The sequence below is a fragment of the Dermochelys coriacea genome, chromosome 10 (assembly GCF_009764565.3).
Source record: "Dermochelys coriacea isolate rDerCor1 chromosome 10, rDerCor1.pri.v4, whole genome shotgun sequence".
Classification (NCBI taxonomy): Eukaryota; Metazoa; Chordata; order Testudines; family Dermochelyidae; genus Dermochelys; species Dermochelys coriacea.
The window spans coordinates 81,315,987-81,460,165 of record NC_050077.1 but is presented as its reverse complement, the minus strand read 5'-3'; the positions used below and the strand labels follow the sequence as shown (position 1 = coordinate 81,460,165).

Here is a 144,179-nt window from a genome sequence, read left to right as displayed (position 1 = left end):
GGCTTATCTGAGAGGCTGTATAGAGTTCCATCCTCTGGCAGGGGTAAAGCAGGTCCTTAGCTGTGTTTGGTCTTGAGAGTCAGATGGCTCTGTCACCTCCAGGGGTTAGGAGAGGCAAACAAAGTTCTTTGATATAAATAACAGTCCCTATTCTTTGATGTTCAGGATCAGGCTGAGGAAGTGACTGGCTCTGCTGTCTCCTTACAATGGGGGAAGAGGAACAGGATACTTGCTGCTTTCATTTGAAAGACTCCTCCAGCTGATCTCCTTTCCTGCTTAAGTACTTGTTCCAATGAGCCCAGGTGGAGACTGAGCAGGTTCACTGGGGTGGGGCCAGCTAACTATTCTCTCCTTTTTGCAGGGAGCTAATGTCTTCTCTGCCTGATGTAGTGAGGTATGTAAGCCCTATTGTTTGAACAAATGCTGACTGCTAACTTCCAATGGGACAAAGCAGGCATTTTTAGCTCTTTTACACAAGATAAGGATTGTCAATCTACCACTCTGATCCAGGACTAATTATTACCTATTCTGAACCTCAGACCAGACAGTTTTGGGGACAAATTCCACATCTTGAAGTGGAGGAGAGCTGTTTAAAAGCCACTCAGTGTAGTGTGTTCATTTTGCAGTTGTAGAGCAGGATTAGTGGGCAGAGTGCAGGTGAGGTAGTCCAAAGGTGCAAAGCTAATACAATCTTCACTTGGATATGGCTACAACAGATGTGTGTGGGGGTGGGGAGAAGGTTTCAATAGAAACCAATATAGTAAACATACCCTGGCTGCCAAATAAGCAAGTGTGGTGCTCAAAATGATGCTGTGAACACAGCTGGCTTGCACTTCACAGCTGTTACAAACTTTGCTTTTTAACTTTGGCATTTGTGAAGCTGTAAAGAATGTGCTGTTGATAACCTAATAGAACCATAAAATATGCCAGTTATTTCTGAGGGAGGGATTTAGCTAATTTTTGGCTCCTGGTTCATAAGAAGAATACTGTCTAATGCTTTGCCTCGTTCCAGAGCTGTACCCAGACGATAATTTTGACATCCACTAAAATGAGTTTGTAGGGAGACTTCTCAAAGGTGTAACTGCAACTCCAAGGTCTGTGTCTGCCTACTCACAACTTCAGAGAAACACAGCTCCCTGCTCACAGATCATTGCTGTATGGGGCAGTACTTTCAAACCAATACGTCAAGTTTCAAACAAGCTTGCAGGAGAGGGTACAATCCTGGTGTCATTTCTCTATATAACATGAGCTCTAATTATAGAAGTGAGAAGCCACCAAGAACTACACTATTACATCACAAAATCCATGCCTCTGCACAGGCAGGGATGTTCTCTTGTAGTGGCTGGACAGTAATGTCCAACCTACTTTCAGATGACTCAAACTGGTTAATAGTCTTTCATTTTTACCACTTCTCCAAAAGACAGCTTTTTGCACAGCCTACAAAAACTTTTTAAAACTACTCTGTTGGGCTGTGGGTTCTAATATATTATCACTTCATCTGATGCTAATTTAGTTGGCATACCTCAGATGCTTTCACGCTTCTTGCAACCCAAGGTTTTTAAGGAGATTGTCAGCTAGACTGATTCACTTCTTCCCCGGGGCCTCTGGCAAGTAACCATTTCATCAATAAAACTGCATACAGCAGAGCCAGTTTAAACAAATACTTGGTAAAAGACAAAAGCTGACTTTTAAAAAAAAAAAAAAAAATCACTAAACCCAAGCACACAATGACAATTTTATTTAAGGGGAAAGGAGGTCTTTGGAATTATTTGAGGGATTTTTACATGTTTTCCAGATAGCTGATGATTTTGGTTTAAAAAAAAAATGAAATCTAGTATAAACTACAAATTGAATTGGAATGTGTATAAAAATTACATCATCCAAGCTGGAGCCTAGAGTTAAGTCATTAGTGCAATGTTAATGTAGGGCAGATTTTTTAAAAGTAAAAAAAATTTCCTGACATGAAATCTTGAATTATAAACAAAATGTTATGTTTTAACTTTTCAGTTGACTAAGCCCTCTGTTACTAATAAAATACTTTAAGTACTCTGAGTCCATTATATTCAGCATGCAAATAATTATAAATACTTGTCAGTACCAGCCCTGCAAAAATATTTGTCCTAACATTTAATGTTGCTTGTTAGATTTGTCTCTGCTTAGTAATACTTAGCAGTTTTAAAACCCATCATGCTAGAGGTCAGAGATGGGAGAGTAATGAACTAGTTTCAGCTTCATGTTGCTGGCTTGGTAGGATTTTTTTAAAATATTGTTAATACATACAGTGTGTTCATAAAAATGGAGTGTCCAGATCATCATACAGTCTGAGTAAACATTGTACTGTGGCCAATGGACCTGTATGTTAATCCTGCATAAATTTAAAACTATTGTTCATGACATTAAGGTGTGTCAGATTTAGAGGATAGAGCTGTATATAAACAAAGGCTTTTGTTGCATTTCCTTTGTGGAATAACAAACATTCACATTCATTGATGCTGCCTGTGGTACGTGAAAAAACTCCTCCACCCTTGTTAACCACTAGTGTACTCTCCTGCTGTGTTCTGAAAATAATACCAAACTGTGTTTCTGTTGTGGGGGGGGGGGGGGGTCTGGTGGAATCCAAGATTAACTAGTACTTAGACCAGGACATACAATATCCAAGCACACACTTGCTTTTTAACACCTCCCACAACCCTTGTCCCCACTCTTGTCACAGATTTTAACACTTAAAAATAATGCTGCCATGTCAGTGTTTTTGGACTCAGTCCTGCAAATAGTGGGACTGCTCATATGCATGAAGTTAAGCATGTGTGCAAGGGTTTGCAGGCTCAGGGAGACGGTTGTGCTAGGCCCCATCCTTTTAAATCAACATATTTTAGGTACTTAATTTTTTGTAAACTAAATGAGCATAGGTTTTTATCATGATTTATATACTGCTTTAGCTATTCCCTGCAATAGACTTCATCCTATCTGGTGAACTGCTCTTTGGGAAGAGTGTTGCATTTTCAATTAAACTAACAGCTATTTTTCTTCAGACAGGAATCAGGGCTTTGGCCTTCTCAATACGCTAGCAGGTGCAAACTGCAGCATTGGGTCAGAAGAGAACCAAGATACAAAAGTAAACACTTATTTTTCACTTTCTTTAAATCAGTATTTTTCCTCCCTGCCCTGCCTGTCACACAATGTGATTGCACCCTTTGTCTTCCACCTTAATTTTCTTTTTCCTCAGGGGACACTTCATGTCCTTTCTAAATATGTTAAAGGAAATACCCTGTGTAAATGTTATAAGGCCTGAAGACTTGCAGCCTGCATTTTTCTCAAGTTTACCTGCAAGATGAATGCCCTTAGTAACAGAATAGCTGCCAGCTTGTGACTGCGAGCTGTTGCACAGCACAGTTCCTTTGAGCTCAGTAATTTTCCCTGGTGAAACTTGGTTGAATTTTCAACGTGGGTGTTGGTCATTTGTGTAAATGCTTTCTCTCAGCCAGCAGGCTAGAGCCAAGAAAAAGTTATACAAGATTCTAGTCAAGATGCTGGGTTTTTTTCATTTATGTCTCGGAGTAGTGTTTGTGTCAGATTAGAGCTACAGGCTGAGAGGTTATTTTTCAAAAGCCCTAAGTCATCTGCAGGAATATCATAGCTCAGGAAAATGTACCATAGTAGTATTATGTACATCCACAGTTCTATACAGCACTTTGAATGAGTAAAGATGCAAAAGATCGGTGCTCTATTCTTAAACTTGCATTTCAAGATCCATATGAAACAATCCCTTGAAGGCTAAGCTTTCAAGGGAAAACACAAAGCAACTGAATTCTTGGTGTTGCTACACCGCAGCTACATTTGATCTGTAGATTTAAGTCTTTCACGCAGCAGAGATATTGTTTAAAGAAATGATTAAGACTATCAAGAATTCTTCTTCTAAACACTCGTTAGACTTTCATAAGTGTCCGACTCTCTGAACTCTTATTGGCTTCCTCAATGTTTGAACTGGAATAGAGAGCTGTTTCTTCTCGGTTATAGTAATAACTGGTAGTTCCCCTGACAGCCCCATCCACCAGCAGTGGACAGAGCAGAATCTCATTTAGACAACAGAGGAGATGCAGCTAGCACAAACAACTTGCAGATTGACAGCATTGTAGGTAAGTTCTTCCTTTGCTTAGTAAACAAAATTCTGATGAGCTTTACAGGGTGAGGTAAAAACTAAACCATGATGTGTACAAAAAAGGAACATTCCCAAAGAAAACGGTGTGGGAAGAGAACCATTACTCATTACAACTGGAGGATTGTGTGGCTTAGTTCTCTGGCCCGTAGGGTAACCAATATCAGAATAGTCTCCAGTTAGAAACTGCACAATAGTACTTCTCTAAAGATACCATGTTGACTGGATGCCTGCTCTTGGGACTTTTAAGCGGAAGACCAAGAACAGGAACTGAGGAGAAAAAAAACCTCTTCAGAGAAGTGGAATTACAGATAAGCAATTTCCCCTTTTTTTTCCAGCTTGTTTGTGGCAGAATCTTGCTTTAAAGAGACAGCATACAAATCTATGCCTCATTTTTCACATGTCCTCAGCCTTCATTGCTGTCAGTAGTTGACATTTGCTACCATTCAATCAAAGATTTTAGCATATGTTTGTATACCCTATTAAAAAGTTGACATGAACAACATGCACATGCAGACATATGTGCACCCCTATGCTGGATAGTTACAGAAGGCTAATGGTTCCTGGCCATCCCCATCCTCTCCCCAAAGATAATAGCATAACTGGGGTTGGGGTTGCCAGAGCCCCTAGAAACTAAGTAACCCTCTCATCAAAATCATGCCCCTTTTTGAAAAACCAAGACCCAACCCTGCCGGGAACAGATTCCCTCAGAATTTAAGACAGAGGTTCCACTTGCCATATTGCTAACTCAAAGCATTCAAGTCTTTCTCCACAACCATGAGGGCTAGAAGCATTTTTTTTAAAAATGAAAGCAGAGATCCTCCTGAATGACTGCTGGGGCTTTAAGTAAATCTCGAACCTTCACAAGACTATTACTATCAAGTTGCAAGCTAGCAAAACTACACTTATTTCAGAGTAGCTACCAGCCTCATCCCCAACCTGCTCTTCAGATCACTGGAAGAGAAGAGTTCCATGGATTCCTCTGCTTCTGATGGAAACAGGTTATAGACTTAGTTCTTCTACAGTATGGAAACAAAACTAAAAATATATATTTTGGGGTTAAGACCAAGATTTAAATTGTTCCCTGTTCACAACATTGAGTGTATAAATGTAAAAATCCCTAGCTTCCAACATATAGTATTTAATTTATTGGGCTAGGATCTGGGATGTATTAGAGGGGACTAATGTGAGAACTTTTAAACTGCCTGGTATTGAGTGCTTAACAGGCATTGTCCAAATCCTAGTCTTCTGGGGATTGATGGTGATGTTTAGGCAAAAACTAAGTCAGCACTTCGATTTGTAATGATCCCCAGCCATTTCTAAGGCAGATAGTGTTAAGACCAGCAAGAAAACTTCTTACATTTTGACATTTATAGCAATTTTAAACCATGTTCTTAAAATCTGATAAAGTTCAAAACACCTTGTAATGTGTGTCACATCAGAACTGATTAACATAGTAATAAATGCCATGAACCAATGGAAAATTCAAACCTTTTATCCATTACATTGCAAAGGGAGCCAGGAGTCTCACTAGTACTCCATATAATTTTTAATATCCAGCAATTTATCATCAAACTAATGTGCTAGCCAGCAGGAACAGTCCTGCTTAGATCAATGTTAATATGCTTATTTCAGATCCCATGTTAGATATGGATATTCAAGAGCTAGCCAGTCTTACCACAGAAGGAGGAGACCTGGAGAATTTTGAAAGACTGTTTTCAAAGCTGAAGGAAATGAAAGGTACTGTACCTGTAAATGAAGAGCACAACATTAGTGACTGAACAGTTAATATTCAAAAAGCCAGTTAGACTTGGAAGCTTCATTGCGTCCATGTGAACATCTTGAAAGTTATTCTTCTAATGGTTGAAATCTTGTTGAACACTTGGATCTGTTGTACTTCCCCCTTTTCATCTTAAAAGCATAGTCCTTTGTCAATTAAACTCATCATTGTAGGTAAATAATGCTTTATTTAAGAACATCTAAGTAGGTTCCACTAGAGTAGCTCACCAACATTCTGCACTAGTCTCATGATCTTCTACTCCACAATCTTCTATAAACAATTCTATGACAAGAATTACGTGATTAAAAAAATCTAGAACTTCATGCTAATCTTGAGGTTTAAGGAGGTTTAGAAATGGTTGTGAGGTGGAATCTAAAATACTTAACCAATGAATTTCTAGTGCAGCTGAATTTTGGAAATCCTCACTAAAGTCTCCACTCTCTCCTTTCCCATGCCTTTCCAATAGTTCAGAAATGGCTTTCCAATCCCTCCTGGAGCACTGCAGTAGGCCATCTCTGTTTCTCTCAGCACTCAGTAACTCTGCTAACCCTTGAGGGAGACAATCTAACATTACTCTTCTTTTCCCTACAGACAAGGCAGCAACATTGCCCCATGAACAGAGAAAACTACATGCAGAGAAGGTGAGGTCTGAAACAAACCTTGAATTCTCCAGCTTTGAGTGTTCATGTTTCTACATAGCAGCTACCCTTGAGGACATTTAGCAAGGAATGATCTTATTTCATAAATAGAAAAACAGATCTGCTGCTGCAGTTTTATACATATAGAGCATCTTCCAAACAGAATACAAATGATCTAATCTGGCCAACAGGCTTGCAAATGGGCCTGATCTTCCAGGAAAACAGCAACAATCTGGAATTTTAAAGTTGAGGGAGGGTTACAGTTATCAGAACTTCAGAAATCATGCAGTAGAACTGAAGGCTTGAACCAACTCCATTGAAGTCAATGGAAAACTCTCATTGACTTCAGTGGGAATTAGATCAGGCCTTAACAAATTTCACAAACAGATTTTATCTTGCAGAGATTCCAAAGCCCTCTAAATTGTCACATCCATTTTGCTGGGATTTTAGCCAGAGAAAGAAATTAACATTTCAGCGAGGAGTACTGTATATAGCTGTCACTACCGTGTTTAACTCCTGGTCATTTTACATTTATCAGCATGTAGCACAAACTTCAAGTGTCTTGAGCTTGTTTTGCTACCTTTGACCCACAGGTGGCCAAAGCATTCTGGATGGCAATCGGAGGAGACAGAGATGAGATTGAAGGCCTCTCCTCAGATGAAGAAAACTAAGTTCTCTGTAGCTGTTTGTAGTAGACCTGATGCAATATCCTAAAAGTTAATGCTGGACGTTTCCTACAAACAACTCATTTTTTGCTGAAGCTGCTATTGGACTTTGTTTGCTTAGAAATTAAGTGATCCTCCTTGCTTATCGTTGAGTAACACATTCCATAACATGTGAAACTGAATTAGGTTGTGTTTGTTCTCCTGCCTGTATTCTCTCTCTGTCTGGCTATACTTAAGGCAGTATGTACCATCTTAACCATAAATAGCAAACCAGTTTATATTTTCCAAATAACCATTTGTTGTTGTTTCCTTAGAGTTTTTTAAAAAACAAATTCACCATTTTTTTTCCCCATGAGGTTGTCAAATCAGTACTTGAATCTAAACTCAAGATTTGAGGCCTGGATTGGTCTAAAGTTTTTATGTAGCTTTAGAACTAATTTACTGGTTTAATTTACTGGTTTACAGGTTTGTTTGAGCCAGGAAAAGAAAACTGCTGAATTGCACTCTATTGGAAGATGGAGTAAGGCCACAGGATTAGTCCTGTTAACTGATTGCCCTCAATGTTAAAAATGACCTAGGAAAGGGCACAGGCCTAGTGCTGGTGAATTTTATCCTAAATGCCTAGTAAAAGCCATCACCTCAACAACACTAAATTGTCACATGACATGCCTTACAGCCTTAGGCACCTGTATTTAATCGGGAAACTAGAAAGTATTAGAGCATCAGCAAGTGGGAGGAGTAGTGCTTTGTAGTGGTATTCACTGCTAGAAAAAGTATAGTAGATTGCCAAATACATTAGTCATTGTTAATGACAATGGCAAAGTATTCCTTTTCCCCTCTGCCTCATTGTAGATGCTCTGTCTGAGTGTCTCTTTTCCTCCCTGGACACTAGGAAGCAAAGATTGACTGGAGATACAGTTAGAGTACAAGAATATCAGGCACCATTGAGATAATCACCATGAAGACAAGAAATCTGAAAGGAAGAAGGTTGGGGATGTGGGGTAAGAAGCTAAAGGAAAAGGCAGTTACCAGTTTAGTCTACTTTTCTCATCAAACATAACTAACCCTCAGAGAGCAGATAGAGATTCAGTGAAAGGAGGTGGGACCTACCTTAAACAGTGGCCCATAAAACATGTCATTCCATGCTAACTTCAGATGCAAAAAGCCACTTCAGATGATGCAATCAGCTGTCTTGCAACTATTCAGCACAAGAGCCAGGCTTTTCTAATGCTTCTCGGGCTTGTCATGTGCAACACCCTGTATTCCCTAACCCACCTGAAAATAGTCAGTGTCAAGACAATCTTTTTACTTTGAAAAGATGAGGAGCTTTTACTTTTCTGATACTTGAGCTGCAGTGTAAATAAATTTTAGGGATTCTTGAGCCTATACTTTCAGTGAAACTCCATAAAAGCTGAATTTCTGGAAGCCCTATGACAATAGGGTCTTTTGCATCCACAGAACTTGGTTTATTCTTTTGAACCTGGGTTAGGATCAAATGAAGATGAAACAGTAGGGTGGCAGGAACACTCAAAGCCACAAGTCAAAACTGAAAATTGTGAAGCCATTATGAATGGCAACTAATGCTGTTTTGATCATAGTTGAGGCTCAACTGTAAGGGCTTGCCACCTGTGATTCCATCACAGCAAAGTGGACCTTTTTGAATGGCGGTTTCTTTGTATGGAGAGATCTTACACTGCCTCTGTGTCCAGTCATGTGTGTTGCTCCTGGGACTGACTTTACAGGAGCCATGGGAACGTCTCAGACCTCCTCAGGCAAGAGTCTAAAGTGAAAGGCTGCAGGGATAGAGCTGATTGCTTATACAGAGAAGACTCTGCTGGGAGGCACTGCTCTCTCCTCAGAACCATCCTCCCAATCAACAGTGTTGGAAATCAAACTGAATGGCTTTGAGACAACTCTCCACAACAGCGCTCTTGTTCGGTTCTTTTCCATCTCATCCTGTTCTAGCAGCTTCTCCAAGCAGAAAGAGCTTTGAGGAAGAGATCATGGAGTTATATTCTGTAGAGTGATAGTCTTTCATGCCTCCTTGCTTTACGGAAGCCAGAGACTTTACCCTTTGCTAAATATTTGGTCATGTGGTGGGGAGGCACATGGCAAAAGAGTAGAGAAGACATTTAAATACACTAAAGAGCATCATGTATTTGAATGCTCTGTAAAGCAGATCCACATTATACATCTGGCAGTAGTTTAAAATTTAAGATCTTGACTGACTTTAAGTGCTGGCAGCTGAAGCAATCAATATACACCAGTAAGAGGTATGAACCCAAGGCATGCAGGGAATGAGTAAACCAATCCAACCTAACCACCCCATCATCCTGCTAAATGGGAGGGATATTGGGGGGGGGGGGGGAGAAGATGAGAAGTCTTTAAAAGATCAGCACAAGTTGATACGATTGGCAGTATTTGATCAGGAAAGTGCCAGGACTCCGGAACAGCAGTAACTATCCAGGATTGTCAGCACAGTATGGGGAAACGAGTACAGTATGCGCTTCCACTGGCACCAGTGGTCTAGCCACTGTAATTGCCTTTCGTTTCCACTGGTTTTAACACTTGCCCCATGTGGCAGCACGTGAAAGAGTACTCTGAAACAGTTTAGTGCTGTAAATTTGTATCCCAGCAGTTGAAGCACCTTAAACAAAAATCTATTCACGAGTCAAACTAGCTGTTGTGGCTAGAAAATAGGATGGAATTAAATTCAGCATTTCTTAGATTACTGAATTGTATTTTTTGAGATACTTGTGTGGTGGGTTTTTTTGTTTTTTAGCTGCAAAATTTCTTACTATTCTTACAGTAGAGGTTTTAGAAATAAATAAAGCAAGTGTTAGCAGAAAAGCAAAATGAAAAGCTGCTGTATCCTTTTGTTTAGGGTTTTCTTTAATGTGTAAACTAGCATTGTAAACATGGAAATGGGCTGATTAAAATGCTATTTAAATACATCTAACAGTTTGGAAATATTTTAATCTCATGTTAGTAGTTAAATAAGGACATGGCTTGCAACAGGTGAACTTTCCTTAGCTCTCGGAAAACTGGCGGCTCCTAGTGGCTCCATTGAGCTTTTGATCAGGCCCTTTAGTAGTCTACTTAACTGCTTAGGGTAAAGCTATTAGCTACCAAAAATTCCCTTTGCAATTTAAATTGGACAAGTGTATCTCCCTCCTGACTTAAGCCCTAACACAGCAAGGCACTTAAACACTTGACTTTAGAGGGACTACTCACATGGTTAGAGTTAGGCACATGATTAAGTACCCTGATGAACTGGGACCTTAAGCAGTTGTGCAGTACTGCTGTATACTGTCAAATAGCTGCTGGTTTTTGCCCAGAAATAGTGTCTTGAAGGATCCCAAAGAAAAACCCTGAAGCTGCAATTAAAATTGAAAGTGCAAGTTACTTTGGCTCCAGTGCTACAACTTTTGCAAGTCTGTTTGTAAAGGGCTGGGTTTGGGGGTAAACAGAAACCCTAACACTAAAAGATTGTGAACATTCCAACCCCTTCAAACCTTTGCAATCAAGAAAATTCAGGTGAGGATTTTAGCTAAGTAAACTTGGGCTTCCACAAGACACCAATAACTAGCTTTTAATATGGTGTAGCTGCTACTACCCCCATACAATATGAGAAGACATATTATAAAGGGATAAGCTTTCAGAGATCCCTTAATCAATTTCTGTGTTGCTACTTCTAGTTTAACCTACTGGTCGATAGAGGATTGGCTGGTCATAGGATTCTGGCTGACTTCAGTGGAGAAATAACTGAGCAGATGGGAGTGGGGGAGGTAACGAACAAAAGTAGAGCGTGTGTGATGTCACTTCTCACTGAAAGGACAAACTGCACTCTAGAAAGCAAATACAGAAACATTTTCTCAGTATTGTTTTACCATGGATGCAGCTGTTGAACATGTTCCCAAATTCCAAAGGAGCTAGTCCATCCAAATGTAATCTCCCTATTAAAACACAAACCACATTACAGAAAAATGTTGTGGAACTCCTGGATTACCCATTACATTTTGTAAAATGAAAGCAGTGGAACTAACTTTAATCTTATCCATTCACTTTAGCTTTATGTGATTCAAAAATGCAAGCTTTAGTACTTCCAAAAAGTTGAGACTTGGCTCAGTTAGAAAAAAGTCACCTCGTCATTTATACTGGGTATAAATGGAGACATGCATCTCTTGACTAGCAGTTACTCGCCTGGCTTCCATCTGAAATTGCCCCTTGTGCTTTTAATCCACAATTGGGATTTGCAGAAGTTGGTTAAAAACTGTGTGCATTACAGACTGGTTCAGTTGTCACATACCAGTCTGCATCTATTTTAAACATAACCCAGGCCTACTTATGAGCTCAGGTTTGGCAGTATTTATTATCCAGTCTTTGAAAAAAACCCTAAAGCTATCATATGCTGATTGGCCTTTTCAGAGCGGTACGTCTGCATCTACTTGAAATGCATCTTCTGACTTGACAATGTTTTTACAGTTCCTAAAACGCACTTGGTAGACTTCCTAAATTGACTGTGTTCTTTATATGGAACAGTTTGTACTTCCTTACAGTCCAGAGAGACTCTCATGCTGTTCTATGTCCCATTCAGGTTGGAATTCTGTGTAATAAGCAAAACAGTGCCTGAACTGGTCACTAGCTTATTACAGATTGTACAATTATCAGAGAAATTAAATTGCCAAAATTCCTAATGACTTAATACCATTGTTTGTTAGCAAGTCTCCAACTCTCAGAAATCATGACAACTACAGGAATGTGGTATCAACATAATGATTCTAGATCAAGGTAAAGCATTACTCATTTTGCTTCAGCCCAAGGGGCTGAGAATTCTTAGGGGGAAAGGTGCTACTTGCAAAGAACAGAAGTGTATTTCAGATTTAAACTAATTATACTGGGCATTTTTGAGGTAAAAGGGACATTTCTTCCTAGCCTTGAGCAGTCAGTGGTAGGTTTATGTCCTGAGCATTTATTCCTTACCCATTCTTTCTAAAGTAACTGTAGCTGTTATACTGTTACAGTGGAGGATTCTTTTTTTAAATCTTACTAAGTTCTTAGCCTCACAAATGTGGCAGTGAATTCTACAGGTTGGTTAGGCAGGTAGAGGGAAGGAAATACCCTTTTATTGTTTTTATTGTCTATAACACCTCCCCTCCTGAAGCCTTACAAAACAGAGCTTTGCTTCACACACTGGTGAACTGCTGCCCCACAGCTAGCGGGAAGGTAGCAGCCATCTGGACAATTGCCATGGATCATGGCACTCAAGTGCATGCAGGGCCAATTGTGGCCAAAAGCCCTAAACACATTAACAGGGCCCAGGTACACAGGGCCTTTTCTGAAAGATACTCCAAGCGAGATCCTTTGCTGAAGGACTGTCAGCCATGCTGAATTGGAACCATTACTTCTAGGATATCTGTATTCACCCAGCACATCAGGGGACCAGTTGAAACATGATTAAAAGTCCCATTGTTGACAGGACCGCACTGGTTCATAACAGGACAGGTACTCTTCCTATTGTTTACACTAAAGAAGTTGTTGTGGGTGTGGGAATGCCTGGCCTATACCAAGTGGAGAATCAACACACCTTTGGAAGCAGAAGCACTGCCTAGCTAGAGTAAACCTATGGGTGGGGTCGCTAATGTTCAGGGGTGGATGAGGTCAGCAATGGAAACCTAGGATGGGAAGGGTCTGGGACTCAGAGGAGGGGGAGTTGAGTTTCCTACCTGCAAAGAGTTCTTCTACTGTCCTCCTTAGAACCACTTGCTCCATCTTGTCCAGCCTTCAGAGAGCACCACATTTCCTGCTACCAGGTTACATGTCCTTCCCTCAGCCCAGCTGCCACGTTTCCTGCCATAATGTCCAGAGCAGAACTGTGTTGAAGAGTCAGTGGACTACTACAATGAGACGTGGAGTAAGACTCTCTAAACAGCATTAACAGATGCTCTGATGGAAGAGAAGAACTTGGCTAGAATGGGATTCTTGTGGGGTACCTCCATTGTCCTTAATACATGTAGAAGAGATTACTCTTGTTAATGTGTGACTGCATCAGTGTTCCTCATCTGTCAGTGACTAGAGGAACTGTAGCAGCGGGACCCCAACTCTTCTTGATGGTCAAGGTCACACTATGAAAACTAACCTGAAAGGAAGTGCTTAACCTTCTGAACCAGCCTAGTCTGCCTTGGGAAATTCCCTGTGGTAGAACATAACCTAAATGGGTCCTAGTAATTGACAGTGTTAAACACCCAGGGTAGACAGAGCCTGTCAGGTTTAATATTGCACCAACTGGTGACAGTTAATCCCTAGCATGACCTGTTGACATGACAGTCACACCAGTCCTTGTTCTACACCGAGTGCCTAAAACTGCGCTAGTTACCATGACACGGTCCTGACTGAACACAATGTAGCTTATCTACACTGGGGAAACATGTTAGGGCAACCCCTGCACATACAGCTGTACACCCGGGTATGAGTGTTCTTTCTTGCCAGGTCTGGGAAAGGGAGCCTGTGCTGTGTACCCCCTGGGAACCGCTCCCCCAAATAGCCAGCTAGGGTTACAGCAGAAAATGGTCTCCCCTAGAGGCACCCTTTCTGGTGAGTAACACACCAGAGCTGCAACAGTACAGCTAGGAGAAGGAAACCAGCTCAAAGCGGGCCCTGAAGCAACCGCCTGCTTTGCTTTAGAAGGCCCTAGTAACGTGTGGTCATGGAGGGAGAGGTCCAGTGAGGATGTAGCACTGTGTTGGAAATGTTGCTTAGGGGAAGAGAAGGTCCCTGCCAAACCTGGGGAAAGAGCCTCTGCACAACTGGAATCTTAAAACCAATGGTTATAACCTATTTAGTAAGGGTTAGAGGGGAGCGGGAGTGGCATGCTATGTCAGAAGTGGCATTGTCCATTTGGGTCACTGATGACTTGGAAGAAAGTGATTCTGAATGCTTAGAACGTTGATCCAAAGCAGATAAAGCACAAGATGGGGTATTAGTTGGTGTCTAGTGTGTAGGGGGAAAAGAGATTGAGGGATTTCAATTTGAGTGACATATGAATAAGCTGTCTCACATGGCCATTATTAAAAACACCCTTGGAATTTCTGAACATTATACAGATGACAATTTCTTAACTCAAAGTGTTGGAGCCAACTCAGAGGAATTTTTTATTAAACCTTGTCCTAACAGGTAAAGAGGAATTGATCACAGAACTAAGAATTAACAGCAGGTTAGGTACAAGTGATCATAACTTGATCACATTTATAACGTGGATAAGATCCAGACTAGTAATACACACACTTGGTGCTTCAACAAGGCCAATTTCAGGAAGTTGAAAACAATTATGAACTAAATCAGGTGGGAGGAAGAATTTAAATCAGAAAAATGAGAATGATCATTGGGCATCATTTAACACCACCTTACTAGATGCCTCAAATGCCACAATTGAGGAAGGGGCTTTACTGGTGAAAAAACGGACCTGGTTTGAGGGGAAGTGAAGGCAGCTGTAACAAATGGAAGAAAAGGGAGGTTGATAGTAATGAATATAAAGCAGAAGTTAGGAATTGTAGAAAATTCATAAGGGAGGCCAACGCACACAGAGAAATATATGGACAGCAGAGTTAAGGACAATAAGGAGTTTTAAATATATTAGTAACAAAAAGAATCTTGACAGTGGTATAGGCTCCTTACTAGATGGAAATGGTAAAATGATCAATAATAATACAGACCAGAAGTAGTTATTGAGCACTGCTGCCTTTTTCTGTATTTGGAGAAAAGCCAAATGATAGTCTCATTGTGAGGTGGAAATACTCTTTTCATTCCACTAGTGTCTGGAGGATGTTAAAAGACAGGACCTTTTCCGTAATTGGTGTTCTTTGAGATGTGTTGCTCATGTCCATTCCTTATTAGGTGTGTGCACTTGCCATGTGCACCGGTGCTGGAAGTTCTTCCCTCTAGCAGTATCTATAGGGGACCGGCTCTGGTGCAGTGGGACCTCGAATTTGGCCATAGACTGCCACATATTGTAGTCATAGCAGCCCAGTAGAGCTTGGTGGTTGGCCACTCTCAACTGAAGGCTGGAAGACGAATAAATTTTTTGCCCAAACAGATCCAGTCTGAGTCTTTATTCTTGGGCGCAGCCCCAGGTTGACTCTACCTCTCCCTCTGGTTAACAGCCTCAACTACAAGGGAGTTTGGGCGAGTATAGAGATACTCATGGCCTTTATCTGGCACAATTTAAGCTCAGCCCTTTTTGAGACAAGTGGCTGGGAGGAGGGGGTTTGCCATAGGGCATTAATTATTTTCGATACCCCCCTCGTGTAAGGGTAAAGCTACTCTAGCGGGTGCTTTGTAGCAAAGGACGTCGAACATTGAGTCTGGTGGCTCCTCAAGTTGCTCTGCCTGGAGCCCCAGGTTAGAGACAACCCTCTTCAAAAGCTCCTGATGAGCCTTGGCATTACCTTGTGGAACTGGGTGAGGGGAACCCCTAATTGCTTCATCCAGCAATGAGGACAACGAAGCCAGCGCCAAGGGATACACCACATTCCCTGGTGGTCCAACTGGCTGCTCCCCTAGATCCTCATGGTCGGGGGGCTTCCCCTGTGGGGCCTCCAGCTCCCGAGGGGGCCATGCTGCAGCCGATGGCCTGAGACCCTCACCACTGATCGGGCAGCCTGGGAAGGCTGGGTGAACCCCCATGGATTCCAAGGGTACCACGCTGCTGGCCATTGGCCTGGAGGCCACGGGGTTGGTTGCAGTGCTGATGAAGTTGACTGTACCACAGGTGCCAGGGTCTGTCCTGCTACCAGGGACTCCTGATGAGCACCAGAGTCGTAGGCAGAACGGACTCTGCTGAGTGACCATGACTGGCTGGCCCTCCTCGCTGCGTTGCTGGCCTCGACACCGACCTGTCCAATCAGGACGAGTTCCTCCCGCAGGGCCCTGGGGAATCTTCATCGTTCGGCAGATCTGTGCTGGTAGACCAGCAATCTACGTCTCACGGTGCTTGACCTGTACCAGGATCTAAAGTGGGCCGATCGTTGATAGAATCTCCCCGATCGAAGAGATTCGCGTCTTGGTGCCGGCTGCCGGTGGGCGGGTGACCAGTGACCCCGTTCCAAGACACTGGAGACCCGCTGGGTCGGTCTCGACGCTCATGCCAGGGAACGCGTGCCTCCATAGGTCTGCGCCAGGTTATCAGTAAGCCGCGCCTTGAATCCAGGGTCCCGAGACCGAAGAGGGTTTCTCTCAGCCTGCCTCCAAAGTCCAAGGCATGACAGCTCGGTGCGGGTGAGCACTGGTGGGAGCGGCGCTGCTGAGGCCGGGACACTCGGAACGGTCCGAAGTCGGGTTTACCCCTGCGCTTGGGTATTGCCGGAGCTGGCGTGGGTGGCACTGGTAGCATCAGGATCTCCTGCGCTGCCTGCAGGGCCTCGGGCGTCAACAGGACTTCGAGTTGATGGAGGCCTTTGTCACTGTCCGGTGTGATAGGCATAGTATGGGAGGGGCTCAACTGCTCAACATGAGCTGGGACCCAACTCCCTGATGGAGGTGTTGAGCCACCCAGCACAGCTTTCCTCTGGCCCTCCCCTTTCCCTTACGGGAAGTGGGAGATTTTCCCCTCAGGGACCTCTTGGGCTTCTTGGCCAGGGAGGGGGATTGGTTCCAGCTCATAGACAGCACTGACAGGGCACTCTGTACTGATGTTGCGGTGCTTAGGGCTGAGTCGGACATCTGCTCCGGTGCCAGGGTCAGTGCCAACTTCATCAGGAGTGTCCCGAGATGGATGTCTCTCTCCTTTTTCATTCTGGGTTTGAACTACTTACAGATGCAACACTTGTTCCTTGTGTGTCTCTCTCTTAGACACTTTAAACAGCTAACGTATGGGTCGCTGATGGGCATGGGCCACCTACAACCATCTCATGGTTTAAAGCCTGGGGATTGGGATATACCCCATCCCTAGGCAGAGTCCCGTCCGGGACCAACTAACTAGAACTAATACTAAGGGTAATTACTAAAACTGTATACAACTATTTTTCAAATAAACGTTCGTGAGACACACTGAACTAAGCGAAAGCTAGCCGAAGCAGCAGAAGTTCCAGCACCATCACTGGCATCACTGGTGGGGGGGGGGGGCTAGTGGTGCCCCTTATACCATGCCATGTGGGCACCACTCCAAAGGGTGCCAGAGCTGATCCGCTACAGATACTGCTAATGGAAAAACTTCCGGAACTGGTGCACATGGCAAGCGCGCACACACACACCCCCCCCTCTACCCCTCATATGGAATGGACATCACCAAGCACTCAAGGAAGAAACAGCAGCTACTAAAGTTAGATATTTTTAAATAGGCACTTACAGATAAATTGCGTTCAAGAGTTTTGAAAGAGCTGGCTGAGGAGCTTACTGGCCCATTTGATAGATAGAAGTAATAGTGTTGACATAATGTACTTAGACTTCAAGTAAGGCATTTGACTTGGTACATCGTGACGTTTTGATTAAACAAACCAAAACAGCACACATTAAGTGGATTAAGAACTGGCTGAAAGGTTTCCAAATGTAACTGCAAATGGGGAATCTGAATCTATTTCCAGTGGGGTCTCCCCGGGACCGCTATGCTATTTAACAGTTTTATTAGTGACCTAGAAGATAAAGTCATCACTGATAAAGTTGCAGAGGACACAAGAATTGAGGAAGTTGTAAAAGAAGATTACAAGTCACTGATTCAGAGTGATATGGATTGCTTAGTAAGCTGGGTGCAAGCAAACAATGTGTTTTAATACGACTAAATGTAAACTTATCTTGGAACAAAAGAACGTACGCCATGCTTGCACAATGGGGGACTCCAGCAGTGGGGGTCAGAGTGGATAATCAGCTAAACATGAGCTCCCAATCTGACATTGTGGCCAAAAGAGCTAATCCTGGGATGCATAAATAGGAATCTCAAGTAGACGTAGAGAGGTTATTTTACCTCTGTATTTGGCACTGGTGCAACCACTGCTGGAATACTGCATCCAGTTCTGGTGTACACAATTCAAGAAGGATGTTGATAAATTGGAGAGGTTTCAGAGAAGAGCCATGAGAATGATTAAAGGATTAGAAAACATGTCTTGTAGTGAGAAACGCAAGGAGCTCAATCGATTTGGTTTAAAGAGAAGGTTGGGGGTGACTTGATTACAGTCTGCAAGTACCTACATCGGAACAAATATTTGATTCAATCTAGCAGAGAAAGGTATAATACAATCCAGTGGCTGGAAGTTGAAGCTAGATAAATTCAGACTGGAAATGAGGCACACATTTTTTTTACAGTGAGGATAATTAACCATTGGGACAATTTACCACAGGTAAATTTACCACAGGTGTGGTGGATTCTCCAGCTTTGACATTTTAAAAATCAAACAGATATTTTTCCAGAAGATCTGGTCTAGGAATATTTGGGGAAGTTCTATGGCCTGTGCTATACAGGAGGTCAGACTAGATGATCACAATGGTCCCTTCTGGCCTTGGAATCCATGAAGATAGCAGGAAAAGTCCAGGGTAGGGATCCAAAACTAAATTATTGATTTATGCATATTGAACAAAGCAACAGACCCACCACAATTTGAGAACTATATATCTGCTAATCAGGAATTTTCCATCATGCTCTAGTATTGGGGCATTAAAAAATTCTGCACGCCAAGCTGTAATACAAATGCATAATTCTATAATTATACTTACAAGAAGGGTTTCCTGCCAGTAGGTATCAGTCATTTGTTATGCAACATTTGCTTAAATTAAAGCTTAAGAGGAATGACATTTCAAACTTTTTGGATAATACATTTGAAATGTGTGATTGCTTCATTATATATCTTTCATTTATCACTGAACATGTATTTTGTTTATATCTCTAATTTTACTGCAAGGACTAGTTTGTGATACTGAAGTAAAAGAAAATCAAGAATTATAAATTAAGATGACTGCTAAGAGAACTGAAATTGATTTACAACATTACCTTCGCTTTTGGCAAACCTAGTGAAAATCTGGACGAAGCCAGTTCATTACCACATCTTGGAAAGTGGAGTGGAAAAAGCATTCTTCCTTAAACCCCTTATCGCGGGCAGGGGAAAGGGGAGGAGGAGAAGTGTGCTGCTCAATTCTATAACACACTAGGAGGGCAATTAGACAAGTTCATAGAAATAGGCTTTTTGGCTCATAAAGTTACTCTACTTGATTAACAATGCTTTTTGAGTGTGCTGTCTCTCTACTCAGACTCTGTGATGCCAGAATTAAGCTATGCTCTCAACATAACTACCTTCCATTACTGCTGCTGCACTTACTCTAGAACTTCATAGCATAAATGCACCAGTGTGCAGCTCCAACAAGAGATACAACAGTGCAAGCTGTAGTGTAGACAGAGCTAAAGCATTCAACACCACACTGCCTAACCATTTAAATGGGTTGGCAAACATCTGAGCCCCCTCTATGCTGTATCTGCCATCAGCGGAGTTGGCGCTTGGTAAATTATGCCTAAGGAGTTTGCTAATGCTAATGCTGAGCTGACAAAGTATTTGAGAGTCTGGCATAGGGTTGGGGTGACATGCCAAAAATAAAGAAATAACTAGTTCCCTGTTTAATTCAAGCGACCACAGAGGGAAGAAGCTATGGTTCACTTCTGACACACAACTGGACTCCGAGGAGTCATTTCCTAAAGCAAGGCTTGGAAGAGCTCTACAGGAGGAATAGTATGCACACACAAAAGATGTTCAACTCAAAACTAAGGCAACTGTACCATCGCTCCATGATGCACATATTCAATTCCAGTTAGTGGGCTACACATGAGCATCCAGAGAAGATTAGATCCAGAATCTGTAGTTTTACAAGACAGCTGAGAAGAGCTATTTTCAGCCTTGCCACTACAGGATGTGGTCCCCAAAGCGGGGAGATATATACAACTGATACTAACACTGTTAACAGGAATGCAGTACGTTTTGAGGGCAACTAATGACTGCTACGGTTCACAAAAATGCAAAAGTCAGGAAGGACCGGAGTTGTGCATTAGAAAGATGCTGCGTGCAATTTCCCCATGGCAATCCCAAAGCATACATTTTCTCTCTAACTCTTTCAGTAGCGGACCCTCTGAGCAGAGATTGCCAAGCTCCATAAATTTGCATCACTGTATTTTTTATTGTTCCAGGCTTTAAAAAAAATAAAGGTTAGTGGGAATACATACACTACCACTATCTCGACTCCTTCTGAAAGAAAAGGGGTACAGTATCTAACAAGTTGCCAAGAACCTCCAAAACACCGGCAGGCAATTATAATTGCACGCATTATCTTCCAGACCAAGCTGTTTTGTGTAAGGATGTGCAATTCTTGGGCAACCAGATAATTAAGACAGGTAACATTTTCAAATACAACTGTAAAAGTTTCTACTGTAGGAACCCTGATCAAAAGGCAAAATCCTTACTTGTTGATCTTACTATCTTGGGGGAAGGGCTTTCAATCCACCTATCACAATGAATGACAGCCTGGTTACAGACCTATCCATTAGTATTGCTTTGTTTTTTACTAATATATGGTATATATAGAACTATACTGGAAAAAGGCCCTCGATGCCCTATATGGACATCAAGATCCATCCACTTATATTTATCTTCTTTGGAAAGATGAAGGGCTGAGCTGCCCATGATATTTCAACTTAAGACTTCAAGGATTTTATGCCTGATGCTCAGATCTCAGAGGTGTAAAATACAAGTCATTTTAGAAACAGAGGTCAAGGCTAAAGCTGTAGATATTTTTATTTATTTCACAGGCCTCTGACAATGTTTTTACATTTCAAAACTGCTGGATGAGTGTGGATAGTTTGGTATACTAGGCAAGCAGTGAACAGTTGGCCATGATTCATCTTCCTACAATTGGCAGCACATCCCTTTCATCTTAAACCATGATGTTTCCACACTTTCCAGTCAAGTGGTAAATAAAATAAAAACAAACAAACCTGTTGTGACTTAATCACTTTCTTGTGGGCTTCACACAGCCTAACTTGCAAAACAATGATCTTATTTGTAATCCCATATTTATACACACAACCAGGGACATTTTCAGTAGCTGAAGATATTGTTGGTTCTGCATTGTTAACTGTGATTTCTAGAATTGCAACTATGTTCCAGCTCAATCCTCATGTCTAAGCCTTGGTCTACACTAGGAGTTGAGGTCGAATTTAGCAGCATTAAAATCGATTTAACCCTGCACCCGTCTACACGACAAAGCCCTTTTTTTCGACTTAAAGGGCTCTTAAAAATTAATTTCCTTACTCCACCCCCGACAAGGGGATTAGCGCTGAAATCGGCCTTGCCAGGTTGAATTTGGGGTACTGTTGACACAATTAGACGGTACTGGCCTCTGGGAGCTATCCCAGAGTGCTCCATTGTGACTGCTCTGGACAGCACCCTCAACTCAGATGCAGTGGCCAGGTAGATAGGAAAAGGCCCATGAAATTTTGAATTTCAATTTCCTGTTTGGCCAGCGTGGCAAGCTGCAGGTGACCATGCAGAGCTCATCAGCAGAGGTGACCAAGATGGAGTCCCAAAATCACAAAAGAGCTCCAGCATGGACCGAACGGGAGGTACGGGATCTGATTGCTGTATGGGGAGAGGAATCCGTGCTATCAGAACTACGTTCCAGTTTTCAAAATGCCAAAACATTTGTCAAAATCTCCCAGGGCATGAAGGACAGAGGCCATAACAGGGACCCGAAGCAGTTCTGCATGAAACTTAAGGAGCTGAGGCAAGCCTACCAGAAAACCAGAGAGGCGAACAGCCGCTCCAGGTCAGAGCCCAAAACATGCCACTTCTAGGATGAGCTGCATGCCATTTTAGGGGGTACAGCCACCACTGCCCAAGCCATGTTTGACTCCTTCAATGGAGGCAACACGGAAGCAAGTTTTGGAGACAAGGAAGATGATGATGATGAGGTTGTAGATAGCTCACAGCAAGCAAGGGGAGAAACCGGTTTTCCCGACAGCCAGGAACCGTTTCTCACCCTAGACCTGGAGCCAGTACCCCCCCGAACCCACCCAAGGCTGCCTCCCGGACCCGCCAGGCAGAGAAGGGACCTCTGGTGAGTGTACCTTTTAAAATACTATACATGATTTAAAAGCAAGCATGTTTAATGATTAATTTGCCCTGGCATTCGCGGCTCTCCTGGATGTACTCCCAAAGCCTTTGCAAAAGGTTTCTGGGGAGGGCAGCCTTATTCCGTCCACCATGGTAGGACACTTTACCACCCCAGGCCAGTAGCACGTACTCGAGAATCATTGCAGAAGAAAGCATTGCAGTGTATGTTTGCTGGCATTCAAACAACATCCGTCCTTTATCTCTCTGTGTTATCCTCAGGTGAGTGAGATCATTCATGGTCATCTGGTTGAAATAGGGTGCTTTTCCTAAGGGAACATTCAGAGGTGCCCGTTCCTGCTGGGCTGTTTGCCTGTAGCTGAACAGAAATATTCCCTCCGTTAGCCATGGGGAGGGATGAAGGACTAGCCACGCGCTGGGGGGAGGCAAAATGCAACCTTGGAACGAAAGCACATGTGCTATGTATGTAATATTAACAGCAAGGTTTACCGTGCAAGAGTGTACCCATTGTTCTATAAAATGTGTCTTTTTAAATACCACTGTCCCTTTTTTTCCCCTCCACCAGCTGCATGTGTTTCAAGGCTCACAGGATCTTCTCCTTCCCAAAGGCTAGTGAAGATTAGAAGGCGAAAAAAAATGCACTCGCGATGAAATGTTCTGAGCTCATGCTGTCCTCCCACACTGACAGAGCACAGACAAATGAGTGGAGGCAGACAATGTCAGAGTGCAGGAAAGCAATAAATAAATGTGAGGACAGGTGGCGGGCTGAAGAGAGCTGAGCTGAAAGGTGGCGGCAGTATGATGAGGAGGCAGGATTCAATGCTCAGGTTGCTGGAGGATCAAACTAATGCTCCAGCATATGGTTGAGCTGCAGGAAGGGCAGCTGGAGCACTGACTGCCACTACAGCCCCTGTGTAACCAACCGCCCTCCTCCCCAAGTTCCATAGCCTCCTCACCCAGATGCCCAAGAACACGGTGGGGGGCCTCCGGCCACCCAGCCACTCCACCTCAGAGGATTGCCCAAGCAACAGAAGGCTGGCATTCAATAAATTTAAAAGTTTTAAAGTGCTGTGTGGCCTTGTCCTTCCCTCCTCCACCACCCATCCTGGGTTATCTTGGTAGTTATCCCCCATTTGTGTGATGAATTAATAAAGAATGCATGAATGTGAAGCAACAATGACTTTATCGCCTCTGCAAGCGGTGATCGAAGGGAGGAGGGGAGGGTGGTTAGCTTACAGGGAAGTAGAGTGAACCAAGGGGCGGGGGGTTTCATCAAGGAGAAACAAACAGAACTTTCACACCATTGCCTGGCCAGTCATGAAATTGGTTTTCAAAGCTTCTCTGATGCGCACCGCGCCCTCCTGTGCTCTTCTAACCGCCCTAGTGTCTGGCTGTGCGTAACCAACGGCCAGGCAATTTGCCTCAACCTCCCACCCTGCCATAAACATCTCCCCCTTACTCTCACAGATATTATGGAGCACACAGCAAGCAGTAACAACAGTGGGAATATTGGTTTTGCTGAGGTCTGAGTCAGTAAACTGCGCCAGCGCGCTTTTAAACGTCCAAATGCACATTCTACCACCATTCTGCACTTGCTCAGCCTGTAGTTGAACAGCTCCTGACTACTGTCCAGGCTGCCTATGTATGGCTTCCTGAGCCAGGGCATTAAGAGGCAGGCTGTGTCCCCAAGGATAACTACAGGCATTTCAACATCCCCAACGGTTATTTTCTGGTCTGGGAAGAAAGTCCCTTCCTGCAGCTTTTGAAACAGACCAGAGTTCCTGAAGATGTGAGTGTCATGTACCTTTCCCGGCCATCCCACATTGATGTTGGTGAAACGTCCCTTGTAATCAACCAGTGCTTGCAGCACTATTGAAAAGTACCCCTTGTGGTTTATGTACTCGCTGACTTGGTGCTCCGGTGCCAAGATAGGGATATGGGTTCCGTCTATGGCCCCATCACAGTTAGGGAATCCCATTGCAGCAAAGCCATCCACTATGACCTACGCATTTCCCAGGGTCACTATCCTTGATATTAGCTGATCTTTGATTGCGCTAGCTACTTGCATCACAGCAGTCCCCACAGTAGATTTGCCTACTCCAATTGATTCCCGACTGACCGGTAACTGTCTGGCAAGCTTCCACAGGGCTATTGCCACTCGCTTCTCAACTGTGAGGGCTGCTCTCATCTTGGTATTCTTGCGCCTCAAGGCAGGGAAAAGCAACTTACAAAGTTCCATGAAAGTGCCCTTACGCATGCAAAAGTTTCGCAGCCACCGGGAATCATCCCAGATCTGCAACACTATACGGTCCTACCAGTCTGTGCTTGTTTCCTGAGCCCAGAATCGGTGTTCCACTGCATGAACCTACTCCATTAGCACCATGATGCCCACATTGCCAGGACCTGTGCTTTGAGAGAAGTCTGTGTCCATGTCCTCATCACTCTCGTCACTGCGCTGAGGTCGCCTACTCGCCCAGTTTCGCTTTGCCAGGTTCTGGTGCTGCATATACTGCTGGATAATGCGTGTGGTGTTTAATGTGCTCCTAATTGCCAAAGTGATCTGAGCGGGCTCCATGCTTGCCGTGGTATGGCGTCTGCACAGAAAAAAGGCAGGGAACGATTGTCTGCTGTTGCCCTGACGGAGGAAGGGGCGACTGATGACATGGCTTACAGTGTTGGCTTACAGGGAATTAAAACAAACAAAGGGGGTGGCTTTGCGAGAAACAGAATGGCCCCCTCAACGACAGAACTCAAAACCTCAAGGATAGAACTCAAAACTGGGTTTAGCAGGCCATTGATTTCACAGAGGGAGGGAGGAGAAAATGAATATAAAACAAATCTGGTCTATTTCTTGTTTTGATCCACTTCATCTATCTTTATACATCTTGCTGGAAGCAGACTGTGCAGTATGACCGCTAGCCATCGTCATCTCCTGGGTGCTCGGCAGAAGATGGTGCAGTATGACTGCTGGCCATCTTCTTCTGCTGTCTGCAGATTAAAAGACAGTGCACTGCCGGTAGGACTGAATCGCCATGAAATGAAACTTAAAAGGGAAATGACTTGGCTGAGTCACTCCCATGCTGGGTAGCAATGCAGTACCGCGTCTGCCAGCACCCAAGAGACATACAGTGACGGTTAGCTGAGCGGGCTCCATGCTTGCTGTGGTATGGCGTCTGCACAGGTAACTCAAGAAAAAAGGCACAAAACAACTGTCTGCTCTTGCTTTCATGGAGGGAGGGAGGAAGGAAAGGGGGGCCTGATGATATGTACCCAGAACCACCCGTGACAATGTTTTAGCCCCATCAGGCACTGGGATTTCTACTCAAAATTCAAATGGGCAGCAGATTGTGGGAAAGCTACCCACGGTGCAACACTCCAGAAGTCGACGGTTGCCTCGCTACTGTGGACACACTCCGCCGACTACATGCACTTAGACTATTTGTGTGGGGGGACACAATCAACTGTATAAAAATGCTTTCTACAAAACCGACTTCTATAAATTCGACCTAATTTCGTAGTGTAGACATACCCTAAGTACAATGACATCTACTTGCTAAAGAGTTTTGTTTTCAAATTAAAGTTTATTAAAATGACAAAAATAGAAGTTTCACATATAAAAGAAGAGGGCATACATGGTACAGACCTTTAGTAACAACAGGTGAATAATGCTTAAGCTAAAGCACATAGGCAGCTGAACCATTCATTAACATACAATCTCAGGGTAAGAAAATCTAAATACTAATGCAAACGTGCTCATAGGCAGCTACAAAAAGGGGGAATAATTCCCTCCAGAAACAAAGAGATGGGCCTCCTCCCGCCTCAAGATGGAACAGGCTGCAATGGTGCAGATTGGTCTAGTAGTCACAAATGGGAGGAAGCAGAAGATTAACCAAAATATTTACTGAGTAATGCTTTCTTTCATTATTTTTAAAGTCTCATTTTGTTGTAAAATAATCAAACTAGAAGACCTGAAGAGCGCAGTACAATGGCCCATCTGTGTATGGCATTTATTGCTAAAAGACAAAAGAACAGCCACCCGAACAAGGGCTTCTGTAACATAAACTGAAGTAAATGGAACAAAAGTCTGTTTAATTTGCAAGGGTCTGCATATCATTTCTAGGACAGATGTCTAGCTGCTCTCATATCAGTAACATCCTAATTATTAACAATCATCAGAGAGAACCATATGAGAAACCTCAGATCTTTAATATGAACCCTTGAAGCGCTCTTTCTGTTAAAAATTAAATATTTGATTCATCTGAATATTCAAAGAAACTAGATAAATATAAAAACATGTATAAGAATATACTGAATTCCTTAACCATACAGCTCAATCAACTACTACATAGTGACTAATAATTTCTCATTCTAGCTTAGACCAGTTTATTCTTGATATTCTATTCCTTCTACCTACCCAGTGCCTCAGAGTACCGGGAAAGCTCACACGGAGACATTTTATTGTGTTGTTGAAGTCCTCCACAGAGCTATGCTCTACCTTCTAGTGCTTCTTCCAGTTAGTAACTGGAACGAGATATGGACGTCTACACTAGCTGCTTCAGACTCAGCTATGAAAATCTGTCACCCTACAGGGCTCTGTACTGTTCCAAGTATATTTCCCTCTAAGAGGAGAGAAAACTGGTCAAATAGAAATTATTTCTTTAAGGTCACCCATCCATCATCATTCCTTGACTAAATGTTTGTAGCAAGAGCCTTGAGGAAAGTTGGAGATGCTTCCAATTCCTCCTGCTTTGCACACACACACACACATACTTTATAGCTGTTGATTAAATCAAAAAGGTATAGCACTGGATTTTAGTCTAAAACAAGCTAAACACAAAATACACACTGCAATTCAGTCCAATACATTAAAAAAAAAAAATTCACCACAGTCATTAAAATCACAAGGCGATCTGTAACGTCTGCCAGCAGCCGTGCCCTTGTGTATGGCAACGCCAATTAAAAAAGAGTCAAAGTTCCTGCTAATGACTCTGTGCTTGTAACAAAAATGTATGAAATCCTGGTAAACTAGCCAAGACTACAGCTAAATGAGAGGATATTCCAGTACACATATGTAATCTAAGCTAAGGCACGGTCGACTGCATACATTTGTGCTACATATCAAAGCTACCATAATAAAGTTTTAGAAAATAAGTAAAAAACAAAACAGAACAACCCACACATGCACCTCTGGAGCAATGCTGAGTACAATAAGCTACGCTCAAGTGCTACCTTCAGTAGTGTCACCCACAAATGGCATGATTAAGACACATTAAGTACATTTCAAACCGATGGGGAACAAAGGTTTTATCTGTACAATATCCACTTGAAACTGTGCAACACAAAACCCTTGGATCAAAATGTTTCTCTCCTCCCCTAGTCTTTTCAGCTGTTTAAATGGTACAGTACTTTCTCCTTGAACTTAAAAGGTGACTTTAAAACTATAAAGCTATTATGAATTAGTGAGAAGGCGAAGAAAGGAAGTTGATAACTTTTCCTCATTTTTCTCTAACTGTACTGACTGAGAGACTTGTGTTTTCTAGTTGAATTCATTTTACAGGAATGATGATGTTGTTAACCACAGTTTACCATCATGATCTGCATACTGCTTTTTGTGCTAAATATTAATAAAGGTTAGCAGGTTTTAACCCTCTGCCAAATAGAACAGATACCTGTTTTGCCAAACAAGTCCACATGAAAATCTGATTTGGAGAATGAGATTCTCTCTGTGAACTTCATATGAAAAAAAATAATCGGCCTCTTCCCCTAGCTGCTACCCTGCTAACTCTGTTTGGAATCTTAAAGTCAAATTGGATTCTTTCTGTTTTACACCATCACTAGTCAAAGATTCAACAATCAGAAATTGTAGATGTCATTTTTGTTGCTAAGGCACCAGAAAGAATAGAGGCCAGCTTCCTCCATGATTATGTAAAGAGGTAAAACAGGGCTTGTGCAGTGAAATAAGCAGATCCGACTACAGATGCTCAGGGAAGAAACCTGGGGACGTTTTTACATAGCAATTTTTTTTAAATCATAACATCAATTCCAAACAGCTCTGTAACAAGCTCCAGAATAGATCTTTCCATGAATTACGTCAGAAGCCCATATCTGCAAGTAAAGAAGCCAACATATAACAAATCAATCCACGACAGTCAGACCTATTCTTTTTAAATGGCTTGCGAATACCATATTACTCAGACCCCCTCTCCATGCATGAATCACAGGCATTCATAGTTAAATTCAAATGCACTGCAGAAATAGTGAATGACAGAAACCTCCAGTACTCTGATTCAAGCACTGATGCTCCACGAGAGCTCCAGTCAAAGCTGTAGGGGAAGATTCTTCAGTGGGAGCATAAGTCCCACTGCAAATCTGCTCTGGAATTCTTGGTCACAAGCATGAATTACACACTAGAGGTCATTCCTCACGTTTGATGGAAAGTCGTCCTCCAAGACATCCCTTTATTTGCTAGGAGAAAACAATACTGGCAAGGAACCTCCTGAAGGGCATTCTGAGCATGAAACTGGCAGCATAGTCACTCTCCTGCATGTAGGGACAGAAAGCTTGTGTAGCAGGGTAAATCTAGGAGAATTTGTCCGGTATGCATACTAAAGAAAGGTTCCCTTGTAGCCTCCCCTGGTGATACCTCCAAATACAAAAATGTGATTTTGTAAACAAATTATTTTGGCCAGTACATAAATGGGTACCAAGGGAATAAGTATGTAATAAAAGCCTTAGTACCTAGACAGACCAGACACATGCAGACACCTGAAATGCATCTGTGAAATGGTATCAAAAGCTCCCTGCCCAGTTATGAGACTTAGGCCATGATTCTGCAAATGCACACACACAAGATTCGTCACATGGAGTTCAAAGGAACTACTCACATGTCTAAAAGTTAATCGTGTGCATAAGTGCTTGCAGGATTGAGGCTTTATTTATCACAAAGCACTGCAAAGAGCATTCTCTACTTCCCAGAGTCAGACATAGATTTGTAATTCACTTTCCACATCAGATTTCCATAGGAAATTCTGAATGTGGTTGGCTTTTTTCCCCTGACATTTTGGCACAAACATGTATGATATTTAACAGGAACAAAGCAAAACAGATGATCGAGTGGCAAAGAAGTAGTTAAGAAATGTGTACGGCAAATTTTAGCTTGTAACAAGCAGTGTGGGTTTGTTTGTTTTTTCCAGTTGTGGAAGTTATTTCTGCTTGCCATGACAGTCATTACTGGGAACTACCACCATTATAACTGTCAAGTGAGGATTTTTTTTTTTTTTAAAAGTATTTTATAATACATGTAAAAAACAGTCTCCCCTTGTACTTTCCTCTAACAGGCAACAAAACACCTTGACCATAGTTTTTAACTACAGAGAGTATTTCTGTATCTGAGATATTATAGCTAAATTTGTAGAGTGATATGCGATGGCACTGTATGCTCTAAATCAGGTTACGCCCATGTGCTCTTTCTGAATGTGGCAGCAAGGACGGGATAGCTCTCCTCTCTAGGGCCCACCACTAAGTTCACTAAGCCCATAACATTTAAAAAAAATGTAAGATACCATTCAACATATCGAGAGGATACAATACAGAAGTTCATGTAATTAATGCAGATGGACTACCAAGCAAGGAAGGCTTAACTCATCCAGATGTGGTAAGAGCTCATTGCAATGAGTTACAAACACTTTTCTGAGAGCTGCCCTAGCCAATCAATATCACTGCAGCGACATTAAAACAAACCTTAACATTGGTCTTTTGCTTCACGTAAATCCAGTCTCCAAGATTCCGGTGATATTAACTATACATCTCACGCACAAAGCCAGGCCTGCCTCATTGTCCGCTGTCTACAAGGGAAAAACACTTTCTGGAGGACTCCTCAGTGCTTTGTTGGAGGGATCTCTTTTGTGAATGTGTTGTTTTTATTTAACACCTCTGCCCCTCTGCTGTGGTTGGCCCATTCAGAAGGGCAGACACATGCCCGTCAGGCTGTCGAAGAGCAACGCAGAAGCACGGCTTAGCAGCAACGTTCAATGGTATCTGCTTTACAGAGATGCTACGTTGCATTGGGCTGAAGTTCTGTAACACAAAGAGAAAACCTCCCCCAACCCAGTGAGCACCTGATGAAAGCAGCTTCCCTATGCTCGGAGCTGTACATAGCAGAGGCAACATAGGCACTACAAGGATTTAAATGCAGAATGTTTGCTTCACTCCACTAAAACGGAAGTCCGTGTTCTTAGCATGAAAAACATCAGCTTCAAATTCTTACTCCAATAGCCCATAATATGTGCTAACAGTTTCAGGGAAGTGGCTTAAAATGAGCACTTCATTTAAAAACAACCTCTTGTTTTTGCAATTGATGTTTTTTCTGATCATGTGAATACTATGGAGAATTTATTTATTATGCTTTTTGCGAAGGGTTAAACTGATTCCATTTTCCAGAGTCCTTGTTTTGCCCCCCAAGGAGATGTTTCCTTAAGATACACTGGAACAACGAATGCTTGGGGAACCCATTTGTGTAAGGACCTTGTCTAGCCATTGCAAAGGGCCATTAAGATGCAGTTCAATCCAACAGGGGGTACTGGTCACAGTCTGCCGCCTAGAAGAATAAAAAAAAAAAAACAGAACAGAACAGAAATGTGACTTATAGAACTTTAAAAATATGAAGAGATTTTAAAGCTACTAAAACATTCTTTCCTGCTTAGACAATAGCCCTGCATGTTACCCCAAAGGAATGTCTTTCTTCTCTACAACATGTTTTGTGCATATGCTGCCAAATTGTTTTTACAAAAAAATTAAAAACCCCCAAAATCCTTTCCCCCTTCCATATGCTTTATGACTATGGCAGGAGATAATTGCAATAGCATCTACTTACTACTTAAAGATTTCTGAAAGGAGGCAACATTTGATCCTTTAGATAGAAAGGAAGACTACTGTCTAAATGCCTTTCACAGACCTTGTCTCTCATAATTAGATTGGATCGAACACTTCACTGTGTGCGTAATTTAAAAATAAAAATAAAAATCAGGATACTCAACCAAAGAATTGGGTTTTAGCAGCTGGTTGAAATTCAGATATGGCAGAATTTTTGAAAGATTTATGGGGATCTCATCCCATCATCCAGATGACATCTACAATCACTCTGAAAGCGTGGCTTGGTCTGCACAGCAGGGCCTCCAGAGAACAGCTCGGCAGTGTGCAGAGGGGGTTCAGACCCATGCATTGGATCTCTGCATTTCCCACCCTTCCCCACTCCACAAGCTCAGACTCCCTGTAGGTGCAATAATTGGTGCAGTTATGCTGTTTCCAAGGCTGTTGCGGGGAGGAGAAAAGTTTGGATTTGACCAACCGAATAAAAGGAGCAGCTAAGAAGCAGAACTGCCAGGCACTGTACAAATAAATTTTTATTACACACGCACACCTCGCTAGGCCAGTAGGTATTTCAGAAACACATCATTAACCTATAGGCTGCCACTAACCCGCATCTCCTGAACAATTCAAGAGCAGAGAGGTGGAAACTGTAGTGGGTGGATGGAGGAGGCTTAGCCAGAGCTGTTGCTAGTGGAACTTCTATCCTGTCCTGCCTCCCCTTCCTCCTCAACCTGCCCTCCTACTAAGTCTTTCCCCATCAGGCCAAACTGGAGCAGGTGATGTGCCTCCACAAGGCTTGAGGGCCATGGAGCAGGGAGAGGAAGGCCAAGGGACAGCGTGGGGGGAATCTCTCCTCCTGCTTGAGAGTATAAAGTTGGATTTCAGCTTTGCACCAAGGGAAGGCTTAGGGGGCTTGTTCTGGGGCCAGGAGGCAGGTGCAGCTGTTGCAGAAAAGGAGGAAGAAGAGGGAGAGGCTGGAGATAGGCATACTCTATTTCTCAGCTTAGAACCGATCCTCAGAGTTTTAAGCGTTGATCATTTAAGAGGAAGAAATCAAAGCCTCAGTGGCCTTGGGAAAAGCTGCTGCTGAATCAAGACCCTAGCTGGTGTTGGGGTAATCTCCGAGGGGCTGCTAGATGCGTCATGCAACAGCTATTTGAGCTGCAGAACAACAGTGAGGAGGCCCTTTCTTAGCTGCCTACATGAGCGAGAGCTGCAACCTATTCCATCTATGAATGTATATCCATTACCCTCTGGTCTTAAAATGGAGACACTGCCTGGAAGGCACCACACCCATTTCCAATTCAGGCATGGCTGACCAGAGTTGGCAGCATACTGTTTGTCACCACAAGAGTGGGTGTATTGGCAGGGTTTACCCTGTGCAGTGGCCCAAGGTGAGTCTTTTTTACTAATGGAGGTCTCCTGAGCCACCTGGACAGAAGGATTGCAAGGGAGAGTGGAGCAACTCCTTGTTCATTCTGACGTTTCAGTGAAGCATACATCCTCTTCATGGCCAGCATGAAATTAAAACACTCACTGAAATTAAAATGGAACATTTGTCCGCTCCTCAAACACTGGCTAAAAAGGGCATGCCAACAAATGGCTCAGCACCATTACATACAAATCTATTCTTTAGCATGCTGTTTCCCCCCATCCAAGTCTATAACATAATGCTGTATTCTGACACTATCAAGACAATCAGACTTCACTGACAGCATGTCAGCTTGAAGATGGATTTCAGTAAGTTAGACCAGGGAGGCCTTCTGTTGCTTGTTGGCTTGTCTGTGTTAGGCTCTGCTGTCAGAGAAGAGCCTGTGTGTCATGGCCTTCTTATGCAATTGCCCCCCTGATCGCTGGAACACAAAAACACTCAAACATCCTGCCAACAGATTGCTCAACTGGTTAAGCAGCTAAAGCACAGATTACTAAAACAATGCTCTGGATGCAGCTTTCAATGAGCTTTTCATATGAATCAGTTCAACAAATAACTGTGCTATGACAAAGACAATTAGATGTAATTTCTCGTGGCACGGAAGCAAATGTTGGGCTTTGCTACAGTAAATGCAAGCATAGAGTTTCACTGACTACAATACTCCAATGAGATAGCCGACTTCCAGTAAGTCATGCTCATCTGGATTTCATTAATGACCATGGCCAGGAGCCATAGCTGAAATGGTCTGGCCTGGGTGCAGAAGATTTAAAAACAAAATGGACTCCAAACATCTGGAGAGATGAAGGAAGAGAGAAACGTGAGAGGCCTGGGCTCCAGCTGATACTATAGCATCACCCCACCCCCCACCACCACCCAACCCCTTCTGCTGCAGGAGACTGTAAAGAACCACCAGCCAGGCGTGTCTGCAAGCATATCATATCATGAGATAGTAAATATCACCACAGAATCTTTAAATAAGGTTGTAGATTTAAAGGAACACCATCAAATAATTATTTTTAAGAGCAGATCTTGTTTTAATCCTTTGCATGTTGTTCTGTCACAAAACAATCTTTATTTTCTGACAAATTTCATTTCCCCCATTTGGCATTAGCAAATATTGCCTTTCCTCCCTTTGTGACTTATGGAGCATTTATAAGCTCTGTTTGCCTGATAAATGCAATGCTACTCAGGATGGCAGTATAAGCTCTGGCATTTATTTTTAACCTGTGCTTTCTGTACGAGTACTGTAGTATTGGGAAACACCACATTGTATGTCCTAATTACAGTGGTCATTATTAATTTGTCCTCTCAATACTCCTTTAAGTTATGCAAGGCAGATCAGTAATTACAAGGACATTTAAACTGCTGCTGCCACGTGGCAGGCAATGAGAATGGGGCACGAAGAATTAGATTTTACAGTAAATTTTTCAACGATCCTAACCAATATCTTAAAATGTAAATTTCCAAGACCATCTGCTTTCAATTTAATCCCACAAGTCCCTGATAAGAGAAATGTTAAGGCTAAACCTAATCCACTAATAAATGCTCACAATGATTCTGCTCAGTAGAAACGCCAGCCATCAAATTTAAATCTAACTTCAAGAAATAAATAACTTATAGTTTTTCTTACAATGTCCATCTGGATTCACCTACAGTTAAGCTCCAGTTAGAGATCCTGTACTGTCAAACACTGTAACCAGATACACATCCCCCCAGTGAGGAATGGTGCAGCTTATACTATATTGGATTGATCTGCTTTTTCCTTTCATTTCTCCAGTTATGGAAACAAAATTAAAGCATTTGAAAAACACATCCCTAAGAAATGCATGCTATCCGCTTCAATAAAACTACTGCTGGCTTAGTCTCCTACTCTAAAAGCAGCATATAAAGACCTTGCTGAGCACTCCGAGTCCCAAAGTCAAGGACTGCAGCATGCATGATTTGTGGTAATAAGCATAAATGTGCCGTCTACTGAAAGATGACGACAAAAGATCTGACCTGTATTCAGCTCCCCAGCCCTTGACAAAGCTCATTCGGATTGTGCACATTCTGGTCAGCTGATACACAGCCTCGAAACCCTGATTCACAGACTGAGCCAAGAGGGCTGCAAATTCCTGGTTGTTAAAAATCTTCAAGTTGCACCCTGTCAGGAACATGACAACATGGCATTAAATGTAACTAAATTAAGAAATCCCCTTTCTTTCTGCCTAAGGAAAGAAACGCACTTAACTCTGCTCTCCCCATCCCCAAACCATATTACATTATGGACAGATTGTATAAATAAGAAGCAAACGTCTAAAAGAAATTAAGTTTGGTTATAAATGCAACACCCCCACAATTCAAGCCCTAAAAAAAGTAAGGAAATACAAAGTTATGGACCACAATGCTGAACCCTACTGCCCCCTCAGCATGTTTATGTTGACTAAAACAGATTGCGTCACCACATGGCACTTCCTTCCTTTATCTCCAAAGGATAAAGAAGGTGCACTACACAAAGCACATTCATCTCCCATGCATTACAATGCAAATCTTGATTACAACCTCAACTCCTAATATTTGCTAATTTTTCTCCCACTGTAATTAAGGAATTAGTAGAAATGTACAAGCTAAAAACAAAAGAAACCATAAAAGTTGAATTTAGATGGTATCCGTTAGCAGAAGTCATCACCACCTCATCCTTAGAGAGCCAGTTGCCAAAATAGCTCTTGCTGTCAAAAGTCAGATGTCAGGACTACACTATATAGTTTGGTAGCAAGTACTATAGTTAAGAATGCGGAACTGTTTCAGTTATAACACTCTTTTCACTTGTTCATAACGTTCCAAGGATTTCCCCTTTCAAATTGAAATTTTCCATGATTGGTCCCAGCTGAAAGCTAAAGAAGAATCCATTCAGCGGGTTTTGAGTTCTGGGTAGTTGAAAAACAACAAGTTTCCCAGTGTAAAAAATTGCCACACTTTTTTTTAACCCAGAAAACTTAAAAACTGCTGGACTTAGAAATTTGGCACATGACTAGTGTTCATTTGGGAGTATGTCCAAGTTTGAAAAACAAATGCTTGGATCAAGACGAATTATAAGTGCTTAAAAAAAAAAAAAATCATGCCTGAGCATGCTTTGTGACCCTGACCATAAACTGATAGTGTCATCTGTTTGGGGATCAAACCATTTTTGCTAGGAGCATGTTGTCCCCATGTAGGGGTCCAGCGGCTACAGTACCTGGCTACCCATTATTTGGGTCTGTAAGAGTTCCGCTGGGAAAAATCAAAGAACAGGCCATCCTAGAATAAATCTTGCTCAAAGATGTATGGCAGCTTGTGTTCAGTAAGAGGAGAAGCTTCAGGGAGAGCAGATCTGGGGGTGGGGGGATGCTCCATTAAAAAGCGAGAGAAGAGCCAGGAAAAGGCCAGTGAGGAAGCCAGGCAAAGTACATACAAAGAGGTACTGGAAAGGAAAGACAGGGCAGTTTGTATTACGGGCAGATTGCCCAGTTGTTTAGGGTTCATGGGCTGGAAACCCATAGCATGTAGCGGGCATGGGTTCCCCCTATGCTGCAACTCTCTGAGGCTGTTTGGAGGTCAGAAAAGGATGGACGCTGAGCCCAAGAGGAGGGCTAAAGACTGTGGTGGAGGAGTGCAGACCTGCAGAGGAAGGTCTGTGCTAGGCACAAGCCTGGAGCAGAAGATTGGGTTGTGTTTGCTTATGGACTTAATTAATTTTGGAGCTTGTGACAGAACAAGGGAGTAACGGTCTCAAGTTGCAGTGGGGGAGGTTAAGGTTGGATATTAGGAAAAACTTTTCCACTAGGAGGGTGGTGAAGCACTGGAATGGGTTACCTAGGGAGGTGGTGGAATCTCCTTAGAGGTTTTTATGGTCAGGCTTGCCAAAGCCCTGGCTGGGATGATATTCTATGATTCTAGTGGACTCTTGTGATTTAGCCAGAGGGTTAAGTCACCTCAGCAACCTAAAAGCACTGGACGCTACTGGTGAACTATCTGAGAAGGGAAACTGAGGCCATGGATGGGCCCAAAGCCACATCAAGTGTGTGAACCCTCCAACAAAAACCCTATCTCAAGGGTGGACTTGCTCATTATTCCCAAATATTATTTTCTAGATACTTTTGCCATAGAATTATTTTTGAAAGAGCTTAATATGCTCACACCCCGACTTAACTAACGCAACCCATCCATGTATATCTGACAAGGTTTATAAATGTATTTTTATTTTCTAAGTAAAGCCTATTAAAATCCCCTGTGACTTTTCAGTAGGTTTTAGATAGATACAAGTATTACAACCAAGACAATGAAATTGCCTCATGTGTGGTTTCCCTAGAAGAAGAACATAAAATAGAAGTAGGAAAATAACAGAGCATAACATAGATGCATCTAAATTAAAAGGATTTTCTTCATACATTCATTCAGCAAAAGGTTTAAAAACATTTACTACTGCTATTGTATTACTTATTTGTGTAGTACCAATAGTTTGCAAAGCACATCCAGACTAGGAGCCCGACTGTGTTCCTGCATAAATGAATCAGAATCTATTTAAGCTACCTTACACATTTACCTTTATGAACCTGGACACTGGTGATGGCTGGATATACAGTACAAATTCTCATAACAGTAACTTTACCCTTCATGCTATCAAGGAACACTGCTGAAGTTGTGGAGATGGCATAAAATAGGTTTTAGGTTTCTGATTACTACAAACAAATAGTATTCATCAAATCCAGTTCATTTTGTTGAATAGCTCAACTTCTCTATGCAGAGCTCCCATTCTTCACATGTAAATGTTACATAGGATAGTACATACAGCATAAGTGAGTAAGGCCAGGCTTGGTTACCTGGTGGAATCTTGCAAACAGTTGCCGGGTGCCAGCCGTAGCGTTGGTTACAATTAGGAGATTGGACAAAAATGGCACTGTCGCTAAGGCACTCGGCAAACACCTCTCCTCCAATGTAGTACAGCCTTACTCCTCTTCCTAGAAAACACATGGCACAGTTTCAGTTTAGTCAGTCAGCAATGAAGCATGCAGAAAACATTTATCATCTTCAAAACCTCAAACTCTTGGAAGAAGAGTTTTTAGAAATCTGGTTTACTTCTGAATCAAAAAGGGAGAAATCAAGCAAGGTCAGTGATGATGGAAAAAACATAGTAATTTTGTTTTCAGTGGCTGTTGGGAACAACAAACTTCTGTAAGGACTTCAAGCTGAGAAAGATGAGTGAAGTGGAAGAGCAATTTATGAAGCCAGAAGCACATTCTCCAGCCCCACTGTCCTTTGCAGCATGCACTGCACAAATCTGGCACTTTGAGAAATGCCTCCTTTAGTCACTCCGATATTCTCCATATGAACATTTCATCAGTTCAACATATGGTTTTCAACCTCCTCCTAGAGTCACCACAGATGCATGGCACTATTTTAATTGATTTAGAATAAAATTATATAAGGCTTCTCTACCATTATGTTTAGCCTGAGATGACATTCACTATATCCCGATATAAAACACTTTAATTCCCATGGGAAATACATAAATGAATATAATAAATACAATCTGAGTTGAAAAATCCTAAATTTCAGGTATTAGTCTATGCAACTCTGATAAACTTCTGCTGTGCTTTATACTGCTAGTGTGGGAACTTTGCATTCAGTCTTGCTTTAAGCATATGTAACCTGCTGAATTTAAGGATTAACTTGAGATTCTTGGGATTTCTCACATCAGGAACCATTTTAGTAATGAAAAAATTAAACATCTGCTAAGTGAAGGAGCCACTGGTTCTGCCCCAGAGAAGGATACAAAGAAGAATAAAATCTGGTTGAAGAGGGTTTGCTTTTTTGGCAGGAGGTAGGGAAACTAACTTGTACCATTAAGTCACATAGAAAGGGCCTAATACTGCCCTCACCAGTGTAAATGGGGAAAACTCCACTAACTTTTACACCAGTTTAACCAAGGACAGAACTGGGCCCTAACTTGCTATTTAATGTACAGCACTGTCAGGACCTGAATCTCCTCTTGCTTTCCATGGTGTAAATCAGGAATAGCTCCACTGAAGGAAATAGAGTTCTACTGGTTTAAAGTGTGTGTAGGTGATGGATTATCTTATAAAAACCTAGATAGGGCCCACTGAATCAATGGCAGTCTTTCATTAATTCCAGTGAAATTTGGATCAAGCCACTGCTTTCTATTCATGAGGGAATAGGCAGGAAAGAGTAAAAAACACAAGAGATCTCATAAAATTTAGAAATAAATTTCTTACCGATGGATACAATTCAGCTTCTATCATGTATAATAAATCCATTATAAAACATCTTTTTATTTTACTGTTGTAACATTAATTTTACTTTTATATTATGGAATTTTAATATGTTAAAATAATGAAGATACTTAACTAAAACTGATCAAGTTACACAGATGGCTGACTTTAATCTTCAGCACTCTGTATCCAACCCTCTACACCTTCCCCTCCCATTCAATAGATGGTAACAACAACAAGAAAATAGGCATTACCAATGTGTCGTCTTGTGAGCTCCACGGCTGCGTTTCTGTTCACATTAGACAATAAGCCAAGACAGAAGCGTTCTGAGTTAGAAGGGTCGGTGAAGCCATCCACGGTCATAGAAGGCTGTGAAGCATGGAATGTCTCCCCTACTCTCTGGTTGAGTTCATAGTAGGATATAGAGCACCAGAAAGCTGGCTCGCAGTAGGTAACAGGCTGCAGATCTGCACAAAACAAAATAGAAAAGAAATCAGAGAAGTCCTTTGAAGAAAAGGAACATTTAAGAATATTATTCAGCTCCACTGTCTGTGTTTATTTAACAACCAAGCTTTAATTACTTGACAGATTTGAATGGGTTGCAGCAAGAAAGTTACATCAACCCCAAAGCAGTTGGCATGCAGAATAATCACAAATAGCCACCACTAACACTTAACTGACTTCATCTTTACCACCTATAAAACTGAACTCACAAACTACAAAAACAACGTTAATTTCAGGTAGCTACTGTGCCTTACGTAAAAATCAAGGGGCTAAATTCTGTGCTCAGTAACATGGATGTAACTGAGCAAAATTTTGGCCCATTGGTCCAGCTTCTGAGCTCACTGGCCCTAGTTTTAAGCCTGTCTAGCTCCACTATCTTCAGTGGAGACACTCCTGATTTACACCAAATGTATGTGGGATCCGTGTCAAGGTTACTGGGAATACTTATTTCTCATCATTCTTTTATCTGGAAAGTTGTAAAGGGGAAATCTACTTTCCTTAACAGATAAAAAGGCTTTGGTTTTAGTTTTGTGGCAGTGGTTTGATTCAACTGGTGGGCCCAACTGAAACTAGTGGCACCATCTTATTGCACTGAGTCATTTTGAAGAGGACAGTACTAAATATGCAAGAGGGGTGTGATTGTAAGAGTAAAGAAATTGAAATTCTTCTACTCCTGCTAAAGTCAATTCCAGTAACAATAGATAGTAATTTGATCTCCTCATCCCCATTCTAAGCAAGTGAGGATATCTTCAAAACACCCAAATGCTGCTCCTTAGTTGGGGAGAAGATTTAATAGGAGCATCAGAAAGCACCATCTTTCCCGCTCCTACTGCTACGTTCCCCCCTATGGTATTTCTTCAGTGCTCCAGGCACAGGGTTATAGAGACCAGCTCTGACAATCGAAGACAGGCCCCAGCTCCCCTTCTCCTCTCCTTGCAAAGAAGATAAGTTCAGTGTCATTTCTTATATAAAACATCTGTTGCCAGCTCCTTAGAGAAAATGAAGCTGCTATCCAGCTATATCCTTTTCAAGTCCACACTCAGCTATACTCAAAAATGCAGCCTTTACACTAGAACAGTTCAAATGATCTTTGCATTTATCTGAACCAGAAAGACAATACAAGTGTTAACATATCCCAATAAGTGGGATACAGATGTGAGGATAGCCACATCTCAAAAACACCAGCAGCACCATGTGGAACTGCTCCTGCCTCCACTGAAATCAGTGGCAAAATTCCTACCGACTACAGTGACAGCAGGACTGAGCCCTATTTTTTACTTCTCTAAACCAGAATGAGTATCAGTACAGATGCAACATTCTTTCACTGTTTCAGGTATTGTGTAAATAGCGCCCTTACTTCCCTGAACATTTAACGTGTATCCCCACCACTCAGTGGTGGGTCTCATATTAATAGAATAGAGTACCAGAGCAGGAGACTTGAGTTCTAGTCCCAACTCTGCCACTGGCCTGCTAGGTGACCTGGGCAAATCACTTCTCCCCACTCTGTGCTCAGTTTCCTCATCTGTAAAATGGGGATAATGATACTGGCCTCTTCTGTACAGCATCTTGAGATGTACGGATGAGAAGCACTAGATAAGAGCTAGGTATTATTACTCTGCTGATTGTCGTCCTCTTCTCCCACTTCCACAGAAGCCAGCACCAGTTACTGCAGATAGTCTGTAATAACTTGCACTGTAATAACTTATCTCCACAATTGAGGGGAACGTGTTCTCAGGACACCTGACAACTTGCTGCTGGTTCCTTAGGAGATGTGCTGTCCAAGTGTCACAGCACGCCAGGAATCCAAGCAGCAATGTGAAGGCAAAGGACCTCTCTGTGAAAACTGCTTGACCCCAGCTTATCCCAGCCAAATCCAGGAATCTTGGAAGAGTGGGAGCCCGTTTTTATCTTTTTCTATTGAGGGGCAACTTATGCTCCCTTCAGTGAACAAATTAAAAGGAAACTACTTCCCAAGCTAAGGCTGACATTTCTGCTCTCCTAGGTGGTGTATGCCTGCCTGCATAAGGGAAAGTGAGGCCTAAAGGAATCAGAGTGTAACCCTCAGAGCATAAATTAACAGAAAGTAATTCCATAAAATGGAGTATTTACACACTTACAGGGGCCCTGGCCTCAGCTGATGAGATTTTTATTCCATAATGTTCTTATGAGCATAAAACTTAGGTTTCTTCAAACTTAACGCAAAAAATCTTTGAACATTTCCTCACATGTTCACATGCCATTGTATGAGTCATCAAGTATAATACATGCTGTTCCTTTTCCATCTCTGCCTCTTTCTGCTACATTACTCATTTAACTGCCACACTGGGATTGCCATGTGTCAAACGTGTGTCTACAATTTTCACTGACTAGCAGTTTTGGACTGCGACCCTATCTGTGAGTGCTGCAACCATTCTGACAAATGTATAGCAAATAGCAATGCTAATCAAGGTAAATTAGATCATGCTCATTTGCTTTAAAAAAAATCCACGCTTGCTCTTATCCAAGAGCAAACATTTCTAAATGAGAGTCTATTAAGTTTCATAAAGCAAAACAAGTTTTTAGCCCTGCAAGCGGTATCTTCAGAGTGATGCTGCCCTTGGGTTGTAGAAGAATCTTCAACCTGTGGGACTGTATATACTTTTGTGGTACTTTCCTTCAGCAACCACCTCCGCTTGGGTCATGACTCAAGGGGACTGTGGGTCCCCACTGAAGAATGTACGGAAATTTCATTTCCGGCTTAATTTGCAATTTGAGGAAAGACAGAAACCAACAAACTCACCACTCATGAATCTTGTTGGAAATGCACTAGTCTCCAAGAAATGCTGCTGAATGTTTAATGATGCTGCCTTCCCTATGATTGTCGTATAAGGCTTAGCCTAAGTTTTAAGCCATCATGGAAAGAGCGAGTTACCTCTTGTGTTAGAAGTGGTCTGTATATATCATTTTGATTTTTATGGATTTGGTGCTCATGCAAGTAAGGAGTTATAGTCATGCTAGAGCCACACAGTGCCCGCAGGGACTGTGCAAACAGCTAAATAAAGGATACGTAGTAACCAGGTAAACCCTCCTTCAATCTTCCACACACAGCACTGCCAATCCATTTAAACTCTGATACACAAGATGCTTGCTTTTTCCTGTCCCAAGTCCCTCTCATGCTGAATCATGAGGTCAATAAATGTCCCAAGTACTGGAATGAGACCCATCCAACTTATTCTCCCATAATCTCTGAGCTAGACCTCTAGCAGGATTTCTGTTGGCTCAGCTGCAGAGAACAACTGCAGGCTCTTTACATCAATCTAAGCAAAAAAATAAAATGAATTGATATAACAAATCATTTCATGCTATTCCCAGCACTCACCCTGCAGTGAGATCAGTCACTGAATTTATCTCCGATCTTATTTCATGGAAATGTGGTGAAGTACTTTATCCAACAAGATCGAATGAGACTGGTGGCTCCTTTCTGAAAATTCTTGCAACAGGCAAGAAACAGTACTTGTAATGTATGCTCAGAGCAGCTAGCATTCCTCCTGTTTATACTACACAGAGCTTGCTGGAAACCCAACATTTTTCCCACTCCAAACTTTGTGGGGAAAATGGCCATTTGAAACGTCTGGTCCAAAAAATTCACTTTTCCACAGTAAATATTGAAAACCAGTCAAAAACAGAAGTTTCTCGAAGGTGTGAAAAGGTTAAAAAAAAACCCTAATTTTTTTTCCATTCTGTTTTTCAGTTGGAAAACAGTAAAAAAAAAAATTATTAAATGTGAAAAGGGGTTTCCCATCACCCTTTTCTCACAATTTTTAATGGAGGGAGGAGGGAAAACTCCTGAAAATCCAAAAACTGTAAATTGAATGTTTAGGTTTCTCAGTTTCAAAAAAACTGAGATGAGATGACAGTCAAGGCAAAAAATTATTTAATTTTTGAAATTCTGACTATTCATTTAGAATCTACCTGTAGGGAAAATTTTATCAAAATCGATATTTTTCTGTGGAAAATTTCAACCAACTAATGATGTTCTAGAATTACATTAAATTACAAAGATGCTGGCCAGGAAGGTCTGTACTGGGCTAGGGCAGGTGAGCAGAAAATATTAAAGGCCTCTTATTTCAGATCCTAACATTTAGATTAGTTACTATTCTTTTGTAAGGCAACACCATCAGTGGATTCTCAGATGAGACAATCTGCCAGAATTTCTGTATTTTAATCCATATGTATCAGTTATGGCTGCCACATCTCTAACTTCATCCTTAAAGCAAGACAGAAAGAGAAAGCAAGAGAGACTGTGAGCACACTCCTCATTATCACTACATTCTATAACCACTAAACTTTCAGAAAGGCTTGGGAATACTTTTTTTTTTTTTTTTTTAGTAGCAGCGTTGCACCACAGAAACCAGCTGAGGCCTGTATTACTAACTCATCTGACCATATGGTATGTGGTTATTTCACTTGCAGTGTCTGTGTCAAGCCTCTTGTAGAGCCAACACTGAGGAAGAGGACAATGGATTTCCAGTATACCAAACTCCCAGATAACAATATGCATATCCAATTCTGGGTTTGGGTGTTTTTTTTTTTTAAGTTTAAATACAAGAAATAGGAGATCACTTGGTATTTGTAACTTTCACTAAAAATGTGTGCTTGACAACTAAACCTCTGAACCAATAAAGTTCTTTCAAGTGGACTCCTTGCCAGGTGCACTCACATTCCGAAACATTTCCTCTGATCTGGAGAGACCATCTACAGTGCTGGGAGAAGGGAGTTCAGTTCCCATGGCCATTCAGTCCTTGGCCTGTCTGCTGACACTGTCAGTTGAGGGAGCAAGTGGGTTATTTTGTTTTTTTTGTGTGTTTTTGTATTGTCATCTACCCTGTCACCACCACCAACTCTTCATTTTGGGCAGATCACCCAACAGCATGTAGATGGCAGCAAGCTTTCCATCACTACTGACATAGGACAGGTTTGATCATCAATGTGTCATTTCACTTATTTTAAAAATTACCCACAACTCAACACCCCACAATAAATTTTAAAAGATATATATTTTTTGAAACCTCCACTTGCCAAAGAACAACAAATGTTCATCTTGTAACTCCTGGCTGCGTCCCTTTCATTTGATTTCAAGTTATTACACTTTCCGACTCCAGCTTCAGAGACTACGAACGGATTACTTGTGGTTAACATGCTTTGGCTGCCCTTGTTTAGTCTTTGCTACCAGACACCACATTAGACATCCTACAGACTGACCAGCCAAGCAGCACATTTTAATAACTATTGCCTTTGTTGGAAAAAACATACACTGAAGCCCGATTTCTAGAGACTCCTTACTCATTTGGGTGAGGTGGTTGCTATCTGCAGCAACAAAAAGCAATCCCGATTGGGGTGTTTTTTGTTGTTGTTGTTGTTTTTTAAAATGTTGATAAAAAACATGGGAAATTCCAATTGACTCACAAGCAGCACACTTGAGCATAAAGGATGCAGTCAAAAAAAACCAAACACCCAAAAAACCCCTCTTCCCTCTTATGCTTTGACAGTTAAGCCAAGAAAAATGTTAGTACCACCCAGATATATATATCCAGCACCCTTTTTAAAAAAAATTGACTAGCCCAAGACATCCAAAAACAAGCCAGCCAATGCCTGAAATTCTGAAGTGCTGTCAAAATACTCTGTGCCAGGGCTGTAAGCATATGTAAGCTTTGTGGCTGTGGCATTTTAAGAGTAATCTGAAGTAGCCTGTGTCTACTGGCTTAAGTAACATTTAGAGAATGGATCCTGCAGTATGCAGGATTTTAAGGGTTCTCTATGAGGGTGACTGCTCAGCGTAATTTCAAAAGGGGTGAGCTCAGCAATATGGTTAGATCTGAACCCTCTGTCAGTCTACATGAAAATAAAGAGCACAATCAGATACACATTGAAGAGATAATACAAGTTCAGAAATATACTCAAAATCTACAAGGCTCATCTCAGAATTATACAACCCTGATTTCTACATCTTTCATTTTCCTCTTAATTATTTTAAATATCTCTAGTTGATAGGATGAAAACAGAACCACTTATGTGTTGGTATAATGCAATGGTCTGGACTATGCTCTTGGTGCCTACAGATGAGCCCAGGGCTGCAGAGGCCTACACAGCTGCCTAGGTCACCAGATTGAATTCGGCTGTTCTGGCCAGTGCAAAGCCCACCCCTGAGTTCAGGTAGAAGGACATACACGGGAACCAGAAAGCTTGCATCAGCAACATAATGGTCCCTGACCTCACCTTGTGTGTCCATGGAGGGGTCAGCTACAATCTGGCCCTAAGCTCTTCAGTGCAGGGACTGTGTCTATCTGATAGGAGTGCTTTGCACCCTGCAGGACCAAACCAACTGAACAACTGATCCGGTACGTGAGTACCATGATATTGACAGTAATCATTTCAAGTATATTGAACTCACTTCTGTAATCTGCCTCTCTCATATTTTAAGTGCTTCAGCACGCCACCTGCTTTTTAGCCTACTACTGTTTCTTCTTTCCACCCTTTCCCAGTCTCATCTTCCTCACTTTGCCCTTGTGCTCTCCAAAACTCCATCACCCAACATCCCATTACCAATCTCATCCCCTACTCAATTATCCCAATACACAAAATTTATAAGGAGGGTTGGGTGGCTAGGGCTCTAGCCTGGGATCTGAGTTCAGTTCCCTGCTCCACCAGACTTCCTGAGTGACCTTGGGCAAGTCAGTTAGCCTCTCCGTGCCCCAGTTCCCCATCTGTATGATAGGGATATATGTACTGCTTCACAAGGGTGTTACGAGGATACAATTAAAGATTGTGAGGCACTCAATAAGATAATGGTGGTCAGATAATCACCTTAGATAGATAATAAGCAACTAAAATTATATAGGTCCTTTCTAGAAGAGAGAATTTAATTTACAACATATTTATTAAAATAAGAACCAGCAAGATGCATTCCTGGCAAACCTATGTAATCACCAGATCCTATTTTTGTTATAGCCCTCACGCTCCTTCACCCTGGCATTCCCCGCCCCTCCCCCCCCTTTTTGGGGGTCTGTCACGGCATCTTGTTTTATATCCAACCCTATGTTGTACGCTCAGATCTCTGTATTAACTTTGAGCTACTGTGAATCACTGTTGCCATAATAAATAGGAATTAGCACAAAGAAGCATGAAATAATGCCACGACATCAGTAATGTCATCATTAATATATACTCAGTATGCCTAACATTATAATTACACACAGTTATGAAGACAGCATACTTACCCAGATTATTATGTGCTGGGGACATAGGATTTGGAGATAAATTTGGAGAACCTGAAAATCAAGATGATGATGGTTAAGCTGGTAACTGCATAGAAAAAACAGTAAAACAGAGACATCAATGCTGACGTGGGTTTTTGGTTCTAAAGATCAAACCAAGGGCACTTATGTTTTTGGTTTGAGAATATTGTGTTTGCTGCTGAAACCCAATGGATATATATCAAATATGTAACAATCTTGAAATTCTTAAGCATCCCATGTCCCAGTTGAACTTCATTCTGTGATCAGGGAAAGTGAGACTTGCAGTTTCCTCAACAGCCAATTTTTATACAGGATCAGAGATACTAGCATTATGATACAAAGTAATATTGCTAAGCATCTTCATGCTGCTCCAGGTCTTCATTTACAAGAGACCCGATTTTCAAAACTGTGCATGTGGGTATTTGTGCTTCATTTGCATATGCCATTACTATGACTGCATATACCATCATGGCAACTACACACAAAGGTAACTACTTAGACAACTACAGCTTTGATTTTCTGTTGCCCTGCACCTTATGTATTTATTCACACTAGTGCAAAATTATTGCAAAGTGAATGTAATTCACTATCAGATAAGTATGGTAGTATGTTATTCTCACTTTGCCCTGGTGTAAATTACCATATAGGTAATGGAGAATCAGGTGATCAAAGGTAAATTTGCATGCACAATTACCAGAGTTGTAGGCTTTATCATTCTAATTTTGTATGGAAAATATACACATTTCATTTTGAAAATCTGAACAGAATTTGTTCCAACAAAAAAAGGAGGCATTACACTGGAGCTTTGCAAGAAAATATGAAGGCTTGGCAGGTATGAGAGCACGTTGCAGAGCCTTGCCTTCCACTGAGCTCCGTAAGCTTTTTTAAAAATCTGTTCTTATAAAAAGAACAAAGTCCATGACATTTGAGGGAGTGGAGGACCCGCAGAGAGAACGGATATAGGATTTGAACATAAATTGGGCATTTATGGTATCTTCTCGGCCAACTCTGTTCCAGTATTTTATCCCCAAAGGCCCTATTTACAGTCCGGATGTCAACCATAGTACCAATAACTGCATGCACAAAAATGGATTGTGTCAGTAGGCTCACGTTTGATATGGACAAACAAACCCATGCTTGCCTTCCTCCATGTGTATCATTGTGGAGAAAGACTGTAAATCTGTCACTCCTCTTTTAGAATCCCACATGCACTCCGAAGTCCAAAACATGCACAGAAAGGAGCTGACTGTGTGCACTGTTTGCATTAATTAGGCCTGCACTCCTATCTTTGTTTGAATGCAGCCCATATTTGTGTATTTCTCTTGTAAAGCAGTAAGCATTTTAACCAGAGATGTGTCTTTGCTTTTCAACCACAGATTTTACAAACTAAGGGACAGATTCAGCAACTCTTATTCACAAGGGTAACTCCAACATCAACAAGATGTCTTGGGTAAGGATTACTTACATGAGTAAGGACTGTAGGCCCTCATATGTTTAACTACCTTGTGTTCATATATTTTAGCACTAATTCCAAGAGCAAATAATCTGATACGCAGTATTTGTTTAAATGCCACAGAGAACCTGAGAAGAAGGGGACTGATGTTTATAGGGAAGCACTTGCTAAACACAAAGAAAGAAATCTCTGAACATTTAAATATTCATGGCCCAATATTCAAACACACTTACTCGGCCATTTGCAAGAGCAAACACTTGGTCTGATCACACCATTGTTTGCAGTGAATGTGCTGATTGGGTACATAATTTGTGCATGCATGCACAGTTCTAATAATAAGGACCCAGACTAAATGCTGACACTAGAACTTCTGACCGCAAGGAAAGGTGGAAGGCCAGTGGTCAGTGCTCCTGCTTACTAGTGTCTAGTAGCAGGTGCTCTGGGGCACGGGAGTGCATGGTGAAACTTTTTCCAGTGGGTTCAAGGAGTGTTAGAGAGTGTAGGCCACCTTGCAGAATCCAAACTGCATCTGTCCTGCCCTATCAGAAATCCTCCAACCACAATCTACTCATCAGCACTCAAAAGAGAAGCCTAGATATAAAAATGGCCCCAAAAAACCAATCCTCTACATGTTATAGTATAACAAATAAATATGCATTATAATGACATTTAAAAATATATGGTCATATGCCAAGGCCCTTAGTCAGGGAACTCGCTAGCAACTTAAGAACTAAGTAAGAGTCTAAGGATTTGACCCAGAAAGCTACAGGAAATGGCCAAAGATGACCCACCTGCATCCATGCTGTGGTTCATCTGATGGTCACTGGTTTCTCCATCCTCACTCAGATAACCTGGAGGTGGTGTCTCTGGAAATCAGGAAATTAAATTGTCATTACAGTTGATTGCAGAGTTCATACATCATCAAAATTAATTTCTCTGACCTCTATTCATAGCAGACCAATGAAATACTTTATCAAAGGGAGGGAACACAAGAAGGTGAGGTGAGTAGAGGCCACAAGAGGCCTTTTTACGATAACGGAGCAGATGGTCAAGATTTTAGTCTCAAATTTCACAATGATTTTGCAGTTTTCCTTCCTCCTGTTTTTCTCTTTTCTGAATTGCACCTTCCTGGACTGCAAGTATAGCTGAGCTGTAAGTCTATAAACACACCCTTATGCAGTTATACAGTAAGATACACTAAATAGCTTTTTCAAAGGTCACAAAAGCTTATCCAAATGTGAAATGGCTAAATTTTGTCTGAATATGAATTTGTTTTCAGAAAGTTCTCTCAACACTAGACTCTACAATGTATTTTAAATCCATCCCACTGAGGGAGCAGAACAGAATGTACAGCAAAACATTTCAGCAGCAGCACGTGTGTTTTTGGCTGATAACATTGGTTAATATACCACTGTGCTAAAATCAGAGATTAAGAATGGGTTCTGTTTACCTCCAGATCTGAACACAATCTGGTTCAGTCAGTTAGGGAGCCCAGGAGTTCTAAAGGTTAATGAGGAGGGTAATGATGGAATGGAGAAAAACAGAGCTCAGCCAATGTGCCACATAACCCTTGGGGCCTAATATTAAACCTACAGGACATATGTATCAGTCATTTACTGGGAAATAGGTCCTTTCTTCACCCCCTTTGTTTGCTAGATGAAGGCCATACAGTACCTGGAATGTAGTTGCTTTGTGGCTCAATACCTGCCGGGAAGTTAGTGTTCTCTGGAATGGAATGACTATAATCGTCTAATGGCGGGAACTCTGCTGGAATCTCTGTGTGCCTCGGTACCAGCACTGGAGGTAAAACTGACCACATGGAAAGAAAACAGAGCAGGACTGACGTTAGCAGCAAGTTTATAACAACATGTCACCTTACATTGAACCAACATGAAATATTGGAAAATGAGGAGAAACCCACTTCTTGGAATAAGAATAACTCTCACAAATGCAGATAACTCCAATTAGCATTCAGAACCATGCAAGTGGCTCCAGGAAAGGCTAGTGGTGAAATATTACTGTATTAGTAAGTGCTGACTAGGACACAAAAATAAAGACAATCCCTGCCCTGAGATATTAGCAATCTAAGAGAGACAAGATACACTGAGACGGAAAAAGAAAATTCTAAGTTAGAGCAGAATTAATACTCTAGGTCTCTGTATAGAAATCTAGGGCTGTTTTGCTGACTGACACAGAAAGATAGCGGCTAGGTCCTATTAGCTAGAACTATGGATATAAAAGAGTGTTTAAATCTCTCTGAGGCACAGGGAGCAATCCTTAGAAACAGCTACTCTCCTCAGCAAAATCTGGCAGGAACTTTATTGTTATTTAAGTAAAGAACACCCCCCGGAAGAGAATTAAAGTTTGGACCCTATCTATATGCACACACAAATAATATGTTTGGAGCTTGGCAGGAATGCAACCTGCTTAAACTTAGATTTTGTTGATTTGTGTGTGCTGAAGTTTCCTTCTCCATAAATAAAGATGTAGATAGATGCATATTTCACCACAAGAAGTGGGAGGGAGTTAGGCAGGGATAGCTAATAATAGAAACCGTTTGGTTTTAAAACACCACTCATGCTATTTTTATTTTGACCTGAAACTTTAAACAGACTCCTGCCCTTGCATGGAGAAGCTGAAATATCCAGAATGTCCACAATACCTGGTGTCTCCACTCTTTGGTAGTGATAGGGGTTGACACAGACTTCATCTTTCTTCATGTTAAAAGCATACTCGCACATCTCCATGGCACGCAGCTCATGATGGCTATGAAGGTCTGGCCAACGCCATAGCCGGCAGTAGATCACATGGGGAAGCCCTTTACGGTGGGATACTTGCAACCGGCCATCTAGTGATCTGCATTAAGAAAATAATGATGATAATGAACATCTGTGTGTTTTGCTTTTCATCTCAGAGATGTACAGCATTAAAGAAAACCAACAAAAGTCGACAACCAGCCTGGAACTAATGTATATGTAAAAATACACACAGATTATTGACCAGGCTCTGGCAAGTACTGTGCAAAGGTACCCAGCAGGAAGGTTGCAGCTAGCAGCAGGAGAATGAAAGCTGCCCTGATCTGGCTCTCCTCAAAATCCAGAGGCCACTTCTCTGCAACAGGAGCTGCAAAGAAGTATTCTGGGACAAGGCCTAGATATGTAAGGAAGTCTGGGTGCGTGTCAGTTTCTCTGACTCACAAATGGCTTTATTCATTAACAGCCCTGGGGCAGATCGATCATGCTCCTGGCAGGAACTAATTTGGGGCAAAGAACAATGCTGTGGGGGAGGCTGCTGCCTACCAGAATACAGCACATGAATGGTGCTCCTGAAGCATGCTTACTGGCCCTATTGAAGGGACTCTTTGGATAGCTCTAAGAATTTGGCCCTACACATGTAAAGGCCATATGTTTTAAAAACATATTAATGAAAGGTTATAACTTTAAAAAAAAACAAAAAGACATTTTAGTCTATTGCATTGTGATCATCCACAATGAAGATGCAAAATAAAATTAATACAGGCACTCACATTTTTAAATGGCAACAAAAAATGACTGCCAATTTCCCCACACCTAAGATGCGTAATTAAAAAGGGAGTGGGAAAATCAAACTAGAAAACCTACTCCACAGTCTGCAGGTAAGAACATGAAACCTCTATGTTTAGGGTTTTTTAAAAATTATTATTCCTACACTGTATTGACCCCAAAAATCTATAAACAAACAGAATGGTTTTCCCACTAAATCTTCTGCTGGGTTCAGGCAGTAGTGATTCCTACTCTTCCCCCCCCTGCCCCAAAAGTTATAAACTAGTCTAAAAAAAAAACAAAAAAAAAAACAGGGTGGACAATGGCAGCCCAACAAGACTCTTCCCAACAGAAGAGCTAGGGGGACTGTTATAACATACACACGCCTCTTGTAAACATCTTTATAACAAAGAGTGATGTGACTAATACTGGCTATAGCTGACATGCATTTCATTTAGCAAGGAAGCAGAGCTCGCAGGTTGCAAATAACTGTATGCAGAAAGCATATAAGGAATCTGTACCACCAAGGGGCCTGCTCTCACAGGTTATAAAAACACTCAAAACCTGTGATTATGTTACAGCCCTGAAATATGGCTTAGAGCCCATGGAGTTTATTTATAGTATACACACATTTCTTTGTTGATCCATAAATAACAACAGAGGAGCACCCTATTCTCTACGTGCAAAAATAGAGCAAGGGTGTATCCCACTCTTTAGATTTTTCCATGAAGGGGAGGTCAAACACTTTAATATCTGGCATATTTTCCAAATCTTCTCTCAGGCTGAGTTTTGCTGCTAACAATCTGCCCCATTCCTTCTTAGGGCATTTCAAGCAGGAAACAGGATTTTCAGGTGAAAGACTCAACAGAAGAAGGCCAAATATAAAATGTTTGAGGAAACAGGAAGGATTTGCATGTCAGCATAAAGTGTTCTATCAAAACCCCAGGGACTGGTGACCAGGGATGGTATTCGGGCACGCTGGGGGCTTGATGGAAGAGAATTATTAGAAAGGGATTTATCCAGCAATGCCCCTCTGCCATGTACATTGGCCAAACTGGACAGTCTCTACATAAAAGAATAAATGGACACAAATCAGACGTCAAGAATTATAACATTCAAAAACCAGTCGGAGAACACTTCAATCTCTTTGGTCACTCGATTACAGATCTAAAAGTGGCAATTCTTCAACAAAAAAACTTCAAAAACAGACTCCCAATGAGAGACTGCTGAATTGGAATTAATTTGCAAACTGGATACAATTAATTTAGGCTTGAATAAAGACTGGGAGTGGATGTGTCATTACACAAAGTAAAATTATTTCCCCATGTTTATTCCCCCGCCCCACTGTTCCTCACACGTTCTTGTCAACTGCTGGAAATGGCCCACCTTGATCACCACTACAAAAGGTTCCCCCCTCCCTCTCCTGCTGGCAATAGCTCACCTTACCGGATCATTCTTGTTACAGTATGTATGATAACACCCATTGTTTCATGTTCTCTATGTATATAAATCTCCCCACTGTATTTTCCACTGCATGCATCTGATTAAGTGAGCTGTAGCTCACGAAAGCTTATGCTCAAATACATTTGTTAGTCTCTAAGGTGCCACAAGTACTCCTTTTCTTTTTCCAGATTCTAGAGCAACCAGTTCAACAAAATCTACATTTCCTAAAGTTATAGGGTCTGACCAGGTTTACAGTGAGATAAATGGGAGCTTTGGCATTGATTTCAGTGGGAGCAGGATTAGATCTTTATTCTCCATCTACTAGTTGATAACGTGGAAAATTTCTAAGTCAGTATCAACAGGTTCAAAATTATTTTTGTACAGGAGGAGTTTATTTATTAAAGTTAAGCAAAGAAACAAGGAATTAAATCAGACCACTTTTTTCCCCACACTTCCTTGGTACTGACAGTGTATTGTATACTGACAATGTATAAAAAGTCAATGTCTGCTAGGAAGGATAAAGTTATTTAGTGTAATTCACCACATCTGGATGGGGGCAAAGGACAGAGGGGGGGAAAAGCACATAGATTATCCCAATCATCCAGAGCCCCACAGAAAGCATAATCCTGACACACTTTCCAACAATTCCCAATCACTGTTGCCATCACAGCAGCACAGACAGATTCAGATTGACATTAATAGCTGTCTGCTGTACAAACTGAAGGGGAAAGTTAATCCATCTGTTTCCTCATGTGTCTTAGCTTCTTCAGCAAGCTTTAAAAGAAAGAGAAGGTCTAACACAGAGCATGCACCACCTGGTGAATGACTGGTGAACAAGGATCATTCTCCTATACACTTGTCAGGATGGGACACACTTTTTATACCTACAAGGAGAATTCTTCAAATCAGTTGAAGGGAAGATTAATCTCGTCCCAGTACTCCACATACCCTTGGTTAAAAGGTGCTGAGGGAGGGGAGGTGAAGCAATGCAAATGAGTTGGCCTTGTATGTCTTACTCATTTCCTGGATGCCATTTGAGAACACATGCAAACTTTCACGGAGTTTCCAAATATCCAACAAGAACAGCCAACAAAAATCCAGGAAAGCTGTGTCAGTCCCTGTTGCTTCCCGACTGACTGTACTTATGTTCCCATTGTGGCAGTAGAGCATGTGGCATACAAGAGAGGATGAAAATGCAGGGAGGAGGTTAATTTTACTTATTTATTTTTAAATCAAGTATCCTTTACCCCATACATGGGCCACTGAATTTTATCACGTGTTAAATGAGATACACACTTGTGTACCATTACATGCACAGTGACTGGTAGAAGGATTGAACCTGGAACCAAAAGCCTTAGCCTTTGCTGTCTGACTAAATGAGTAAGTCTGCCAGATAACACTAAGGCCTTGTCTATGCTACCGGGGTAAGTTGACCTAAGTTACACTAGTCCAGCTATGTGAATAATGTAGCTGGAGTTGACATAGCTTAGATCGACTTACTGGGGTGTCTACACTACAATGCATCGACGGGAGACGCTCTCTCATCGATAGAGTAAGCAGACAGCAAGTGTGAAACACCGGGACGGGGGGGGAGGGGGGAATAATAGGAGCCTATATAAGAAAATGACCAAAATCGAGACATCTGATTACCCTATTCACCGACTTACCTTACTCTTCTCGTTCTGGTGGAGTACCAGAATCGACCAGAGAGCACACTGCGGTCAATTTAGCAGATCTTCACTAGACCCGCTAAATCGCCCCCCCACTGCACCAATCGCAGCAGTGTCAATCTCCAGTAGGTGTAGACATGGCCTAAGTAGATGGCTTTGCACTATCTGGAGTCAGCAACAAGAGATACTAAGCCAGTATAGTGCCTCGATAACCATCTAGATATTTAAACCATGGTACACTCGAACTCTGAATAGCTCCATTGTGATTATGTGAAACAGTTAATTCACAGTGACCTCTTCTGAAGTTCCATATTTTTGTTGGATATTATGCAAGCTGTAGAAAGTGTGTTTGGTATCTGAAGTTACTTGCAATGTGAGTGCTATTTCTGTGATAGGAAAGGAGGAGAGATGGACCAATCAAGGGTCTTATCTAAGGAAAACCTTTTGAAACAGAGCAGAATACATTTCATTTCAAAAACATAGTAATAATGAAAGGCGATAGAGGGAGAATTAAGATTGCACAGAACACTCCTATGGGTTAAATTATATTTTCATTCTTGTGAAATCTCTCCTCAGCCCTCTCTGTAAAGGGATTTGGGATGAAACAGCCCCACTTATGTCTTCTTGGGAAGAACTCCAGCTGGGTGGGAGGGCAGCCTTGCTTCTTCTGTTGCCCCATCTAAATTCCCCTAAGACAGCTGATATTGGACACTGTCTGAGACAGGATACCAAACTAGAGGGACTGATCCAGCATGCCAATTCTTATTTTCTTATGACTGAGGGGTTTACTGGGCTATAAACATGCTGCTCAGTAAGCTACCACAATCTGCTTAGCATCTCGCCAGGTGATGCACTGGAATGGTCCAAACAGTCATTCAATTAAATCCTTCTGCACTGGTCTAAAGAAATATACTCAAATATACCTTTGGCTTCCATTTTGTTTTTGTCTAGTTTATTTATTACTAGTTTTTGGCAGCACCCATAGCATGCTAGGTGCTGTGCAAACATAAAAGAAGGCATGAGCCCTGCACGATAGGATAGAGGCAAGTTTCACTACCAAAAGAAGCAGGACTGAGGAGACTATTGTATCCTCCCCTCAGTGCTTGGATGATACTATGATGCATGGTGGGGAAGTGTTACATTTGTGACCTAGATGGGAGGAGTTAATCATTAGGATTTCTATCTTCCTCTGGCACCATATGCCCTGCATGAGTCTTCTCCCTGTGCTACTTTCATCCGATTCAAATGCACCAGGACACAGATAATGCTATAATACATCTTCAAGCATTTCTCAAAAAGATGCTCCTTTCTGTAAAAGGGTTGGAAGAAACACATGGTACCAACCAGCAGAAGCAGATGTCCATGACTAGAAAAAGGCAGTGGCTTTTGGAACAGCTAACTACAATAACACAAAGCCTTTTGTTTTTTAGCTTGCTTATTTAACAATGTTTTCCAGCATAGGAGGTCTGCAGCCTGAGGCATTCCTGGTTTGTACTAAGTAGAGTTCTGCTTGGTTGATATGGAAGGATATTTAGAGGCTGAAGCACTGAAACTGAGGCAGTAACTGGAACATAGGAGCCTGATTACCACACTCAACAGAAGTTTACTGACAACCCAAGTAAGCCTGCCCCACCCTCTCAAGCAGGTGCCAAAATCTCCCTCCCTGCATCCCCATCAGTGACCTTTCATAAACCATAACCTCAACTCTAAGGCTGAGATTTTCCAAAGCTGCCTAAGGCATTTGGACATCCAGTTCCTATAAAAATGAATGGGATCTGGGCAGTCAAATCTCAACCACAGTGGTCATTGTCACGACAAATATATTCTCAACTGAAGTGAAGACAAGTGTCCATCGTAGCCTTTCTCCAGTTCTCTGCAAAGCTGCTCCCTCATCTTCCATTTAACCAACCTCTGTTGAGCAACTCTCCACTTGTAGATTGACTTGATGCCAGCTGGGATACTGTTCCACACTCATGGCTACTTGACAGGATCTTCTTTCAGTGCTCAAGCTCCTTAAATGAGGTTGTAATGTTGGGTGATTTTCTCCAACTGCAGTACCATTTCCTGTGGCAGGAAATTATGTTTCCTACCATTGGCTGCAACTGAACCTGTAAAGTGTCCCAAAATTGCGTGGTGGGACTAAGCAGCAAAGGATGTGGAAACAACAGTCTCCTATGACGCAGACATTTCATAGGTGGAGCTTCATGTGGTTATTCCGGGCCGTTGACCAAGAGCAGCACATTTTGGTTTACCCAACATAGCCAGTGTGTATTCAGAGGCAGCAATATAAAAGTAAGTCAACGTGATAATGTGAACTTGAGAATGGACTGAGATGTTTCCCCCATGGACCATACCAGTCATCTAATAATCAGGTGGTAAAATGCCAAATGAGATCTAGATTCCAGAATACACTCATTACATTTGTATGCTTGAAGAAGAGCATAAGTTACAGTCAACACAACTGCCCAGCAGCATCAACAGAAGTAATAATTTAGACTACACAGATTTAAGAATGACCCCATCATTTTTGTCTGACCCCATCAGACTCCCTTTTGTTACATAACTGAGAAAGTCTACTGGACTCAAGAAAGTGTTACTTCCAACTGTATCCAAGGTATTTGCTGCCCAAAAAGCGTACAGGGCAGTAATGAGTTTTGGTGGTAAACTAAAGAAAACACCTAAAGTAAATATTTTTCACAAGCCGCTATAGCTTTCTGCTGACTAAGCAGAAAAGTAAACTCTGCAAAAGTTGAGCAGTGAGTAGGAGAATGTTGCATTGCAGAATGGGAACTTGGTTTGGAGGACTAATGCATAAAATGTGGTTGTGCTATTAAACTGTTCTCTTCATTGTGAGATGCTGAACACCCTCTTACCCCCTGAAGTCAATGAAAACTAAGCAGGCGTCCCACCTCACAGGAGGACTCAGCACCTTTCAGGAGTGGGACCTCTCATTTCCACTTTTCCTTATTTAGCATTTTCAGGTTGGTCTCTTAAAAAAAAAAAACAAAAAAAAAAAACACCACACTCCAGACTGGATTATTCAATCCTTTCTTTCAACCATCTACCATACAATTACTGGTCATGGCAAATTCAATCTCTTTAAAGCAAACAAAATAGTCAGCAGTGCTTAGTACTACACATGATGTACAGTTGTAGTGAGATCATCATCAGGGTGGCTAAATTCAAAATTTGGCTTACCTTATGTGCATCCTATATAACACTCCCTCTCCTTGCCACACACACTCTAATTTGCGAAGTGCATAACACTTTTATATCCATTCTCCCCATTTTCCAAAAAAGCCAAATGCTTCAATGCTTCAAAAAGCCTTACCACAAATAAATACAAACCAAATCTAACTACCAAACTGTACAACAACAAACCAGTGTGCATGCTGAATGAAAGGGTAAGGATGGAAAAGGAAAATTGAAGAAAAATTATTTAAGTCCCAAGCGGTTCTTATTAAAAACAGCGAGCCGAAGTCTGTTTTTAAAATGACATGTGGCTTGTCAGTATGCTTTTAAAATGCACCATTACCAAGAATATCTACAGGTTGTGTTTTTCTATTAAGCACCAAATGTGATAAGTAGCCCCTTACTGACCACACACCTGGTGTACTCCAGGAAAGTAAGCATTTATTCACATAAAAATCTGGCTTTTGTTTGCAGAGAACTGAAATATCCATAGAGTTTCACAGAAAAGTTGGATAAAATCTCAGCTTTCCCTGAATACTGGGCAAATGAGCAACACTGAATGAAAAATGACCCATGCAGCACATTTGTAATTCAAAAGTTGATCCCTTGCCATCTCTCTCTCTCTCTCCTCAACACGTGATTCATCTTAACAATGATATTACTCAATTTCTAGAAACGGGAGTAAGCGTATTCTGTTAAGGGTTGCAATGTTGATATATTATGTGTGCACAAGCATATAGGTATCCAATACTAAATTAATACTGCTTCTACTTAGCACTTCTGACTACCTGACAAATATATAATTAATCCTTATCACATCTTTGTGGGGAAATTACGTATTTGATAGTCCCATTTCAAAGATGTGAAAATTGAAATGATGGAAGTTAAGTGATTTTCCCAAGGCCAAATGTGAGTCATTGTCAGAGCCAGTATTAGCTCTCAGGAATTCCTTACACTCAGTGCTGTCCCAAGATCACAGCTCTCTTTCTATAACCTCAGAGTTATTTCATACTGGTAACCATCTCTCTTATCTGCACCTATGTATATCTAAAGGCACGTCTGCATGTACAGCACTGCAGCGGCACAGCTGCACCAATATAGCATGTCTAGTGAAGACACTATTCCGACAGGACAGAGCTCTCCCATTGGCATAATAAAACCACCTATATGAACAGCAGAAGCCATGTCAGTGGGAGAAGGTCTCCTGCTGACCTAGGACCATGCACACGAGCACTTATGTCAGTATAACTTATGTCACTCAAGGGGTAGTTTATTCACACACTGAGCAAAATAAGCTATGCCAACATAAGCTGTAGTGTAGCCATAGCCTAAGAAATTCCCATTCCTCTTGCTCTTCCCACTGAACATTTCCTCCTTCTGAATCAGAAAAAATATCCAAGGAGTAAATCCGGACCCACTCATCTGACACTTCATATATATATTGTTGATCTGTTAAATGTTCTTTAGGTACTAAGCCTCTGAACATTACCAGTCCTTTTAAATTTGCTGCAAAAGGCAGCAGAACCAGTGCAGTTAATGGTGTGAGGTGGTGGCAGGTGACCAGGGGCAGCTCACCAATTTTGCCACCCCAAGCAGTCGCTGCCGAATTACCACCACTGCAACAACGGCGAAGCTGCTGCCGAATTGCGCCCCCCCCCCCCCCCCGGAAGAGCACCCAAAAGCCGCAGGGGGACACGATTGCTGCCCCATTCTCAATGTCGTGCGAAGCACCTGCTTAGAAATCTGGTGCCTGGAGCTGGCCCTGCAGGTGACAGTCTAGAGCCCCCACAGGATTACTGCCCCTTCGGGCTGTCATTGTGCAGTTTTCTGTGGGTCTTAATTCATCTCACGGTACAGCAGAGGTGGGCAAACTACGGCCCGCAGGCCACATCCGGCCCATGGGACCATCCTACCTGGACCCTCTCTCAGCTGGGAAGGGTAGTCCCCGGCCCCTCCCCCGCTGTCCATCCTCTCCCGCAGTCATGTGGGCACATCCCAGGCTTTCAAATAGGGATGGATAGGGGACGGAGGCCAGGCTGTTTGCGGAGGCACAGCCTTCCCTACCCAGCCCTCCATACCATTTTGCAATCCCGATGAGGCCCTCTGACCAAAAAGTTTGCCCACCCCTGGCTTTACAGGGCCATAGCACAACTAGGTGTATCATCTGGCCATGAGATCCTGTTCACAGGGAGTGCTACCTACAGGGGCTGCCATACTAGAGGCAAAGATTTTGACCTCACAGCAATTGCAGTCTGCTTGACGCTACAGGAACAGTCAAGCTGGCCTTTGCATATTTTATCTCCCAGAGTCTTCATTACCCTTTGAAATGTGCTAGTCTTCATTTTTGGTATTTGATTCTTGTTTTTTCTGGTCAACAGCTAAAGTACAGCACACAAAGGTGATGTCAGGATCAGATTATGACAGCATGAGTCATTTATTAAGCTCCCAGCAATGCTAAACGCTTTAGAAGGGGCCTTGGGACCATATTTTTCAGTGTCCAATTTCAGATTCAGACATCAGTATGTTTTTAGGATTACCATAAACTGTCCATTGTTACTTTGTTAAATTTCCCTCAATTCATCTTCTGTTGTGCAGATGTTTGACCACTGAGCTTCACCTACTTGTTTTCCATGCTGGCATCCATTCAACACCCTATTCTTAATTTAAATTTTATTTAAGGCTGTGGCTATATCTTGTTCATTTCACTACCTGATGGTTATATCCTAATAGTTTTTCCCTCAGTACTGTTTATTAATCTCTTTATTGTTTGTGCCACTTTGGTATGCAATGTGCTACACTGGTGGCATACGGTGACAGCCATACATAGCTTTCTTTCCTTTTTAAAGAATGAAATATGTTTATTTTTCCACCTTCCTCCACTGCTAGATAGCAGTATCAGTGAGACAATCTAGGATTCAATCCTACATTCCTTAATTAGTATCTTTGGGCCTGATGCTATATTAGGGCTGATTAACTATGGACTCTGGCTTTGAACTTCCCAATTAATAGACTTATACTCTTCCTGGGTTGAATTCATTGTCCAGTAGAATATATACGCAGGGAATATTGTAGATCTCAAAATATACCATTAACCTTTGAAAATGTGGGGGGACACATTTCCCAAGCAGCGCACAGAGCTGTAGACACTCAGCATCTAATGACCGCAACTGAGAACTATGCAGTTAAGCCAGCACACAATGCTTTTGAATTTGCCCCTTTGCCACTGTTTTGTAAATGGTTCTAACTTGGGGCAGCCCATGGTTGCCAGTTATTAGGAATCAAGAAAGTTAAAAAACCACAAAAACTTAATTGCAAAAAGCAAAATTTTATTTTACCCAGTAAGTGATCATTTAAAAACCTACCATGCTGTCCACAAGTAGAAATTGGCACAGAGTAGGGGAAGAAGGTGGAAATTGTGTCCAGAAATATTTAAAAGGTTTCAATTTTAGGTTTTTTTTTTTTTTTTTAAAGAAAACAAAAACAAGATTTAAAATATATTTAAAATATCAAATAAAGGACAAAATAAAGAAAATGCAAACACAAATTTCAGATCTCCAACTCCCCTCAGGCAAACCTGACAGTTAGTACACTTTTCTAATATCTTAACTTTAGGTACAATACTTCTGAACAGCCCTGGTCCTTTTACTTTTTGATGGTTTTTATTTACTAACCTCTGCACCAGACTCATTTAAAATTTATTTGTATTTCGGCCTGATGGTGGTTTAAGTGGGGAGAATGAGACATGGTGAGAAGTTCAGTCTTTCAAAAAGGCATATCCCTCTTTGAAAGCACATTAATGAATGAGCCAAAGCTTACCATTACCACCCCAAAATCATGGGTCTAACGCCAGTCTCAAACTCCTTAAAGTATGCACTCTCATCCCAGCTGTACCAGCAGGCTTATTCTTTCAAAGGAGGCTCCAGGCATATTGATGGGTGTGTTTTGCAGGCCATGAGGTAGGGGGAAAAAGTGTCAAAAAGACTCAAAGCATTTTGCATAATACTTGGTGCATTCAATGCAAAAAAAAGTCTTTAAAAGGAAGGCTGTGTAATATGCCTACACAGTAACACTACCTAGCTGACAAAAATTTAAGGACCAGATCTTAAGCTGCTGTAAATCAGCACGGATACAATGACTTCCAATGCTGCTATACTGATTTACACCTACTGAGGATCTGGCCCTAAAATTTCTGACTATTTAACATTAAGTGGCAAATCTTCAGCTGGTATAAACTGTCCTAGCTCCCCTGAAGTCAACAGAGCTAGGAAAATTTATGCCAGTTGAGGAGATTTCCCTAACTAGTCAGAAGCAAAACAGAATACAAGGATTAATATGCATGCTAAGCAGTGAAAGAAACTACTACACTGCCTAGTTTTCATCTGGTGGAGAAAATTGTTAATTCAAACACACATGCTGTTTAAAACAGAAAGGATGAGTGGGTGATTAGCAGTATCACTACAATTACAATTTTAAGGCCCTGGACCATTCTCCTCTACTTGTTCAATTCCCACTGTTTTCAATGGGAACTTCAAGGCTAAGAGCAGCATATGGTTGTTAGGAACTGACTCCTCAAATAAAGTGTTTGTGTGTTCTATCAAGCTGGAATTTATCCAACCTTTCCAATGGAAACACTTTGGTGGTCTTGTGCAGAGAACAGAAATGTGCTTTAGAACAGAACTAACTAAAAATGCACTATGCAACAGTCTATCTTTTTTGGATTAGTTTGAGGCTACCTGAGCTTTATTGCTGTTATTTTCTTTATTATATGGTCAAAAAGCATCAGCTTTCCTTTCAGTTTGAAAAGTAGATATTCCAAAATGTGGTGTTCTGAGCCAAACTTTTTTCTTGGACTGAGTAATAGATCAAGGGTAAAATTTTCAGAAGTGCCTAAATCCCATTTTCAAGAATGATTTATGCATTGAGGAGCTTATATTTAATTGAAAGTTATTGGGATTTCATCACTCAAGTGCCTTTGAAAGTTTTACCCCAGATCTCACCTGCTCTCAATTATCTTGGTTTTCAAGCAGCTTTAAAAAGCAACACAAATGTCCAACTATCTGCATAATTCATAACTAAAATGCATCACAAACATGGGGCTTGATCCCACTTTTGCATGTACTTAACTTTACTCATGCAAATAATGCCTTTGAGCTAACGGAGCTATTCACAAGTGGAGTTACAAAAGCAACTCCCTGACCATTTTAATTGAATTAGTTTGCATTTACAATATAGTCAACAACTTGTTTTTACCAAATTAAAAAAAAAGTGATTACAGAATCTTTAAAATGAAACTAAGCAGTTTTCCCCCAGCAAAGCAAGAATCACACCAGCAATTAACCACCTCTTTCTTCTTTTCCAAAATGAGTTTTCCCATCTTCCAGATCACACTGGTCTTCACCAAGTTAATGAATCCGTTTTGGATGAATCATTTCCTGTGTGTAGACTGCATGCTTAATCACAGAGAGGATTCTCACAGACTTCCCTCTCTGGTCAGATAAAGTAGATGATAAAGAACTCCCTCTCACTACCAAAACAAGCCTTGAAGTTTCCAAAGAGTTAAGAGCAAATGCCTACATGTATGAAAGAGCAGGGAGTGGGGAGGTGAAAAGGCCAGTTGTATTAATTTTACAGCTCCAACTTCCTCAATTATGACTCACCATCAATGCAGGAGAAATCTAGTTTCACAAATAAACGTAAAAAGTGCACTGTGTAAGGGGAACGCTGCAGCTCTCAGATGAAAAGTCTGTTACGAGTCCACAAAAGTTAATATTTTACAATCTCTTGCCTTTGTAATTACTAGTGACATGTGGGACTCAAGACCACAAGAGAAAAAAAACAAAGAATCTTTCATAATTTTTTCTCTTACAGCTAAGTATTACAGCACACTTCTAAAAGCAGGATGTTTTTAAAACTCTAGCAGATTTGGCAAAGCTCAATGTATAGTAATGAGCAAGGGTATTTTTCTTAAGAGAAGGATCTGGTAAATTCCTGGGAGAAGGAGCTTTACAGAAAGTCTATGCAGGGGTGAGGCTTGGGGAAGGCAGAGTTGAGTTTTGTGAATTATACTTGTATATGGAAACAGATTTCCTAAAAATAAGCTGACTATTCAATACCTGGGTAGTGTTATTTTCAGGAAATAGGTGCATTAAATTTCAGCTGAAATGGACACATTTTCCACAAATAGCTGCTTTATCAATAAATAGGAAAAGTTAACTCTGCTTACCTGAAAGTTTCCTTTCTTCAAGAGGAAAGGTTCACAGATAATGGGTACTTCACCCTGCTTTCAGCTTGGGGGCAGAACCACACCGTCAGTCACTGACAGCAGAGAAGCCCTCAGACTCCCCCTAGTTGAGATAATTATCCTTACTGTTGAAGTTCAAGTCTATTTTCCTAAATTACAGAGTCTGTGGAATATACTTAGATGAAAAAGCACAGTCATTTCTCCTACTGCTGTGCACAGGAAAGTTCCCCTAATGAAACAAACCCAAATCTTTGGATGTCAACTTCCATCTCTATTCTGTTGTCTTCAGGGTAGGCTGGATATTTGGACTTTGTTACTTGAAGAAATTTATGTACACTATATTTTCCTACTCTTCATTGTGCAAAGGGTGCAGAGATCCATCCAATGGGATTTTTACAACAGTGTGACTCCATGGTGGGCATCCAAAATCTTAAAGCTTCAGCTACTGAGTTATGTGAACATATGAGAATCTCAGGCCATATCTGCACTGGAGAGCTTTTACAGTGGAACAGCTGTACCAATGCAACTGTACTGTGGTAAGATCTTCCATGTCGCTGCTCTATGCCAACAGAAGAGAGCCTTCAGGTTCACATTATTAAACCATCCCCAATGAGTAGCGATAGCTATTTCCACACCATTGTCCACACCGGTCCATCTGTTGGTGTAACTTATGTCGCTCACTTGTGTCATATCAACAAAAGGTGCTAGTGTAGACCTAGCCTTAGCTTTCATTGGTGGATGGGGAGCAGAGTCAGTTACTAGCTCTAACTGTGGCAGAGAAAAATAACAAAAATGTATCCCCTGTGTATCCTAAAGGTTCAAATAGCAGAAAGATAATAAATGTGTGGAATTTGTTTTCTTTCAAATCTCATGATTTTTTTAAACCAATCTAAATTTTGGGGGGGTCTGACTTCTGATTTTGCAATATTCGAGGTTGGCAGCTCTGTAGTTGATCTTTGTGTAAACTCCCCATTGACAGCAGTAGGAGTTCAGCTGGGGCTGGAGAACAGATAAGTTCATGGAAGATATTTAGACAGACCAGATGGATGAGGTAATATCTTTTATTGGGCCAACTTCTGTTGGAGAGAGAGAAAAATTTCTGAACCACACAGGGCTCTTCATCAGTACTCCCAGCATCATCGCAAATGCAAGATGGAACCTACTGTTTAGCTTAAATAGTAAGTTAGCACATATTGTAAGGGACCATTCAAGGTAGAGTGGCCTACTTCTGTAATCATAGGGCAAATAGAGAGGGTTAATGGGTTACAGATTGTTTTAATAATAATCCAGTGTCTCTGTTCAATCCATGATTTTTAGTGCCTAACAGAATAATGAATTTAAGCTCCCAAGCTCATCTTTTGAAAGTGTTGTGCAGGTTTCCTTTGAGGATGAGGACTGATTGGTCAGATGTAGACAGATTGCTCTGTGGAAAGTATTCACCCACAGGTGATGTAGCATTTTTGTCTTATTTTCCAGTGTACATCCATTTGAGACTGTAGTGATTGTCTGGTTTCACCCACATCGTTGTTATGGGGGCATTTTGTGCACTGGGTGAGGTATGCTCCCTCACCAACAGAAGTTGGTCCAATAAAATATATTGCCTCACTCACCTTGTCTCTCTAATATCCTGGGACCAACATGGCTACAACCACAGAACATAACGATTCATGGATGATAGGCTATTAGCCAAGATGGTCAGGGACACAACCCTGTGCTCTGGATGTCCTTAAATCTGTGACTGACAGAAGCTGGGACTGGATGACAGGTAGGGTGACCAGATGTCCTGATTTTATAGGGACAGTCCCGATTTTGGGGGTCTTTTTCTTATATAGACTCCTATTACCCCCTCACCCCCGTCCCAATTTTTCACACTTGATGTCTGGTCACCCTAATGACAGGGAGGAATCACTCAGTAATTGCATTGTTCTGTTCAATCCCTCTCAAGTATCTGGCATTGACCACTGTTAGAAGACAGGATACTAGGCTAGATAGACCATTAATCTGACCCAGTGTGGCCATTCTTATATTGTACCATACATAGCCCTGAATTTACACTTCAGCCCATAGACCATAAATTATAAATAGAATTTGACCCTCTCCCCTAAGATTCTGACACTCCTGATATAATGTATTTAAAGCAGCAATAAATGACATTTCATTGGGTGACAAAATGCAACAGATCAAAGAAACAAAGAAATGTTCACTTAATGTTGTGCTTTCTGTTTTATGCCACATTAGCATATCCTGGCTTATTAATGCTTAAATGCTATTGAGCCCAAACACAAGGAATTTCAGCATGAAGGGTCCTACCAATCACTAAAGATGTTACACATGTATATGAGGCAGGAAACAAAGAAAGAGGCTTTCATTCTATGAAAAATTCCCTCTGCTTCTGGGGGACTGGGAGAGGGAAAAGCACCCTATCTTCAGGAGTTCAACCCCCCAAACTGATCCATCCTTTGAGAACTACAGGGATTCGGGGGGATACTGCAGAAGCAAACTGTTTCTGTGTCTGCACTCCCTCAGCCATCCCATTCCAAGTCCTCTACAGCTCCTTCGCATCCCTCCTCCTCTAAAGTCCATGCTGCCCAGGACCTCCGTATTACCCAACGCCCAGAGCCGGATTCCAAGGCATTGCGGAGAGGGAGGAAAAAAGCAGGTATATTTATGTTGACATGGGCATTAACAACTTACTGGAAGAATTCCCATGGAAAGCCTTGACCATCTCCTTTCCCCCTTCCACACACGGTATTCCTTTATCCATTGAACCCACTTACATGGCTAGGCTTCCTCAGAGCCAGCAAAGATTATTGACTATAGAAGGACTAATAAAAGCTATAGAGGCATTATCTCTCCCACTTCATTCTACCCTCACTTCCCTAGGCTCTAGATCCCTTGCTGCATGGTAGCAGAGGGATCAACAGGGCCACACACTGAAATTAACAAGGAGTACTGCATAATCATTAATGAGATGTACAGAACTGCACCATTGGGATGATCCATACCCGTCTTCCCCTTGTTGGGGACAGGATATTGGACTAGATGGACATAATGGGTCAGACAAATGGTCCCCAAAAGTGGCCAGTAACAGAGTTTCATGGGGAGTGTACAGAACAGCACTTTTGGAGCGATCCACCAGTCTTCCCCTCCTTGTTTCTGGCAGTCAGAAGATTTAGGGTCAACCCTAGTAAGGATTGCATCACTGACCACCTTGCTTAATAGTCATTGAAGGATTATCCTCCAGGAAGTTATCTAGTTCTTTTTTGAACCTAGTTATATTTTTGGCCATCATAACATCCCATGGTGATGAGTTCCACAGGTTAACTGTGCATTGTGCGAAAAAGTACTTCCTCTTGTTTATATTAAACCTGCTCACTATTAATTTCATTGGGTGACCACTAGTTTTTGTATGCGACAAAGGATAAATAACACTTCTCTATTTAGTTCTGCCACACCATTCATGATTTTATATACCTCCATAATAACCATCCCCCATTTGTCTATTTATTAAGCTGAAAAGCTGTAATCTTTTTAGTCTCTCCACATATGGAAGGTGTTCTATACTCTTGGTAATCTTTATTGCCCTTCTCTGAACCTTTTCCAGTTTCACTATATCGTTTTTTGAGATGGGGTGACCAGAGTTGCACACAGTATTCCAGGTGTGGGCACACCATGGATTTATATAGTGTTTATTTTCTATCCCTTCCCTAATAGCTGCATACTGAGCTCAGGTTTCCAGAGAACTATCCATAGCGACTCCAAGATCTTTTTCTTTAGTGGTAACAGATGTGGTGCAAGATGCAGAATATCTCAAGCTCAGAGTAACTAATATGGAGAATGAGGTGGGTGATGAGGGGCATGAATAATATTCTATGAAAACATCAAGGTCTGGGCATATCATTAGAAAATTAAATCCATCCTTGTCAAGGATTTTGACTTCACTGGCACCTGCCAAGGGTGTCAGCTGATATCAGATACAAGGGATTAAGAGGGAACAAGCCACCAGAAGAGTTGAGCTCATCAGAAACAAAATATCCCATGTTAATGCAAATGTCATTAGTAATTAAAACCCAGAGAAGAGCCCATTAAAAAAAACCAAATACACACAAAAACAACCCCCTCCCCTAGTCCCACCACAAAGAGCCACCGCCCCTCCCATCCCCACCCCGCTCCTGCAGACTGACAAAGGCAAGTTTTTCCTAAATTAAATGTTTTTCCAAACTTTTTCATGAGGCCTCCACACAACAGCTGAAAACATCAACTGCATCAAAAATCAGACAGACATTTAAAGCAGCTTTCTCGTCGTCATCCCCTCCCTGCCAAACTAGAGGAATATCTTTTATTAGACCAATTTCTGTTTGTGTGGCTCAAAAGCTTGTCCGTCTCATCAACAGAAGTTGGTCCAATAAAATATTATACCTAGCCCATCTTGTCTCTCTAAAATCCTGGGACCAACACAGTTACAACTACACTGCTTAAAACTAGAGGAATGTTATTTAATACCTGTACTGGGAACCTCACTGGATGAATGCTTCTAACCAGGACTTTCGAAAGCTTGCTGCGGAGAAGGGGAAGCAGACTCACTGGTAAATATTAGTTTGTACTGAAAAAGCCAGAGCGTGTTTTAAAACAGCTTTTGATTTCTGTGCCAGCTTCACATCATTCCCAGTCAAATTTGGCAGGGTGGGGAGACGTGGGGAAAATAAGGATGCATGCCATAGAGAGCAACACTGACTTGGCTTGTCCAGGAAACTGGCAGCCCTACCGGCAGAATTATAAAAAAAAAGTTTGAAATCTCCCCCCCCCCCCCTTTTAAGCCCTTCTCCTTTGATGCCCTCCAGCCACAGCTCCATAGGAGAGTGAGGGGAGTTAATATAGCTCAGAACTCTGTCCATAGCCAGTCAGACTGTCATGGGGAATTGTAGCTGGGTTACAAGCAGATGGTGCTCTGGAGTTCAATTCATTCACCCTCTGTTCCTCTATTCCTACTAAACAGCCCAGGCAGATCCTCCACAAACAGGGTCCCACAGAGATGGAATTCTGATCTTAGCACAGGCAACCTTCTGGGCTTTAATGTTGGTAAAAGATGCTGGACTGACAGTCTTGGAGAGACTGACAGCCTATTTATCCACACAACGAGTACAGTATGGACTGTAACAATACAAGACTGCCCTTCCACTGCCTCAACCTGAACCTGAAAGGAGTAAACAGTGGTAAGGGGTCAGTCTCCATCCCTGTTCATTTGGCAGTCTCCACATTGACTGCAAATTACTGCCAATGGTGGTGGTTTCCACGATGTTGACCCCTGTCCTCTAGGAACTAGACACTAACCAAGCTCATTTCACAAAGTATTACCAAACTGAATTTATACTCCATAACCATCCCCTCCTATTTACTGCTCATCTTTCAATCCATGGGAATCACAAAATACTTTGTAAACTAAACATGTATAAGAATCAATTAATTCATCACTGAAACAGTGAAGACTGGGGTGGAACCTAGAAACTGTTAAACAGCCTATAGAAACACTACGCAGCAGTTTAGGGCACAAAGTGAAGAACACAACCACTGGAACCAACTGAAGCTGGAGGGGAAACTTAGGAGGCAAAACATAATTACTCAAGATTAAATTTAGACAGGAGCCCAAGGCACAGTGTACTTCTCCTAAAAGCACCAGGAGGCACATAATGGCAACAAGCAATTACAGCCTTATTTTTGTATCTCATTTCCAGCAGCACAGTGCACTTGCTAGGTCCCTAGTTCAGCAATGACTCAGAGGGAGAGTGCCTCTTACTGAACCACCAAGACCACTTCCCTGGATGGGAAATCTCACTACCACACCTCCTCTAAATAACGACCAAGGCTGTCGAAGCTTAATTTGTGAGATACATCGTACATGAGGGAATGCTATCTACACACATTGCTTTAATCTCTGCTCATTTCTACATTGTTAAATGAAAAGAACTGAATTGACATATACAATTAAAACAATAGGAAAACAATGTGATGGTAGTGACAAGCTTATGCACAAATATTTGGGCAAAGAAGTCACGACAGCTTTCCCACCTCCAGTGACTAAGCCTTTGGTCCACACCCCCACTCAACCCTCAAAAACAGCTCCATGAAACAAACTTGCTCATTCTAAAATACACACAGGGAATGACCAGTCACACTCCTCCTCACAGCACTAAGTCTATTTACTAAGAGTCTGCACAGACTGTCTGCTTTGCAAAAAACAGAATCCAACTCTCTCTCCCCATGAGACATTAAATGCTAAAAAGGGTCCAAGTCCTTTGTCCCTTCATTTTCTTTATTCCATTCCCTAACCTCTGAGTTCAGACTTTGCAGAATTGTTCAATTGCAGGGTGTAGTCCGAAGAAATTATGTCAAGCACCCAATGCTCCGAGGTCATGACCAGCCATGACCAGGCCGGCCGGCCGGGGCCTAGACGGTCGAGGAAAAAGCAGGGGGGTGGATTGTTGGCAGTGGCTGGGGCACCGTCCTCTAGCACCTTCCCAGAATGCCCATTTCTGGCTGCTCTGGTCTCTGGAGGGCGCAGGCTAGGCAGAGGAGCAGGAAGACTAAGGGTACCATTGCTTAAACCCCTTGTCTCTCTCCTTTTTGTAGGAGCTGGACCAGGGGACACCCCATGATCTTGACGGCGGAGGTCAGGATGGCTTTCTAGCCTGTTGAAGTGTGTGCAGGCCCAAGGACCAGAGGGTGGCACAGGAGTCTAAGGCTGTGGAGCGTGCATCGGTTGCTCTGAGAAGAGCCCTGCTCCCTCAAACAGGAGATCCTGAAAGGCAGTCTGCGTCTCCTGGGACAGCCCAGAGGACTGTAACCAGGAGCTGCACTTCATGGCCATTGCAGAGGTAACCACCCTGGACATAGCTTCCCATGTCATCTGAAGGGTGCCTCTTGCCACCACTTTGCCCTCCTCCGGTAAGGTGGCAAACTCCTGGGCTTGATCCTGTGGAAGGCCCTCCTTTAAGTTGCTAATGGAGTCCTACAAGCTGAAGTTGTACCTGCCTAGCGGGACCTGATGGTGGGACACCCGAAATTGCAGGCTGGCTGTTGAATATATACTTCTTCCAAACAAGTCCAGTCTTAGCGTCTTTATTTTTGGGTGTGTCACTGGCCTAGCCCTGCCTGTCTCTTTCGTCGACAGCAGACACTACCAGGGACCCTGCTGGAGGATGGGTGTACAGATATTCAAATCCCTTTGCCGGGACATAGGATCCCCTCTTCCATTCTGCCTATCACACCAACTTGGCAATTTTCAGGACCACAGGATGGATGGGCAATGTGACCCAGGCCAGGCTGGAGTAGGGTATGACATTGAAGAGGTTGTCAGACTCCTCTGCTAGCTTCTTGACCTCCAAGTTCAGGTTAGCAGTCACCCTTTTGAGCAGGGCCTGGTGCTCTTTGAAATCATCGAGGTGGTGGGGATGGGACGGGTGATGCTGCTCGTTTGTGAGGGGCCCACCACCGCCTCGTCCGGAGAGGACAAAGATGACTGTACCGCATCGGGAGGGCAGTTTCCCCTTGTCTGCCAGAGGACGGCTCATTGAGCATCGGGGCCCACTGAGACGTTCCCACAAAGGACTCGGCATTGTGCTCTGATGCCGGTGGCAGTTTGTCCAATGCAGCCTGAGAGAAACGGTGGGAATACAGGACTGGCATGCCAGGTACATCCCATGGTCTCCAGTACTGCTACCGAGTGGGCCACTGCCCCTGCTGCCATGCTGCTGCAGCTGGGACCATGCCCATCTTGCAGGCTGTTGGCGATTCTCCTAGGTAAGGGGCTGATCTCTCCCTCCAACTCGGACCATTGCCCTTCTGGCGACCAGGGCAGAGCTGTAGATGCCAGAATCTGTTGGCTGTCCCTCGTTGGCGACTGGTAAGGAAAGGGTGAGGAGCGGTGCCTGCCCAAAGAGAAGTACTGGAGAGTCAGAGACCAGTGCCACGACCAGGAATGATTCCACACAGAGGGGGGATCAACGCCAGGGGGACCACTTAGGCCATGGAGATCTGCACCACAGCAATCTCTGGCGGGAAGCCCGGCAGTATTGTGGGTATGGGGATTGACGTCGTGCCTCAGGCGTCCCATGCTCCGTAGGTGGCGACCTTGGTTAGGGACCTGGGTCTTCTAACCAGAGACTGAGGCTGCAGCACCAGGGTCCTAAGCTGCAGTGACGGGGATCGATGCCTCCCTCGTTGCCTTAGAGGGAGATCCCATAACTGGCTTGCCTTTAGAGGTCTGGGCCTTAACCGGGTCCATTGCCTGGCCTGGTGTCTGCAGTACCAACTGGCCTACCTGCTCCTGGACCACCAGTGGCCCTACAAGGGGCTGGGATCCCCTGCCACTCCTGGGAGGCGGATCCCTGGCTGGGCTAGGGGGTCCAACCACAGCAGTACCTCTGTGTAGCTCTGGGGCAGCCACGTGGCCTAACAGGTCCTTTGCCCAAAGCCCCCTTAGTCTGTGGTGCTGATGGGACCTTCAGCTTCAGCTGCTTCTTGGGCACCAGCAAGGGGGAATGATGCCAGGCGGATTCTGGTGCTAGCGGTGGCTGTGCGCCAACACTGAAGTACTAAGCACGGAGTCCGATCAGGAGGGCTCTGAGGCAGAACAAAATACAGCCTCTATGAGGAGGGCCCTCAGCAGAGATCCCACTCCTTTTGAGTTCAAGGGCAAAAGTTCTGGCAGATCCTGCACTTGTCTTTTCTGTGCGACTGCCCCAGACACTTCCAACAGCTCTCGTGGAGGTCGCTTATGGGCATCAGCTGGGTACACTGTGAACATGGCTTAAAACCTGGGGAACGGGGCATGCCCCAGCTGGGACTAACTACTAAAACTATTACCTAATATTTAACTTAATGGTTGAACTAAGTATCCAACAACCAACTACAAAGGAAACAGAACAATGGGGTGAAAGAACCACTAACACTCTGGCAATGCAAGACAAGATGCTCTGACCAACTGTCAACCAACTGTCACGGGTAGTAAGAAGGAACTTAGAGGGCATAGGGTCGGCGGTGCCTGATATACCAACGCATGAGCATGGCACTCAAGGGAGCGCTGCAGCCAACCCTACAGATCCCACTAAAGCAAAAGTCTCTGACGACCGTGCGCCTGGATGCGCACACACACTAGAACTGAATTGACACAAGCAAGCACTCAAAGTAACAGGAGTTTGACTCCAGCATGCACAGGGCCATAATATGACGACCCAGGTTACATACAGTGCTGAAAGTTATTAAAACTCCCAAGCTCCCAAATTTTGCAAACGTTCGCTCCACCTCCTGAAGTTTTCCTGGGTTTCTCATTCACTCTCCCCTGTCCATTCAGTCTGCTATCAAGTTCTGATACATATTCCTGCACAACTTTTTTTTTTTTTTAAATAAAATGTATCAGACTATTCCTTTCCTTCACAACAGCTAAAAACATTTACCATCTCATCGAATCTCCTCCTCCTCTCTGGCACACCAGATTACTGTTTTGCTCCCATCAAAAACACAGCTGCTAAATTTATCTTCCTGACCCTTCAAACAAACACCCAGTCTTATCCCTCTACTACTATTATCTTCCCTGAGGTATAAATTTTAAAAACTGCTCAAGGCCTCGGTCTTCAAGGCCCTGAAGAACTCTGCTGTGCCCCATGTCCGAGATCTCATCCTTTATTGTGATTTCTATCCTCCTCACCTTGCTGAGGATACATATCGTGCTTCTCCTCTTAGTTTTCTGTTCCCACTCCTGCCTTTGTAACTTCCTTCATGGTACACCAATGCCCAGAACACCCTCCCGACCCCAACAAGCCAGACTCTCATTCATGAGCTTGTTTCTTCTGGGATGCCCAATTAAATCAAGTGCCAGCTCCACTACAACTTGACACAAGAGGAGGGAAAAAAACAAAACAAAACACACTTAACACATGCTATGGTTGCACCTTCCTCTGGGTCTCCCAGTGGCTCTTAGCTTGTATCATTTAGACTGGAAAGCTCAGGGGGAAGGATGGTCTATTCCCCCACCCCCCCCTTATAGCATATTGCCAGCAGTTAAATAATTAATACAAATAAAGCAATTGACATATAGTTGAGCATATGCAGAAAGAAAGGGCATGTCCTCTTTCAGCCACTTTAAGTCATTATTCCTGCACAGCTCTGTCCCAGGGCTGTGTTCACTGAAAGCTCCTGGTCTCCTACTCACAACAACACAACTTCCTCAGTGTCCAGTTATCTATGTATTTATATGGCTTCCCACCTCTGCAGTATCTGATCACTAACCAGATATTTCAAAACAGACACAAAAAGTTAACTTGTTATTTCTGTTCCTCTTCCTTCTCAGCTGGTAGGAGAAATGGCTTCATTACTTCATATAGTGTTTTACTTCCATATATATTACGAAAATATAATTGAGGGACAGAGTTCTGAATGTCCTGAGCTTAGTGGATCACATTTCTCTCTCTCTCTCTGCTGCTGGCAAATTCCACGATTCTGGTCCAGTTCCTATCCAGAAAGAGGATATGTCCTACCCAGACCATTGTAGCTCATGTGTTCCAGACCCCTTACTCCAGCTCCTATTGTACTTCAGTGAAGTAAAAAAGTGGGGAAGGATTGAGTTTTGGGTCTTTCCCCAACTATAACGAAGATGGATGTGGGGGGAGATGTGCACTGATACAGTAACAGACAGACAGACTGTTACATTTATTATAATTAGCAGCACCATCTACATTTGCCACTGCTTCATTATTCTGTGTGTTATGCGGTTGGCCTGAAGAGTTCACCAGCAGTCAGCTTACCACAAACTCAGTGTGTGAAAGACGGGGCCATGGTTTTATTAAAAGCAATGCAGGGCTTGTTTCTATAAACATTGTCATGTAAAATGTGGTGTTACTGCTTAACTGTTGGCTGAACCTCAGACAAACTGTTACATGAGGCAAAACACAGACCATCAAAAAGTTTGCACTCAAATATACTATCACCAAATATTTTGTCATATTAGCAGTACCCTAAAAATGTAACACACACACAGATATAACAGAGACATGTCTGCATATATACTACCCATTCTCTGTATTCATAATATTAACAATAAACATACTTTGCATTTATGTAGACCTTCCATAATGCACAGCACTAATTTTAACCATTGTACACACATGGACCCCAGTCACACACTCAGCTACTAATTTCTAATAACCATAGTCCTCCCTAGGGCCAAGATGAAGGGCTATAGCCGAGTCTCTTCTCTGGCCCTTTGCCACTACTCCAGCCTTAGTATTGAGCAAACACAGATTCTTCTCCCTTTGCTGGAATGGAACTGCATACACTGATGCCCCCCATTTCATCATTTAAATAAATATATAAACCAACCAACCAACGGTGCTGCCATCTGTCCTTCCTTAAACAAACCAGAACCTGTGGGAGCATCACCTTTCTGTCAGTGACAGAAATGCTGACTCACCACAGCATGAGTCCTGAAAGCAGGTAGCAGAGTTTTAAAGACTTCTAAAAACAAAAATTCACACAGGGCGTAAAAAGGAAGCTAAGCAAAAGGAGGGCGAGATTACTACTGACTTCTGCTTTCTCTCTGAAGCACCATTCTATCTGTGCACTAAACAAAGATAGGAAGATGACCAAGCTCCAGTTAATTACATTCTTTCTTCCTCATCCCCACTTTCAAATATGAAAATGAAGGGGGGGGAAGTCATTCAATGGAAGTCAGGGAAGAATAGAGACTTCTCCAGGTGCAAAGCAAGTTGGTCCCATGGTCAGGACACTAAACTCTGATTCAGTAGTCCCAGGTTCAATTCCTGCTCCACCACACAGACTTCCTGTGTGATTCTGGGCAGTCATTAGCCTCTCTGGTCCTCAATGGCCATATGTAAAACAAAGATACTCAGACTTCTCTACCACACAGGGGTATGAGGATACATCAAAGATCATGAGGAACTCAGATACTACTGGAATGAATGACATAACTCAAAGACCAATAAATCTAGATAGAGTGATTTCTTATTTCAATGGCTATGTATTGTTAAAATCATTTAAACAGCTACACTAGTATTTTGTCAGAATGTATAGACTGCCATGAATTTTGTAAAGTAAAATTCTAAAGGAAAGAAGATGAGAGGTCCTGAATTAATTACCTCCCAGGAAACAAATATTAGTTTTCACTGAACTTTCCAGACTATCAGGATACACTTATTTGCATGGGCAACATATTTAATTAGTAATACTTAAGACCTCAGCACTACTGACTTTTGAGGATATTTTATTATTTGTTACAATATCACTTAGGAAGCTTCAGGGTTATACTGATCTAGGATCTGTACAAGAAAGACAGTCCCAAACCCAAAGAGGTTATGATTTAGGTTTATGACAAAGTGCAACAGGTGGATTCAATAGACAAACAAGGAAAGAGGAGTACACAATATGCTAAAATTAACAAAAAAGGGTGAAGCAGCCCAATGAAAAACCACATCCCCTTCTTGGTTAATCAGGTTTCAGAGTAGCAGCCAATAAAGTGAACTGTAGCTCACGAAAGCTTATGCTCAAATAAATTTGTTAGTCTCCAAGGTGCCACAAGTACTCCTTTTCTTTTTTGGTTAATCAGGTTTCACTTCCATGGCATCTGTGATGATAAAGTTACTCAATTTGCTGGTCTTCTGGGGAAATCAGGATAAAAAAGACCAGGGGGGGGGGTTTAAAATGAAAGAAAGAGGGGGAGAAAAGCTGAGAAAAAAATAAAATGCAAAAAATTTAAAAGTATATAAAAATAAAAGGAGAGGGAGTGGTGACAGGGAAGAGGAGGTTAGAGACTTCTAGCCTCTTCATATATAATATTGAAGCAAAAAAGAACACACATCCCATTTGCTTTGCAGATCACCATATCTATATACATATCTATCTCCCAACCAGTAGCGTAGCCAGCGGGGGAAGTAGCCAGTCCCCCTCTGAGCACAAGTGGCGCCTTTTTAAATTTTTACTCACCTGGTGGCACCCCAGGACTTTGGCGGTGGGGGCCTTCACGCGCTCTGGCTCCTTGGCGGCACTGGCTTTCACGCACTCCGCCTCGGCGGGGGCCTTCACACGCGCCGGGTCCTCGGCGGCATTTCGGGGGCGGGGGCCTTCAGTGCCGCAGAGGACCCGGAGCGCCACCTGGTGAGTACAAGTGGGTGGCACCTTTTTTACGTCCGCTGCCCCTGTTTGCTCTATCTAGCTAAGCCACTGCTCCCAACTAGTGTTATGCCGGTTTCTTAAAGTGTGTTCCCCTACATGTGGGGAAGATAAAATTTGCCTCCACTTCTGCAGTTGGATCTAAGGGGCACACCTTTATACCTGTATGAATCCAATCACAGTGCCTGAGCCTTTATTTATTTAATCATGTTTTAAAAAAAAAAAACATGGTGGTACCAAAAACCTCTAGACACTGACTATTACTAATCAGTAGTAGCACTGCAGGCACATAAGAGGGGAACTAAGACCCTGTAACATTCCTGGATGCACTCTTACAAAGAAGGCAATAAAAAAACGTAACCTACAAATGACTCACCCACAGAAGCCACTGCTGGCTAAGTGGTATACCTCCATACCGCACCAACTTAAAAACATACTTGCTTCCACAAAACCTCTGTGACTTTGCCGTACATGGGAGGAACAGGAGTGCTGCATGTGGCTGGTTAGATGGAGATGGCAAGGCCAGTGCCTAAAATACATGCTAGCCCTGCAAAAGTACATAATTTATGCAGAAAAAGTAGTAGGATTAATTTTTAGCTGGCAATGAACTGCAACACCCTGGAAGGTGGAAAAAAGCTGCATGTGGTTTTCCTGAACCAAATCCTGCAGGTGTCCATAGGAAAAGCGCTGGAGGAAAGCCAAAGTGCATACTAGTGGTAGAGGAATCTCCATATGACCAAGACTGTGGCTGGTGCACTCCTGACTCATAGGCCAAGGTGCATCTGGTGGCCACACAGAGTGCTAAGCTGGCGCTAGCATTCCCTCAATATTGACTTCTTAATTGTTTTTGGAAGTTATGCCATCTCTTCCAGATGCTGTGAAGCCAGCACATTATTTGTGAAAAATTGGTGTAATCCTTACTTCCTGTCCGTGCCTCTTATGTCTGTCCCTAATTTACATGGAAAGATACAATATGGTCCTCAGTGAATAATTCATAAATACCTACATGGACACTCAAAGTGCCCATTTCAGCAAAACAATTAAGTATGTGCTTCAATCCCACTGACTTAATCTGTGTTTAAGCACTTTCCTGAATAGGGATGGACTTAAGCAAGTGCTTAAAATGCTTTGCTCAACTGGGGCATAAGAAACTATGAAATCTTGCACAGTACTATTCCATCAGATAATGAAGCAGATTTTTTTTTAAAAAAGCAAAAGATCTTCTTCATATTGTTTTATTCTCACACACAGCTGGATCATTTCAGTGCCTGAGCAGGTAACAGTCAAAAGATATCAGAAGGAACCATCAGAGAAAGAGGCCATGAATGACTGTTTATAAGCCAATATCCCTCTTCTACTCAATTCTCAAACCCTGACTGAATAAAAGCCAACATAATTCATATTTTCCTTCCTGCTGTAAAGTTCTGGCAACTGTTGATCTAGCATTTGATTGATGAAAGGCAAAGCAGGATATCAAGTGTCACTGACTTGATACACTATATGAAAACCAGGAATAACTGAACTGCAGAAGAGAGCAGGGGTTTACTTTTCTTTACCTAACTTAGGCTTCATGCACCATCAAATAATGAAATCATTTGTAACAACTCTTTTTTACAAGTCTATATGAATTAAAATCCCTTTAGAACTAATTCATTTGAACCTATTTAGTTTTATTTTGTGTCGAAAACTGTATGCATCATCTTGACCAGGGGTCTCAAACACACGACCCGCAGGCCAGTTATTTTCTGCGGTTTCCCCCCCCACCATTTACCTAGAGTAGCTCCAGCCCGGCATGCACCAGGGGGCAGGGCAGGTTCCCCGTTCCCGGCCAATGGGAGCTTCGAGGGAGGTACCTGGAGGAGCGGCCAAGGCAACACACAGACCCCTGTGCCCCCTCCCCGCCACCGCAGGTCCCGGCCGCTTCCTGGTGCGCGCTGGGCCGGACCCGCCTCCCCAAACCTCTGCCGCACCCCGACCCCCTGCTGCACCCAACACCCCGACCCCCTGCCCTAAGCCCCCTGCCACACCCCCACCCCTTGCCCTGAGCCCCCGCTGCACCCCACACACACCTCCTGCACCCCAACCCCCTGCCCTAAGCCACCTGACACACCCTACCCTGAGCCCCCTGACACACCATGCACCCCACCCCCTGCCCTGAGCCCCCTGACGCACCCCGCACCCCCTGGGGGCAGGGAGGGGGTGGAGATTTCAGGGAAGGGGTCTGAATGGGGGGCAGGAGAGGAGTGGGAAGAGGCGGGGCAGGAGCAGGGCCTCAAAAGGGTTGTGGGGTGGGGCCAGGGCAGTTGGGGTGGGGGTGGTCAGTGGTGCAGCCCTTGGGCCAATGTACTAGTCCTTATGTGGCCCTTGTGGTCATTTAAGTTTGAGACCCCGATCTTGACTACAATAGTAATGCTTTTTAAAGTTTATTTTAGTGGCTGCCTCAGACATGCCTAAGATAATTTTATTGGCCAACTGAGAACTAATGCAATACACATTCTTTGAATAAATGCATTTCCAGAACTTCAGTCTCAGAAGGTGATCTTGCGAATGAGCAATAAGAAGTGTCTGCTTTGAAGTCTTCTTGGAATCAGCTACAGTTGCTTAACCACTGATCGAATTCTAACAGAAAAGGCTTAGAGAAATGTTATTCCAGACCTAGTTTATCAGCAATAATGCAATATTACTGCACTAAAAACAGAACTCTCTCACTCTCTCTCTGTCTCTCTCATGAAATATGCACTTACACAACTTCTGAGTATTTAACTAAGATGTTGGGGGGGGGGGGGTGCTGCATCTCCTCCACCCAACCGTTCCAAGAAGAAAACACCCATAACTGAATGGAAAAAGGTTTCAGAGTAGCAGCCGTGTTAGTCTGTATTCGCAAAAAGAAAAGGAGTACTTGTGGCACCTTAGAGACTAAAATTTGAGCATAAGCTTTCCTGAGCTACAGCTCACTTCTAAGGTGCCACAAGTATTCCTTTTCTTGAATGGAAAAAGGTAACTTAAAGTTTTCCCCCTTTTCAAAAAAAATCAGATTATCTGCACATGCTAAGGATCAGTTCTGTTACGTTTACTGGCAAAGGATTAATGATTGCTTTGCTCTACTGGGCTGTGTGCAGCAGTTTTCAGTAAATCACTCTCCCTTTTCCTTTCAGCTAGACAGCTCATTCTCCTGTCAGTACACAGGGGATTTCGGCACGTTGGGCCAAAATCAACAACCTTAACCTCAGTCAAAGCTCATTTGGCCTGATTCTCCAATGCCTTGCACCATGAGTAGTCATCGGTACAAAGGGGGCCAGATTCCTGGTCCCTATACTACTACTATGTGCTGCTCAACCAGCATATAAACTGGCTTTATAGCCTAACAGGCCAACAGACAATTAACCTAGCATGAGGGATTTGTAGAAGGAACAGCAGCGCCAATGTAGCCAGCTCAATTACAACCCCCTTCCAGCCCCAAGCTTTGGGGATGTAGCTGACAGGGAGAGCACCTGGAGGGCCTCTGCACTCCAGCAATTCCCAGATGCTGGAAGAACCCTAGAGGCCTATTAGCAATCAGCATAGATTAGAAGCAGCTATGGATCTGCCCCAAATTATGCTGGGGACCTGGCTGATGTAGAACTGGCAGTGGAATCAAGGTGCTGCAAGCAGCTTCTTTGTGCACCCTTTCCTAACTTGCCCCAGCTCGTACTGTGAGCAGCAGAGATCTGGGCCACTGAATTCAAAGGTTGGTGTGAAATGCTGCCCTTGTGTGAGTGAAGAGTTCTGATTTGACAGTGTTTGCTGATTAATTGCACAGATGTAAATGACTATACAAAGTGCAAGGCAATGGAGAATTAGGCCTAGTATCCTCAATGAAAGCTGCTGGGTACTTAGCACTTTTGAAAATCAAGCCTCTTAGGTGCCTGAAGATGGAATTAATTTAATTAAGCATTTATTTTAGAAATCTTGACCCTTCTTTTTCCTGGGTTCACACAGGGTTGGTTACAATAATAAGGCCCCAAAGTCTACTTCACCCAAAGTTCATTATAGAAGACTGCTGCAAATACACAAGTTATTTTTATAACCTAACATAAGAACGGTCATACTGGGTCAGACCAAAGGTCCATCTAGCTCAGTGTCCTGTCTTCTGACAGTGGCCAATGCCAGGTGCCCCAGAAAGAATGAACAGAACAGGTAATCATCAAGTGATCCATCCCCTGTCGCCCATTCCCAGCTTCTGGCAAACAGAGGCTAGAGCAGGGGCGGGCAAACTTTTTGGCCTGAGGGCCACATCGGGTTTCCAAAATGGAATGGAGGGCCAGTTACGGGAGGCTCTGTCTCCCCAAACAGCCAGGCATGGCCCAGACCCGGCCTCCTATCTGACCCCTTCCCCCATGTCTCGCCCCTTGACAGCTCCCAAGACTCCTGCCCCATCTAAACCCCTCCCCCATTCCCTGTCCCCTGATGGCCCCCCCCAAGGTCTCCTGCCCCATCCACCACCACCTGACCACCCCTGGACTCCCCAGCCCTGACTGCCCCCGGAACCCCAGCCCTGACTGCCCCCTGCCACCCCATCCAACCCCTTGTCTCATTCCTGAATGCTCCCCTGGGACCTCTGCCCCATCCAACCCCCCGTTCCCTGCCCTCTGACCGCCTCAACCCCTATCCACATCCCCGGCCCTTGACCACACCCCCAAACTCCTCTGCCCTCTATCCAATCCCCCCTTCCCCCTTACCGCGCTTCCTGGAGCGCGGATACGACAGCCGCGCCGCCCAGAGCACTGGGTCAGGCTGCCGCTCTGCAACTGCGCTGCCTGGCCGCCCAGAGCATTGCACCAGCGGCTCAGTGAGCTGAGGCTTCAGGGGAGGGGGAACAGCAGGGGAGGGGCCGGGGACTAGCCTCCCGGGCCAGAAGCTCAGGTGCCGGGCAGGTGGGTCCCGTGGGCCACAGTTTTCCCACCTCTGGGCTACAGGTACCATCCCTGCCCATCCTGACTAATAGCCATTGATGGACCAATCCTCCATGAACTGAACTAGTTCTTTTTTGAACCCTATTATAGTCTTGGCCTTCACAACATCCTCTGGCAAGGAGTTCCACAGGTTAACTGTGCTTTGTGTGAAGAAATACTTCCTTTTGTTTGTTTTAAACCTGCTACCTATTCATTTAATTTGGTGGCCCCTAGTTCTTGTGTTATGAGAAGTAGTAACACTTCCTTATTTATTTTCTCCACATCAGTCAAGATTTTATAGACCTCTATCATATCCCCCCTTAGTCTATTTTCCAAGCTGAAAAGTTCCAGTCTTATTACTCTCTCCACATACGGCAGCCATTCCATACTCCTAATAATTTTTCTTGCCCTTTTCTGAAACTTTTCCAAATCCAATACATCTTTTTTGAGATGGGGTGACCACAGCTGTACTCAGTAATCAAGTTGTGGGCATACCATGGATTTATAGATAATTTAAAAAGTTACCTGCCTGATTTATTTTGGAGGTAGGGGAAAGGGAGACATTAGTTATGAGTGTATATTAAAATTTTTATTTACATTTATTTTGTTCTGCTCCTGTAGCTCAAAGAGACTCCATATTGTATAAAATATATTTCACAGGAAGTAATTTCATAATGACTTTATTTAAAAATTTTTTTTTTCCAAACTATGGTTTACTACATATTTGTGGTCCTTTCAAGGAAAAAAATCATTGCTTTCAACATGCATTATGGCACAAGAATGCACCCACCTTACAGATCTTAATAGATCTCAAGTGACCACATTAAGGCCTTATTTTGCTTTAAGTTCTTCACTGCCTATCTGAGAAGCTAACATAACTGAAGAGAGAATCAAGAGAATGCACATCCGTGTCAATGAAGCTTCCTTCAATTTAGGAACTTTCTGATTAGTAAAAGTGAAAAGGGCTGGGAAAAGACTACATAAAGGAAGCTGAAGTTAGTACAAGAGCAAGAAGGTACCAGGCAGAAACAGGAGTACATCATGGCAACTGACCTAGAACCTCAGCTGTGGCATGCATGGCTCAACTCAGGACCAGTGGAGGGAGGAGACAGGACATCTTCCTGTGGCCAGCTACATCAGCATTAAGAGCAAAACCCGAAACAACCCCAAACACAGGGGAGAATGAGCCATTATGTCTCCTCTTAGTCACATAAAAGTTGATTCATCTTGGGATGTTTTGTTTACACACTAAACCAGGGCACAATCCACATATTGCAAAGGCTAACAAAGGCTAACTCACTTCGGTGACTTCCATTCAGTAACATCAGGCAGACATCTTGAAGCAGCTTACAGACAGCGTAAGCACCTCATTTTGAGTTATGAAACTTCATAAAGGAAGCACACACACAAGCAACGGCAGCTATGCCCTCTATGGAACGTTCATTTTAGTTTGGGACAGGCCTGCTTTTTTCTTCTCAGAATCAAATTAGGCAGTCATGAATTCTCAAGGTGCCCTCTCTGGATAGCATCAGCTTCCAACCAATGGGGTCTCAAACATTTTCAAGGCAGAAGGGGAGATTTTCAGCACTCCTCTATGAAATGTTACCTGGGCCCTTTCCAAGGTGGGGCTATTGGCCTATGCTCCTTGGACATATGCCTTTGCCTCTCTCACTTTGCTGTGGTTCCCCGGTGTTATGCTTACATGGGAGACTTTTTACAGTAAGTTCACAGGAAATGACATCATCAGCTCTCGGCTCAATCAGTTTAGTAGAAACAGCTGCCAGCAAACAAGCTTTTCTATACATTTTCAATGGCACTAGAGCACCTTAAAATGCAAGTACATCCAAGCCTATAAAATCTCAAAGAACTTCCAGTATAAACATCCAGACACTGGATTCATATTCACCCACTGCACCACTAATTAACCACAAATGGATTTCCTTTAGAGAAGATGTTTACTTTGAACATATTGTCACTGGACATCTCTAGTTCCAAAACATAACAGTAACAATGTTTCTTACGACTGATAGCTGTGTGTTTGTTATTATTCTGAAAAATATCAATTACCAATGAATCAGTGTCTCAACTCATATTGAGAGCATAAAGGCTTTCCAGGTGGCTAAAGTCTCTACTAAGAAACAAGAACAGAAAAAAAACAAACAAAAATACATCTTTCCTTCCTATCAGATAAATTACTCTTCCTACTAAGCACTTCATACAAATGATTTCATAAATCCTCACAGTAGCCTTAGGAGGTAGGCTAGTATTACTCATTTTAAAGATCAGGAAACTGAGGTACAGACTGGCTAAATGACTCACCCAATCCATAGTGAGCATCAGCAACAGAACTCAGAAGGTCCTGTTCCTACCACGGGGTTTGTGCTACTGGCCCGAACCTCTCTCTAGATGAGAGTTTCCCAATATGGAGTAGGGAAGAACCATATTAATGAATAGCAGTAATAGCATGTGAGTACTGGAAGAGATAGAAGAAACTGCAGTAGTAAAGGACAGAAAAGAGTTGTGGGGAAAGTTGTATAATTCTTGTTCTGTAGCCCCTCCCTCCCCACCACTCCCATTATAAATATGCCTCCATGGCTGTGTGGGAAGCTGTCCATGCTCCTCTGGCTGAATGCAAAGCAATGGACAGCTCTACCTGTCTCATTGCTGTGTCTTTTGCATCTCCCTGACACAGCCAGCTCTGGTTGCAGCTCACACATGCAGGAAGGAACACAGACTTAGGGAGCAGAAAAGCATGACAGCCCAATCTTCTTTTTGAGAGAGAGCGCGCGCACGCAGATAAGTGCAAATGGAGCCACCTCCCTGTGGATGGCCATTCTCCCAACATAAGCAGGATGAAACCCTCTTAAAAAAAAGGTGCCATTAACAAATATAAATACTAGAAAAACAAAGACTATACAAAGGAAAAGGGACAGGAGGGAGAGAAACAATGGATTGGAAGACACAAATGATAGAGCAATTTTGCAGAGGCAGGATTCCTGGGGACAGGAGGATGTCCATCCACGCTTTGAAGGTGGGCTCCAGCATAGAAATGGTTAGCAACAAAATGAGAGACTCCAGTGGACAAATCAGAGAAGTCTTGAAACATAAGCTACACGCTACATTGCAATATAGACAACAAGGTTTGGTGGTTGTGTACTTCATACTGTGAGGGTGCATTTAACAATTGCTAGAAGGGACCAAACACATCACTAATGGCGCTCATGTACGTAAACACACACACACACTCTACAGGAAGTGAAATTTTATCTTTGAACCACTTTGGCTACATTCCCAACCCACATTATTTAGAGTTTGAATTTCAAAGTCTTTTTTCAAGACTAATTAATCCTCTTAAATCAAAAAACAAAAAAAACAAAGCATGTTTAGCAAGGGACTTCTAAAGTCAGTAATAAAAACTAATGGCACCTGCTTCATAGGTATTTATTACCATGGATGAATGTAAATTCTACCTAGATATTTTAAGTGATTTAAATGTACAGAGGATGTGGCTTTCAGGCGAAGTCTAAAGTGTATTGTATTCTGTGAATTATGGTTCAAAACTCCTAATGATTAATTTCCAGTTTGGATGGGTAATTTCAGGAGATATTAGAATACTTAATGTATTTATTTGTGCAGTGCACAGAAACTCTGCCTCCCACAGGGTAATACACAGTATAACCCAATTACGTTTTCTCTTGTGATACGAAAAATTGCCACTAAATCTAAAAGCACCCACAAGCATACCATAGGGAACGTGTCTGCACTTGCACCATGCACTAGTTTTTCCCATCTTTATGTTCTACCATTCTAAACAAACTAGTGATTTTGGGATCAGGACTGGGACCAGAGAGCCAGATTCTGATGCCTTTACTCATGCTGAATAGGTCCTTTCTCCACAATGGCTCCACTGACTTCAGTGATGCTGGTGGAAGTTACTGTCACCAGTGGGGGCAATGGATTCACAGTTAGGCCCAGAAAGTTATTGTGGCAGAGTCAGTAGAAGAACAGTCACTGTGTAGGCACTCAACTCTGCCACTGATGTAGTTAGGTCATTTCATTTTTTCATCCCCCCTTCTACACACACCCCATTTACCCATCTGTAAATTGCAAAACAGACCAGTATTGCTATTTCCAAGTTAATGTTTGTAATCTGGCTGGAAAGTCTTGGATGAGATGCGCTAGAGAAGGCCAACATATTCTTTCATAAATTACTACTAATCTCACTGATTTTTTAAAATGCACAGTTTGAAACGTTCCTAGACAGATTGTGTATAAGCACTTTCAGCCAGGAGCAAATTTTGACAAGTGAGTCAAACCATCTCTGAAATATGGGGTGATAAAGTGAAAGCTGATAGACAATAAGCAGAAGTGAACCTAATGGGTGGCACTATGCCAGAAAATTAGTGTATATTTTTCATTGATGCAAAAATATGTACTCTCTCAGTGACTGATACCTTAAAAGCATAAAGTAAAAACAACTTGCATTGCGGGGGGGGGGGGGGGGGGGGGGACTTCCTATAAATGAATGCTTTAAACCTCCTCAAACTTGTGGGCAGCACAGTCACTACTCCTTCTGGGACCTGCAGTCCCAAAGAGCAAGCCTTCCCTCATGTGTGGGGTTTCTGGTTAAACAGTTTATTAAGTTATGTTGTGTCTTCTCTAACACCAAATATTGCCCACATTCTGTTTCTGCAATCAAATCACTTCACTCCTAACAGTGATCTAACTGCTGTGTAAGCCAACATATGGGTCTTATACTACATGCTGCTACACAAGCAAGCACAAGACCATATGTCAAGTTGGCAGTGATCCCATGCAGAACTTAGTGATCTCCCCCGGCCCCCACAAGGTATTTTTCAAACTTCCTATTTCTGCTCACAAAGCACAAGCACAGACACATTTCACAGTATCGTACCATTATGCAACTCTGTTTTGCTCTGGACAGCTTTTGTAAAGCTTTGTCATCTCTTGATGAAAATCTCTGAGGTGGAATCTCAGCTTTTTTGACTTTTGGTGTCACAAAAACCAGGTTTCTACCAGTATCTTTTGCCGATATAGTAATGTCAGTTAGGGATGGGATTTTTTTTTTTTAATAAATATTTTTAATACTGGCAAAAGCCCAAGTGTAGCTGCAGTTAACTGGCATAGCCTATTTTGCTTGGAGAATTGGCATAAGATATACCAGCAAACTATACTGAAACATTTTCCTAGTGAAGATTAGGCCTCGGTGTAACCTAGTTTTCTTCATAAATCCTGAGAACTATACTTCTTTGGTAGCTATTCATTCTTAAATGCAGGTGGATCATCTATGGTACAGAGACAAGTGTTGCACAGGATATGTATTCTACTATTGTTTTGTACTGAATACTTTTGTTTTCATGAAGCCCCTTTTTAGCAGGGGTGAATTAAGAGGAACTAAGGCCCAGAGCCACCAAAATGTCACCCAGACCAAATATCAAGCTGATCTCTTCTAAATTGTCCCTTGAGAGCTTTCCTCTTCTGCCAGTTCCCACCTCAGGATCTTCCTCCATTTTTTCATCCCACTGGGGGAAGCTAAGGACAAAAAGCAAAGTCTCCTCCTAGACCTCTGATTTTGCGAAGAGAAGGAGCTCTCCCTGGCTTCTTCTCCAACTCCACCAGTGCCAAGGATGGTCCTCCTCTGTAGTAACCAGCAGGGGGCAACTAAGAGATTTACAAGCAATACTGTTTGCCAACAGCAGGAAGCACTCTCAACCAGCCTTACACAAAGGCTACAGAATCTCGATACATCCCGAATTCTGAGCAGGGACTCCTCCATCCAAACCCTTCCATCTCCCTCCACATTTTGTCTGCAGCCTAGACTTGCACAACATGCACAGCAGGGTCAAGTTAGAAAGCTACCTGGAACAGGCAGGGCCCAGATCTTCACATGCAACCGATGGATGGTTAATGCGCTACTGCTTACACATGAAGTGAGCTGTAGCTCACGAAAGCTTATGCTCTAATAAATTTGTTGGTCTCTAAGGTGCCACAAGTCCTCCTTTTCTTTAGTCTCATCTGTAGACATTCTCTCAAAAGTGGTGAGTTAGGATATGTATTTAACCAAGGCCCTAGTGTACTAAACTGCACGCATCAAGATACATGTTGCAGAGCTGCACTGAATTATTCAGCAATGTTAGTTGATTACAAAGTCATTCAGCAGGTCTATTGGAATAATTCTAAAAATACATACAAAAATGTAACTAATGTACATTACTTGCCTGGTAAACCTCTTACCGAGTAATCACTTTCTTATCACTCTTATGCTTCCGCTACTTTTCCATTCAACATATGTCATGCTGCATTTTGCTTGCATGGTCATGGGACAAGGGATGGCAGATGAGATTTTCAAAAGCACCTATGTAACTTAGAAGCACAAGTCACACTGAAAGTAAATGGACTTTTATGCTCCTAGGTCACTTAGGCACTCTGAAATCCTACCTCATGTCTTCACATGTTGTGTGAGGTCCATGGCACATTTCTTGGTGCTTGGGGGGGAAAAAAAACCCAAGCAACCAACAGCAGCAGCCCCCCAGCAGATGTTGGGCCATTGTAACCTCATGCAAAACAGGGAGGATACCTGCATTCCAGCTCTAAAGCCTCTAGTTGTCCTGTGGACTTAAGTGGAACTACTGAAGAGTGTAATGCATGCACCTTTGCAGGATCAAGGTCTAGCTTCCTTAGCCCTGCATGAATGGAGTCTGAGAATGGAACAATCAAGGGTGAATGGGTCACAAGCTCTGGTGAAACTGGAGGATGCAGGACTAGGTGGGGAGGAGGTAGCCATGAGCTCCTGCCATGTAGAACTCCTACATCCCCAAGAAGGGAGCCTCCACTCCTCTGCAGTTTCAGAACTTCGTACAGCACGACAAACAGGAGTGCTAGGATGAGACTGGTTTTAGTTCCTGACCCCAAACAGATAACGAGTGAAGGTTACAAAAGGTTATATCCCTGTCCTATGGCTACTCGTGCAGCTTCAGTCTTCCCCTGCTGTGCTCGGGATAGCCCAAAGCCTGCAGAGTTTAGTAGATTATGGAATGTTTTGTGTTTTGTTTTTTTTTTTTTTTAATAAAGAGAGAGGGGTAAGTTATGCAGCCTTCGGCCCAAGTATAGTCATTGCTTTTGCTAGTTCAGGGTTATGAAGTTTCACAAGCAATAGAGACCATCACTAAGAGCACATACGTTTCCCTCCTTAAATCACTAGTTTTTCAATGCTAAAGGATATCTGAGGCCCATGTTGTACCCCTATATTTACTTTACCCACCTTATGAGAACTTTTATACTCCATTACAATATGTAATAATATAGCTCCCTTTATGGTAGTATCTGAGTGTCTCACAAACACTAATGTATTTATCTCCAAACAACCCTCTGCATGTTAAAGAAGGGAAACTAAGCCACAGAGAGATTAAATTACTTGCAGATGGTCACACAAGGATGTCTATGGCCGAGCTTGGAAACCAAATGCAAATCTTCCAGATCCCGGTCCAGTGCCTTAACCACTAGACAATCTACCCAATATTTAGTTGTAATTTGATCCTTCAAATGCAGATAATTATGGGGGAGACGGGTTACTAAGAACGCTACAAACAAAAATGATGGATTTTCTTATTGTGATATATGCCTTATTCCAGCAAGATGAGAAATTCTTCTTCTCTTGCAATGGGAACTCACTGTGTTAAATTTTCACAACTCAAGAACTGCTATTTGGCATGTCATTTCTGTGTTTCAGAGATTAACTCTGTGGGTCTCCCTTTGCCAGCAGATAGCACCTGACCCCCCTGGCACTAAGTTTTCATTAAAATGTTACCACCACTTGTGCACCTGTGCACTCATTGACCTTGCTTCACAACACTATTTTTATATGGTTTAATATACAAATATGAATTTGAATGAGTTCACATCAGACTATACACTTGGTATCTTATTAATTGCGGTTATCAAAAATAATTGAACTCCCTCCTTCATGAGGACTCCACCCACTTGCTCCTGGGGAGGAGTCCTGAGGCTTTACTCAGAGATTAACTTTGTGAGGGCTTCTGCAACAGGATAAATAGCATGCAATGCCTCCTGATGGAAATGTGTTGTGCAGGGGTGGCCAACCTGAGAAGGAGATAGAATTTACCAATGTACATTGCCAAAGAGCCATAGCAACATGTCAGCAGCCCCCTCCCCGCCATTAGCTCCCCACCCTGTACCCAGTGCCTCTCACCCACCGGCAGCCCCACCTATCAGCGCCTCCCCCTCCCTCCCCGCACCTCCTGATCAGCTGTTTCGTGGTGTGCAGGCGGCTTTGGGGAGGAGCGGGAAGAGCAAGGGCATAAAAAGCTGTGGTAAAGTGGAGTTCTCTCATGAATCAACCACTCTCTCAGGTTGCCCTAATATAAAGTCCCAATGCCAAGATCAGGCATCTTTGCACATCCCATTCTTCATCTGCAACTCTGGATCCAGGCCACAGACATATCTCTACATTCACCACAATCTGTATTGTTGGCTGACCTTATGAGGATTTACATTCATCTTGGTGTCATTTCTGAACTGGATGTGGCGTTCGAGAGTTAAAAACCCTGCCCTCACCCCCCAACTTATATTTTCTGATTTTTAACCACTAATCGTATTTGTTTTGGGGTAGTTTTCTGGCAAAACACTGAATTTTAAAATGCTAACACCCAGAGAGAGAGAGAGATTAAGAGAGGTGAGGATAGGGGCAGGGTACTAAAAGAAACAGAGAACCCTGGCATAGGGAAGAATAAGGGACCATAGTATGTGAGTGGGGTGGAGAAATGGGGAACTCCTGCCATGGTAAGGAAGGCCACACAAAGCTCCTGGGAAGTGGGGGAAGAGGGAAGGAGGGGCACGCAGAGGCCTTGGCATGGCGAGCAGGGGTTGCATCAAGTCCCTGAAAAAGAGGAGGCTGCGAGGGTGGCAAACAGGGAGCTTGTGGGGGATGCAAAGGGCCCCGGTGTGTGCAGTGAGCTCAGCCTACAGAAGCCATGAAGTGTGTGACCCTTTAGTGTTAGTTGGGTCATTTCCATTACCTTGGTGTAAATCTGGAATAACGCCATCAAAGCTATTCTGTTCAGTGGGATAACTCCATATTTACACTGGTATGTCACAAGAGATGAAAAAGTCTGGTATACTACATTTTTGTCTTTGCAAAATATTACAGTCTTCAATAAAAAGCTTGTTGAAGCCAAAAATTAGGCAACTATTGCTCCTGTGGGAGGAGCAGCAGTAAAAATACAATAATTTTCCAGGTTAATTTAGCATTATTTATTTACAAATTAGTGGGGCAGTCCTACTCTACATCCATATATTTCTTGGTATTGGTTCAAGAGCAAGAATCAAAAAACCACAAAAGCCCAACCACATACACACAAGCCCAAGATGACCATAGCGCCAAAAAAAAAAAAAAAAAAAAAAATCCAAGTTTGTCAGAGATTGAATTAACCACCAGCAGAAAGGCTGCAAACGAATTTTAATAAGAAACACATACCATGTTGCATGATTTATAGCTTTAAACTCTAGCAGCTTAGAAGGATAACAGAAAAATACATTTTGTTCATATAACTTCTCTGTGGAGAAAATAGTATATTTTTATGTGATTTTTGCTTTTCTGACAGTTTATATATATTTTTATAGCATGGACATAGCGTACCAGAACATGTCTTTAAATGCATTCCTTTTAGTGCTTTAGGAGTTATACAAGGGATGACTGCACAGGTTAAAAACAGGGTGCCACTGAGCTTCCCTTTCCTGTTGTATTACAGAATCATGTTACCTAGCAAGAGTAAGTGCCTGGGCACATCAGGGTCAGATAAAGTTCAGTGTTCATTCTCAACTTTCCTGCCTCTATGGGTTTTAGTCAAATCCTTAGTGTTATTTTAACATAATTTTTATAGTTTAATTTCCTTTTTGTGGCTTTTTATTAACATTATTGACCTTACTGCTGATATGCAGCACCCATTCCCTCTTTCACTAAGCATGGAAGTATTTGTGGATTTTTCCCCTCACTAATTAAAATCTTGCCTCACCGACCCTCTTTACTTACCACAGGAGACCTACCCTGAAGTCAATAGCAAAACTCCCACTGACTAAGAGGAACCAGAATTTCACCTCAGTCTTCTCAAGAAGGATGCTGCAATTTATCAGAGCAGTTACCAATACTTAGTAGCACCAAAAGGTATTTTAAAACTGATTTACTTTGGACCTTAATCTTAATGCTTACATCTTTCATAGTAAGTTAGACCTACGCAAAGTAAATGAATAGTGGGCATAAAAGCACTTTGCCTGGGTCTAAATGCCTAAGGCAGTTTCAAATCAGACCCCTGTGGCAAAATTCTTATCTTGCATCAGTTTTACACTAGTGCAATTCTATTAGCTTCAGTGAAGTTATTTCCAATTCAGACAGCTGAGAGAACTGAATCAGGTCCTTGGAATGCCAGATTTCAAAGCTACACAGATGTTTACAGCATAACAAAAATTTCTCAGATACAAAAAAATAAAAGCCTATAATGGAAATACAGGCATACAAATACATTTACACTATGTAAAATCTGTAGGAGATCACTGCCCCACACATGCAGGTATTGAAAATTAATAAAGTTCAGCAAATAAGCAAAAAAAAAAAAAATCTGTCTGTGGTTCACTAACCTGGTAACAAGGGGTTTTTATTAATAAAATGTTGTATAATTGTACCTCTCAAGAGATTCTTGATTTTTATTTAAAAATAAAATCAAGAAAGAATCATAGCTATTATTACAGTTACCCTGGCATTTGCTGATACACATTTAACAATATGAATTCCATATCTGAATCTGAATTTGTTCAATGAGGAGCATCTCCTTTTAAGGCTCCAAAGATGCACCAGTTCAATATCCTTTGGCATGAGGTCACAGACTTTCCATGAACGAAGAAACTGGAAAATTTATTCATTTTTGGATATTACATATTTTTAAAACTATGACTCAGTGGGGAACACAGGCACCAAATGTAAGATTATGGCACTAAGCCTCATGTGGTTAAGCTTTGAACACATGGTTTTTTGCTACCAAAGAGGGCAGATTTTCAAATGCCATTTAGGACGACAAATACTACTTTGAAATGAGAGAGGTTAGAAACATGGGAAGACATTAAACTGCCATTCAGTTTAGAAAAGTACAAGCTAATACATCTGGGGAAAAATAATCATAGCTATTCACTGGGGAGGGAAATACCTGGAAAGCAATAATGCTGATAAAGAAGTTTTATGGGAAAATGACCCTTTACAGGCAATGGTTTCAGCTACAGTGCTCTGTGCTACCTCTTAAATCAGTGATAGTATCAATTCAACTGCTAACATAAAATGGGACAACCATTTTCAGCACCATTAGAAAAGAGACCTGGTCCCAATCAACCTCAATTGCCCTCTTTGTATCAGTACCGAAAACAATATTCTCCTTTTTATACTCCATATTACAGCAGCAAGGTAAACACATTTACCATCCTGCAGCAGTACCAGGGAGAGAAGTACACACTCAGAAGCACACTCAGGATTGGAGTGGCGATAATCATGGTAATTCTCCAAGCCATTACTTAGCAATTTAACCCTGTTCACATCCAGAGCAAACTGTGTGTAGGGTAAAAAGAAAAAAGGAGTACTTGTGGCACCTTAGAGACTAACAAATTTATTAGAGCATAAGCTTTCGTGAGCTACAGCTCACTTCATCGGATGCATTTCCACCAAATGCATCCGATGAAGTGAGCTGTAGCTCACGAAAGCTTATGCTCTAATAAATTTGTTAGTCTCTAAGGTGCCACAAGTACTCCTTTTCTTTTTGCGGATACAGACTAACACGGCTGCTACTTTGAAACCTGTGTGTAGAGTACTGGCCATTCTGAGTTGGTGGTACTTTACCCTTTGCACAAGTGCAAATGATTCTCCAAGGTATGGGGCTGTGGAAAAACAGGCCAATTTTTTCCTGTGTGAGGGAGAAGGGAAGAGATGCTCCATAACAGGGATCAGCAACCTTTGGCACATGGCCCGCCAGGGTAAGCGACCTGGTTCGCCAGGGGGCTTACCCTGGCAGGCCGTGTGCCGAAGTTTGCTGATCCCTACCCTATAATGTTGTCATGTGGAGAACAGGCCCATTTGTCCTCCTCTTAAGACACCGAGGGGTTGGGCGGGGGGAAAACTGAGCCCATTAGCTATGCCTGAACATACCAGAGAGGGTTGACAGGCCACTGGACCTCCCACTTTGCTCCCTAAGGAAAGCTACAAACATGGAGAAGCCTACTGTGGGTCTTGCATGGAGATGGTGGATATTGGGGGAGGGGCGGGGTGAAGGGTTTAAATCCTCCGAGTCAAATAAAACTCCTGAAATTCTGAATAGTTAGTCAAAGACTAGTATCAGAGGGGTAGCCCCACTTTTTCAGATGCATCTAGTGAAAATTAGAGATGCAGGCATAATTATACTGGCAAATGAAGAGAAGGGAGTTACCTTACAAGAGTGGAGAACCATTGTTAACAAGGCCAATTCAGTCAGGGTGGATGTAGTCCAGCCCCATTAATTGATGAGGAGGTGTCAATACCAAGAGAGGGAAAATTGCTTTTGTAGTGAGCCAGCCACTACCAGTCCCTAATTCAAGCCCAAATTAATGGTGTTAAATTTGCAAATGAATTGTAGCTCTGTAGTTTCTCTGTGAAGTCTGTTTTTGAAGTATTTTTCTTGAAGGATGTCTACTTTTAAATCTGTTATTGAACGTCCAGGGAGATTGAAGTGTTCTACTGGCTTTTGTATGAGACCATTCCTGATGTGTGATTTGTGTCCATTTATTCTTTTGCATCCCTTCTCTTCACGTATCAGTATATTTATGCCTCATCTGTAATTTTCACTCCATGCATCTGAAGAAGTGGGGTTTTTAACCCACGAAAGCTTATGCCCAAACAAATGTGTTAGTCTTTAAGGTACCACCAGACTCCTAGTCAAAGCCTGTCACTCATTTTTAGGCATTTTCTCAGCATCAGTTGTACAAGGAATTTAATACAAGAGCTTCAGATAGAGCTTCATCATTAAAAACTACTGTATTTGTAATACCACCACCATAAAATTCAATAGCATGTACTTGAACCTTCTTGCAGCTGAGAGAGCATCCATCATCCCCCAGAGCCATGTCTTATCTGGGGAACTGTTTGAGAGGAAAAACTGACAAGAGGGAAAATAAGGCACGACCCCAATACACTAGGGAAGCAGTCTTCTTGGAAACAGGAACTAAATGCTCTACTGTATGTGGCAAAGCCATCTGTAGAAAAACATAACAGTATATACAGCGCAATTATTGCAACTACACCTTTCCTTGGACATAACATTCAAAAAGAGCAAGCTAACAAAAATAATGGTCAAGATTTATTTTAAAAAGGGATGCCTAAAGGCAGGTTTCAAGCTTTTCAAAACTGACTAGTAATTTCAGATGCTTCCATTATTGTGTGCCCAAATTATTTTTGTATGCTAAATACCTGCCCTCCAAAAATCTCATGCAATATCTAACACTCAGAACACACAAACTGTGGTACAAACTGTCCACCTCACACGAAACATTTCTGAACTGAAAATTTTCTTACCTTTTCACTCCATTAAAAGTTTCAGTGTTTTGTCTTTTCATCCTGATTTGGGACTAAAACGAATTTTGAAATATCAGAATTTGCCACTGGATGGAAATTCCACTTTTTGATCAACTAAATCACTTAGGTTCTTAGTACTCAGCGGTTCCCACTGGCTGCAGTTTAAGGCACCTACACAAATGTAAGTGGTCACTGTTGAGAATCTCGGTCATAGATACGTAGACTGTATCTACTCCTAGCTAGCATTCTATAGGCTTGATTGTAGTTTACTTATTATAGAAATGCAATAACAGAAACGAGTTAGCAAGGATGGCAACACGCTTCCAAAAGATATGCCACTTACAAAAGATACTTCCAAATGGAAGATCTGCCATTAAGTTAAAAAGGCCACAGGCTTACAAATGCCACATAGTATATACGTAGCTCTGTTTGCTTGAGCAATGAAATCCTATGCAACTTTTTTTTTTTAAATATGCCAAATTCATGACAAACACAAGAGACCTCTCTTGCTCTGCTGTGACTAACTTATTTACAAAAAGTAGCCATTATTCAAGCAAATGCAAATTCAGCAAGTGCTTTTAAAAAAAATCATACACCCCCTAGTAAGAACCACAAACCAAACAAACACCCACACCCAAGCTAGAGTATGCCACAGCATTCCAGAGCTCTGAATAACAAGAGTCTCTTTGAGTCTATGCAGCTTTTTTGATTGCTTCTTGCAGCCTTAACAGAGACCTTCACATGCCGCAGAACTAGTGCTGGAGTGACAGTATGTGACACCTACCTTCTGTATTCAATACAACTTCTTAACTTAAGAACATATTATGACTGTATAGGCTGTCACTTATCTTTTTCTTTTTTAAAATAAAGGCCAGAAAATTAACAAAACACTTTTAAATAAACTCAAGATAAAGTCTTACAAAATGCAGTCTAGTAGGAATGTTGTTAGTGGTGAAGGGGAACTTTTATTCCCACTGCACTTCCGACAAATGTGAATATGCCAACTTTTGTTAAAAATCTATTGATAGTATAAAAACCAAACAGGTTTTGCAGGGCCAAATTCTACCTGCAAGATACATGTGCACAACTGAAAGCAACAAGAGCCTGTGCACACAACTCATGGCAGGATTTTGGAGGAGGATCACCCACACTCCTCTTTCATATGAAATTTAGCACACAGATTATTCACTGATTACTGTGGCAAGTGAGTGAAATTTAAAACCTGTGGAATACAACTGCAGGTTTCTCTACTCAGAACTCAAGTCCCTATTCAGGAGAAAAGATACACTGCTCTACATGACAATTCCCAGATGGCTGCTTATCCTGACTTTGCAGAGCAACCTATCCCAGGGAAATGTCTGCCTGCTATGCATGGCCTAAACGACCCCTCCCCCAGTTTCTGCACCAGGAAGCTGTGTTCAAAGCATGTGGGAGGAGAGACGGGGAGGGGAGGGAGGCTCCACATTTCCTGTGCAATACTGATCACTATTTTGTGTTGATTCTATTATCTTTCATTGTCCCAGTGAGGCCTCACAGTGCTGCTGCTGGAGTTCTAGAAAACAGGGGTAGGCACAGACAGCTGCACAAGGCTAGAGCTGGACAATTACCCTGAATAAGGCACAGCCAGCGTGGCTGAACAGCCTGTAAGGCTCAGGGACTCCAAGAGCAAGCGGCAGCTGCAGAAGTATTCTGGACAGACTCACAGGGCTAATATGCCCCCACAGGAATAGCCCCTTTTTAGGATAAGGAAGGTTTCACACTCAAAGCAGTTAGGCTACAAATAAATCCTTAATAGAGAAACTTCCGGCAATTAATTACTTCTTTACAGAACATCAAGTTTAGAGTCACTTCTTGATAGCAATTTGCCACAAGCCAGCTGCATGAGAAATCAAGACAATGAATAGTTCATCTTTTGGTATGACACCAAAAGGCTTGTGTTGATTTTCTACACAATAATACATTTGATGAGCTGATGCTTCTCAGGCGTGGTGACAAACTTGTTAATGAAATTTTCACTTCCAGTATAGTAATCCACAGATTATTTATCCTGTACTTAGTGGATTTAAAGTAATCTGCAAAAGGAAATCTAACATTGCTGCTGCTAGGTATCTTTTACTAATTCAGGGACAGTAAAGTTTTCCCTGTTCAGTTTTATTGTAACTGTTAGTTTCCAGATCAATATTACTACATGATTATCCAAATATTGACTTACACCAATTTACGTAATAGCGTTCAGTTCATTTGGGGAAGAGGCTTATTCTTGATCCTTTATCTTCACCATATCTGTGGAACTCACTGTCACAGGCACTGAGAAAGTAAAATACTGTAGATGGGATTTAAAATAGGATGGATAACCAACACCACCACTGGTTATTCATGAAAGTCTAGATCAATACTTAGTCCTACCATGAGTGCAGGGGACTGGACTAGATGTCCTCAAGGTCCCTTCCAGTCCTATGATTCTATGAATATTGGTAAGATCAACAACCCCACTGTTAGCCACAAGCACTAAAATTAAGGATAAACAGACTATGTTTCACAGATGATTAACACAGGAGCCTGAAAGCAGTTCTCTCTTCTCTTACCCATAGCTTTGCCAGGTGCTTTATGAAAAGAGATGCATGAGGCAAGATACCTGAAGTGGTGAACCAATATTAAAATCCTCTATTGCTAAATTTTGTGTTTCCCTGCAAATCCGATTGTGTTCAACAATCTTTCTAGCCAAGGAAAGTGGACTTTACTCCCTCCAGAACCAAGGCCATTCCTAGGTCAGCAGCTGGAAGAAGTTGTTCCAGGACAATATACAAAAAAACTGTCTCAGATGTGTGTGGCCTTCATGATGCTCCCAATCTGCAAGCAGTCCAGAAACAACAAGAGCCAAATTCACTGCTGATGTAAGTTCACTGGGGTTATGCCAACAGAGAATTTCCCCCAGGTTACAACCTGAAGGCAATATTCTGAATTATTTTTCTTTAAATAAAGTTTTTTTGGTGTGAATTTATCCAAACTAAACACTCTAGCAGTTTAAGTTTAAATGATTCTGAGTTATTCCTATTTTCCCCTCCATTGATTGACTGAGCATCAAGCTTTTATTCCAGATAATGGTATCAAATCAATAGCACTCCAAATAATGTCAGCTGCTAGCTAATTTACACTTGCATAGTTGCCATCTGCTATTTAGTCCATTTATAGACAAGCCATCAGGCCAAGCTCTTTAGCTAACATAGTCACAATAAGACTACTGAAACACTGAAATTTTATCCCTATTCCCTATCATGTAAAGAAATCCGATTAATCCAATTATGGTTTCACTGGCCTTGGTTTTTCAAGTTTTGTTCACATCAACCAGGAAATTATGCTACAGTATCTGTTTATTTAAATTTAGCAATCAGACATGGGGTTCACAGAGAAATTAAACACTCTTTCAGACATTTCAGACAAACAATTCAGAATAAAACTTGGTTGGCTTTTTTTTGGATAGCTTGATGATCCCCACCCACACATCTGCCCAACTGCTTTCTCCACAATTGTAATTTTATTTAGCGTGTATGGGGGGGAGGGGGAAATGCTTACATTTCATTGAAAACTATTGTCACCAGAGAGATTTTTGCTTCTTTTGTAACAGCAAATGTTCAGTCATTCAAAAAAAATTCATACTGTAAATCTGCCATTAAAAATATTTTTACAGTACTTGCACATTATTTCCCTTTGAAACTTTTACTGGGAAAGTCCTGCGCAATATGCGACAGAAACATGCGGTATGAACCAAATGTTTATACTTAACAGCCAAGTGCATAGCCAATATAGGATAGATGATAGAATTTTGTTCCTGGACAGCTACTTTACTGAAACATGCATGGTTACCAGAGCACAAGATGTAAAACCCGAATTTGATCAGAGATAAAAATACAAAGATCAAAGATTTAATAAATAGCATGACAAATGCTCTCTACAAGACTTGGAATAAACTACACAACCAGTCAGATAGTGCAGCATACAGACTCCCTAACTATGGATCACATTTGTAAAGGAAAACATTTGGGACACATGGGAACAAGTTATATTTCACTCTTTAAAACGATCTATTGTTTAAGAATTAAATAAACCACATCCATACATCTCTGGCATTAAACATCTCAGGCCTGGTCTACACGGGGCAGGGGGAGAGAGAGAGAATATTGATCTAAGATACGCAACTTCAGCTACGCAACTTCAGCTACGAGAACAGCGTAACCGAGCCGCTCCCCGTCAACTCCGCTTCCCCCTCTCGCCATGGAGGAGTTCTGGAGTCGACGGCAGAGCAATCGGGGATCGATTTATCACATCGACACTAGATGTGATAAATAGATAGCGGGTAGTGTAGACATGACCAAAGAGTCTTGATCCTGCACTGTCCTATTCCTTGTGCAACTCCAAGTATCCTCTGAGTAGCTACTGCAACTGTTTATAAACTAGGTCAGAAGTCCCCAAATTGTTGGGCACGCCCCCCTGGAGGAAAGTACGGGGGCAGGGGGGTGGCAGGGCCAGGCCAGCCCCACTCTGCCTCCAGCTCTGCTCTGGCCCCAGCTGCAGCCCCGGCTCCTCACTTCGGATGAAGTGAGCTGTAGCTCACGAAAGCTTATGCTCAAATAAATTTGTTAGTTAGTCTCTAAGGTGCCACAAGTACTCCTTTTCTTTTTGTGAATACAGACCAACACGGCTGCTACTCTGAAACCTTTCTGCACACATTTCACAGACTGGTGCTTTCTCCAGCAGGCACATGCATTGTGGCATGCTGAGGGAATGAAAATTGCTTGCAGCTCTTTTGTGTACCTGCAACTGGCTAAGTGCTTGTAAAGCATATTTCAGATATTTATAATCTTGAAGTTTATTACTACAATATATATTTATTATGTTAAAAGCACATGTCCAGCTACCAAACAATTATTTAAGAGTCACTGTAACATGTCCAAGCAAGTCTTATGTGCTGTGTAATCATAGAGTTCTCCTCAGGGCAACAATCCTAAGCATAGCTTGAAACAATAAGAGATTGCAGTGTCCCAAATTTACCTACTAAAGAAATGCAACTCAACCTTAATAAGAATGCATGCCCTCTCCACGGACTCCTGCTGAAACTAGAACAATTTGATTAAAATCAGAACTTTGGGCCTCTTCTAGCTTTTTTTTTTTTTAAACTCCCCTTTCCTAAGATTTAAGAAATTTAGCAGCTAGCTCCAGCTTGCCTCATCTGAGTTTATCAAAGATGTATTCCCAAAACTATTTCAAATCCAGCATAAAAGTTTCAAATGTAACCCATCTTCTTCAAAATGACTACTACTCACACATCCTTCAGTGCTTATTTTGTCCTTGTCCACTCTTCTACAGCAGTCTGATTCTGTTTGGAACATTTTCTGCAAATACAGAGTATAGTACAAAAAATTCATAGGCCTCCCACAAGAGGAGATGCGTCTGCACCCTGATGCCAGGGAAGGGCAGAGGCCAAAAGGGAGAATTATGCTGACCCTGTGGCACACTGATTCTGCAGAAGCTCCCCTGTGTATACTCTGTGGGGTTTGGCCTCCACAGTTTCAGCAGAGTCAGGCCATGGAAATAGCCAGGATCCATCACGCTCTTTTGCCATCCCCAAAACACAAGGCAAACCAGCAAAAATTAATCTGGACCAAGTCAACAATAATTTGTGCTAGTTAATTCTCTTCTCCTCCCCACCCCACACACACACACACACACACACACACAGAGTAGATCCCTACCCTACCCTTCCAAACATGCTGAGGGTATTTCAGGAGACCCTTCAAGAACAACTGTACTGAAGCAATACTGCCAAGGGCATGAGGATGGGCACATCGTCTCAAGACAGATGAGTGGGAGCCACTGGAGACACAGGACAAGATCCAAGCATACCATTGGGGCAGGGGTTGGTGTTTGGAAACCCTGCCACAAATGGAAGTATCAGGAAAACATTCCATAGTACCAACTCCTAACATCTTCAGTTCTCTATGCCATTATCTCCATGCAGGGGAACACGCAGCCCATAGCTTCCACGGTACATTATGCCCTTAAAATGACCAGGTTAGCTATGATTTTTGATTCTGCTTAACTCTCTATTTCCCATATCACATTTGAGAAGAGGAAGGAAAACATTGATTGCATCTTTCCCAAAGAGGCATCTGCAATGTTTCTAAGGCCAGATTTATACACAGTTTATACTGGTATATCTGTGTCTACAACAGGAAGGTTATAATGCACTAACTTTGCACTACAACTAAAGGAATACAACTTTCCTGATTTCTTAAGCTTTGTCTACATTACAATTAGCATCTGATTTTCTTCTTTATGGATAAGTATCACTTAAGTTTGCAACTCAGGTCTGAAGCAAGCATTGATTAGTTAACAGCTGCATCTGCATCAGAACCAGAACCAGTACACAAAATGTTGTTTGACCCTAGAAGGTAGCTTTTTTGTTTTAAATTTGCTTGGCAATAGAGGTGTGGATTTTAAAGTGAACAACCTAAGTGGTGAACTGCATTTTCTTTAGTGCCCAAAATAAAATGTATATATATAAAAAAAAACAGTCAATACACACACACACACACCTCACTGAAAGCCAAGTCCACAAAAGCATCCCCCCTAAAAATATTGAGAGAGCACTAAGTATTAATCACATTAAAAAAAAAATCTACTACGAAAGGCACAAATCACTCAAACCTAAGTAGAGCAATCAGGAATAAAACTAATAAGTATATCCGACAAATACTTTCAGTCAGCAGTATAGCCATAAATCAGTTGCATGTTTTAGGAAAGCAACAGCTCAGTATGATCCTCCCACTTAAGCATTTGAGTAAGTTCCATTAACTTTAATTGGACTAATCATGGCCTTGATCCTTCCCACTGAATTTGGCTACCAAGAACGTTTGCAGGATGGGGTCTTTGCTGATTTGCTTCCAATGGGACTTCACAAAGGCACAAGGGGTCTGCCATGAGGTGCTCATTGCGGATAAAAATCAAGAAAATCTTAATTCAAATGGAATTATACCTATGTGTGGTGGCGGAGGGGATGCAGGCACAGAACTTAAATACTCTAATGATGTTTGGGGTTCATTGTTTTTCTCTCCTTCTCTCTCACTCCTCCGACCCCTCTGCCCCATGTCAGAAACAACATAAAACATGACAAAAATAAATCACAAAGGAAGGAAGAAAGAAAGGGAACTAGTGAAACTAAGTTTTGCTTTTGTTTTAGGTTTGCTGAAACGATTGTCTTCCCTGGATATTGTCTTTGGGTCTTATGGCACCCATTGCTGGAGCAAAGCCGATCGCTTCAGATATGCGGAAGAGCAGAGGTTCGAAACCCCCCCCCCCTTTTTTTTTTTTTCTTTTTTTGCTGAGCTCCCCTTCAGATATTCAGCTCCCATGCAATCCCCCTCTTCCTAAAAAAAGGACAGGGGATGCCTAGCACCCACCAGGGGATGTGGTTGTGCCTGGCACCCCCCATGTGGCAGCTAAGGAAGCCTTTTACTCCCTGCAATGGTCAGGTGGTTTTGGCTGCCAAGCCCCCCAGCTCCTTGCCTGTCTCGCTCCCCCACCTGCACAGTAAAAGCAAACAGGGTTGAGCGGAAGGACCAGGGTTGGGGGGGCAGGGGGGATGCCAAAAGCTGCATGCTGGGAGTACAGGCCCCCCTGCACAGAACTCTCTCCTGATCTGGCAGGAAAAGCAGATGGGGCTCTGTGCCCTGGGCTGCATTGAAGAGTTGGAGTCAGGAGAGGGCTCTATCCAGCTAAAGGTGGGGGTGGAGGTTAGTTGACACTCCTTTTGCTCCCCACTTGATGACTCCCCACTGACCTCTCCAGCAGGAGGGTAACTCCTGGTTGGTGGTTGCTGCAGCTACAACAGTGGTGGAGTGAGATGGGCAAGGAGCCTGGTCCTTGCCACCAAGACCATCCCCACAAGTCCCGTCTGCTTCCCCTAATGGACAGAGCCCCCTGGCCACCCCAGCCCTTCAGTACAGCCCCGTCAGGGAGACATGCCTCACACCCTGAAAACCTCTGTAGTACAGCATCTATTCTGCAGTCAAGACCCCTTCCCATTAATGGAAATTACGCACACGTACTGATAGTAGAATAGACAGCAAGTGCCACACACAGGGAAGCTGACGGGGTAGGGATGGGAATACCAGAGCTCATGTAGCCTTACTATAAAGACAGATGTTAGCTTCTCCCTCAGGTGAATGGTAGGCCACTCACTAGATAGTCATAATCAGAATTTAGCAATCTATGATTTACACACATACTGTAAACGCCTCCAGATTTCATCTCTCACAGCATACTATTACTATTAATTATTTGCTAAGAGATGACAGACATCCAAGTACAGTTCACAGAAGATACAGTTCCTGCTCTGAAGAATTTAGTCTGAATGCACACAACTGTACCTTCCATAGCAGTGTCCTTCGTTACTGTGCCTTTCAGAGTTGTTTTCTTATTTCTTTTTCAACAGAATGCAAATGACCAAACTGTGCAGTCTGTTATATCTACATGTTCAGTGACAGTTCATGTCAGAATAGTTACAATCAAAGTCTGACTAGTCAGCAAAAAGTACAAAAGTGACTCAGTTCTTATAAAGATTCCCCACACTGCTGATAACTGCATTGATGGGAAAGTATTTTCAAACATTTAAGACGAATCACTAATGACAAACACACCAGGCAGCCATTTAACTTCTGGGGCAGGCACTTTCTAAAAAAGGCATGTCTACACTATAGGCGCAGCTGTGCAAATGTAGAGCAGTAACGTTGATGCTTCCTACATCAACAGAAGGTGTTTTTCTATCAGTGTAGATAATTCTTCCATCAATCTAACTCCGGTTTGAGAAGGTGAATCCCTTCATTGACATAGCCACGCCTACACCAGGTATTAGGTTGGCTCAACTATGCCTCCGTGCAAGGTAGCTAGGTCAAGCTACATTTTAAGTGTAGACCATAGCTAATATTTTGACTTGGAGATAAATCAGAGCCTACTGAAAATAAGATCAATAGCTAAGCAAGGTTGATTTAAAAAGGAGGAGAGCATGCCTGGGGCACAAGCAATTTTGTCTGAACTACATCCCAATAAGTGCTTATACGAATACAAGAAAAACATCACTGCATTGATCTTTTCTTCTTGCAAAGAGGCACATTTAAACAAAAAAAGCACAGACTCTGTGGCACCAGATGGTAACAATGTGGTAAAAATTATACTGGATTCCTGCACAGTAAAAAAAAATGGAAGGATGAAAATGAGCAGATTTTCATTCAATACTCTAAACACGTAGTATTGTGAGCATCAGATAGGCACAACATATCTACCTTCTGAGTTATTCTTGGCCTCTGACCAAACACAGTGTGGTGGTCTTGTTAATATTTCAGTTTGAAAAAAAATTCTATAAAGCTTTAACACTACAGTCACATTTTGTGCGCATATATTCACACATATGCAGGTAGTGTAATAGGATAGTTGGTTCTTACACCTAACCTGAACATTTGCATGTGAATAGGCTAATCTTTATAATAGCTGTTACTTAAACTACTGCTGAAACTGCAGAGACAGACAATTAAAATAGAGGAATTTCTTCAAACATCACTTCTGATTTACTTATGTTCCTTAAAGAGGAACTTTGCATAACTGAATCCTTTGCAGAAACATTATGCAACACCTGAGCATACATTGCATTGGTCTATATCACCTGATGCATGCAGTGTACTAGTATCTGTTGCTTTAAAAAAAAAGTTTACTTCTTATGACAGGCAATAGATTGGGGATTGACAGCCCTGAAAACCAACCTTCTCATTATAGGAAAAGGGCAGTGGTAGGCTTCCATACACACTGCTCCATCATTCTGTCTCAACTTTTTTTTTTTTTTTTTTGGTCAGGACATTGAGGGTATGTCTACACTGCAGCTGGGAGTGAGCCTAAAAACAGCCATGTAGACATTGTGGCTTGGGCAGCAGCTTGGGTTCTCAAGCTATCTGAACCCCTGGGTCTGACCTTGGGTGGCTAGCCCAAGCCTTCACTGGAGCTGCAACATCCACAGCACTATTTTTAGTGCACTAGCTCAAGCGAGTCTGTCTACTTGAGCGGAGAAGCTTGCTCCCAGTAGTTGTGTAGAGAGGATTCAAGAGGTGAAAGGACAGCAGAATCTTCATGCCTGGTCACTCACTGGCCTCACTATAAGGACAGTGATAGGGTTTATATGCGATTAGGTGCCCATTCACAAGGATAAAACAAGGCCATAACTTGTTTCACATAATCCAGAACCACCATCAGATGGTAATAACTTTTAGTCACTATGGATCTAGGCTGGATACAAACATATACCTTAGCACAGCATTTCTCAAATTTCATTGAACCACAACCCCCCTCTGATAATAAAAACTACTACACAACCCCAGGAAGTCGAACCGAAGCCCGAGCCCCGCCACTCCAGGTGGGAGGGCCAAAGCCCAAGCCTCACTGCTGGGGGGAGGGGGAGGAAAGGGGAGAGAAGAGAAAGTAGGGCTTGAGGGCTTCTGCCCTGGGCAGAGGGCTGTAACTTGAGCCCCGCTGCCCAGGGCTGAAGCCAAAGCCCAAGTCCCATTGCCCACTTCAGTCCTAGGCAGTGAGGCTTGGACTCCGGCTTCAACCCCGAGCCCCAGCAAGTCTAACACCAGCCCTGGCAACCCCATTCAAACAAGGTCATGACCACTTTGGGGTCCTGACCCAGAGTTTAAGAACCACTACTATCAGATAAAAATTTTACTTTATTCCAATACCGCCCTTTAAGAGTCGTTCAATCCACAATTGTATTTAACATTTCTGTACATGTTATTTGACAAGAACTATGCCTGCGTAGGAAGACCTATTGAACATAAAATCATAAGCAGAGAGAGACAAGAGATACTATTGGCAATACAAAAATATGCCAAAATATACCGTTTGGGAATTGTAATTTCTTTTTAAATGAATTTGGCTCTACATTTAGAGGAGTAGGAGACAATAGCATAGGCTGAAATAACTAGACTCTCTCTGCATACCAGTAATTGTCTTCAAAAATTCAGACTGCATTTGGGGACTAAAGGTTTAAGCAAGAATAAGTCACAAATAAAAACAAATAAACTTGGAAGATGCTGGTAATAATTCACATAAACCTAATGAAGTTTGCTAAGGCAAGTTGGCTTGCATATGCCTATTTCAGATTAGATGTGTCTTGTTGTAGATAGTATGCAGGTCTAAATGCTAAATCCTTCACTTGTCCAGTTGGTACAAAGGACTGAAGAAGAGTGAGGAGCTCTTCCCGTTATGCAAAGAGAGGATGTTTCTATAGCACCCAAAAACAAAAGCAGAAGGAAGCTTGTATGTAAACCCACACACATCATGTTCCCTAAGAGATGTGATCCGCAGCATAGGGGGCATATCTGGCTCCTGCAGCCTGCCACCAAGTAGAAATGCATCTGCAACTGCTAGACAAAGGAATACTTTGCTCTTTTAATGAGGATCACTTAAATGCACCTCTCAGGGCTTGTCTCCACTTACCGGGGGAATCGGCATGCGGCAATCGATCCACCAAGGGTCGATCACTCTCCCATCCACTCCAGTACTCCACCGGAACGAGAAGCAGAAGGTAAGTCAACAGGAGAGTTTCTCCTGTCGACCCAGCGTGGTGTAGACACCACAATAAGTCAACCTAAGGTGTGTCGACTCCAGCTACATTATTCACATAGCTGGAGTTGTGTAACTTAGGTCAGCTTAGCCCCATAGTGTAGACCTGCCCTCAGTGTGGTGCCCTAGCTCACTTTGAGGAATCCTGAAGCAGAAGCAGCATCCACCTCTGGCTGCTGTGCCTACAGTGATCAAAGATCAATTTAAACTTATGATGTATGAGTTGGTGAATATTTTTTAGAAAAATTATGGCTCCAATAACTCTTTGTTTCAGTGTTGTGTAATTGTTAGAATGTTGTTTCTGAAGGACAATGATTTAGTTTAGGAGTGGATAAACTTCTTGGCCTGAGGGCCACGTTGGGGTTGCGAAATTGTATGGAAGGCCAGGTAGAGAAGGCTGTGCCTCCACAAACAGCCTGGCCCCCTCCCCCTAGCCGCCCCCTCCTACTTCCCACTCCCTGACTGCCCCCCTCAGAACCCCAACCCATCCAACCCTGACTGCCCCCCTTCCGGGACCCCACGCCCTGTTCAACCCGCCCTGTTCCCCATCCCCTGACTGCCCCCCTGACCCCATCCACACCCCCGCTCCCTGACAGGCCCCCCGGGGCCCCACCCCTATCCAACTCCCCTGCTCCCTGTCCCCTGACTGCCCCCCGGGATCCTCTATCCCTTATCCAATCTCCCAGCTCCCTGCCCCCTTACCAGGCTTGCAGCCCCGCCGGAGCCAGCCACGCCGCCTGCACTGCCTGGCAGAAGCAGCAGGCCAGAGCACTGGCAGCACGGCCATCTGAAGCTGCGGGGGAAGAGGGAGAGCAGAGGAGGGGCTGGGAACTAGTCTCCCCAGCCAAGAGCTATGGGGCCAGGCAGGATGGTCCCACGGGCCATAGTTTACCCACCTCTGATTTAGTTAAAGCAATACACATACACATCCAGCCACGATGGATTGACCCACTACCAGTTTTGGCAGCATCCAGCCCAAAAATATCTGGCCTTATCAGAAGTAGCATAGCATTTGCAAATAATAATTTAAGAGGAAATATACTTCCTATGATGCTTTGCTTTATCCTTGGTCCCTGAACCTTCAGGTTCTCTGATACTTTCCTGAAGTAGCCAGTTTTTCCTCAGCTGTCCCTCCTCATCATTCATCTGTGGTAGTATTCCACCATTAAAAGAACTTGCAATTTGTGATTTATAAAAATCAAAATTTGGGCTTTCCAAAAGCAGAAATGTAGCAGCAACACTACCACCAAAACCTGCGATTCACCCACATGTCATCACTGGACGAGATTCCCAAATTCTGATAGTTATGTTGGTGTAAATCCAGAATAACTTCACTGAGTTTAAAGAAAATTTACTCCAGAACTTATACAAGAACTTGAAGCAGATTTAAATTGACACCTCAACACTTCTGCCTAAACTATTTTACCTGCTGTCATTCCAAGTAATTTCTCCGGTTACAGTAGCTGAAAAATTTGAGAAAACATTTATGTCCCACTACATTCTGAATAGTCAATTTCCCCTGTGGGCTACGAGTCTCTCCCACAGCCAAAGGGGATACAAAAACCAAACCAAACCCCCACACATGCAGAAAAATGTGATTTTAAAGCCACAAAAAAAATCAGCAACATGGTCAGGTACAAAGTAGCTCTTAGCCACTGTGGAAAGGGGTCCCAACAATGGAGGTGGACCTGGAATACATCTAGGGAGGGGGTGTAAATCAAGTGACCCCTGCAACAACACAGCAGCTGCATTGATCCCTAACTCTTAAACATGTCACTCACTCTCCTAGGCATTATGTGTTGGAGAGGACTTCACCCTACGGTCAACATTAGAGATGGTTGGGAAAGGATTCTCATTCCCTCAGTCCCCTCCAAAAATAATTTTTAATTGAAATTTTAGTAGATTGTCTCGTTTTTCATTTAAAACCCAAAATCCTTTGACAAAAACTTTAGTGAAAATTTCCATTTAACAAACAATTTTTCACCCAGCTCCAGTGAACACACATGGCTTTATATTATAGAGTATAGGCAACAATGTCCTAAGAATGCAAGTGACACCCCCACCAAACTAGCTCCCCGCACTTCCAACAAATAAAAATATACCACCACAAAGAAATATCAAGCATGTCACAATGCATGTTGGCAGGGGCATATTAGGCAAGAACAACTTCCCATCTACTGTCAACTAAACTGAAAACATAAGCTTTAAATTTAAAAACACAAAAGTTGAATCACCATCAGATTCTTAGCTGTGATAACCCTCCCCCTTTTTTAAAAAACTCTGCAACAGCTGACCTGTCACCATAGCAGCAACTCTAGAATGCCATCCTAAAGATAGAGGGTTGAGGGGGGAGGAGGGAAATGGGAACTGAGAAAATAAAACAGAGTGAGAAGCACTGCAATATACAAAAAAGAAAAGGAGTACTTGTGGTACCTTAGAGACTAAAATTTATTTGAGCATAAGCTTTCGTGAGCTACAGCTCACTTCATCGGATGCTGTAGCTCATGAAAGCTTAGGCTCTAATAAATTTGTTAGTCTCTAAGGTGCCACAAGTACTCCTTTTCTTTTTGCGAATACAGACTAACACAGCTGCTACTCTGAAACCTGTAATATACAACTGTCTCCAGTCAATAGCCAATCAATCAAAGTCTTATAAATGCTATTTTTCTAAAATCATAGCATTCAAGCTTCTATTTTTACTCCCATCTAGAAGCAGTTATAATAGGACTTTCAACCTACAAGTTAAACCTGCCATGCAAACCAGTAACTTACAAGACGCAACTTTCAAGCCACAGTTTCCAAGGCCTTTGCTTGTTTATATGGGTTCACCTAAGGCTGGCACACCAGAACAGCAACATTATTACAAAGCACACAGAGACCATAAACAAAAATTAAGAACTAAAGAAAGAGGTGAGGAGAGGTTTACTGGAAACATGACTCTTTTAGCCCAAAGGATATTTTTTTTATTTTTTTTTTTTAAATGGGAGGGTGGTAGAAGGTGTCATCTCCATCATGGTTGTACACAGTCCCATGTGTCTGATGGCTAGACACATTAAGTATCCTGAAAATATGTATCCTGTGTGTCAATAATCAAGACCAGTATAAGTACAGATGTAGGCTTGCAAACAGCCCATCCCTTCAGAACACTAGACTTACAAACAAAATTTGCTGGATGTCCTGAAGCAAAGGAACATCTATATAATAATGAGACCTACTCATTGTAGGTTAGAAAGACTGAGAAGAAATACATGTAAACCACATAGCAACCATTAAAGTAAATGCTTAAGATATAACATTTTAAGAGGATACTTTGCTGCACCTCTGCTGCTCTTCAGCTATAACAGATCTTCATTGGACAACCCATGTTGTAATATAAATATATATGGCTCCACAGCGACAGAGAAATGTACAAAGTGTTTCTTTTAAAAGCCCGTTGACAAAGATGTTTGCTATTGGCCTTGTATTTGTTACTTTTCCTTCCAATCCTTTTTAAGCCTTAATCCTTCACTTGGTTGTGTACTTGAGGGGGTGGGCAGTATAGCCTTACAGAGGCTTGTATGAACAGACTCTAAAGCATAAGCTCTGTAGCAGACCACTGTGGTATGATGTGTCTACCAGTTAAAATACTCCATGTGTACAGCAGGTACCAGCACAGAGATAAACACAAATATTGTGTAAACCAGTTAAGATTTACCACTAAACTTCTATGGAATTCTAATATTTTCATGGATGTAGCATTTACATATTTTCAAAGAAAGTGTCCAGCAAAATTTAGAACAGCTGCCTTAATAAAAAAATTATACAGAAAAAGAACATCTTTTTAAAAGTGTAATTTTTAAACATCTATACATTATATACCCTATGGAAAAAACTCATTCAAGCTTTAAAATTTGCTGTTCCTTTTCCTTATCCTGCTCCCACTGATTCTAATGGCAAAATTCCCATTGATTTCAATGGCAGCTGGGTTGAGCCCTTCCTACTTTATACTTGCCATAGGTCCAATTCCTAACATAAGCACCACTTACGGCATGGGAGGACTGCTAAGCCTGGAGCAGAGCGCCACTGAAGACTCAACCCAGTTGACTGCAGAATATAATGTCTTATGTCTGAGGAATTCAGAGTGCTTTACAAACAGTATTTAATTCTCCCAATATCCTTTTGACGTACATAAATGCTATGTATTTTTCCAGACAGGAAAACTGAGGTATAGCAGGGTTAAATGACTTGCCCAAAGTCACGCAAGTCAGTACTGAAGAACAGAAATTCAGTGTTTTCAGCTAAGTCCCTTGCTCTAACTATAAAACATATTCACTGGGTCATAATCCACAAATGTAAAAGCCATTTATCAACTTTTTTAAGTTAAAAAAAAAGTATGATTACAACCTTAGGACACAAATTTGCAGTTGTTAAAGTTTTGCAAGATCAATAGAACCAGGACTCGGGAAATAGCCTCAAGGATCCTCTGTCTACATATATGCAAGTTATTTATGTCGTCGAGTTCACAATGTTGTTATAGGCAGTTTATACTTGTGAACACTTTCATTGGAGACACAAGCTATATTTACTAGTCAGATTGCAAAAGCTCTAAAAGCTTTTACTTATATTATATTTAGTATCTTTCAGAAGGGATTACTATGTTGCTTTTAGTATCTTTATATAATGATTTTAAAATCAAGTTATCGCCACTTGACATAGCATTGTCAGTTTTTCAGCAAATGAAAAACTCCCTCTATATTTTTGGAAAGAATGCATTGACCATAACAGATTGCTACAAAATTCCATAAACAACCACCTTATACGATATCATTAGGCAGGCCAATACGAGGGTGTCCAGAGACACATTAAACTTAGCCTATGATTTAAATTCAAGGCTGAATCAGGGTTTCAGCCCCAAGTGGTGAACATATCACAAGATTAGCCAAGCTTGTGCAATTTCCCCCACATTGGGCCCAAGAGGTGCTTGAGAGATTTTTGTCCACATCCAAAACAGCACCAATAAATAGGACCCTTCAGGTTTTGAATCTAGCCAAAAACAAAGCGACTCAGGCAGATTTTCACTAAAAACTTGTGAATTTAACACTTTAAAAAAAAAAATACACAGTTTTTCAGATTCCAAGCTCCAGACCAACTTCAATAATAATTTTGGGCTAGATGTCCTTTTAAGGTACAATCCATTATGAAAGGCAAGGCAGTGCTGTACCAGCAGACTGTCTCTCAGAGTACTACAAAGAGGTGTGCTCTTAATTCAGGTTAGCTAACATGGGTTAAAATAGCAGTGAAGGCATGGCAACTCAGCTTTTAACTTGGGTTAGCAGCTCAAGCACAACACAAGCCTACAGGGCAGCTTGGGGTCAAATTTGAGCTGCTAACCTGCGTTAAAAGCCAAGTGACATGTCTTCATTGCTATTGCAGTCTGAATTAGCTAACCTGAATTAAGGGGACCCACTTTTTTGCAGCACAGACATAGTATCAGAAGCACAACTGCCACCTGGAGCTTCAGTCTAACTGGTCCTCCAAGTGGGTGGCAGTAGTGGGAGTAATTTGCTACACCCCTGTGAAATACTCCTTCTGGTGGGCATCGTTGGGAGGAGGAATCATGGCTCTGTCTGCTCCACATCCCTTTCCCAGCTTGTTGCTGGGAGAAGTCATGGGGGGAGGCTGTAAGTCAGCAGCAGCCCCTGTTCATGGACTGCAATTCTGGGTGGCTTTTTTGTAGGAGGGGAGTCCTTCCTCCTTCCCACATTTGCATGGCTGTGTAAGAGAATGTGGAGGAGGGGGGCACAAATTAGCCCTAAATGGAGCCACCAGTTTCAATCTCCTTGCTTAGCCTTTCTGTTCCAATTCTTCTCTCACTCACAGAAGTGAGTTAAAGGAGTTAGAGAAGAGAATCAGACTCCAGCTGCTTGTCAGCCTTTTATTAGGGACAAAGTACTTTAAGCACTGGCATAATTTTTCAGATACTATTATGCGTTGTGTAGTAAACACTCGCTATGCATAACGCTCAAAGGGAAGAACAACCAGTTCAAAAGGCTTTTTGTAACACTTCACACGTGCAGAAACCATTTATATACAAAACCACTATATTTAGTTTTATGGAGTATACAAAATTAAGATAGTTGTAGCTTGATTCAGTTTTCTACACAACAAATGCTTAAAATTCAGTAGCAATGGAAAGGAAATTTTGTAGAAATTGTTTTTTTGTTTTTTTTGTTTTTTTATCAGTTAACAGAGGCGCACTCAGTACACAAACATACTGGTAATTCTCACTTTCCAAAGCTGTATTCTATGATGTCCATTTTTTGTATTTAACCATTTTCTGCTGTGAAGGTTACTAGTTTAAGTAAACTTCCTGTTTTATGGCTAAAGCAGCCAAAACAGCAAGACAAAATTTACTTTGTTTCTTCATAGAAATATATGGATTCAGTATCTGTTTCATCATCCAATTGTTATTGCTGGCTACAGCTTCACCCCTGATACAAACATGCTGACACTCATCAACTGTAATATGATCAGAACAGCTCATATCAGCAACTATATTCTACAGCCTTTCATATTAGGCATAATAGGGTTATGGACACAGTTTACAACAAAGATTTCAGTACAAGTAGCTACAAACTGTGGTGTAAATTATATCAATAACCAATCCAGACAGTACAACAGATTAAAATATACAATCTTTTAAATCAAAACCTGGATGTTAAATAGAGATTAGCCTCTAAATACATTACTAGCCAGGAATAAAAGTTATCAAAACCCATTTTATTTACATTTTCTAGAATTATGCATTCCTTTTTATTCTGGGGCGAGTATTGCTAGATTTATAATATTTTTAAAAGAACATATCTTCCCATAAAAAGAAAAGGAGTACTTGTGGCACCTTAGAGACTAACAAATTTATTTGAGCATAAGCTTTCGTGAGCTACAGCTCACTTCATCAGATGCATTCAGTGTGAGCTGTATCTCACGAAAGCTTATGCTCAAAAGGTGCCACTAGTACTCCTTTTCTTTTTGAGGATACAGACTAACACGATTGCTACTCTGAAACATCTTCCCATGAGGCCCTCATGATATTGCAATGTAGCAGAGATGTGAAATTAATTTAAAAAAAATCAAACCTAATAAACGGGATTTCTTATGGAGTAACATGCTACTAAGCTTCAGAGTAGCAGCTGTGTTAGTCTGTATTCGCAAAAAGAAAAGGAGTACTTATGGCACCTTAGAGACTAACAAATTTATTAGAGCATAAGCTTTTGTGAGCTACAGCTCACTTCATCGGATGCATTTGGTGGAAAAAGCAGCAGAGGAGAGATTTACACACACACACACACACACACACACACACACAGAGAACATGAAACAATGGGTTTATCATACACACTGCTACCAAGCATGAGCAAGGGTGACAGAAGCAGGGTCACGCTGAATAATTACATCCCCAAAGAGCACTTCCCATCGGCTTCCTGATGTCTTTTCATCCACCATTCCCTTAGTCACTAAGGTCTATTATTTTTGTATTGAGTTCTTTTATCTGATTAAGGCCCCTTTCTGTAACCCGTCCTCATGCTGGGTAGTGCTTGTTCACGTGGTAATTGCTCATCTAGAGAGGAAGCATAGTTCAGCAGCTAGGGTACAGGCCTGGGACTCAATTCCCTGCTCTGCCACAGATTTCTGTGACCTTAGGCAAGTCTCTGTGTGCCCATCTCTATCTCACTGGGCTGTTGTGAACATAAATATATTATGTACAGATATGGGGGCCATATAGGTAGAGTAGAGTAAGATAGTGTACTTCCCTTAAAGTCAATTCTACTATATGCACAAATAAAGTTAGACATCTATGTGTTTTCAGGATCAGGCCTTTAGTGTCTGAGCAGCTCAAACGGGAAGGGGCCCTGTCTTTTTATCTCCTTATGCAGAGCCACAGTCCTACATAAAATGAGAAAAGTAAGCAGCAGCAAGAGTGTAAATGGACATCAGGCCTGCCTGTCTGAGGCCTCTTTACAATAATTTTAAGGCCTTTTTACATTGCAAAAGTAAAGAGGCCTCAGGGTAAATGAGAATCAGCTAAAGAGACTTCAAGCTATCTTTAAAGTAGCATTTACTCAACGATCATTACATTTAAGAAATCATATTGCTTCTTCAGTTACAGAAGAGGTTAAGCTACCAATGACTAGTACAATAGTCCAACTTGCAAACGACTTCAGTGCTGTTAAGTTTGCACGGAACAAAATGCAATTAGCAAGCATTTGCTAAGTTTAGTGAAGTCAGCCTAGTAGAACTAGAATATCTGGTTTCTGTCCTTATAGCTGTATTACTTCCCCCTTCATTCCCCTCTCCCCAGTCAGATCCCTTCACTGCCAATCAATGCAATGAGGTTTGGTCTGGAAAAAATTTTTTTACACAGCACATGAAAGCAGGCAAGGATAAAAGTTAATTAGGAACATTCATGAGCCTTGCTGAAAGTAACTGCTGCATTTCAACCTTGTGTATTTAATTGCTCTCAACAGAGGAATACAAAATATTAAAATTAAAATAAATAAAAAGATAATTTGGGAATAAAATCTAATTTCAATTTAATTCAAGCACTGTTTGGCCCTATTTATTTCATAAATAACATCATGCAGAATAATGGTATTGTGCATCAAACAGCATTAGAAGCTCCTAATAAATTAACAAGTGTAAATTAATGGCTGCTCAGTCCATTAAATCTTGTTAATTTTATTTCTGTTGCAGTAATATAGCGATCACAAGTTTGCATTATTAAACCAATATTTATTAGAAGAGTTCATTTTAATTGGATCCCTGATGTGATAATCCTGTACAGTGTGCATTTCCCAATTTCATCCAATTTTTCCATTTCTCATTATATTTAAATGAGCGCAATATTCAGGGTCTTTTCCCTAATACTATAAAAGTTAAGCAACCATTTTAAACTTTACTTCACAAAGATTTAACATTTACTGTTCTACAACATGATATAATCCGACTCTTATGTGCCTTTAAAAAGCTGCTTAAAATGTTTTCTTCTTTTTTAAAAAGTAAATGGGAGAGAATCAGAGAAAAGAAAACAACAAAGGCATGGTTTCAGAGTGGTAGCCATGTTAGTCTGTACTTGTGGCACCTTAGAGACTAACAAATTTATCTGAGCATAAGCTTTCGTGGGCTAAAAGCTACTTCATCAGATACATGCAGTGGAAAATACCGTAGGAAGATATAGACAGACACACACACAGAACATGAAAAAATGGGGGTTGCCATACCAACTCTTAACAAGACCAATCGATTAAGGTGAGCTATTATCAGCAGGAGAAAAAAAAAGCTTTTGTAGCGATAATCAGGATGGCCCATTTCAAACAGTTTACATGCTTATACTTACAAACAGAGAGGATGATCCTGCAAAGAGAATTTTGCAGTTGATTTTAATTAAAACATGATCTGGCCCATACTTCTCAAGAAGGAACAACTAAACAATGTTGAGCATCACTGCCTGCTGAAGGAGATATTACCGATACATGGAGAAAGCAGACTTCAGTCCATTCTATTGGGATATTTAATTTTTGGCTCAATCTAAACACAAAGTTGGGCTGATTTAACAAAAAGGGGTGGTTATAAATCAGTTTTGTCAAACTAGTCTAACTTTGCACATGGACACTTTTAAATTGATGTAACCCTCCACCAAATGCATCCGATGAAGTGAGCTGTAGCTCACGAAAGCTTATGCTCAAATAAGTTTGTTAGTCTCTGAAGTGCCACAAGTACTCTTTCTTTTTGCTAATTACTATTGATTCAGCTTGCCCACAGGAGCAAGCTAAACTGATATAAGCCAGTTTTAAACTGAGAAGCATGTCCACACTCTAACATGCACTGGCTTAGTTTGTGTGTAGACAAGACCCGAGACTGTTAGAAATATTAATGGCATACCAGAACTGAAAGGAAGCCACACTTTTGCAAGCTCACAGATAGCATACACTACAAAGTTGTCCTCAATTGGTTCCATTTACTGTATTTAGCGTTTAGTTAAGATGATCCTAAGGAGAAGGTTAAGGATACATTTTTGTAAAATTTCCAAGGTCAACTAGCAACACAAAGAACACCCAAACAAGGTTTTCTAGCACCTAAGTATCTTTTTAAGACTCGTACTATTAAGCATTATTCCTGTTTAAATGGTATTTTAACCTAGGTGGGGGAGGAGAGGAGAGAACTGTGAAAGACTTTGTAGTATAGACCAGGCCTAAGTTAAGTCAATGTAAGCTGCCTTGCATTGACCTAGTTGTGCATGTGTCTACACTTAAATTAATTTCCCACCAACATAAGCAGCCTGTTACAGTGATGACGTAACACCACCAACCCAAGCAGTGTTGAGACATGGTTGATGTATTGAGGTGGACACACTGCAAGCGTAGACATAGATAACAGTGTCAACCCAACAGTCCTCCAGCAGTTGTCCTACAATGCCCAACACTGACTGCTCTGGTCATAATTGTGAACTCCACTGCCCAGGGGTCCCCTTTTAAAACCCTGCAATTTTTTTTTTTTTGAAAAGCCTTTTCCTGATTGTCCAGCTTCGTGAGCACACCTAGCAGCTCTCCACTGTTGCGTGGAACTTCCCAGCTGATGTGCCGGCTACCCACTTCAGACACAGTCCAGCCTGGAGTAAACAGGAGATTTGGGATCTCCTGTGCCTGTGGGAAGAAAAGCCCGTGCAGGCACAGCTATGGATCAGCTGTCGAAATGTGGACATTTATGAGCACACTGCATGAGAGATGCAGAAGAAGGGATACAGCAGGGATCTACAGCCATGCTGTGTGAAAGCAAAGGAACTCTGGCAGGCATATCAGAAGGCCAGGAAGGCCAACAGTCAATCCAGTGCTGAGCTGCACTCCTACCATTTTTACAAAGAGCTGCATGCTATACTTGGCAGAGACCCCACCAGCACACCACTATGGATAACTCTGAGGAACCAGAGTCACAGGCACCTGCTGTGAACAGAGAGGAGAAGGAAGAGGAAGAGCATGGAGGACATGCGACTGGGAGATCCAGATATGTCACAAGCCAGGACCTGTTTCAGACTCCACCACAGTCCAGTCAGTCCCAGCAGTTGAGCATGGGTGAGCCCAATGCAGGGGAAAGAACCTCAGGTAAGTGTGTATATGTTATTTTCCATTACAATGATGTACTGATGGCAAACCCAACTTAACAGGACACAGCTATCAACTTTTCATTCGTTTACTCATCCTAGAAGAGGTAGAGATATCATCTGCTTTTCATTCCCCTGCAGAGATAGGCACGGAAGGCCACATGGAGCAGTTTGTGTATTCAGGGATATCCCTTGAATCCACCTGAGAAATCTCAATTAAATTTTTGGCTACAATCCTCTCCCAAAGGTTTCTATGGATAGCAGCCTTATTTCTTCCTCTGCAGTATGACAAATTCCTATGCCAGTCAGCAATAATTTCAGCAGCACCATTGCAGTGAACAAGCTAGTAGCATACAGGTCCAGGTGGCTTCAGAACATGAGTAGGAGCTGTGCTCTCTGGGCCTTTGTCATCCTCAGGAGTGAGATATCAGCTAAAATCACCACTGCCTGTGGAAAATGGTGCCAGAACTCAATGCCATTGCCCCTATACTCAAGAGTTTCACGAAACTGAGCAATTCTTTCCTTATTTCCCTCACCCCGGTAGGCCATAATCATCCTGGCTGGTGCTGTGAGTGGCACTGTATGCACACACTTCAAAGCTGAAGCATCGATAAATATGTCTTGTTTTAAATCTTTTGAGGAGCAAGAGAACAGTCCGAGTCTCAACTTTCACTTTCCATTGTGACCATGGCACTTGTTTCAGAGTAGCAGCCGTGTTAGTCTGTATTCGCAAAAAGAAAAGGAGTACTTGTGGCACCTTAGAGACTAACAAATTTATTAGTCTAAGGTGCCACAATTACTCCTTTTCTCATGGCACTTGTGTGCTTTGTCAGTAGCTACTGCCACTGCAGCCTCGAGGGGTTCACCCTCCACATCCAGAGAATGCCTGAGCCAGATAAGGGGGAGAAAGAAGATGACTCGGGTAACATGTTCAGTGAGACCCTGTAAGCCAGTGCTGCATCAGACCGTGAGCTCAGGGTCTGGAGGGTGAATATTGCAGACTGTATGGAGAAGGAAAGAGCAAACAAGAGAATGGCCCAGGAGTTCCAGCAGGAAAAGGAGAGAGAGGAAAAAATGCACCAGGACATAATGGGACTTCTCCACCAGCAAACACAGATGATGAAGACTGTTGTGAACCAACAGGTTCAACAATCACGGACTTGCCTCCCTTCGCAATCCATGGAGAACTCTGTTATAATACAGTAACTCCTCACTTAGAGTCATTCCGGTTAACGTTGTTTCGTTGCTGATCAATTAGAGAACATGCTTGTTTAAAGTTGTGCAATGCTCCCTTATAATGTTGTTTGGCAGCCGCCTACTTTGTCCACTGCTTGCAGGAAGAGCAGCCTGTTGCAGCGAGCTGGTGGGGGCTTGGAACCAGGGTGGACTGGCAGCCCCCCCCCACCCCCCCATCAGCTCCCCGCTCCCCTAAGTTCTCTATGCAGCAGCCACCCAGCAGGCTATCAATTGCTGGCAGTTCAGCTGTCCCTCCCCCCAGTGCCATGTGCTGCTCCTGCCCTCTGCCTCAGAGCTGGTCTCCAGAGCCTCCTGCTTGCTGTGCGGGGGGTGGGAAGAGGGGGGCTAGTGTCAGGGTGTCCCCCATACCCCCTGCACCCCACTTACCCCATCTTCCATAGAGCAGGGGTCCCATGACAAGGCTCAGGACAGAGGAAGCTTCCTGACAGCAGCTGCTATCTCTGCTTGCTGATTAACTTAAAGGTGCTGTACTTAAGAGTGGGGTCAGTGTACTTAAAGAAGCAATGCACATCTCTCTCACACACACACACACACACACACACACACACAGGGTGTGTGTCTGTCTGCCAATGCTGTCTCCCCTCCCTCCACTTGTGCTGCCTTGTAGACTGTGAGGCTACATTAACAACAACGAGTTAACCCTTGAGGGCTCAGCTAATTGTTAGTTCATCATTTAGCACTAAGGCATCCCCTGGGAAATATCCCACCCTCTGACTTCACCACCTCAACCAAGCTTCACAATCATCATTGCTGTGTACCAGTATTAAAAATGTAAAACTTAATACACACACACACACACAAATAGCCTTTTGTCCAGTGAAAAAAGTTTCCCAGGAACCTAACCGCCCCTATTTACATTAATTCTTATGAGGAAATTGGATTCACTTAACATCGTTTCGCTTAAAGTTGCATTTTTCAGGAACATAACTACAACATTAAACGAAGAGTTACTGTATCTCCCTAGAACCCCCTCCCCCAACATTCCACATAGCATCGGGGCTGCATCCCTACCCCTAGCACTCCACTCCAGGGGACACTAAGGACAACCACAGTTTCAGATACGCTGACCTGAGAGTACCCTAGGTGCCATGTGTGCACCAAAATGGACATGAATGTTCCTGCCCCTTCTTCATCTCTGTATGTATTAAGTTTTCAATGTATTTGCTTTTAACTTTCACAGAATTTTTTGCAGTGTTTTAATTAATGAATAAAATTCTATTGTTTGGAAAAGAATTCATCTTTATTATATATAAAACATACTGCAAAATGCCTCAGTACTGAAAGCACCCATTTATTTCTTACTGTACACAGCATGACAACTCATATGATCAGTGACAAAATAAATGAATGTAATGCAAGCACCACAAAATGAACAGGCGCATTATAGAATCATAACTGGAAGGGACCTCTAAAGGTCATCTATTCCAGTCCCCTGTACTCGTGGCAGGACTAAGTATTATCTAAACAATCCCTTACAGGGGTTAGTCTAACCTCCTAAAAATCTCCATTGACAGTGTTACATTCACAGATATCACACCAAGCACCACACAATTCCTAACGAGTCCCAACAGCAGGGCCAGGTAGAACACAGTACACCATGACGCATTACTGTGGTTCTCTGTTAAAGAGCTATTTCAAAGCATCCCTGAGCAATATAGCTCAGCATTGAGCTATTGTGTCTGGCTCTTCAAACTCAGCAGACAGCCTCTCCACCTACACTCTGGCAGCGTTTCCCCCCCCCCTTTGCTCACAGATTCTATTCATAACCACTGGGATTATTTTTCCCCAGTGAGATCCAGTCTCGTGAATAACCACCAGTGCTCTGTCAATCTACCAAAAGCACACTCAACTGTCATTCTACATCTGCTGAGCCCATAGCTGAATCTTTCCTTGGTTCTGTCGAGATGGCCGGTGCATGGCTTCGTGAGCTGGGGAGTAAGAGGTAGGAGGCTAGGTCCTCCAGGATCACTACTGGCATTTCATCATCACCAGTGGTAATCCGCCAGTTGGGAAAGTAGGTCCCTGCTTGCAACTTTCTGAACAGTCCTGTGTTCTTAAAGATTTGTCATGCACCTTTCTTGACCAGACAACGTTGATGTTGGTAAAGCGCCCCTGGTGATTCAACAATGCCTGCATATCTATAGGAAAGTAGCCCTTTCTGTCGATGTACTCTATGGCAAGGTGGTATGGTGGCAAAATAGGCATATGATTTTCATCTATTGCCCCACCATAGTTGGGAAACCCCACTGCTGCAAATCCATCCACTATGTCCTGCACATTGCTGAGAGTCACAGTCCTGCACAGCCAGAGACAATTAATGGCCCTGCACACTTGCATGACAATGGCCCCTGGAGTGGATTTTCCAACTGCAACATGATTTCCCACTGACAGCATTGCAACTTTCCACTGTGTGATCACCACTCACTTCTCCTGCCAGTGAAGCTCTCACTCTGGTGTCCCTGCACTAGGAAAATCAGGGCTGGGGCTAGTTCAGCACACAGATCTACGGATGTGGCCTTGCACATCCAAAAGCTATGCAGCCATTGCTCATCATGCCAAGCCTGCACTACAATGCAATGCCACCAGGCAGTGCTCATTTCTTGGGCCCAGAAATATCACTCCACCATGTATGCTGCGCCGTGAATGCCACCAACAACTTTGAATTGGTTCTTGCTATGTATTCTGTCGTACACAAAATCATCAGGTTCCCCACTGATTCGGTTCTTCTTGCAGCTCTGCAAATACCAGAGGATTGTGCATCCTATACTTGGAACACTCATGACAATAGTGCAGAGCTGTGTAGGTTACATGCTTCTTTCAGAGATGCAGACAAAAACGGGAGCCACGAGGGGTTTGTGGGTTTTTTAAGAAAGGTGAAAGAAATATGGAATATAGATAACATTATGGAATGGAGAAAATGGCATGATGGAAAGTTGCTCCAAGTCCCCGCTGCATGACTCATTTCTTCCCCACTGTGCATTGCCAAAACTTCCCAAAAAGACATCATGCTGGATGGTGGCGAGTTGCACACTGGGATACCTATCTGTGGTGCACTGCACTGTACACTGCCACAAGCATTCCTGGTGAGTAAGTGCAGCACCAGCACAGGGAGCCAAATATGCATGCACATACAACATAGCTTGCATCGGCAAAAGTTTGTAAACCTGCCATTATTTTGTTCCATTTCTTTCCAAAAGAAAAAATATCCAGAGTTTCCAATTCAGTCATTACACTCTAGCCTTATATCCGATGAGTTCTATAAGAACTCACACTCATCCTCTCTTCCCAAATATATTTAAAACAACAAATCTTACTTAAAGCTTGCCTCTTTCACCAACAGAAGTTGGTTCAATAAAAGACATAGCCTGACCCACCTCTACAATTTAAAGGAATTTATTCTTTACATAGAGGAATCTTGGCTATTGTAAAAACCACTTGCAATGTTAAATAGAAATACCATAATTGGATCAAAAAAGAAAACAGGCACAGAAAGACACACTGTAAAAAAGGCCACAACACTGGAAAGATCTTATGTTTTACCACATGCGTGTACGATGAATAATACTCTTGAAATAGTAAGGCATTTATTGTCTCCTCTCATACAGACAAATGTCTATACTGTGTGACTCCTAGAAATTAATCAGTATCTGCCACACATTGCAGATTTCCACAGTACACTCACATATGCATCTCCCCACTGTATTTTCCACTGAATGCATCCGATGAAGTGAGCTGTAGCTCACAAAAGCTTATGCTCAAATAAATTTGTTAGTCTCTAAGGTGCCACAAGTACTCCTTTTCTTTTCACTCACATATAGTAATTTTAAGAATTAAATGCTTACAATTCACCGTAACTCCTTTTGTTTCTAGGGCTGAGTGTTGAGATGCTTGGCATGTGCACAAACAGTGCAACCCATTCTAGTGCTGATCACAGGTTCAGGAACAGACTTATGAACTTGTTGCTCTTCTCCTCAAGGATGAAATTTAAGTTGACACGTTTGTGTTCTGCAGAGAGTACAGCAAAGGTAGTTGTATGCCATCCGATTCCAAAAACAACACTCTGATTTCAGAGAGCTATACTTACAGCCACCAAGAATTTTGAAAATGTGATGCCAACTGGTGGCTTGTAGGAAGGACAGATTCAAACCTATTTTCAGAGTAAAGCAGCAGCATCATAACTTTGAACGTGTCTGTATTCAAGGAAGGTATTCCAGTAGCATACAACTTTGGAGAGGTCAAAAGGACACATGAATGCCCATTCTACACCAGATATTTACAAAACTATCACAAGAAGCTATCACTAAGTTATCTGGCAAAAGGGGCACGTTTTTGAATAATGTCAGCTTAACGTGAATGGAAAGCCTTCTTAATGCTCATTAAGATGCAGGCTAACACATCTGAAGCCATGCTAGATGGCGGTGCTGTAGTGGGGAGGGAGAGAAGGGAAGTATTTTAGAGGGAAAGCCTAGTGTGCTTAGGGTTAAGTGAATGGAGAGCAAGGGCATGCTTTGTATGACCATATCGGATTATTAATGCGCTCAGAAGGTCACCCACATAACACCTTCCCCCTTTCTCAGCCTGGCTGAAGACCTCTGTGGTTGGGGATTCTAATGTAGGAGAAGAAGATAGCCAAGGGCCTGGGGAGCTATATACATTGCTTCCCCACCATGCTACTAGGAATCTACTTAAAATTAATACAGTCAAGCAGAACCCCCTTCATGCTGTGGAAACTCCCCTTTGGAGGAGGAAGGACAAAGCCCCTTTAAATAAACTATTCTGCAAGGGAGCAGCACTAGCAGGCCAAGGTGATAGTGGACCCAATTCAGTCAGGGTGGATGTGGTCCACTCCCAATAATGGATGAGGAGGTGTCAATACCAAGAGAGAAAGCTGACATAAATGTCCACAAAATGGACACAAAATCTGATATCAAAAGGAATGGCAACATACAAAAGCCAATAGGAGAACACTTCAATCTCCCTGGACATTCAACAACAGATTTAAAAGTAGCCATCCTTCAACAAAAAACTTCAAAAACAAAGAGAAACTGTAAAGCTACAATTCATTTGCAAACTTACCACCATTAATTTGGGCTTGAATAGGGAGGCTGGCTCCCTACAAAAGCAATTTTCCCCTCTCGGTATTGACATCTCCTCATCAATTATTGGGAGTGGACTACATTCACCCTGACTGAATTGGCCTTGTCGTCACTGGTTCTCCACATTTAAGGTAACGCCCTTCTCTTCCTGTGCCAGTATATTTTTGCTTATATCTGTAATTTTCACTCCATGTATCCGAAGAAGTGTTTTTTTACCCACGAAAGCTTATGCCCAAATAAATCTGCCAACGGACTCCTTGTTGTTTTTGTGGATATAGACTAACCTGGCTACCCCTCTGATATTTGACCTTCTGTGTAACTTTGGGCAAGTAATTTCACCTCTTTATACTGCCATTTCCCCACCATCCCTTGACTATTTATACTGTAACCTCTTCCAGGCAGGGACTGTCTCTTATTAAGGGTCTGCACAGTGCCCAACACAGGCCAACCTGATTATGGGCTTTATTATTATAGAACATATTGCAAAAGAACCTAAAGGGGCAGGTTAATCTTTTGTGTTAACTTTTGCTGCAAGGGGCAAATGCTGCCAGGCTTACTCAGGCAAAACTCCTTTTGCTGTCAAGGATTAAGGACTGCAGGATTGGGCCTTGTGTCAGCATACATAAAAGACTGTAATGGTTGCTGGAGGACTCACTTTAGTGGGTAAAAATAAATTTGCAGAACTGTAAGAGATAAATAAACCTTAGCCTCTGCATGCTTAGCATTAGCTAGAATGTTCTCATTTAATGGTGATGGCTTCTGATGTTTACTCTTTTGCTGATGCTTAATTTTAAACTCCCTTTTCTCAGAAATAATTGAAACAAGTTTTCCCACCCTAACCCTATTTGTTTCCCTGGAATTACAATATATCAGAAAATGACTCCCAAACCTTCCCAAACACCTGTGCTATTAATTATGTAAATTTAAAGTGATTCCCTTCCCAGTTCTGCACTGGTCAGTCCTTATTAAAATCAGAAGTCCAACACATATAGCAAGTCATAACAGTAGCAGAACTTTTTGGGTTAAGATAAGCAAATACTTCAAGAGCTTTAGCTGGTTACCATGAGTTTCAAATTTAGGCTTAAGGACAGAAAATCCAGGGTAGTCTCACTAACTTCAGCGGAATCATTCTGAATTTACACTAGACTCTGACCTAGTGTAATTCGGTAGAGAAGAACTGAGCAGACATCGAACAATCTTTAAAAACTGTATTTGTTGGGCTTGGAGGTATTCATCTGGGGAGGAGAAAGAGTTCCAACTCTACATAACTTTTTAAAAGTACTTGTTTCAATGGTTCATACAATTGATGCGGCTTTGTGAGTACTAGCCACTGCATATTAAATCATTCTGACAACCAAGGGTATATGGGTGCATGTGCACACAAGAAAAAGAGAATCAACACACAGAAGCATACAATTATTATACAGCATTGAACTGTTCTTGGTGAACTTTAATATGTTTAAAAAGCAATACTGTATTATTCCATAAACTAAACTAAAAATGCCAGATATCTGAATGAGCTTACCAAAAAAAAAAAAAAAAAAAAAAATATTCAGCAATGAAACGTTCTCAGTGATTTGATTTCCTCAAAGATAATCAAACATATGTAATCATTTAAATATTTGTCCTCTCCTGTGCATTACTATGAGTCCTGTGTGGAATCATACTGAATCAATCTTAAGATACTGCATAAAGAATTAATTTACATGGAAAAAATTAGTTATTCAATTTACATGACTCCTCCTGCAAACAGCAATCCCATTTAGCTGTGCAAATTGCATTCCTTGGTTGCGGGGGGGTCAGGTCAAGTTACAACCACCTACTCTGGAAACATGTATGCAAGGATCCTAAATCACTTCTTCAGGGAAATGTCCGACTGAACATAGCAAGACACCTAAACAAACTAAATTTCTCTCATTCAGAAAGGAAATCAGAGATACTATTTTAACAGTAACAGAAAAAAAGAGTTCAGAGTAGCAGCCGTGTTAGTCTGTATTTGCAAAAAGAAAAGGAGTACTTGTGGCACCTTAGAGACTAACAAATTTATTAGAGCATAAGCTTTCGTGAGCTACAGCTCACTTCATCGGAGAGCGAAACTTTTGGCTATGAAACAGAGAGCATCACCTACAAGTATGACTAATCCAGAATACTTCCATCTTTTTTCAAATCTTAGCTGAAAACATTTTCCCTTCTTAATTTCCGTCTCCACTGTTAATAGATTGTAGTTCAATTCTGTGATCTCTTAATTTTAAATACGCAAAATATTCTGGAATAGTTTGTAAGAAAGGAACACAAAACCAAACCTCTATTGCAGTTGACTGGAGAGAAAAGCAACATTCTTCTAACACAAGCCTGCAACGGTATTGCTTTTCGGAGTACCCCATGTGTATGCTTAACGTCTATAATATGCACACAAACGTGTGTGGGTGCATGCGTCTGTCTGCAACTATTTACACGTACACGTGTCTCAGCCATGCGTGTGCAAATGGGTGTCCATAGGGTTATTCACATCTCAGCGTACTGGCAAGTAGCTATGTGCGAGTATGAAAGAGAAAGCACGTATTTATATGGGTGCCCATAGGCTTATGTCGCTTGGGGGTGTGCATTCCTTCCCTCTGCGCCCGAGTACACGCGAGGACACCCATGATAGTGTATGGAGGTAGGTCTCGCTCTGTGGACCAACATCTCTCTCTGTGCATGCCCGATCTGTGCATGCCCCCCTCAGGGACCACAGGTGCCTCTGCATGGGAGGAAGGTGCCTATTCCCACATGTTGTGCCCAGCAGCCTGGGCAGGTCTCTCTTTGTGTGTGTCTCCCCCGCCGGGTGTTCTGTGTACATGTCTCTCTCTGGGGGGGGCACCTCGGGCTCCGCATGGGCGCCCCCGATTGGGTCTGGGGGTGGGTGCCACCTCCGTGGCTCTGCGGTGCCCCTGCTCGGTCTGTGGCTGGGTGGATCCCCCCCCCCGCCCCGGCTGCCCTCTCCCTACCGAGGGATGGTGATGCACTTGGTGTTGATGTTCTGCGTGGTGATCGCCTTCTCCAGCTCGTCCAGCTGCCCCGTCTTCTTCAGCTTCTTCACCAGGCTCTTCACCGCCTTCTCGCACCATTTCTCCTCCTGCCCGTTCTGCTCCCCTTTCTTCCAGCCCAGCAGCCGCTTGACGATGGGGGGAGTGAACGGCAGGATGGAGGACATGCTGGCGCCCCTGCCCGGCGCTCCGGGAGGCAGCGCCCCGCCGCGGGCGGCCCCGCGCTCCGAGCCCGCCCGAGACCCCGCTCAACTTGGCGCCGGCCCGCCCCCGCCGCGGGACTCCTGCGCCGGGCAGCAGCGCACAGGGCCGAGGGCAGCGGGGCTGGAGCCCGGCGCCCGGCTTCGCTCGGAGCCCGGCCCAGCGGCGCCCTCAGCAGCCCCGGCGGCGGCAAACTTTGCCCCGGCTGCTGCCGCGTTCCCCTGAGGCGGAGACTCCGCCGGCCCCCGCCCACCCCCGCTCTGCGTGTGCGGAGAGGCGGCCGCTCCAGCTCCTTCCCAGTCCGCCTTTCATGCAAATCGCCGCCCGGCCGCCCCGGCCCGGCTCCGCCCCCGCCCCCGCCCCCGCCCGCCCAAACGCGCCGCCGAGGGAGGGAGAGAAGGGGAGCAACGGGCGGGCGGCGCCGCCCCCCGGCCCGGCCCGGCCCCCAACCCGGCGCGCGGGAACCACCGAGAGCCAAAGGGGGGGCTCCCCTCAGTGACCCCCATACACACAGCCAGGCAGGGCAGGGGGCTCCTCTCAGTGACCCCCCCATACACACAGCCAGGCAGGGCAGGGGGCTCCTCTCAGTGACCCCCCCATACACACAGCCAGGCAGGGCAGGGGGCTCCTCTCAGTGACCCCCATACACACAGCCAGGCAGGGCAGGGGGCTCCTCTCAGTGACCCCCCCATACACACAGCCAGGCAGGGCAAGGGACTCCCCTCAGTGACCCCCCCATACACACAGCCAGGCAGGGCAGGGGGCTCCCCTCAGTGACCCCCCCATACACACAGCCAGGCAGGGCAGGGGACTCCTCTCAGTGACCCCCATACACACAGCCAGGCAGGGCAAGGGACTCCCCTCAGTGACCCCCCCATACACACAGCCAGGCAGGGCAGGGGGCTCCCCTCAGTGACCCCCATACACACAGCCAGGCAGGGCAAGGGACTCCCCTCAGTGACCCCCCCATACACACAGCCAGGCAGGGCAGGGGGCTCCCCTCAGTGACCCCCCCATACACACAGCCAGGCAGGGCAGGGGACTCCTCTCAGTGACCCCCATACACACAGCCAGGCAGGGCAGGGGGCTCCTCTCAGTGACCCCCCCATACACACAGCCAGGCAGGGCAGGGGGCTCCCCTCAGTGACCCCCCCATACACACAGCCAGGCAGGGCAGGGGGCTCCTCTCAGTGACCCCCCCATACACACAGCCAGGCAGGGCAGGGGGCTCCTCTCAGTGACCCCCCCATACACACAGCCAGGCAGGGCAGGGGGCTCCTCTCAGTGACCCCCCATACACACAGCCAGGCAGGGAAGGGGGCTCCTCTCAGTGACCCCCCCCATACACACAGCCAGGCAGGGAAGGGGGCTCCTCTCAGTGACCCCCCCCATACACACAGCCAGGCAGGGCAAGGGGCTCCCCTCAGTGACCCCCCCATACACCCAGCAAGCCCAGGGAACGTAGCGGGGGCTCCCCTCACTCCCTGTGACCCCCCCATACACACAGCCAGGCAGGGCAGGGGGCTCCCCTCAGTGACCCCCATACACACAGTGAGCCCGGGGAACGTAGCAGGGGCTCCCCTCACTCCCTGTGACCCCCCCATACACACAGCCAGGCAGGGCAGGGGGCTCCCCTCAGTGACCCCCCCATACACACAGCGAGCCCGGGGAAACACAGGGGGCTCCCCTCAATGACCCCCCCATAAACTCAACAAGCCGGGGAACGTAGGGGGCCTCCTCTCACTCCCTGTGACCCTCCATACACACAGCGAGCCTGGGGAAACATAGGGGGCTCCCCTCAGTGACCCCCCTTATACCCAGCGAGCCCAGGGTCCCCTCACTCCCTGTGACCCCCCCATACACACAGGCAGGGCAGGGGCTACCCTCAGTAACTGTCCCATACACCCAGTGAGCCCAGGAAATGTAGGGGGCTTCCCTCCATGAGCCCCCATAAACACAGCACGCCCGGGGAATGTAGGGGGGCTCCCCTCACTCCCTGTGATCCCCCTATACACACAGCCAGGTAGGGTAGAGGGCTCCCCTCACTAACTGTCCCATACACCCAGCAAGTAGAGAGGGGGCTCCTCTCACTGACCACCCCTCATACACATAGGGAATGGGCGGGGGCTCCCCTCAGGGACTCCCCAGACACACAGCAAACACAGCGAGTGCAGGAGGGTTTCCCTCTATGACACCACCCCACCCATACACCCAGTGAGCCCAGGAGTGGAAGCGAGGGTCCTCTCCATTAATCACAATTCCCAGGGAATGGAAGGGGGAGCTCCTCTCTATGATTATTCCCCCCCCCGCAAAAAAAAACAACCCCACAGTAAACCCAGATGCCTGGAAGGGGGATCTCCTCTCAGTTACACACACACACACACACACACAGAGGGGATTACTCCTCTCAGCTAATTACCTCCCAGCTTCAGAGCATATGAAAGGGTGGATGTCCTATCTTCTCTCCCCCACCCGCATACTCTAGAAAGGTTAACAATTGACCTTCCTCTCCTCGCCCACTCATATATCCCCACAGGGTGCAAAGGGGGACTTCCTCCCCATGAACCACCCCCTAAAGAGGCAGACTCTACAGAGAGTCAAAGGGAGGGAACTCCTCTCAGTAAAGGTTACACACACACACACAAAGCTAGGGTTTGTTCCCCAATCCCCGACTCCTGGGGCTGTCTGAGTGAGGGAGAGTTAGGCAAAACTGTGTTAAAAATCTACACTGAGAATGATGTGGGGGGTTGAAATGTCATTGAAATTCATGCTGCAAAAAATAAACTAATACAAATGACAAAGCCCCTCATGGCCAAAAAGAGAGCACTGGAAACTATAGAGCTGCATGCCAGAACCTAAATAGATAGGCCCCTGATGAAGCTATGTCTTCACTATAAAAAAGACTTGTTTTTACACTGAGAAGTCCTAGTGGCAACAAGGCAGTGTAATTTTACCTCGATGTAGCAAGCTAATTTGATATTCCACTTGCTCACCTTGCCACTCCCTTTGCTAGTCTCATTATTTTTTGCTCTAAATCAGACACAAATTGCACAGTTGAGACACGACACCAACGTGCATTCTCTTACATTCAAGTGCCTCAAATTTTGGTGCACATTCAGGCCAACATTTCAGAAAGTAGCCCTGATTTAGTGACCCAGTTTTTGGCTGACCAACTTGAGACATCTTGTGCTGAGCACCCGTAGGTCTTCTTGGCTTCATGCTTGTCTACACTCACAGTGTTTGGTGCAGCTGCGCCTCTGTAGTGCTTAGTGAAGACACTACCTATGGTGACAGAAGCCCTCCTGTCGATATAGCATGTCTACACTGGGAGTTCGGTCGGTATAACTGCATTCCTCAGGGGTGTGGAAAACACCTGAGTGACATAGTTGTACTGATGTATGTTTGTAGTGTAGACCAGGGTTAAATTTAGAGTTGTGGTTGCTCAATGCCTCTAAAAATGAAAACTGTTTCGACAGTTGGTCACCTTAAAATTAAGGAACCTAAAAACATCAGTGTGCAGGCAGCTTCCTGCTCATTGGTGGTTTTTTTGCCACTAGACATATTGAGCCAAATTCCAATCTTGCTTATTCTGGTGTAAATCAGGAGTAGATCCACTGAAATCAGTGAACCATAACCTGAACTTCACCAGCACTGTGGTCAGCACACTCAAAAAGGAAAAGTATTTTGTCACAAGATGTAGAATTAATTTTAAAGATTATGAATATTAAAATGTTATGGGACAACTTGGGTTAGTTCTGGGTTTACCTGTCAAAAAGAGCTATCTTATGAAAAATGCCTCTCTGAACCCCTAGATAGTATTTCTTTCAGTATTTCAGAGAGTTTTGGACACACTCATAATGGAAAAATTAACAGACAGGAAAATGACAGGATCATCCCAATTTTACATGGTATGGATATCTTTTCTGGTTTATAAAAAGTCTGATGTCTTAGAGACTACCTCTAGGCTGAAGAAGTATGTCTTTTATAGTAATATAACAATTGTCTTCGCCTTTTAAAATATATCTTATATCTTGTATTCATACCTCTGTAACACAGTACGGGTGCAGAGGCATCATCCACTGAATTTTGTTCGTACTGAAATGTAAAGATATGTAGCGCAATGTCTTACAACGTGGTAAAAGTCCTAACTCTCCATGATTTATGTATTTGAAAATACTTAAAGTAAGCAATAATATTTTCACAGATAATCTGCATTTCTTAACTTTTTCATAACAGACTAAAATATTGACAGTCGTACTACAAATCTTTGCATGGCTGGTTAATTAATAAGGCCCATTAAATTGATAGGAATGGGGTTTAAACTTTATCTTCTAAAAGTTTTAGATTGGGCTTCGAGTCAGCAACAATATTAGATTAACTCCTAATATGAGAAAAAATAGCTCCTCTTCAGCACTCTCTCTCTTCCCAGAACGGCTTTTGGCTGCTTTCAGGATCAAGGAACAAATTATCTGTTCCCTTTGTACCACTAAGGTAGTAAAAAGGGAGTTGGGGGAGGGATTGAAATTACTTGGGGTGTTCCAATTTACAGCGGGGTTGGAAAAGGACTAAACTGGCAACATTGCATGTAACTAGTTGACCACCGGGAGCGGGGATGGCGGAATTCGGGGAGGGTGAAGGGAAATCCCTGAGTCGGGGAGTTCCAAGCAGGCACAGAGCTAGGTCAGCTAGTTCCCAAGCGCTTTCCCAGTAGCTACCAAGTGCCATGGACATGTCAGGACAGAGAAGAAACATGGTTGGAGCATGTGGTGCTCTAACTATGCACAGCTGGCAGATGGTTCTTTGAGGACAGCAGGTGCATGTTGGAGCAGCCCCCAAGATACACTAAACTGTGCTTGGAGCAAGGGAGGGAATCAGGGACTAATACAGTTCTTAATGTCTCCCTCCCCCTTCCTGTTGCATCCAGCTATTGAAAAATTAAGTCTAATTTCTTTCTAGTTATCTAATGCCTATCTAGAGAGACAAGGTGGGTGCGGTAATATCTTTTACTGGCTCAACCTCTGGTGGCGAGACAGACAAACTTTCGAGCTTACACAGAGCTCTTCTTCAAGTCTGGGAAAGGTACTCAAAGTGTCACAGCCAAACATAGGTCTGAACAGATAGTTTAGCATAAATAGTTAGCACGCCCACCTTGTCTCTCTAATATCCTGGGACCAACATGGCTACAACAACACTGCGTATAATATCTATCTAGGTATTTATTCATACACAGAAACTTTGCTGTGTAACAGAGCAAAAGGATAATTAAAAGGGAAGTGGGTAACTTTGTGAAGTTCACCAAGAGTAATGTGGTTAACCATGACCATGACAGTATATTGCAATAGATTGCCGAAGGTGATTCTGTCCAGCTAGAGTCAGTGATTGGATATTGGGGATGACATGTTCAGTGTCATGGTTGGATAAGTTTCAGAGTAGCAGCCATGTTAGTCTGTATTCGCAAAAAGAAAAGGAGTACTTGTGGCACCTTAGAGACTAACAAATTTATTTGAGCATAAGCTTTTGTGAGCTACAGCTCACTTCATCGGATGCATTCAGTGGAAAATACAGTGGGGAGACTGTATTTTCCACTGAAATGCATCCGATGAAGTGAGTTGTAGCTCACGAAAGCTTATGCTCAAATAAATTTGTTAGTCTCTAAGGTGCCACAAGTACTCCTTTTCTTTTTATGGTTGGATAAATGGCAGACTGGCTGAAGTGGTAGGACATGACCAAGGGAGGAATCACTGGCTATGCTGTCCCAGATGGCAATTTTGATAATTATTTTGAGGACCTCTGGGTGGCCACTAGTAATTCTAGGACTGAGCAGTTGGGAGGCAAGGAATCCATCTATGTAGGTGTGAGGGTACCCATGCAATGGTGAGATAAAGAGATACCTGGTCTCTGGGCAAGGCAGAGCACACTGGTGAGAAGTATGAATTTTTCATGGACGTTACTGTGGGCCACTGGGAAATGTTAGCATAGAGAAGTAAGATAGGTGAAGAAAAGCAAATGGTTTGGTAGTGTTTGTGCGTGCTTTTGAATGAGGCTATATTAGAATGTTAACTTGTAAATAAGAGCTATGACCTTTATCTTTCAATGTCTGTCAAGCAAAATATTATGCACAGGGGAAGGTGTGGGAGCTTTCCATGGTTAAAATAATATACATATCATCTACATTATAGCATTTATATACATACAGTACTATCTTAGACATGCAAAACAAACCTACAGGAAAATAACTTTTGGGGTGAGTCAGACACAAATTGAGAAAAGCAAGGATATTCTGATTTAACTATTTCTGCGCTATGAAATATACAACTAACAGCACAGACAAGCTATTTCAAGGTTCTACACTATTATTCTTTTCAACATATGAGGAACATATATGTGTCCAAACAAAAGCTGCTTTTTTGGAAGTCAATTGTACTGTGCATCAATATATATGTCTTAATTCAGCAATATATTTAAAGGCACACTAAGAGCACAAAAAGCACACCTTTATTTGAAAATTTTACTTTCTATTGTTACAACTAACATTACTATAAGTGAAAGAAATGAAAAAAAAAAGGTTCCACCCCCCCACCCCCCTGGAGTCTGTGTGCTATGTGCATTTGCAGCTTTTTGGGAATAGACACTTTCACTGCCTCCCCTATGTAGTCCATTAGTCATTTCTTTGTCATTTGCATGGGTCTTTCACACAGTAAGAGGGTAGAGAAAAATGTTTAAAAACAAAAGCAAGAGTAATTGTAAAACCGCAACAATTGACAGAGGGTGCTAGGGGAAGATGTAGGATCTGAAATACTTTTTATCTTTTTTTTAAAAATTGACTAGATTTCAAAATGGTGGTGTCCCTTAAATTCAGCAAATCTCACAACTCTGAGCATCTACTTGAGCTTGGTTGTGAGGTTCTTTACAAATTTTAGTAGAAATGGTTCACAAGTAATATAGGTCTTCATACTTAGCCCACATTAGTTAAATCAAAGTTTACTCAAATTATCTCTCTTAGGCCCCCAATGTAGAAAAACATATCCTTAAGTGAGTGGCTACATCGGGACATGGTGAGCAACAGGTGCTACAATAGTGCACAGGCAGTTCAAAAGAAAGCCTTTAAAAGTAGCATTTTCCAGAGTCTTTTTCCAAACTATGGATGAGCTTTAAACTAGTTTAGCTAGGAGGGGAAATCGTCTGTTGCACGTACCCTTGTATTAGATACAAAACTGTAATCTCATTTATCCATCAATATGTCAGGATTATGGACTGAACCAATACTAGATACTAACATACATAAGAGACTCTAATGGTGCCAAAGCAACTGTTGAGCCAAGTCAGTCAATAATTCAGGTTCAGATATACAGATGTGTATTAATAAATAAGTCTGGATGGATTATTTTGTCTTTTTAAATGCAGGTTATGTGAACTTCCTTCCATTTTGTGCTGTTACACATCAAAGGGCAAACAGACACAAATACCCCAAAATGCACAGAATTAACATAAAAATCGTTGGACAAACCAATGAAAAGTAACAATTCCAACATTTAGTCTTGTTTTCTGTTCTTTCATTATGTTTTATGGATGGATTTTTGAGCTATATATTTGACTGTCTATGCTATTTTTTAAGTTTATGTTGCAACTTTATCCCTATAGTAACAAGTTTATGTTTTGGATGGCTGGTTTTTGCAGTGACATACAAACGTTAGCCTCTGCTTGCAGATTTGAGTCTACCTTCTTTGTCACCCCCGAACTTCTGCTGAAGTCACTGGGCATTCAGATGCACTAAGATTGCAAGACTAGCCTTGCTGTAACCTCCGATACTGTGAAGCTTGTTTCTAGAAGTGGTTCTCAACCTTTCCAGACTACTGTACCCCTTGCAGGAGTCTGATTTGTCTTGTGTACCCCAAGTTTCACCACAGTTAAGATCTACTTGCTTCCAAAATCAGACATAAAAATATAACAGTGTGATAGCAATTTTTCAGTAATAGTGTGCTTATGTTCCCATTTTTATCATGTAATTATAAAATAGATTGACTGGAATATAAATATCGTACTTACTTTTCAGTGATACTTGAGCCTGTTTTTTCCTTTGTGAGCCTTGTCATTCTGGGAGGCAGTGAAGCAACAATAATTACATTTTTCTCCACATTGAATCTTCCTACTCTCAGGGCCAGTGTTAGGGGGTGGCAAGCAGGGCAATTGCCCGGGGCTCCACGCCACAGGGAGCCCCACAAAGCTAAGTTGCTTGGGCTTCACCTTCAGCCCCAGGCAGCGGGGCTCGGGCTTCGGCTTTTTGTCCTGGATCCCAGCAAGTCTACCGCTGGTCCTGGCGACCCCATAAAAACAAACTTGCAACCCATTTTGGGATCACGTCCCACAGGTTGAGAACCGCTAATATAATACATAGCGCAGCGTAAACAAGTCACTGTCTGTATGAAATCTTAGTTTGTACTGACTTCACTTTGATATAGCCTGTTGTAAAGCTAGGCAACTGTCCAGCTGAGTTGATGTACCCCCGGAAGACCTCTGTGTACCCTCCCCCCCATGATACACGTACTGCTGGTTGAGAACCACTGTTTTATAGTGAAGCAGAATGGAAGTCCCAAAGTGTTCTAATGAAACACAGTGTACAAACTGGGGTTTCTGTTAATAATTATCTGTTTGCAGTAAAGTTGTTTTATAAGAGGGTTCTCCTAGCAAATGTGCAGAACTCTTTCTTGGCATATGTAGTCACATGTTGCATCCCCTTGCATGCATTGCCTTTTCCATTTTTACATATGCTGACCACTACTAGGCTGTGCAGCAAAATGCAGAGCAAAATCGGGAGGACATGCCTACGTGACCCTGAGGGGGCAGCAGCTAATGGCTGTGATCAAAGCACTTTGAACAGAAGACAACAATTTCAATAGAGCAAATTTCCTGGGGGAGGGGTGTAGTGGGTGGGTTTGACAGTTGAACAATAGGGGTACCTTGTGATGAGAGGGGATGCAGCAGGACCTTCCTTGAAGCTGGAATGGCAGGAGCTTCCTGCTGAGAGGATGGTGTTACAAGAGTGCTTTATGTCTGTATGTTACAGGTGGAGTTGGTAGTACTGCCTATTAATGAGGTTGCCCAACACTGCTCATGATAAGACCCTGTTTTCAGTTGCTTATAACTTTGCAAAACATTAACAAGGCAGGCTGACATTTTTCCATGCCAGGTGTCCACCTCAAGCTTAATACTTTTGGAAAATTTTCAGCAAAAATAGCTCGGCCACTTCAGAGAATGAAGTTAGGGGAAAATATATTGTTTTGTCCATGTTAAAAAAAATTCTGGTGGCCTTGAGAAGCTCTATCATGCCCACCTCCCTGTGGTTTGGAGCAGTGACTTGAAATTTGGTGGGGGTGAGGGGGCTTTGGTTCAGGGATGATCCTTTTGCCATCCCTATGAAAATCCATCCAAATGTGATCAAGTTATAAGCTTTAGAAAACTCGCAGTTTGCACATTCTAAGTAGAGATTTCTATTTTAGCAGCTAAAATGTCTGAAGATTCTGTCCTTGAGACTCTTACAGCTCCTAGTGTTGACCAGATTGTGCATGTACCATTCCCCACACAGAGACTGAGCATAATATGTAAGTAGATTCGGTGCCATTAGATAGTGCTCATCTGTAGCATGTTGCCTGGGTTTTGTAGGACCAATAAAACATGTTGTGTGCACTGTGAATGGCTTTCTCTGAGCAACTCTTAATAGAGGGGAGAGCTTTGCGCATGACAGAGGAGGCCTTATGGGGTTGACCCCCAGCATAAACCACAAATGTCTGGAGAGGGCCTAGACCAATCTTTCCAAATGTGTTAACAACCTGGATTTAATGGGCAACTAATTATCTTTAAGGTAAAAACTCTAATGTAGACATACCCATGGAATGGGCAGTATAGAGATGGAGACTGATGGTGCTTAGAGGGTTGATTGTGCCTTAGGATATTGTAGTGCAGAGATGGCGTACTCAACACACCGGCCCACATGGAGACATCTCTTGCACCTCCTGTGAACACTTGTAGACCCAGAGCTGCTGAGATATTACACACAAATGGCCACGTGTTGTCATTCTTTGTTAGTGCACATATTTCCTTGTTCAAAATGTTGCAGACCACCACCAATGAGTTTTTCTTTCTTTTTTAATTTGCAAAGTCCTATTTTTCTGTTGCATGGAAGTTGCTGCTTATGTGACCACATAGAGAGAGAAAGAGAGAGAGAGAGAGACAGAGAGTCTCTTGTGGTGTGTAATCTGGCAAAGAAGCTATATCCAGAAAAGGAGTATGTCCAGGCCTGAAAGCTCAAAATACAGAGGCTCATTACAGGTATCTCACAAGCTGGATTCCAGCTGCAAACATTTTATCTGAACTGGGGGGATTCTTTCCCCATGCCTCCTATTATGAGTGCCTGTTCCCTCTCTGTTCCTTGCAGTTTGTATACTTACCTCCTTGCCAGGGCACATCTGTTTAAGTCTTTTCTTTTTTGAACTGGGCATTCTATATCCAACTGAACTTTTAAAAAGCTTTTTAACACATAAATATTTTTTTCCTTTATGAATAGGGCCCTGCCTTGCTTTTGCAATACCACCTTGTCCACAGCTGCTGGAATATCAGATACTCCAGTACAAGAATACACCTCTTTAAGGAATACTTTATTGTACACAAAGGAGATTCACAGGGAATATTTTAACTGAAAAATCACACATATTGTTAGAGACAACGTTACTAATTGGCTGCGATCTTAGATACCCACGATGGGCTCAGACCAGAGTACTGGAACTGAACACTCCTGAACTTTGGGAACATTCAGATCTAGATTAAAACCAAGCCGCCTACGTGCCCATCTGTTATATAAACAATTTGTGCTAGAATTGGGCAGAACGCAGGTTCTCTTGCACGTTTATCATACGTACAAAGGAAAGATTTAGGTCTCAGTCTGCATGACTGAAGTCAATGGGAGTTTTGTTAGTGATTTTAAGGTACACAGAGTTTAGTTAGTGTTATTTACTCTTTCCTCTAAATGCAAGTAAGCAGCACGAGTAAAAATGTTTGCATTTTAAAGGTGTACTTAATCATTTACCATCCTTTTTAATTTGACCTCTTTTGATCTTAAATGTTCTGGCCTTTGAAGCAGTTTTCTTAATATCAAACAAGGCTCCTCTTCGTCATAGCAGCAAAAAAGAAGTGGCACAGAATGATTTACCCATGAGTAATATGTCAATATTTATACATAGTTTGCTTAGATAAGAACAACAACTTGAGGATGTGTGGGAGAAGCCCTGCTTGGCTAGTCTTTGTGGAGCAACTCTTCAAGCACTGCAGAATCCCAAGTGTTGATTTTGCCTGCTGACAGTTCAATGTTTAACTGAAGAAAGTTTCTTCTTTAAGATCAAAAGCTGCACCACTACCATCCCTCAACTCTTCACTTCTGCTGGGATTCCAGCGACAGCATGCTGACAGGTTTCAAGTAGCAGCCGAGTTAGTCTGTATCCACAAAAAGAACAGGAGACTTGTGGCACATTAGAGACTAACAAATTTATTAGAGCATAAGCTTTCGTGAGCTACAGCTCACATCATCGGTCAATCACAGAGGGAATGCCGCCATGCTGGGTGTAATTAATATAAGGATCCCCTAAGCACAAGGCAATTCTGAGTGTGTGTGTGTGTGGGGGAATGCACTGGTCTCCTTAATACTTTTCAGTCAGTCCCCTTTAAGGTGTTCTGTATTACAAGATGCAGTTCTGTGGGGAGTTGCTCTTCCCCTTCCTAAAATGAACCTCAGTTTAGGAGAAAAAGTGACAGCATAGAAGTTACCCAGAAAGGGACAGAGATTACAAAGGAAACACTCCTGATCTGTGGGGGGAGGAGAGTTGTTTATTCTTTGTTTGTTTGTTCGGACAGAGATAAGGCCCTTTGTGTGAGGCTCTTTGATCACGTCTGACACACTTTCAAGGGTCTACCAAAGCATTTCCAGTCTGTTAGAACAGGGAAAAACAATCAAGATGGACCACAAGTCAAATTCACTATATGCAAAAGGAGGGTTCTACTTTATATGAACACCAAAGGCAGAATTACCAGCCCAAAGGATTCAAAACCCACGAATCAAGCCCCCAGAATATCATGAGACTGGCTTGAAAATCATGAGATTTTAAAAAACTAATTAATTTTAGGTTCTTTTTTATTTGCCTTTTGGTTTTTGAGCTTGTAGGGTCTGTGTTTCCCCGCTTGTCTTTGCACCCGTGAGGGATGAAATGAAATGAAAGCTGAGATTCTGACATAATTATATAGCTCCAGGAGCTGGGGCTCTAATAAAAACACCAAACAGTGTGACACTCGCAATAAACTGGCTGGAGTTGGCAATGCTGCAGTGGGAACTGGTGCGACGCAGAGAAGGGAGTGAATTACTGAGATGTGGGGGTGGGCAGGCTAAGGAATACCCTACTTGATATGCAGGATTCAATAAGCACAAAATACTGAACATATCGTACCATACAAACACCATTGAACCTTGATACTCAGCAGCATTTTATTCAGAGACGGGCAAAACAGCAAAAGTTGTCGCTGGATTTCAAACCCTCCACAAAACTGCAGGCTGCTCAGACATGTGGTTTTGGTATAGGCCCACTCCCTAATTGTTTCAGATGCTCATTTCATATCAATGTTTACAGGGCTCCTTGTAGTATGTCAGATTGCAAAAAGAAAAGGAGTACTTGTGGCACCTTAGAGACTAACAAATTTATTTGAGCATAAGCATAAGCTTTCATGAGCTACAGCTCACTTCATCGTGAGCTGTAGCTCACGGAAGCTTATGCTCAAATAAATTTGTTAGTCTCTAAGGTGCCACAAGTACTCCTGTTCTTTTTGCGAATACAGACTAACACGGCTGCTACTCTGAAATATGTCAGATTGGTGACCTTTAAAACGTTGACATTTTTCTTGTGGATGTAGTACTCTCGAAAGGGGCTGGGATTGCCATCCCCAGAGAAGCATCTGATCTGTAAAATGGAGGTGACACCGATCTCCTTTCTAAAGTGGTTTACGAGCTGGTGATGAAGAGCACTATATAATTTCACTAGGTATTATTATTATCCAGCAAAGAACTTAAGCGCATGAAGTCCCAGTGAAGTCAGTTGGAGCTGAGGACTGGGTGCTTAGCTCTTTTGAAATATCAGACCACTGATTTAGGTGCCTAAGTATAGACTTGGGGAGATTTCCAAAGGCACAAATGTTTTCAGTGGGAGTTAGGTGCTGTACTTCTATAACTATCTTTGAAAATCCTTCCTTTAGGCACCTCTTTTAGAAAGTCTTGTCCCCCGTTTACCTATCAGCACTTATGTCCATCCTTAGGATATCTATTCTGTGGCTGCTGATGCAAGTGCTACTGGTACTGGGAAGGGTGGCGAGAGTTGGGGATAGAAAGAGATAACTTTAGTTACCTAACAGTTATTTAACTGAGTCATGCAGAACTGGCTTAGTGCAGTTGAAATGGAAAGATGATTAAGCTGAATACTGAGTATATATCCCCATAATTATTTCTACAGTCTTGGCTGATTTGACAGGTACCTTTTATCCAAAATCAACCCTGTTTCTTTTTTTCCCCACCTACCACCGAAGTACTAGAGATGTTTGCAGCTTTTCACTTTGAGTAAAATGTAATTTTTGCCCGCTGAGTGGGGTGACAGAACCATAGTGTGAAATACAATCAGACCCTCTGTGTCTAAGGCCCTGATTCAAAGCCCAGTGGAGTCAAACAAACATTATAATATTTATCCACCTTTGTAAAACATTTTGAGATCCTTAGATGAAAAGGCAGAGGATTACTTTATCATTAAATGACCATAGTATCTTGGTTTACTCATGTATTTTCACATTTAATATCTACTGATATACTTCAGTATCTCTCATAATGCTACATAAACCATATCTTTAGTGGCTTAGGCACAAAAAGCAAAATATGACCCGTCCTGGTGAACTTCAGACAAGTAAGCAAAATACTAGAAGTAATGACATAGAACATGATGTAATAGCCAGTGCAAACATTGTAGCTAGAAAGCTGTAGCTCACGAAATCTTATGCTCAAATAAATTTGTTAGTCTCTAAGGTGCCACAAGTACTCCTTTTCTTTTTGTGAATACAGACTAACACGGTTGCTCCTCTGAAACCTGTCTTTGTCATACGTTTACAAAACATCAAATACATCCATAAATACTGCATATCTTAAAAGACTTAGGTCCTGGTTCTGCAGTCTGATCCATATAGGGAGATCCTCGGCCAGCATGGATATACTGAAGCTTGGCAATTAAATCTGAAATTGTTAGCTCTTCGTCCCTATACAACTCTTTGTGCTTGTATACTGCAACAACAGGTTATAGGTACACAGGTTTACATCAATATGAATTTCCAAAGAGATTCCAATATTCCTAAGAGAAAAGAGTTCAGTCACAGAAATTTAACTGGACCTAGCAGACAGGATAGGCTAAGGGACAACCTTTTCTGTCCAGAATTACTGTTGTATCTATAAACAATCATTGGACTCATTTTCCAATGGTTCCTGGTTAAAGTATGGCATTAAAATATAGTCCATCTTTTTGAAAGGCATGGTGAGAGATGGGGAAGACTCATATAGCCTAATTCTGGCACCTCAAACACTGGGGGGAGGGTTTGAGAGTTTAAATCAAACATTATTGAGTTCTGTCCTAAGGTTATCTGGGTACTGGTCTAAAGTTTGGCATAAATTGGAAGGCCGCTCTAATTTCCATCCTGTTGCCAATGGTCCCTAAGGGGCTAGTAGACAGCTGGGGTTTATCAGGGTATAGGGGCACCATTCCCCCAATCCTGATAACCATGGAACCATGAGGATGGCAGTACAGGATCCAATATGGCTGGCATCTTGTTTTCATCAGAGGATGCCCCCACATAAGAGGAATTGTAAAGCAGTTGTATCTTCTGGGCTTATGGGAGCTTTGCAGCAGAGGACCAGTGTAAAACTGCCACAGTGCACAACAGGATATTATGTCATGTTAATTTGAATGGATTTACACCAGTAAATTATCTGAGAATTTGACCTTTGATCTTTGCTTTTGTTGGGTTCCAGGTGAGGTGAGTTGCATGTTACTATGCAGTAAATTTTGATATGTTGGGTCTTTTTTCATTATCCATACAGCTTGTATTGCAGAGAACTTTCCAGACTACTGTACCCCTTTTAGGAGTCTAATTTGTCCTGCATATCCCAAGTTTCACCTCACTGAAAAACCACTTGCTTACAAAATCAGACATACAAATACAAAAGTATCACAGCACACCATTACTGAAAAATGTTTACTGTCTCATTTTTACCATATAATTATTTAATAAATCAATTGGAATATAAATATTGTACTTACATTTCAGTGTATAGTATATAGAGCAGTATAAACAAGTCATCGTCTGTATGAAATTTTGGTTTGTGCTGGCTTCGCTAGTGCTTTTTATGTAGCCTGTTGTAAAACAAAGCGAATACCTAGATGAGTTGAGATACCCCCCTAAAAGACCTCACCTCTGCATACCCCCAGGTATGTGTACCCCGGTTTAGAACCACTGCCGTAGAATACATATGATGTAAGAAGGGAAACTAAGCAAGTTGAAAAATAATTCTTTAGCTAGTTACGCAAAGGCCCTCCAGGAGATCTATAACTTTAACAGCAAATCACAACATAATACATACAAATTCTATTCCCCCTTTTTGCACGGTCATGTTGCAACTTGCATCATTAACACTCTTGCAATTTACTTCAGGCCTTTGAACATTTCAGCTCTACCTGTGGTATGTGAAACTGTGCTCTCTCCTCCTATTTGAACAAAGAGAGGCCTCAAGTGGGGGTAGAGGGGGGAAGGAAAGAGATTTAGAGACA

The 144,179-nt window shown here is 42.6% G+C and overlaps 2 protein-coding genes across 3 annotated transcripts in view; one reads left to right on the top strand and one right to left on the bottom strand.

Annotated features, from left to right (window-relative positions):
- The window catches only part of AAGAB (alpha and gamma adaptin binding protein), a 28,252-nt gene extending 18,059 nt beyond the window's left edge, over positions 1-10,193 (top strand). For both annotated transcript variants that reach the window (XM_038418449.2, XM_038418450.2), the window contains 5 exons: positions 3,033-3,115; positions 4,043-4,136; positions 5,792-5,896; positions 6,528-6,577; positions 7,168-10,193. In XM_038418449.2, the coding sequence (XP_038274377.1) occupies positions 3,033-3,115; positions 4,043-4,136; positions 5,792-5,896; positions 6,528-6,577; positions 7,168-7,245 (410 nt within the window). In that variant the 3' untranslated portion in view covers positions 7,246-10,193. The remainder of the gene's footprint in view (positions 1-3,032; positions 3,116-4,042; positions 4,137-5,791; positions 5,897-6,527; positions 6,578-7,167) is intronic.
- Positions 10,194-29,271: 19,078 nt separating this feature from the next.
- Positions 29,272-128,561, bottom strand: SMAD3 (SMAD family member 3). The gene is made up of 9 exons (XM_038419588.2): positions 128,050-128,561; positions 50,776-50,969; positions 49,788-49,922; positions 48,905-48,979; positions 46,643-46,693; positions 39,137-39,349; positions 37,473-37,610; positions 34,633-34,777; positions 29,272-30,930 (listed from the first exon to the last, which is right to left on the bottom strand). The coding sequence occupies exons 1-9, from the start codon at positions 128,253-128,255 to the stop codon at positions 30,807-30,809; spliced, it is 1,281 nt and encodes a 426-aa protein (XP_038275516.1). The 5' UTR covers positions 128,256-128,561; the 3' UTR covers positions 29,272-30,806.
- Positions 128,562-144,179: the final 15,618 nt, after the last annotated feature.

What these genes read in the sequence shown, in the direction of transcription:
- SMAD3 (XM_038419588.2), bottom strand. Translation starts at nt 128,255, where the DNA reads ATGTCCTCCATCCTGCCGTTCACTCCCCCCATCGTCAAGCGGCTGCTG. An exon ending in GAACCACAGCATGGATGCAG is followed by an intron (nt 46,694 to 48,904) that starts GTGGGTCATCTT and finishes CTTGATTTTCAG; the next exon opens with GTTCTCCAAATTTATCTCCA. An exon ending in GGCTGGGGAGCTGAATACAG is followed by an intron (nt 30,931 to 34,632) that starts GTCAGATCTTTT and finishes TTATTCTTCTAG; the next exon opens with GCGGCAGACTGTGACCAGTA.